At 39.9% G+C, this 144,179-nt stretch overlaps 5 protein-coding genes across 13 annotated transcripts in view; all 5 read right to left on the bottom strand.

Annotated features, from left to right (window-relative positions):
• The window catches only part of uacab (uveal autoantigen with coiled-coil domains and ankyrin repeats b), a 44,129-nt gene extending 69 nt beyond the window's left edge, over nucleotides 1–44,060 (bottom strand). The window contains exons 1-19 of one of the 2 annotated variants that reach the window (XM_071489130.1): nucleotides 43,846–44,060; nucleotides 22,404–22,534; nucleotides 17,623–17,711; nucleotides 16,111–16,175; nucleotides 14,476–14,533; nucleotides 13,806–13,876; nucleotides 13,350–13,456; nucleotides 12,598–12,779; nucleotides 12,179–12,216; nucleotides 11,738–11,794; nucleotides 10,924–11,031; nucleotides 9,929–9,961; nucleotides 9,206–9,298; nucleotides 8,461–8,491; nucleotides 8,303–8,352; nucleotides 5,383–8,097; nucleotides 4,890–5,042; nucleotides 3,658–3,723; nucleotides 1–2,716 (exon numbers count right to left, since the gene is read on the bottom strand). The exon at nucleotides 1–2,716 is cut by the window's left edge and continues 69 nt beyond it. In XM_071489130.1, coding sequence (XP_071345231.1) covers nucleotides 2,645–2,716; nucleotides 3,658–3,723; nucleotides 4,890–5,042; nucleotides 5,383–8,097; nucleotides 8,303–8,352; nucleotides 8,461–8,491; nucleotides 9,206–9,298; nucleotides 9,929–9,961; nucleotides 10,924–11,031; nucleotides 11,738–11,794; nucleotides 12,179–12,216; nucleotides 12,598–12,779; nucleotides 13,350–13,456; nucleotides 13,806–13,876; nucleotides 14,476–14,533; nucleotides 16,111–16,175; nucleotides 17,623–17,711; nucleotides 22,404–22,534; nucleotides 43,846–43,893 — 4,167 coding nt within the window. In that variant the 5' untranslated portion in view covers nucleotides 43,894–44,060 and the 3' untranslated portion in view covers nucleotides 1–2,644. Of the gene's footprint in view, nucleotides 2,717–3,657; nucleotides 3,724–4,889; nucleotides 5,043–5,382; nucleotides 8,098–8,302; nucleotides 8,353–8,460; nucleotides 8,492–9,205; nucleotides 9,299–9,928; nucleotides 9,962–10,923; nucleotides 11,032–11,737; nucleotides 11,795–12,178; nucleotides 12,217–12,597; nucleotides 12,780–13,349; nucleotides 13,457–13,805; nucleotides 13,877–14,475; nucleotides 14,534–16,110; nucleotides 16,176–17,622; nucleotides 17,712–22,403; nucleotides 22,535–23,005; nucleotides 23,760–43,845 lie in introns of those variants that run through there. The other variant, XM_071489131.1, reaches the window with a different exon arrangement.
• A 2,936-nt stretch (nucleotides 44,061–46,996) lies between these two features.
• Nucleotides 46,997–55,645, bottom strand: LOC139627930 (mortality factor 4-like protein 1). Of its 4 annotated transcripts, none has more exons than XM_071489132.1 (13): nucleotides 55,448–55,634; nucleotides 55,081–55,127; nucleotides 54,912–54,979; nucleotides 54,641–54,727; nucleotides 54,278–54,358; nucleotides 54,029–54,054; nucleotides 53,196–53,284; nucleotides 51,293–51,394; nucleotides 50,815–50,903; nucleotides 50,641–50,703; nucleotides 49,664–49,836; nucleotides 48,956–49,040; nucleotides 46,997–47,566 (listed from the first exon to the last, which is right to left on the bottom strand). In XM_071489132.1, exons 1-13 carry the CDS (start codon nucleotides 55,485–55,487, stop codon nucleotides 47,482–47,484), a joined length of 1,035 nt encoding a protein of 344 aa, XP_071345233.1. In that variant the 5' UTR covers nucleotides 55,488–55,634; the 3' UTR covers nucleotides 46,997–47,481. The 4 variants fall into 4 exon arrangements, with proteins under 4 accessions (XP_071345233.1, XP_071345236.1, XP_071345235.1 ...); XM_071489133.1 differs by having other exon boundaries at nucleotides 47,343–47,566; nucleotides 54,912–55,004; nucleotides 55,448–55,587; XM_071489135.1 differs by lacking the exon at nucleotides 50,641–50,703 and having other exon boundaries at nucleotides 54,912–55,004; nucleotides 55,448–55,645.
• A 4,389-nt stretch (nucleotides 55,646–60,034) lies between these two features.
• rxfp3.3a1 (relaxin family peptide receptor 3.3a1) lies at nucleotides 60,035–62,750 on the bottom strand. The gene has a single exon (XM_071489127.1). It carries the CDS (start codon nucleotides 62,495–62,497, stop codon nucleotides 61,511–61,513), a length of 987 nt encoding a protein of 328 aa, XP_071345228.1. The 5' UTR covers nucleotides 62,498–62,750; the 3' UTR covers nucleotides 60,035–61,510.
• Nucleotides 62,751–63,105: 355 nt separating this feature from the next.
• LOC139627925 (E3 SUMO-protein ligase PIAS1-like) lies at nucleotides 63,106–117,667 on the bottom strand. 2 transcript variants are annotated; one of them, XM_071489125.1, is made up of 13 exons: nucleotides 117,611–117,667; nucleotides 92,014–92,509; nucleotides 76,685–76,769; nucleotides 76,454–76,592; nucleotides 76,191–76,325; nucleotides 74,930–75,035; nucleotides 74,406–74,479; nucleotides 73,951–74,111; nucleotides 72,596–72,732; nucleotides 71,988–72,219; nucleotides 71,164–71,303; nucleotides 70,267–70,307; nucleotides 63,106–68,094 (listed from the first exon to the last, which is right to left on the bottom strand). In XM_071489125.1, the coding sequence occupies exons 1-13, from the start codon at nucleotides 117,632–117,634 to the stop codon at nucleotides 67,741–67,743; spliced, it is 2,124 nt and encodes a 707-aa protein (XP_071345226.1). In that variant the 5' UTR covers nucleotides 117,635–117,667; the 3' UTR covers nucleotides 63,106–67,740. The 2 variants fall into 2 exon arrangements, with proteins under 2 accessions (XP_071345226.1, XP_071345227.1); XM_071489126.1 differs by having other exon boundaries at nucleotides 71,988–72,198.
• A 7,584-nt stretch (nucleotides 117,668–125,251) lies between these two features.
• skor1a (SKI family transcriptional corepressor 1a) lies at nucleotides 125,252–134,420 on the bottom strand. Of its 4 annotated transcripts, none has more exons than XM_071490026.1 (9): nucleotides 134,165–134,420; nucleotides 131,271–133,044; nucleotides 130,592–130,667; nucleotides 130,438–130,509; nucleotides 130,202–130,264; nucleotides 129,156–129,230; nucleotides 128,942–129,016; nucleotides 128,262–128,327; nucleotides 125,252–126,561 (listed from the first exon to the last, which is right to left on the bottom strand). In XM_071490026.1, the coding sequence occupies exons 2-9, from the start codon at nucleotides 133,032–133,034 to the stop codon at nucleotides 126,464–126,466; spliced, it is 2,289 nt and encodes a 762-aa protein (XP_071346127.1). In that variant the 5' UTR covers nucleotides 133,035–133,044; nucleotides 134,165–134,420; the 3' UTR covers nucleotides 125,252–126,463. The 4 variants fall into 4 exon arrangements, with proteins under 4 accessions (XP_071346127.1, XP_071346128.1, XP_071346129.1 ...); XM_071490027.1 differs by having other exon boundaries at nucleotides 125,252–126,558; XM_071490028.1 differs by lacking the exon at nucleotides 128,262–128,327.
• Between the last annotated feature and the right edge of the window lie 9,759 nt (nucleotides 134,421–144,179).

The following is a 144,179-nucleotide window of genomic DNA, read 5'->3' as shown; positions in this document are numbered from 1 at the left end:
CAAAGAAAACAACCAATTTAAACAGATTGGTGTCAGAATATTTATCTGGATTTAATTTATGTTAACATAAGAGGGAACATGGTGAGGAATACCTAACATCTGCATCATAAAATGCAAGAGGTGTGGTTTCCATAAACTATCTGTTGGTGTAAAAAGAATTTTTGGCCAAAGTATAAAACAGAGAGCAAGAAATTTTACTTGGTTTAGTGTGTTAGCTGACAGGAGTGCTTCAAATAACTATTTGTTAAGGGGTTTGTCTATCCACATAAAGAAAAATCTGTTCTATTCCTATCAAATGGCCTCCTACAGTAAATGTTACCCTGAATGTGTCTTGTGCCGTTCTACTTCCAGACCTGCTGAATATCAGAATTGTCACACTGTAGTACAGTAATTAAAGTAGTACAAAGCTATGAAAAATATATCAGTTTAAAGGCACAAGAGACTCGCTCAATCATCACAACACCACTACACTACACCATTAAGAGTCACAAAGAGCTGGCTCAGGGGTATGCAACCTTTGCTCTAGGAGAGCTGCAAAGTCCACTGCTGCATAAATCAGGTTTTATATGAGGTCAAACTTCAGCTGGGACTTTTGGTTGGTTGGTTTAAATGTAGTAATGCAAACTAACAGATATTAGTAATAAAGCTCTGTCAGTTTAGTTTTACATTCAGATTTCATATTCTATTTAATTTCATTTCAGATTTATAATTAATTCCCCTAGTGTTGATTACAAGCACGCAAATATTACAGCTTCCAAAAACAACAACTGCCTGCCCCTGAGCCACACTGATGATTACAATTTCTATCAACTTGGCCTGCCAAGTCTCACCACTAGAGGACACTCTGGTTTCAATAAAAGGACGACGTGCCACTGCAAACTGTAGGACACAGCAAGAGATCTCCACTCCACACCTCCATGACTCAAATCCAGCATAACCAATGCACAGACTCATGTTACCAGACTGCGTGAGAGACGTACCTGAGAGCTCTCCCAAATCTACCACAAACTGTCTTCCATCTACCAGAATGGCAAGTAGTTTTTAGATTTGGATAAACTTCAGGTCTTTGGTATTTGGATTATACTGAAAACGTGTTAGGTTGGACCTCCAGAGGACAATAACTGTGTCACAAAATGATACAGTCTGACTCAAACATCTCAAGAAAGTAGCTGACGTGCTACAACTGACATGAACAAAGGATAAAGGATAGGTTCACATTTTGCTGTAATCATTGCTCCTGTTGATACCAGCTTCGGAGAGATTCCTTTCTAATGCTATGCCAGTGTAAGAAATGGAAAATCGACAGTCAAAAATTAACTACAAGGTTAATATATGCTAATAAGAGGCTTCAGCAAATCTGATTTAGGTTAAGTATCTTCATAAGTGAACAGTTATTTCAGAACAAAATTTACTCTTTTTGTTACAATGCAAGGAAAAACTGGCAGGGAAACCAACAAGGACATTTCAGACTAAAATCAGCCTTTTTCACAATGAAAATACAGATGTCATTGTGAAAAAGGCTCAGCTTTCTCTCTACTGACTACGTAAATTAAACTCCTTTAGAGCACTTCAGAACACTGATGTTTTATTTCTCTTATCAAAAGACTTTTTTTTCTTTTTTATTTACTTGCTAGTTTACATTCCTTTGTCAAAAAGGGATAAGAAGTGATTGCAAAGTGTTGTTAAACCCTACAGCAGACTTGTGAACAGCCACAGAACAAGAAACAGTCCTTTTACCTCATGTATAGATTGATAAATCTACTTAAATGTTTGAAATATACGCTTTTTTGACACAATGTGTCTTTTTGATGTTAGATGCGATTAATCCCTGTGTATTTCAACTCTTTCCAACATTTCTCTGAAACAAATACTGATCTCTTCACTGCTGGTATGAACAAGAGGAATGATTACTGCATCCAGTAACTTATTCAGTGCACATACTGTACAGGCATGTGAGTATTGTGTTGAAGTCAACTTGAGAAGAACGTGAACCTACCCTTTCAATTCTAGAAAAAAAAAAATGCTGTTAAATACAAAAACACTGAATGAGAGCTGACTGTCAGGTGGGAATGTGAAAAGTGGTCTTTGCGTTCATGTCCATTTTACATTTCAGCTGTGCATTTCAAGTCATCTGTGAAAGGGAAAATAACCTCCAAATGACTGAAGATAATGGATTAAATCCACATCATCATTTATGAAAGATTTGACAAAAATGTGTGGAATCACATTTTCATGTACTGCACCTGCAACTAAAAAAAGCTTTCTGCATAAACAGTGGGTGATGACAGAAAATGTTTTCACTGCTCAGTTTCATACAGGACATTGGCTTGAAGTGGTACACTAGCAATTAAAGTAAAGTGAGTTTTCATTTGCTGTGTTTCTATTGAAGCTGAATTATCACATTTGTACCAATAAAACCAACAGTTATTCACCGGTACCCACAACAAAGTGTTGTATTTGTTCGGCCACGCTACAACATAATGGATTTCAGAACAGCCTGTTTGGATACATTTTTGCCAAAAGACAAACACACAAACACAGTGAGCACCCACAGGGGCCACAGCACGGACACTTTGCAGCAGGGGGTTTGTGAAAATGGTGAATCTGAGTCAGCAGGGAGCGCTGTGTTTTGTTGGAGGAAGCGTTAACACACAAACTCCTGTCTCATGCGGATAATCTGTAGCAAGGCGGCTTGGACGTCTTCATCCATGTGGCCCTATGAGACAAACAATCAGAAACAGGTTACTGTTAATCCAGCCATCATATTTATCAGTGTAAACAGTACCCTGTTACTCTGTCAGTTACTCACACAGCAGATCATTCTGTGCTTTAGCTCCTGACAGCTACTCTGCACCTACATGTTTTTAAATAATTTGGGCTGAGGACAAATTTTGTAGAGCCATTTTCCCCTTTTTGATGTTTCCTGTTTTGATGAGTGAATTTTGTAGCATGCTCACACAGGATTTCAAACCATTACAGTTACCATTGCATTTTCCCAGTCCACCTGGAATGGCTGCCTCAAATAATCAGCAGGCTTTTACAAAACATTTCACAACACACTTTACTGCAGTGAGAAAATCTGATATGCTCCTTGCTCATGGACGGTGACTAGGTGCCGAATGTTGTTTTGGTTGATTGACGAGAGTGCAACCACAATGTGATAAAACAGGCGTATTTACAGCAATAATAATAATAATAATAATAATAATAATAATAATAATAATAATAACACTTTGAAATTAGGTTTTTACAACAAGTTGTTGCTGGGATGGGCAACGCACTGACACAGTACGTGTTGTGTTAAATGAGAAATGCAAATGCTGGATGATAAAGACCAAACACAGCTGGGTTAAACAAAATCTATGTATATTTTTGACTCTAGTCTGCTTTTATGAAATAATGGCTCTGCCTTTTATGCAATCAAGCGTGTTTTAATGAAATCTTCCATCTCTGAGCACTTTTATCAGTTCAGCTATTCTTTTATGAACTCTGTCAAATTTAATCAATGATTCTTGTTGTTGTTCTTAATTATTGACCATGTTATTGTCATTAAGACCATTCATGGGAAGGAAACAAACTCCCTCCCTAGTCAACGTGCAGTTTAAGAAGGAAATCATAAACTATCACTTCAATAGAGATTAATGAGAGGAAACTTACCTGCGCTGCACTGAGAAGATGAGTTCGATAAATCGAAACCACCTCCCTGTGTTGCCTCTCAGCATCCTTATTGGGCAGAAGGGAAGGAGGAAGAGATGAAGACGACAAGGTTATTGCTACGTTGTCTTCACCGGCTTGTAAATAGTGATGCGGTTCAGTCACTGAATTATAGTTCCACATTATAAATCTTCCAGCTACACTTCAATGTTTCAATAAGACCCAGACCCAATTTCTTCCTAACGTTAATTTTAGGTGACATGAAAGGAGCAGAAGATGTTTATACATGGAGCAACCCTGAATTATAAAATCAAGTTCTTTTTCTGAACTACTTGATTAGCTGATAAACCTAAATACCTGTAATGGAACATGTTAGTGCACTTTATGCGACTCGTGAGGAGACTGAGGATTGAGAGGTCAAATTTTGCTGCATTAATCCTCGTCATGGAAACACTTAATTTCATCATGTAAAAGACATAAAAATTAAAAACTTATTATTGGTTTGTTCGGTTGTTTTCCAGTCAGTCACCACCAGAAACACAGTAAATCGCAGTAAATCTAACTAAATATAAAGCAGAACATGCTGGGTGCGATTTGACAGGAGGGTGAGGTTGGGGTGGGGAGTCCCCCCTCTGGTCTATATATCCCTGCCTCTGCTGAATTATTTTTGTCCCCAGTGGGGATATCTAAGTAAAGCATTGCAATGTGAGAACAGTCTATAGTGCAAACAACAATAAAGTTAAAAATGGATTTTCACTGTTAGCGCTCGTGTGACTGCAGCCTATTTATTTCTGTGTTGACAGCACATTGTGTTATTGCACAGTGAAGTTTATAAATAAGTGTTTTGGCATGCCTGGCCCAGCGGCACTATCCATGGTAGTGAAAGTGAGATTTAAATCTGGAATGTCAAATTAGCATTTTAACTTCTGTTTTGTTGTGTATGATCACATCCCCCATGTGTCCAAATAAGGAAAGGTGTAAGGCTGACAACATTGCAATACGCACTTTTACAATATTCCTTCCAATGCAGTGGTTAAGTTCAAGTCCTGAAATTGTTTATGAAAAGTTCATTATTATATAAATATTACTTTAGTCTCTATAAGCCCACTGTGGTTTGTGGTTTTCAAAAACATCCTGACTCATTTTTTCCACAGACCGCACCCTGAGAATATGCATGTGTTTACATAATTTTCTGTAAGACATATTTTGATTATATAGAATATATGTCCACTCACAGCCAGCTGCTGCTGTAGGCTCTTGATCTGGGCTTGGAGTGTGTCAATGTGCTGCGTCTGTCTCTTATTGGGTGCGTTGCTCGTGTACGCAAGCTGGGAGAGACCGTTCAGTGCCTGCTTCAATCGCTCAACGTCTGTCAGCAACTCTGTGATCTAACACACACAAAGACACACACAAACATTAATGTTATTGTAGATACATTTTTCATAACTTAAGAATGAAAAAAATGAATTTTATTCCTAAATATAGAAAAAAAATGTTTCAAAAATCAGATTTTCTTTCAAAATCAACATAATCCAGGTTCTTTCCTGACAATCAAAACAGGCACAAATACTTTTCAATGGTGGATTATCACATTTTCAATCTTTAGTAGTTACATTTAGCTGTAGTCAAACACATACTGTGTGTAGCAAAAGTAGTTTAAATAATAAAACCATGATTAAGCGCTGCAGAGTCTGTTAATAATTGGATTATAATGTCAGTTTTTATCACCTTCTTGTCTTTGGCTTCAGTCTGCTGAGCTGATGCCTGGATCCTCCTCTGAAGATCACAGATGGTGCTGAGCGACTCATCATATCTTTCTTTCAGCTCTCTAATTTCTCTTTCAATGGCACGTCCCTTCTCCTGAACAGCCTCCATCTCTGTCCTGGCGTTGCGCTCACCCTCCCTTGCCTGTGTAGCCTCCTGATGGGCTTCTTCACACTCCTCTGCTAAGCTCAGTAGCTTGTTGTTCAGGTTGGCAGCCTCCTCCTCCAGCTGCTGCTTCTCCTTCTTCAGCTGGTTCATTTGGTCTTCCTTATAGCGGACCTCCTCGAGTGCCTGTGTGGCTTGAAGCAGCTCAGATTGCAGGGCAGACACATCTTCAGCCCTCTGGGCGTTGTTCTCCTCCTCTTCTTGGAGAGCCATTTGAAGCTTAGTGACTTCAGCCTCCAGGACTTCCTTTGCCTCAATGTGTTGTTGCATCAGAGAAGCCTGATCCCCTCGGCGTTCCTGTAGTTCTTTCTGTAAGGCACAAACCCTCTGGGCCTCCTCCTGCTGAGCCTCTCTTGCTTTCTTGCAATCAGCCTGGGCTTGCTGCATGGCATCATGGAGGGCTTTAAGCTCCGTATCATATGTTGCTATTCGAGTCAACTCTGATTTCAGACGCTCCTGGAGATTCTGGATCTGAGTGTTGCAGAGGGCATTCTGGTCTTCAAGATCGGCTTTCTGAAGTGTAACCTCCTTGTGCTGCTGCTCTAAAATGACCAACTTCTCAGTCAATTCCTCAAATTTACCCGTGAACTCTTCCTCTACTTCCTTGTGCTTTTCACTGGAAACCAAAGCAGTGTCCAGTCTTTCTTGAACAGACTCAATCTCAAGTTTTAGTTTCTCTTTTTCCTGCTTGTCACTCTCTCTAGCAGACCTTTCTTTGTTATACTTCTCCTCCATTTCCAACAGCTTGACTGTCAACTCCTTCACCTGGGCACTGTAGGAGTGTTCTTTCTCCTCAGCCGCTGTCACTGGGATAAACTTAGACTGGATAGCCTCCTGTATGGTATCAAGTTCTTTCCTCTGGGCTTCTAATTCTTGAGTAAGCTTTACTGTTTCCTCCTGGGCAGACACATACATTGCTGACACCTCTTTTGCGCTATTCTCTGCCTCAACCACAGAAGCATTCAGTGTGTCTGTAATAGCTTTGTGGTCTTTTATGCTTATATAGTATTTCTTCATCTCCAACAAAACTTTTTCCAATTCTTCTTTCAACCTATCATTTCCTTCTTTCACATTCCTCAATTCTTCCCCACTTTCTTTTTCCTTGGTCTCCAACTTCAACATCTCAGCTTTAACACTCTCTAAGGCGGAACCTAACTCCATCTTCACTTGCTCGTGCTGCTGTCTGGGGACATACTCTCCCTCCAAGCTCTGTTTCAGCGTTTGGCTCTGTGTGGTCAGCTGTACACACTCTTTATCTCTGTCTTCACATCTCCTCTGCAACAGTTCAAGTTTCTTCATCAGATCAGCATTCTGAGACGTCAGAGCGTCCATTTCACTCTGGTGTCTGTCGCTGGCACTGTGGAGACTCCTGATAGTCTCCTGCTGTGTGGCCCTCTCAGCTTGAAGCTGCTGGACTTGTCCCTCTGCTTTGCCGTAACGTTCACTGGCTTCCACCAGTTTGTCCTCCAGCTCCTCCAAAGCTGTTACCATGTTCCTCCGGGCTTCCTCGTGGTCCTTCATGGGTATAAAGTCAGTCTCAATCCTGCTGTTGAGCTCGTCCAGTTGGTCTCGTAGTATATCTCTTTCCTCCTCACTCTCTTCGACCTCATGAATTAGAGCCTGGCTTTTGGAAGTCACATCCACCAGTTTCCTCTTCAGCGAAGCATTCTGCTCTTCGAGAGCTGCACATATCCTCTGTTGTTCCTCAGCAGACATCGCCCCTGCTCCTCCCTGGGATGACGGACTGTCCAGCTTTCGATGGAGCTCTGCCACCTCCTCCAGCACACGGTCATAGTCTTCCCTCAGCTCAGCGAGCTGTCGTTCCTTCTCATCAACTGCATTGGTTAGGAGGTTTTTCATGTTGTCAAATTTCTCAGCCGGTACCGTGTTGCCATGTTTTGTTTGGGTCTCCTTCAGTTGGGTTTCCATTTCTAAAAGGGTTTCTGCAAGTTCATCTCGCTCTGCAGTCAGAGCTCCCATCTCTTGGTTCAGCCTTTCTGCCTCAGCTGCTAGCTGGCTTTCACTGGACTTGTACTCCTCCAGGGCCTTCTCGCTCTGTTTGAGGCGGTTACGAACACGACCCACTTCAGCTGAAGCACCTTCATACTTAGCCTTGATGTCTTGAAGCTGGGCACGAAGTTCTTCTGTCGCCTGGCCTCCTAAGTGTTCCTTAACAGCGACTACATGGGCTTGCAGCTGTTTGACTTTACACTCAGAGTCCAGCATCCTTTTCTGGACGTCTCCCAAGGCGTCCTCCAGTTCTTGAACTTGCTGGTCAGCCTGTTTCTGGATGACGTCTCGGCTTTGAATCAGTTCTTGGCACTCTCGGTTTTTACGGTTCAGGGCAGATTGAAGCCGCGCCGTCTCTTCCTCTGCTGCCTGTTGTCTTCTCTTGACTGTCTCGAGTTCATGTCGGAGTGCATCTAGTTCACTAGAGAGGTCCCAGCCTACAGCTGCCTGACACTTCTCTAGAGGTCTGGACAGTGAACGCGACATGGTGGGATTCTGGACAATCTGCAGAGAAAGAGGACAAATACACACCAAATATGACAAAATTATTATTACTGTTTGTTATTTTAATGGAAAACAGCCACTTTATTTGAAAATACAGAATAGTTGTCAGCTGACACAGACTGCTTTGATGTAAACTGCTGACACTGTGTTTTAGACTTTTCCAACTCACATGTAGCCGTTCTACAGATAGATACAGAAGATTTACCTGATCAGAATCCAGGCTGTGAGTTTGTTTTACCAAAATGTTTTCTTTGCCTGCAAGACAACAGTGTACAAACACAACATTCAAACCATCTCATATTTTTTGCTGGTGAAATTTGAAATAATGGTATTAGATGATTCAAGAAATAGAGGGAAGCTAACCTTTGATAACAGACTGCCCAGAGTAGTCCCCCTGTGAATACATGTAGATACATACACTCATTACAAATGGCTGAACTGAGACTGTTTAGACTTAAAATAAAATTTTATTTTCAACACTATATAAAAAGTTTTAGCATCACTGATTTATGTCAAATTCTTACAGTAATGTTCACTACATTTATTATACATTTATTAAAAGCAGATAGATGCCAGTTTATTGGCTATACGTAGCTGAAACTAATGCAGTTCAACACAAACATTTGCAAGAAATCCTACTTTCATGAAGGTTATAATGTTCACTTTTTTGTTGAAACTGTATTGAAGAGGTGTTGATTCAACTATGTAGTCATTTTGAAGGATGCAATTTGTGGTGATGTTAAGGTGAAGGAAGGTTTTTCCGTTATTCGATCTATGTGGTGGACAAAATAAGAGAAACACCGTCAGTATGACGCTATATACTTCAACAACAACACAGCTTACATCCTCCAGAATGACCATGAAGTTGAATCAGCACCTCTCATAACCTTCATGAAGATAGGATTCATTGCAGACAGATCAACTGGCAACTAAGGACATGCATACTAACACACAGAACTACAGACTTTCAGACTTCAGATATGAATGCTAAATTTTCAGGACAACGTATAAAGTGTATGAATATATATCTAAAAAATCTTAAATTCACTCATTTTCCTGAGTATTTATAGCATCTAAGTAGAAATCAGACCGATATAAAGTCACTGACCAAAGTACTCCGGAGCTGGACCTTGACAGTCTCCAGTCCTCGAGCCCCTTCCTCTCTCTCTTTGGCACTGAGTAACACCTTCAACTGCTCCTTCTGATCCAGTAAAAATGAAAGCAAAGGGATGAGAGGGTCAAGCAGGAGTAACTAGACAAGTTAAAATAACTGATGACTGACTGAACCATGGTAACAGTACACAGTAGTACATTATGACATTATTTTTACATATTTGAGTTATTCAGTGCTCTGTAGTATAGAACTACCACGTCTGCCAACAAGTCCAATAGTAGTTTACATCCATGTCTGTCCAGACTAACATATGTAGTAAAGACTTTGTAAGAATTTAATAAAAGGTACAAAGTGGCTTTTATCATAATTACCGGATAAATTCTAAATGATAAATAAGATACATAAAATAAATAAGTTCTCACCAAACATGTGATTTTTGAGGTAACAGAAACTTTGACCACCAAAATCTAATCCTTCGGTCAAAGTGCACATTTGTAACAAATTTGAAGAAATTCTCTCAGATCCAGAGAAGTAAAGATAGTTTCCAAACTGAACTCATGACTGCCTGCCCTTATGTGGCTTTACTTGGGTTTATGTATAGAAATGAAACATTGGTTGTAGCATAAAGATTCTTATAAACAAATTTAAGGAAGAAAACATAAAAAATTGATTGTGAATGGGGCCCATCATGTCCAAGATATCATTTCTGTTTCATACCTCTTTCTGAGTGTCTTCAACGGCCATTTTTTCCTGCAGATGAAAGAAAAAAACATATGTCCACTCATTTGAGGGATTAATTATTAACAACACGCCATTAAAATTCATTTAAGTGAATTCCCTTGTTCTCCTGTTCTGGCAGCTATTGCACTCACTGAATGTCATTCGCTGATTTAACCTTTATTCAAATCTTTAAGATTTAACCAACACTGATAATCACTTACACTTTAAACTGAATAAATAAACACAAATTACACGCACATAATTACAGAGAAAAACAAACATCAGCAGTATGCAGATAAAAATGGTATACATTCAAGGACAGAGTAGTAGTAAAAAATAGCAGTAGTAAACAGAAACCAATGTCTGTCATGTCTTACCCACCCAAACTTTTCATACAAGATGCAATGATGGGTAAAATAACTGTCACCACTAATGAATCTCAGGGCAGAGTGATAAAATAAATGTAGGGGTTTGAAAGTGGAGGCAGAGGCATGTCTATAGATAGACTTCACCATAATCCAGGACAGACAAGAAGACAGCCTCAATTACCCTCAATTATCTCGCTGAGCGTAGGAAACTTTGCTCTGTTTCTGCACAAATATCAATTTTCTTTCTTTCTTTCTTTTTTTTTTTTTGTCATAGCTTGTAATTAATGTAATTAATCTTACATAAGAAATCCGTATTAAAAGTCTGCTCTGTGGTTAAAAAATTATTATACTTTTATTTTCTAAGTATTACCTTAATTATTATTTCGGCAGAACCTGGAACTATGGTATCAATTAAGAGACCATCGCTCATCACAGCTTCTATTATTACTTTGCATAATATTCTGCACTCAAACATCTCAGATCCACCCACCCTCAGAAAACCTTATGCACTGAAAACAAAAACAAAGTGCACAGTAGAACAAGAAAAACATGCTTGGAGGGTTTTACTCTACTATACTGTCTTGTTCAGCTAAATAGCTCTTGCTCTGGTGGTGTATTGTTTACCTGTGAGAGCTGTTGCTGTAGCATGTTGACCTTATCTACCAGGGTTCTCTGCTCCTGGTGGTACTTCCTGAGACTTTCCTGCAGGGTCTCATTCTGCTTCTCCAGGTCCTTAAACACACAAAACACACATCCACACAGAAAAGGTTTAACATGCAATAAATGTTTTCTGTTTTCTTTGGCCACATGGGGGCAGCTGAAACAAGCTGTAAACACTGCATTGACATATCATCATCTTTTAAGTTGATGCAACAAACTTGTTAGCAAATAACTGTGCATTTACACAGACAGTAGTTATGGAACAGCAATGCTAAATACTCTACTGTGTTCACCTGCTAGACACTGTGTCTGTCTGCTGTTTGGTTCTCAGCAGGTAGTGTGTGCAACAGTGTAATACAGTGTACAGTCATTAGAAACAACTGTCATGTGCAACTGAAAATGACACCATGAATGTGGTGAGACTGAAGTAAAACAGTAAATTCAAGAAGTGGACAGGCAAACAATGAGCTGCTTTAGAAAGCTTTGTAAAACTGAGTGGAGCTGCAGAAAACAAATGATAAATCTTTTGTCTTTTCATCATTATGAGTGACCTCTTTCCTTTTCATCATCACATAGTTTTTTTTTTTTGTCTTGGTTTGTCCTTTGATATGTCAAAATCCACCTACTGAAGCAAAAAAACTAATAACTGCTTTATGAATAAATGCCTTGATTGGTCTTAAATTTGAATGCAGTAAATTCAAGCAAACACTTGTCATGAGTTGCTTACGAATGATGGTCGAACAGAGTCATTGTGAGGCTGAAATTAAACAGCACTTACATGTATGATCTGATCCCTTCTGTTAGCCTCAGTTGCCTCTGATCTCTCCACTGAGTGCTGAGGATGAGACAGGATCTTTCTTACAACCACGTTTTCAGGTTTTAACATTACCACAGGCTTGGAAAGCGTTATGGAACAACTCTCACTTGTAATCACTAGATGGCAGTCATGTACAACCACGCAGCAGTAAGTACATTACAGGTTCTGATGTATGAAAAGGCTGTACAGCACAACACCAAGTCGGAGATAATGATTTGAAATGTGAGCAGCTAGCAGAATAGGCTGATTCTTAAGGTTGCTTTTACAACATATGCTTCAAAGAGTCTTAAATCATGAATCAGGCACATATACACATCAAGGAGTGTGGAGAACAGCTTCTTCTCACTATAGGTGAGGTTTAATGGACGATGTGAGCCAGTAAACTGAATGCTGCAGGATTACCTGTCGCTTCCACTGTTCCATCTTTGCAGCCTCTTTATCTGCAACAAAACCAGAAAACAGAAAATTCAAGATTTTTCTTCCATATATTATCAAGATTTCACAAAAAATGGCTTGTTTACAGAGCAGAGTCCCTTGAAAAAATTATGATAATAATGGTAGGTTCCACAGTTAACCTAAACAATGTAAGAATATGTTAATAAACCAATGGAAAAGAAAAGATAAAGAGTCAGGAATGAGGTTGTTGGGGTTTTAGTTATTTTTGTCTGTATATATTATGACTATATTAAGACTATTGTTCCTTCTTTATTGGTCTGATCAGTCACTGTTGCACTCAGTTGTCATACTAATTACGTTCTTATTGTATTTATTCTAAAGAAATGGCTAAAGGATTTTGTCTCTGGTGATGTTTTGCCATCTACCTCTGGTGGCTTTGTCAAGGTAACTTTTGACCATCGTAACAAGTTCCGTGTTCTTGCTGAGGCGAGCGTAGTGAAATGCATCATGACCCAAGCTGTCAACTGCCTTCACATCAGTGCCACTTTTCAGCAGCACCTCCACTGCGTCCTTACAGCCGTACTCACAGCCCAGAATCAGCGCTGTCCTGAGGGGGTCAAGGAAGACAGGAACATGAACAAACTTGCTATGTAACAATCGTGTCATTGATATGACTGATGTGAAGCACTCAAAACATCACAAAAACAGCAATTCACCATACATTTGGTTTAACTATTGCCAAATAAATCAGTGCTGTAGTAGCTGATTTGTTCTTTTTTTATTTACATGTTAAAGGACAGACATACAGACTCAATATTTTTGTTTCACAGCAAATGTGCAGCACTGTAAAAATGTACAGTGGCATCTTATTTCTGTTGTAATTTTCAATGTCTCCATTTTGAAAATGAGTCTGTTTTCTTCATTTTCTGCTTTTACTGGTATTTATCATCTGCCTAAACCAGGTTTCTGATGAACATTTATTGCTAGCAGACTTGATAGCATTTTTTGTGATTTGATATTAATGTCAGAAACACTGTCACTACAAGAAAAATCAACAGCAAATAGCATGACTTGACATATGCCACATGCCTTTTGCAGGAAACACAGATTTTAAATTTTTTAATTAAAATTTGCAAATCCTACCAAAGATGAACACCATGACAGTGACGTCTCTTACTTGTTTTGCTTGTCCCGTATGGTGATATCAGCGCCTCGCTCCAACAGCAGCTGACAGATGCGTGAATGACACATTTGGGTTGCAAGCACCAGAGGTGTCCTGCCATCCTGGAGAAAAACCAAAGACAGAAAAATAAATACATACATATACAAAATCACAGTTCTAACACAACATAGTCCTATACAGTCCAATCCAAAGAGTCAATTTGTCGCTCACCTCAAAGCAAAAAAGGCCCAGAACAACCCATTCAAGCGGACCAGATTTAGCGAATACAATTTTGTGCTGCTCTAACTGGCCTTACGTGCAGTTAATGGCTGACACTAACAAGGTAACGGCCTTTATGAGCAAGCAGATTGATATACTTTTCTCCAATGACAACACAAGGAAAATGAAAAAAATATCTTAGAAGAGACCATTAAAAAACACTGTGAAATCAAGTGCAATATTAATTCTCACAAAATCACTGGCATTCACAGAAGCTCCGCTGTCACAGAGAAGTTTCACGCTGGATGAGCAGCCTGCCATGACTGTGGAGAAAAAGAGTGGAAACAACTGCAATCATTTCATCTCATGTAACACCGAGAAACACACAACACACAACTCAACTTAGCTTGAGTGTTGGTGTGGACCTGGGTTTATATGTTGAAAAATGCAGTAAAGCTAAACAAGTGCTGTGTGTAAAACCACAAAACATTATAATGAAATTATTTTTTGTGTAACATGGTAGACATTAACATTCAGAGTGGAGTAGGGTAGACTACGCACTAGAGTTGAGTAAAGTACTTATGAAGGCAAGGTAAAATAAAGTAGAGTTAGAGTAAAGTCAGTACTATAGTAGAATAGCGTTAGTGCTACAGTAGAGTCAGTGCTAGAGTACAGTGGAGCGGAGTCAGTTTTAGAGTAGACTATGCACTAAACTACAAAACAGTTGAGTCAATACTTAAGTAGTCCTGAGTAGAGTCAGTACTAGAGTTCTAGAGTTGGCACTATACTACAGTTGAGTAGAGTGAGTACTAGAATACAGTAGAGCAAGTTCTACAGTAGAGTACAAACAGTACAACAGTGTTAGAGTTAGTAGTAACTGGAGTGAGTCAGTACTACAACAGAATCAGTGGTAGAGTCTCACCAGCATCATGTAGAGCTGTTCTTCCTTGTAGGTCCACGTTTCCAACTGGACAGTTGTGCTGTAAAATAACAAACACAGGTTGGCAAAAACAGAACCAAGTCAAGTGAAGCTAAGCGATTATGAAAATAATTTGACAGATATTCAGCAATGGCTCATTAGTGATATTTTAACAAATGTGATGACAGTTGGTTAGTGGGGGAACCTAAGTCTACTAAAGCAGGGACAATTAGCAACTGTAATCAGGAATCAGTACTATGTATTACAGATCTATTCCACACAGTACGATGGCACAGAGCTGTTCTGCAAAACACTGAAAGGCCTCAATCATAATATTTGCAATCCAAGTACAAGTTTGTGAATATGATGCTGTTTGAGTCACTACCTTTTGGCTCTCTGTATGTGTAGCCAACTCACTAGGTCATTTACCATCTTCTCTAAGTGAATAATGATGGTAGCTTAGATTTGAGGAGTATTGTTTAGTATTTAACATGAGCCAGGATTTTCAATTATTCAAAGCTAGAAGAACTGAAAAGAATATGAATTAACAGACAAGTCAAGTTGTTGATGGGGAGCAGTTGGCTTATTATACAAGGACAGTAGATTTATTCCAACAGAGGAAAGACCACTCCTGGATACAAGTCATTTAAAGAAAATAATGGTGTAATGTTGTTTCAGTGTTATAGCTGTAGCAGAAAATATCTCAATTATTATTATTATTATTTATTGCACGTATTGGCAGAGGAACCTGAGAGGCAACAGCAGGCAGGTCATATTAGGTAAGTGATGCTGTGCTCATACACTTGTGACATAGCTACACAGTCTTTCAGCTGGTTGGACACCAGTGACTGTACCACTGTGGTGATGAGGGCCTGCTATGAAAGCCTTGAGGACTTAATGCTAACAGGGGCCTGATGTTGCTGGGTAAGTTTGCCAGCGAGCTCAGGCCCCCACTATAAAAACCCAACTCTCTCTAGCAACAAGGGCCAAAAATTAGCTCCACGCTCAAATGACAAAGCTTAGGGGGGGGGTGGAGACAGTAGAGCGGCAATAGGAGCTGACGGTAGAGCATGGAGGGGGGATACCCTATACCTTCAGGGTTTGGGCTGATGGAGGGAGATAGTGGAGGTGGTGGGGGTGGTGGGTGTTGGCGTCCAGCTGCTATGTCTGGTGTGATGACGGCAGGTTTGCAGGAGGGAAGGCTTGTCAACACCACTGACAACCGCCTGCCAACAGCCGCGACCTCCGTTAGATTACTGCCATACGAGAGATGGGGGCAGGGGGAAGGGCTACAACGCTATGAGAGCACAATACTGCAGAGGTAGCCCCGTCATTGTAGACACATAAATCCTCAAGAGGGGCATGGTGACTCAACAGGGCCTACTGTTGACTGATACAGAGTGGGCTATAATTATTTAAAGGAGCTGAAAGGGAAACTAACTGGCCAGTGACTGAGAAGCTGCTCCGTGGGACAACATACAGCAGAGTGTGTAGATACACAACACACCAACATGAGCAACAAAAAACTAGATGTAAAAAAAACAAACAAACAAACAAAAAAAAAACCTAAAATGTAAAGAATAACCTAATATGAGATGTGAACAACAGTGAATATGAGTGAAGGACATTGCTCTTTACCTGCAAGAGTTTCTGCACACACAGAGAATGCCCATTTCTTGAAGCCAGATGAAGAGCGTTTTTACCTGAAAATAATGAATAAGAAAATGTAGTACCTTCACAATCTAGTGATTTTCAGAGCCAAATGCCACAATGAGCACTTACCACTATACTGTATCTATGACTCCGTTTGTATCAATTACAGGTTCCCTGAGAAGTTTTTGACCTGTAGTAGCATTATGGAGCTGTTTTTTTTATACTTTTTGTTTGTTTATGAGAGAAAATCCACAGAGTACCTTTAATCATGACAGCTAATTTGTTTTGAATCAATCAGGAGTCAATAAGTGTGGCAAAGCTTGACATAATTATGTTATGTTATTTGAATAGAGAGCATGTACAGAACATGATTTCATCAGTTACAATGGATCCCCAGTGAAAAGTATTTCATAATACAGGAAACAGCTGGGACAGCTGTATATACTGTTATATTTAAGCATCAGACTGTTATAATGAGTGATACTTATAGGTGTAATAATGTTATTAATAAAAACAGCGGCAATGACTGCAGCACCAACTAACAGTAAGAACAATAATAATCAAATGGATGGGATTACATACAGTAGCTTTTCACACATTTTATACTATAGCTTTTTCAGTCAAATTAGTTTAGGAAGACACTTCATTACTGCAATGAGAGTGGGTGTAATTTGTTGCTTCTGGCTAACATCGTATCTGACAATAGCGAAGGATCAGTTCATCTCTTTTTCTCACCATTCAACCTAATACCACATTCTGATTTATGCTGCCATAATGAAGAAAATGAACACATTTGCTGCTGAGCAGCTCTCTGTGTAGTACAATAACAGAAATAGACCACTAATAAAACCAATTTTCTAACACACACATCCTCATGTCCTTTCTTGTGCTCCTGTGCAACGTGCTTGGTCACATGAGTACTTTAACCTCCCTTAAGTGATAATGTGAAAACGTGGCAAAGACATCACACTTACTGTATGTGAGACCAAGATGCACAGTATGGTTTATTTTTAATCAAAACAACACACTGAATGAAACTCTGCTTCTCTGATTGTGACTGATTTGACTGATATAACACATAAAACAGTCTATGAATGCAGCAGGAAAAACTTCTATCTTAAATCTATCTTACAGAAGCAAAGCCTAACTAACTTTAGGGATCCTATCTTATCTGACTTCATCATCCTATATTATTCCAGGTTTGGAAATCCCAAACACTCATCATCGGTTTTCAACTTTAATGCCTGTTACCATGCAACCGATGCTATTGTCATCTCATCTTATTTAAGATTTTGGGAAGTTAGGAAAAGTGTACACAAGCTTCCCATCTTAAGTAAGGACAGGAATATTGAACTAAGTGATGGCTGATGGCTTTTTTCCTAAATCAGGTCCTAACCCTAATTACCATTGTTACCAAACAGTTTAGATTGGATCTACAAGTTAAGAGGTTTCTGTAATGTGACCCAATGTCACTGCTTTGACCCAGCCTGAACTCACCTGTGGCATCAGTTGCAGTAACATCAGCATTGTGTCCAAGGATGAGATTGAGACAGTCCAAGTGTCCTCGTGTTGCAGCTAAATGAAACCTGGAAAACAAGAAGACATATGGAGAAAATTCAAGAGAGGAAAGACGGAGCATGAGACATAGGGAGATGGCAAAGAGTAGACAGCACAGGGTAGTGAATGGCAAGTGAAAAAGTGATAGGGTGTCAACAGAATGGGGTGAGGGTGAAACTGGAGGACATGAGAGAGACTGCAAATGGATGCCTGGCTCCTTGCTATCAGCAAGATCAGCATTCTCAGAGTACATAACAAGAAACCTCAGGGCCTGCAATAACTCTAAGGCAACCAGGAGCTACACAAACAAACATCATTTTCATACCGTTTCCCCTTCTTACTGTGTCCTACTGTTTTACAGGTGAGCACTATAAAATGTTAAAAATAATATATAGACTACCCCCAAAGAAGGCTGTATAAATATTACAGCTTCATTTTTTGTTTTCTGTCTCTTCAATTAATTTTCATCTGTGTAGGAACCACCTTTGGCACTATTCAAACTGACAGACAATTATGTTGATTCTGATAAGAGCTCGAGTTTAACAATAATCTTACTATTACACAAATGCCATATTCATGACAGCTTTGCCTCCGTGTTCACTGTCTCATTTGTATGTGACAAAACTAAATGGGAACAAACAATAATTGCTAATGATCACATCACTGATCTAAACATTTTTTATTCATGAGTTTTAAAGTTAATTCTTGAACTTGGAAAATGGCAGTTAAAACTTTGAAACTCAACTTTTAAGCCAACATGGATAAGAAATCAATCCTTGAATATCTACATTTCCATAACAACTAGGGAACCTCCATCTGCTAATGAGGATCCTGTGATCCGATTAAAAGCCCCAGAACAACTTCTAAAATACCCTTGAAACGTGATTGCTTTGTCAAATTTATATTCATGTTTAATTGCCACAAAGTCTGCATATTCCATATTAATTGCCTACTCAATTAAGCAGTTTCCCCCTGCACGTGTTTGGCAACATGTCTTTAATCATGACTTTTGACTGGAAACATTCCTGTTCCTCTTCTCTGATTTAACCTACAGCAGCACTGCCGCCACCAGCCATGACGGTCTGCAAAGCACTTGTGTGTAAACCTATCTCAGTCTGTTGCCCATCAGGCCACATGAACCTGTTTATACACCAACCCCGAGGTATCTGCCAAGGAGACAGCTAGGCTGTCACCTCAACACTGGTGCGGGTATTAAAAGCCGTGTTGATGGCCAGGAGATGCTGGTTCTCTGGGGAGCAGAGGAGGGTCCTGACCTCTCTGGGAAAACAGCAGACAGGAAGCAGACAACAGCTATTCAAGTTAGGGGGACATAAGTGATGAGAATTGTCAAATTCATGAGCCACAGTAATCAGGAAACTGAGGGACTGCTTCTGAAAAGAGCCAAAAATACAGTGAGAGACCACTTTCCTGAAGAGAGACCACTTTCCTGAAGTGGTCTCAGACATTTAAATTGCACGGTATATCACTGAAACATTTTTCTGGGTTCGCAGATTTCCTCATGACTTTGATGAATAAGGAATGAAAAATGTTTTGAACTAAAAACCATGTGCAAAAACTGAGAATCCAATGAAACAAAAAAAATGTCTGACACTGCCCAAACACAAATAATCAACTCTGTGCACATATAATGCTTCTCCATGAATTTTGGTAACTAACAGAACTAATGGCTCTGGCTTTCAGAAAGCACATTTAGCCATGTCATTTCATCTTCACACCTGTTCCTTGGGCAGCTTTCAGGTTGACAGTCTACAGGATATGGTTGCTATTTTCAGAAGAGTGGACAGGGAAGAGAAAACCAGGGACTATATGCTGGTAGCTGAACCATAAACATACCTTGCTGCCAGTTTTGCAATGACAGACTGTAGCGGTTGTTACACCTAAACACAGTCACACTCATCATTTAGTGTCTCCCTGTAGGGCAGACAAACCAGAACTAGTTAACTATAAAATCAACACATCCCCTTAACTGGATATTTATGGAAAGTGGTCATGCTTTTGCCAAGTCTGCCCAAAACAAAAGTCAACCACAATCGCAACTCAGCAAATCTGCTTATAGTTCAGTGGGCCACACACAGACCAACATGTGTCTTTGGCATTCTGGCCTCTGCCAAACACCAGCAAAGGAATGTTGAATGGCGATCCCTTGTAATCATGGACCTCTGTGGGGAAACTAATTACAAACTGTGGCTCTGATATATAATTTGGGGTGCCCCGGATTAACCTCACTGTGTTCAGCTAATGAATTCAGTTCTAACTGTTCTATCGCGGCTTCCAACTGAGTAAACAGTTTACATCTCTGCTGTGGCATTAGCTGGCTCCCAGTGAGATAAACCCAGCCGCCACACCTGCTCATTCTGTGCAGTTGTGATAGCTAACTGACAACGGCTTAGCAGCAAAAGAAGTCAACATGACAACACACCACTCGAGACAGTCTCCACTTGGCCCTGCAGAATGAAACTGGCACTGACTAAATATACTGCTGAGTGCCCACTGTTTGTAAGGATTAGTAGCAATGAATTTTGTGATCAAGTGTCTCTAGAATAACAATGGCAAGCTGTGAGTTTCACAGTTGGATCTGTGTGAGGTTCAGATTAATTTTATGATAGATTGAGAACAGACTGAGGATATGCGGCCTTTGTCCTTATTGACCTGCATGTCGTGACCATACTAGGAAGTCCTTGATATTAATTTTATTATTGTATTAACATGCTCAGGATTGGTAATCCATGCATCAACATCATGATAAAAACTGTCATTATCAAAGTGGTGGCATACTGGTGCATTTATGTGCTAATGGGAAGCTCTGACCTCAGATGTCATCTGCAAAATACTAATGCATTCACATACTGTTGAAAAATAATGAAGAAAAAAAGATCAGCAAACAGAGACTTGAATGAAAAGGATTATGGGGATTTCTATCATTTTTCTTTTTTTTTCAGTAAAGTTGTGCTGATACATTTTTGTGCCCTACGGGTGTAGAAGAGGTTCAAAACAAGATGGTAAACAATACTTAAACATTCAGCATGTTTACAATCCTGTTTCTGACCACCTGATGAATTTAAGGCCATTTTTCACTCTCCTGTTAGCTGTGGTTCATTTTCCAGCAGCTCCAAGAACTCCAACTACAAGACAAATATGTCGTTATTGAGCTTTAGCTTTCTTCTTCAACTAGTTGTTGACCTTCGTTTGTCGTTTTGGGCTGACATAGGGTGGGTGGGTTAATCAAAGCCTATTTTCTGTAAACAGCACGGCAGATATCAGTGAAATGTGAGTGACCACTTTCATAATACACAGATTATCAATGTTGTGGCTTCTCACTGATACATAAATACATTAGACATACAGACTTACAGCAATGATGAGGCAGGTTTGAAAGTAATAATTAAGGAAAGAATTTTCAAGTTGTAGGTGTTGATAAAAAGATGTAGTGTTGTGCCTTTAGAGACACACACATTACACTGATCAGCCACAACGATCAGTGTCGACAATCATTGGTCTGTGCAATGGTGCCAAGAGAATTTCACACACTGCTGAAAATACTCAGCACCTTTGCTTCTGGGATCTGGTACTCCATAGTTATATGCTTTAACAAAGCCTTTTTCAAAATAAACCTGCAGCACAAGCCAGACACCAATGACTTCTTCATATATCTGGGATTAAACTGAGGGTGCCTGGACTCCCAAAATGCTGGTGCTGGAATTTGGTTAAATTTAGGAAGAAAAAAAACAAAGTACCTGCTTTTTTAAAAGGCTCAGTGCATTGTTTTCCAAGGCCGGGCCATTATGATCATTAAAAGGACCAAAATAAAGGTCTGCATGAGATACCTGAAATATCTGTGATCTTGGGTGGGAAAAATGCAACATCAACAAACCCCTTGTATATGTTTCAGTTAGGTTGACCTACTTCCCCCCCACACCTTTCGTTCTATTCTATCCTTCTGTTCACCCTCTTCTTCTCGTGAAACCTTGTGAATAATGTAAATGCAGCTCTTTCCAAAGCAAACAAAAAAGCAAACAAACCCAAACCTGAGGTTCCCACTGAAAAATCCTACCATTTAAGATATGGTCCTTCAAGATGTCAGCTGATCCTGATAATGGTCTGCAGCTGGGCCCAAATGTATTACTTGGTTTTGCAGGCACCACAGTGGAGCTGATCTGAATTTGCAGGGAGTCATTTCCTGTGAGGACTATATAAACAGTCTTTGGCCTATGTGGTCAAGCCTTCATTGGCCACAAGCATTCTTTACACCAACTCCCACACTGACCTCCAGTCAGATGGACACTAAAAGGGAAATTTCTGCATATAAAAATGGACACATAATAATATGCACTGCAATGCCTTTCATATGCAGTGCAGCTGGATAAAGGTTTAATATAGAAATGTGCACCAGGATCACAACATCCATGGGAAATTTGGAGAGGGCAGGGCTGCTTTTTGGACCTGGAGACTTGGCACTGATGTCATAAAAGGAGGTAAGAGGTAAAAGTGTTTTGAGTAAGAGTGATCCAGTTGTAAAGGAATTCCCTTTTACAAATGCTTTATCTGAGAAACAGGGTCAGGAATGTGTGATGGGGAGGCCACGATAATGTTTGGTATTTGTGATGGTAACAGCTCTTCACATCTTGTTGACTACGTATGTCAACATACTGGACATGAATGTGTGTTTGTCTGTATATGGACGTGTGTCTGTGTTTACTCACGCAGAACGCCCTTCCACATCGAGCTTGGTGGGGATGATGCCCTTCTTGCTGAGAACAGCAGCCACCTTGTCCACCTCTCCACGTTCCACCGCCTTCATCAGACGGTCATCATACTTGTTCCAGTCTGTGTTCTGACAATGACGACAGTGAACTATCAGACATACAGTATGTTTGACAGTATTTCCCAAACCAAATAGTTTAACAATGAACAACAGAGAGTAGTCCATATAATTTGGTTTCCCTTTTTTTTAGCTGACTATTAAATGCAACAATGACAAGCACAAAGTCTTTTTCTGACACAAAAACAACAACAGACATAACAGCAATGTAATCTCTCATTTTGTAGTTAAATACCTCATGCGTGATGCTATAAAGCATGGGAACATGCACAAGAACTCTTAAGGCTTGTGGGCAGCAAATTTAAATGGGGAAATCCACTGATGATAATAACCCCATTTGCCTCAAGAATATTTTTTTCACTGCATTATCACTTTGTTCAAGTCCAGCTTTCAGGTTGTTCACATTGTGATAACAGCATAAGAACAGAAGAAACAGAAATGATAAAAATAGGTTTTGGTGACAAACTGACAATGAATACCTACAAAGTGCATGGAGGTGCATTTCAGCCAGCGACTCATCTTGGGTGAGTGGAGCTGGTCCTTGCACCGTGCTACTGAAAAGGTTGCCACGGTTCCGGTTTACAAAAGCACAAATTGAGAAAAAACAAAGCGTACAAAAAATCCTCTCAGTTTCTCAGTGCACCCAACCAGTGAGTGCAACAAAAGTGGATGAGAAGATAAAATGATGACAGTCTATACTGCAGTGGAGGTCCTCTTATGAAAGGCTCAGCCTCTGGAGTTTCCCTCATTTGAGACAAAGAAGTTCAGCTGGTAGGATTTTTTAAGCATTCCTGTGTTGTTCATCGGCTCTGCCTGTAAGTTCATCACTGCACAGCAGTTTGGTTGATGGTTAAAGGGAGGAGTAGGAGGAATAAGAGAGGAGGAAGGAATGGAGGTGGAGAAGCAGAAGGGCCAGCCCTGCCAGCCCTGGGACCTGCCCTGGCCGGCAACTGCAACTCCTCCTCTGGGGTAAAAGTCAGCTCAGCCTGGCTACAGCTCACCTCCCCCAAGTGCCTTCCCCTCTATTTTAGCCTTTATCCTCAACCCCTCTGTTTAAATCAGTCTTCTTTTGTTTTGATAATCTTCTCTGGACTGTTTTCAATCTGCAAAAGCTGCAAGCTAGTTGTTTATCAAGTGGTCACTGCAGAGCCTCTGTCTTTGCCTCCTCTCTCCGCTGTCAGTGGTCTCCAGCGTCTTCACTCCACCAAATGGCAAGGTCAGTCAGGCTCAGTGGGGTAAATATGTGAGCTCTCCAAGGTTTAAAATATCACCCCCTCCCTGGTAAACAGCGGTGGTGCAGACAGCCCTGTAGACTGGTTACCTCTTTATTTTTTGACCCCCCAACCTTTCTGTAGTGACTGATAGAAAGACAGGGGCTAAGAATACATTCTGGACATGCCTGCACCATGAGTAATGACGATAGCGTCTATCACCACTGCTAGCATGAAACAAGGCCAGCCAAAAAGACCTTGCTTACATTGCCACCCCCCAGCATGCTCCCTGCTTGCCTCCATCTGAAAATATTAATGTCAGAGGGGGATTATGGTTTGCACATTTGAAGTGGTCTTGGCACTGACCCTCACAGGACACTACTGGGGCAAAAGCTGTTGTAAACTCATCCATCTAAAGAGAGTGGTGTGGCTCCAAAGCCCCCTGATCCGAGCTGCACAGTGGCAAGCTTAGATGTCAGCCTTTTTACAACCAGCTGTCTGAGACTGCAGCCCCTTAACTACAACTACACTGCCCCCTCTCTTACACTAGTGCCCACATGGTGAACAGTGCAAAAACACCACTTTCACTTTCATTAGGTAAAACATCACAGGAAAACAGGTATAGAGACAGTACTCCAAGGAAAGGAAGAAGGGTCCCGGTTAATTTACACACTGCATCAGCTCTTTGTGGGCTTGTGTTACTGTCCGCTGCCAGACTGGCGTTAACAGAGCGGCACTGATATCCACAAACATGCAAAGAGACCTCCTCCACATGACATGACATATGAAGAAGTAGGTGTCAACTTACGAAAGCTGCTCACCCTTGCATGGAGACAAAGGCGCCAAAATGGCACCTAGCCACGCAGCATACTGTACATCAGTCACTTAAATATCTCACATGGGTGTGCTGGTGTGTGTGTGTATTTGTTTGGGAATCTGTTTATGTACTAGTTAATAATAGGGCTGTTAGCAAGCTAAAGTTGCCACTGCAGTAGTCACTCACTTTCAAGGAGAGTTGAGAAAATCAAATATCATGACACAGATATCGATTATTATACTTGGTTTAAACTATATGTCGGTGATATGGTCAAGTGTTGTGGATATGATACCTATTTTTATGATCTATCTATTTTAAACACAGAGCACTCAAATGACCTAAACATGAATCACCTGACTGTAGTACAGCCTTTAAGACCGGGAAAGATGATGATGATAACGCATGATGATATCTTGTTTCATATCATGACATCAATATGATGTCAATGTATCTCCCTGCTTTGAAATTCTGGAAAACAAAACCCTGCTGAAATAATTATAAAAATATTCAAGCAGATCAACATGTGTTACATTTATTTTAAATGACTGACCTAAACAATGTTAATCTGAGTTGCTTGTAGGACTAAAAGATAAAGTTTTTTTTTTAGTTTCTTTTGCCAAAACATACACATTATGATTTTTTCAGTTTAAACTTTCACCAAATATTTACAGCTTTTAATTTTTGTTATTTTAATTATACAGAAACCAGTTTTTGCTCCATGTCATTCTTCAAGTTTATACTTGTAAATACCAGATGTAGCATTTTTATTAATCAACTAATTTTCTTTATGATTTCTTTTGTCTTTTTGCTCATTTCAAAAGTCGGACACATAAATCTACAACACAATCTACATCACAATGACAATGTAATGTGCTGATGTAAGTACAGCTGAGGCTCATAGGAACGCTATTGATTACAAGTATTTAGTCATAAAACAAAGCATTGATGATGATGCCAGAATTATTACAATTCATCCTGAGTGGGACATCATTTAATACTTAGAAGATAATTCAACTTCATTGTGGTCAGGCTTCATCCTCTGAAATATCAAAAACTTCAAAATTTAGTCTAGATATTCATTGTTCCCAGTCTCCACAAAAGCATTACACCTACAGACTAACCTTGACACCCCTGGAGCCATATTGTTAGTGCAGCTACAAAAAGAGAGACATGAAAATGGATTTGTAAAAAGCTCAATTTGTGCACAAATGCTGGTACTAAGAGGCAAAGAGAACACAACCTTGCTTGCACTAACATCTCCTCCTAATTAGAATTGCCTTCTCTGCAATGTGACTATTTACATTCTGATGTTGCTGCTAAAACAATATTCAACCAAGGTTTTGTGCAACTGAAACCAACACATCACCAAAAGTTTCTATTTTAACACAGTGACCTCTGGAACAAAACATCAGCTGACACTGAATGAGCCAGGTTAGACCTCTACCTGTCCGCACTGATTATTCTGGGTGTCTGGTAATACTTAAGTTACAAACTCTTGTCATCTTCAGTTCAGGTTTTCCATCACTTGTACACTGTAACTCTTTCCAACACCTCAGTTTCCTGCCTCCCTAAGCCCCTGGCCAGACTAATGGGTCTCCGATGTCCTCACAGATGAAATCACCAGCAGAAAATATCTAACTAGTCATCTGATAACAGACTGAAGCCAAAACATAAAGCTATAGACCAACATGGTAAGTGATAGTCGTATCCAATGCCAAACTGCAGTTGCCGATGAGGTTTCATAAGATGATGACTGTGATTGTAGGAGTCATCTGTGAAGAGACATTATGTCATGAAATGTAAACCATTGACATTTTGTGGGAGAAGAAATTGCGAAGTACTGACACTTTGCTGTAGTTATTGTTTTTTTTCCTGGGCTTTAAATGTGGGTTAACAATGCTACTAAAAGAGCTAAACAAAAAGAAAAAGGACAGTTTCACATTAAAGATGTCTGAGGTTTAGATTTTCAGTGTTATTGGTTCAAGCGACTTCTTTTCACAACTTAGATCATTGAACCCTCGTATTATCTTTTGTCCCCCAACTGTCTTATATTGCTGTAGTACTTGAAAGAGATTTTTATTTTATGGCCAGTATGGGCCAGAGAAAAGATTACAGCAAACAGTAACTCTTAGATTGTGCATATGAGCATAAGATGTTACATTAAAACAGACTAGAAAAATATGGACCTATCCTGCACACAGTGCACATAAAATTGCTCAGTTTGGAATCTTAGACCTACAAAATACAAATCATGCTATTACTATCTAATTTAAGATATGTCTTGCCATGTTTATTTCCTACTCAACATCAAGTGCAGGACGCGGTAGAGCATCGTCATTGTCTGTATAGTAATCTTTTAATCTCTTTGAGAACACCATATCATGCGTTCACAGTGCGAGATAGTGATAGTGGCAATAAAAAATATTACTTCCTGTTTAACAAGACACAGGTAAGAGTAAGAGCATTAGATGAAAAGTGAAGGTATCACATATTATTTCAGTCCATCCTGAGGTGAACATGAATGTTAATCCAATAATTGTTGAGACATTTCACTAAAATCCCAATCCAATGGTGGCATGAAAGTAAATCAGGGAATCATTAAAGTCAGAAGGATTCATCCTCTGGTCCAAACTGAAATATCTCAATAACTTTTGTACAGACATTCATTACACCCAAAGTGGTGGACCAACTGACAGACTGTCACTGCTGATGCTAGCACAGCTATTCAAAAATAATCACAATGTTTATGCAAAACACTGTCTCAAATTGACTAGTATTTTCTACAAGTAGCAGAACTATGTAATTATAGGCCAAGCAGGATCAAAATTAATTAGCTTCAGTTAAAAACAAACTGAGATGAAGGCCATGCAAGTGCACCATTTGACTGATTAGTCACACAATATCGACCAGCGACCCTAATCATTTGTGCAACACTCACACTACAGTTTACTAAAGAGGTAACATTGTGCCCACCACATCTTGTCTTTACAAAAGAATTTCATTCATAATATTCTGCTTTTACAGCTTCTTGGAAGAATTATGCTTTGTCTATTTCACAGATTAACTGAATTACTATATTTACTTATGATTACGATTGTACTGTTGGTTTATTTGAAAATTGGTATGAGGTAATGCCACAAAAACAGAGATAAAAGATAAGATGTGATGATCCATATCACTTTTCAACACTAAGCACAAAATCTTTACCCCTAGTTTATGAAGAGGCCTAAACCTGGCACCAATCATCTGGATTATATTTTTATCTTTTATCCTCAGAGATACCTGTTTGTGACATTAAAATAGCTGCATGCAATGTGAATATCTCAGTGACAAGTTGATTTACTGGTGCAATATACCCTGGCAGTCCCTGGCAGTGAAAAGCCAAAACTCTAGCTGCATCAGTGTTAATGAGAACCTAAAAGTAGGCTCAAATGTGGTGCAGAAATCTCTAGAAATTATGTGAGTTGCAGCTGTTACCCAAGACGGAGAATTAAATAACAATACAGAAATAATGGTGCTGGTCAGAGTGGTGATCCATTAAGAAACAAGTCAACAGAAACGGAAAAAGGGTATAAGTGATGGGCTGTAAAGTAGTAACTACTGAGTAGTGGATGGTAGCTTTTATTAATTCAGTGGGAAATAAAAAAATATATATATTTTTTTAAAAAGAAAAATACGTCCTTACATAAATACATGGAACTCTATGTTCTACTGCTACATTCTCACATGTAGCAGGGTCTTCCTGGGACTGCTGTTAGCAGTAGCAGTTTTACACCCCCACCCACCCCAATACCCTCTCCCCTCTAATGCACGACCATGGACCTGTGCAACTGTCTGGGCATGTAGAGTGTAAGTGAAACCCCTCAGGACAGAAAGAGTGTAGGAGGAGGGACAGAGAGAGAATATGTGAGATGAACAAATGTGTAAAAGAACAAGTGGAGAGGTGAGAAAGTGACAAGATACATCATGCTTGCAGTCAATCTATCGTTATGGGACAGGTCAGTGGCTCAGAATTAAAGTCCCTCGGGCCAAGCCCCCACTGATGGTTCAGGCCAGGTGTCCAGAGGAAAGAGGCACTCTGTTTTTGGTATGTATATGAGGCACTGGCAGAATATCTGGGTAGCTGCTAAACACAGGACTACTCTTGCTAGGCAGAGTGTGGACTAGATGAGGGCAGACAGACAGACAGACCTGCCCTCTGGTGGTAAACAGAAAAATGTCTGTTTGTATGATGGGAAACAGAGGAAAGGGTGACCAGTGCTGATAGTTTCCATGCAGTGGAAGCCCTTGTCTCTTTGCTTTATCAGTACTTCAGTTGTCAAACTACTTTATGTAGTCTAGAAGGTTTGAAGCAAGAGTAAACTTACTAGTGTAAAAAAGTTTACAAGTGCAAATCTATATCAATAAATTGAAATCATCACTATAGTAACACTCGGTATTATCATGTTTTACTGTTTTTACAACAATAATTCTCAGTAAATGTGCCTTACTTCCTTTATGTATGACCACTCTCTCTTTTATAAGCTCCAGTTTGGTTTTGTAAATGATTTGGTTTTGGTTTTCTACTAAACATTATGATGCATTTGGATGTTGGAACCCAACACACACATGGATTGTGTAAGCTAGATCTTGGTTTCCCAAAGTTTGCAAAAAAGAAAAATAAATAGATAAATAAATCAGCTATCGCTCAAATCTGAAATATTTATAGCCATCTAGATTACTGTTGTGCCCCAGAAATGTATCAGCCACCTCCAACTTGTACAGAATACCACCGTTAGGGTTCTCATAAGAACTAGAAAATATTAAGCACATTTCCCGATTCTCGCCTCATTGCACCCTTTACCCATGGTGTTCAGATTTTACTCAAGGCTTGAGACATTGCGGTGTTTGCTGTAAGGGCACCTCAACTGTGGAATAATCCTTTCTTGGAAAGCAGCTAGCTCAGTGTCCTCTTTTAAAGCTCAATTTATTTATCAAGATTCTTCAGTTTCTTTCATCTTTGTTTCCATTTCTTAGTTCTATTGAAAGTATTTTAATATGTAATTGCACTGTGTATTTTCTGTTTTTTTATGTCTGTGAAGCACTTTGTACACTTGTTTTCAGAAGTTGTTGTTGTTCTTGTTGTTGTTGTTGTGTTTACTACTAATCTGGTAAAGCTAATCTCTAAGTGACAACAAATCTCTACAAAGTGACCTAAAGTGAACTCAAATATAAAATGCACATTTATTGAGAAAGCACAGTATGACACAACTAAAACATCACCAGTGCAGCTGCAGTGCAGTTGTTTTAGAAGTAGGGCATAAAAAAGTTTCTGAGTCACTGAATATCCCTCAGAGTGCAGTGAGTTCAATTCTAAGAAAACAGGAAAAAAAAAATCAGTGTATATCTGCATATAGCAGGCTGTCCTTAAAAACAGATAAAAACTGATAACAGGTCAATGTAGTGATAGCTGGGGAAAGCCTGAGCCTGTTGAAAACACCATAAAATGTGGTGAAATGGATTACTGGAAGTTTCCAGTTGATCTTCTCAAGATATCCTCACTTCAGTCAGTCAGTCAGTCCAGCTGCTGGGTCACAACATTTTAGATGAATTATGACCTAAAGGGCAAAGCTTGCCCCTGCTATTTTCTTCTACTTCCGACACCCACTGCCAGGGCAGGAGATCAGTCTTCCAGTTGCCAAAACTCTGACCTTTGCCCCTGCCAACTCCCCAGTAAAGACTCTCCACAGGATCATGAAAAACAGGAGTACACTTTCTGAAAAAAGACTATGGTGTCATTCATGAAAGGTAGGTCAAAACAGTCCACTATCAGTTATTGATGCAAAAACTAATGTCTATTGTTGAACCGTAATGATTTCCTTTCTCTACTGCCTTTGTCCCAAATGGATTTGGAGGATCATAATTTTTAAAGGATATTTAAGAATTGTGTAAAATTGCTAAAAAGAATTGTTTTATCTGAAAAGAGAAAAAACAACATGCCTTCAAAGGGGGCCCCAAGGGAATGGTTGTAAACATGGTCAGTAAGTGCATTGCATGTTTCTGAAGTCAGAATCATTAAGTTAAACATTTTAAGATGTTTGTCATCATTTTTAGATGACAATACACGGGAAGAATTGCAAAACATTAACATTAGCATCCATTTAAATAAAGCAAGCCTATATTGCTCTATGTAATGAACGTAATTTAAAAGAGGACACTGATAGAAAGAAAAAGTCAGTAAGATGCTACTAATAATTAAGAAACCAAAATATAATGTATGCTTCCATTTTTAGCCTTGCTTGTGGCATGGATCTAGGGATGTTTTTTTCAGTCTGTCTGTAAGGACTAAAATATCTCAACATCCACTTGATGATTTAGAACAAAATTTGGATCCCAAACAATGAAACCTAAGGACTTTGGTGATCCCTGACTTTTCCTTGAGGGCCACCGTAAGGCTGACATTTTTTTGTTTTTAATAAAAGGTCTATTGGATGGTTTGTTGGTGATTTATTGACTTTTGTTCCAGCATCATCATCAAGTCAAAATTCCTGAATGAGCTTTCAAGATGCTTTTTCTAATTCTAGACAAAAAACAACTGAATATTTCATATAATCATAGTCACATGTACCGACATCAGAAATTGTTACCATCTGAGAAGAAATCAATCAATCAGTTACAAAACAATTTTGAGCAAAAGATCCTGGGATTACTATGGAAACGCCAGTTCTGTATCTTTTCTAAGAAGCTAAAATATCATTTTGCTGTAAAATGACAGGGCCTTAGCTGTCACATTTAAATATCCAACTCTGAAATAAAAATGTCCCCCAGCAGGGCAATTAAAAACAAGCAGGGTTATGAGCTTTGGCTATAGATGACTGCTGATATGGCTGATATTATTTCAGCTGGTCTGATGATATGGAGGTAAAACAGGGTAGACAAAGAGCCGTGGGGCTATGAAATGATTTCCAATCACTTGGTTAGAAACTATTTAAGTCTCGATTGCAAAACCACCACAGTAAATTAACAAGTGACTGATTTTCTTAAAGAGGCATTTCAAAAAACACACCATTAAAATCATAACTGTCAGTGCCATGAGAAAAAAATAAGGGAGTGCATGCTAGAAGAAGGGAAAACAAAGACACAGACAGAAAAATTGTTGTTTCTACCACCCGAGTTTATGCATGTGACAGCGATACTTTAATGTTATGCGGCTCAAGGGAAGAATGAAGGCTGCTCTTTTGGTCTCACCTCAGGAAAATGACGAGGAAATATTAGGGAAAACACCACAGGAGTGTTTTGTCTTACATGCCCGTATTTGGTTAAATGAGGAACTCTTGGGGCATGCTGGTACTTGGGCGCAAATACTGGTGATGATGCTTGTTTGGCCAGCACTTACAAGTCATCACACACACAGGCAGAGCAAGGAATGCCACTGGAGGGTTGGTCAAATGAACTAGACTTCATAAAAACATGCTTTTTTTGTCTTTGGAATGTATTAAACAATGGTTGCTCAATGGCATAATAACATTTTCATTTGCTATGTGCTAAGCTCTGATTTTAGTCAGAGGTTCAAATTTTGTATAGCCACTGTACTAAAATATGCCACCAGTTATGCAACACACTGAAATATCAATATACATTCCATATATAAATCACATCTACCAAATCATATATGTAACAACCTCTGATGAGCAAACTAAAACTATGTAAAGAAATAAATGTATGTAAATGTATGTATGTAAAAAGGAACCAAGGAATCAAGTGTAGAAAATGACATCTGAGCTGCTGCGGACATTCTAGGAAAAAAATCCAGTTTCTGAAAACACTTTAGTCCCATGGTTTAAGATAAAGTACAGGTAGAGAGAGAGCAGGTAGTAACTTGTCCCTTTGACAAGTCAAAAGCTCCACCTATTCTGTACTATGACCAAGTCTTTCTGGAAAAGTCTCCTTACACATCTCAAAATACCTTCAGTATACAGTTTGTGGATGTTTAGAAAAAAAAACTGCAGACCGACAGTCACATCACCCTCTTACTAATCAGCAACAGTCAACCCATGTACTAAACAAAGCCAAGGTGGGCATGATAAAGACACCTACTTTCCATATACAGTGTTTGAATGCACTACATCATTCATAAATGAAATGAAAGACAAGGGGTGTAATTCTAGGAGTGTAATTCTGAATGCATTTTTTTATTCTGGCACCGGGAACCATAAAGGCTACATCTTTTCTTTACAATTTCACACAAGCAAATAGTTTTTCAGTTTTCTGAAAACTCTGGTCATTTTTTAAAAAACATTCAACACAACAGACGTCAGTGTGGACTGAATTGTGGATTACTTTTTATTGTTTTGCCACGAAACACATTCAAAGACCACATCTTTCAAAATTCAAAAAATTTTTTCACACAAACTCAACTGCCACCAAAACTCTGTTCAAACTCCCTTTAGCTGTTTAGCTGTTATGACGATGAGAGATTCACTGAGTGTTTGGTCATGTAACTAAGGATGGCATGATGGGACATGACTGCGACACATCAAAGCAGATGTCCCTTGGCCAGTTTGCTAAGAGTTCAGTTGTGCTGACTACTTCTAATGAAATACTTTGCTGGATCACAACGTTTGTTTTACTGCTGTTTAAATGAAAGGTTGTTAGAAGTCTGGTAGTAGTTCCATGTGGTCAGAGTTTTTACACATTAACAGCCATATGAGCTGTCAAAAAAAAAAAGGCCCAGTGTAAACTCTGGTTCACATGTATTTCTATACATAGCTATTCTATATGTATTTTACATATATGTAAATTTGTATTTGTGTTGCGTTACTGGATATACTTTGGTTCCATTGTGTGCACTCTGAATTATAATTATGCAAAAATGGCCAAGTCCTCCAAAGCCACAATGTCTTTTTTCATTGTACGTAGAGGACACCCAGATATACCTTTCCCCAGGACCTGGTGAGCCAGAAAGCCTTGCTGCTGTTTTAGATTGTTTCAGCGATGTTAACTGTTGGATGGCCGAATACATCTCTCAACTCAACAATTTAAAATCACCCCATCATTCCCACTCAGAGTGCCCTTGGTCCCTGGTCTGCCAGGGAGAGGTCTGTCACCAGAACTCTAGGAGTATTGTTTGATGTTGTTGTAAGTTTTTAACAACACATCACAAAAGTTGCCCAGCCCTGCTTCCTCAAAATATAAACCATCTCCAGAATCAAACCAATACTCTCACATGCTTATCGGGAAGAAGTCATTCACACATTTCTCTTCTCAACACTTGACTACTGTAATTCCCTTTTCTCTAGCATAAACCAAAAGTCACTCTCCCACCTCCAACTACAATACCACAGCTTGCAGCCTTAGGTCCGCAGGTGGGGCCCTTCTGGCAACTCAAAAGTTGAGGCTTGAATCTAAAGGTGACTGTGCTTTTGCTGTCAGGCCACTCGGCTTTGCAATGACCTGCCAGAGGAGATAAGGCTGGCAGAGTCAGTGACTTGTTTTAAAACCCATTTTTATAGACTGGCTTTTATGTGATGTCATCTTTTTTTATTGCTTTTATTTATTTGCTTTTTTTTTTTTTTTTACTGTATCTACTCTCAACTGAAGCATATTGTATGTCTTTTTAACTTTACCTCATCTCTGTCCTGCTTTTGTCTGGCCTTACTGTCTGACTTTCTGTGGTTATATTTTTGTTATATTGCCTCCCGAGCTTCTTGCCTGTTATTGCTTTTGCTTTGTTGTCAAAGTACTTAATAAACTTTGTTTTTAAAAGGTGCTATATAAATGAAGTTATAATTATTATTAACTGTGTGAAAAGTTTTGCAAAAATGAACTACAGAAAAATATGGGTTAGCAATTTAAAAAAAAACTGTAATAGCAAACATTTGCAATTGTAAACAAAAAGTCTTATAACAGTGAAAAGATTGAGAAATGCCAAATAAGATTTGTCTTGTTTTCCAGTGATAACCTTTAGCCTGTTGACTACACTGACATCAGCAGTGGTGCTGAAAACAAAGCACGAATTGGCTCCATGACTTTCTTCCTCACAAAGTCTTTTTCATACAACAGAGGGCACCGTGACTTTTACAAAAAGTATCAAAATTGTTCTGGTAAAGCAGAGATGGACTTGTCTAATCTGCAGAAAGACTGAAACATATAAACACACACAGAGCACAGCTTGATGAGGCTTAGTCTGAGCCATTTCACAGCAGTTTGTCCCTCATCAGCAGAATCTTTGTGCTCCTGTTGCTCCGCGTGCCTGACATATGTGTGTGTGCGAGTGTGTGTGCCAACTGCAGCCCACCCAAAGTAAGTCAAAGTAAGCTCAGCCCCCTCTCAAATGCCAACCTCCCCCAACACTGGTAATCTCCAGTGAGAAAGCACCCATCACTAACCCATGGACATACACACAGTCCACAATACACATACACAGTGTGGCCAGATGCATGATTCCCCTAACACACACGACAAACAAACAGGATAGAAACAAAAGCACATATTCACATTGCCACGACACACACACACACACACACACACACACACACACACACACACACTTATGCATCCTGTTGGTATTACACGAAGTGAGGCCTCTGCTCCTCGCAGGCCGTCACTGGAGCAGCATGGGAACACAGACGGGTAACACTGCTGAGATGACCTCATGGCTGCCCCCATGGAGCCAGACGATAATCCTAAAAACACAGACCATCACGCTACCACCTCCTATACAGCCAACACAACGTCCAGCCTAAAACAAACCTCTGCTGATCCTGTCTGATGGTTTGCCTCCTACGGTGAATAAAAATAAATTGTCTGTGTGAGCAAATCTGTAAAAACTACTGTTTAATTCAAGTAAAAATGTTGCAGATCTACTGGAAAATAAACAAAAATACAAATGAGAATGGAGATCTTGGTTGATCATTTGGTCCAAGACAAATATTGACTAAGTACTGGACAGACTGCCATGAAATCTGATATTGGTGTTCATTGTACCCTAATGACTGCGAGAAGTTTTCACCATCTGGCAAATTCCCACTTGGTCTAAAGACTGACAGAAAATAACCAGCAGCTATTTTCATAATTAATTAATTGTTTTAGTCAGTTTTTAAATTCTTAAATCTTCTTAAAATCTGAGGATCTAATGCTTTTCTTGTCATATATTAGTAAACATGAATATCTCAGGGCTTTGGACAAGACATTGGAGGACAGTGGCAGGGTTTTACACTATTTGTGTCTTCCTCATATTAGATCACACCACTTACTATCGCAGCAGATATGTAGGTCACTAGTTTGGTTTCCATTTAACTGAAGTGTTTTGTTTATTAGTTATATTGAACATACAGCTGTAATTTATGTCATACAATTCAAAAGCTCATCTGAGAGCAATGATTAAACCTTTATACGTACAGATACGCAGGTATACGAATACATCTCAGAAATGATGACAAATACTCTGTCGTGTCCTTTAAGAAATTAAATCTTTAGTGTTTGTGCCACAAAGTAAGACACAACAATCTTCAATCCATACACTTCACTGTTTCGGGTGAATGGTTAAATGTTATTGAATGACAAAATTGGGTACTGTGAGATCCCTTGTGTATGTGTGACAGCTCCATTGTATAGCATGAACATCTTCCTGACAGAGCAGCAAGCAGACCAGTAATTTAGTCTGACAGTCGCTTGTCAGAGGAGATTTGAACAGTCTGACCTAGGTTTAACTCAAATGAAACATTCAGTCTATACCAACTCAAACCCAAAAAGCAAACAGAACACATACTTTGAAAATGAGGGAGGGGAGGAGGAAGGAAAAGAGGATTTTTCAAATCCCAAACATTCTCACCCCCACCAGCAGAGGAGTAAGAACGCCTGCTGGCTGTCTCCAAGCTGGAGCCAAAAACCTGCTGCAGTAGGCTTCCAGTTGATAAATTTCAAGTAGGTACTCAGGGCGTTAAAGGCTGCTCAGCAGCTTGAGAACAATCCCTCTGGGGGTTCAGGAGACTTCAAAACATACAAGTTCCCACATCAGGGTAATGTTTATTATTATAAATCAACTTCTCATCTTTGCGCAACATGTCAGCTTTGAAAATGATGATTCTGCTTTAGCAGATACTTAGTATAGATGGCATTTCTCAGATCATGTGAAAGTAGTCTTAAATGTTGCAGACAGTAACCACTGCTATTGTTGTCATTGGCCAAGTGACAATATCCATGTTTAGAAAGTATTTCTCAATTTAAAAACATCTCACAAATCTCTGTCTCTGCATCACAGAACAGGAACCAAGCTGTGCACACTGCTGGATTTCAAACCACAGCACTAGACTATTACAGAACTCTCCAAAGAACTGTAGTGGTGCACAAGTTTTAAAAGCCTCTGTGTGTGATAGCAGGCAGGTGGGAGAAGAAGCTTAATCATTTGTTTCATAATGGTTTCAGCTCTGATTAAACACAAAAACCCTGTGGTAGTAGGGGTTGGTATCAATTAGATTTTATCATCTCGGTCTCCTCGTGTCTTTGTTTGGATTCTTGGTACAACTAAACAAACAACACAAAAATGATATTCATTATCAGCAGATCCTGGCTGGCAAAGAAAAAAAAAATCTGATTCTGCAGCAACATGAATTTGGAGTTATAAAAAAAGTTTACAGTCTGTGTAGCCTGCTGCTGGAAATACTTTGTCATGTTAGATACACTCCATCTCTCTTGCATAGATTTCACTAGCATTGGGCTATTAGTTGTGATGTAGTGTGTCTAAATGCAAAATTAATAAAATTGCCTTCATTCTACAACTTGCAAAATATCGATCACAGTTCAAAAGGCTTTAAAATTGTTAATGTGCCATCTATTTAAAAAAGAAAAAAAAAAAAAAAACTACATCAAAATTAACCTCAGACAACATAAAATAGGCCGCAATGAACAGTTGAAAAACTTTTTGTCTGCATCACATTAATTACAATTGTGACACACGTGTTCAAGAGTTTGCACATAATATTGTGCAATAATGTATAACTCAGCTTTGCACGTGGAAGCACAGTAAGTTTAAACATCATCTCATAAAGAATCAAGACCAAAAATCATAACCCAAAAAGAAAAGAAAAAAAAAGTTAACTTTCCAGAAAACACAAATTTCTCTTCCTACAAAATCACATTAATGTCATTATTCTTTTACACTGACAGAACAAACATTTGTTAATCTCGTCTGAAGACATTTTATCTCTACATACAGAGACACAACCAAAACAGCAGATGGTGATCATGGCCAAAGGCTTGGGGCCATCATGCTCCCTTCTCCCTTCGTCCATTCCGACCCTCCCTTTTGTTAAAAACAACCTTCAAATCTGAGTTGTTTCAGCTTCCCAACAATACATTCCAACTGCATCTGGCTCCTCAATCCTACCATGCCATCATCAACACCAGCCAGCCCTGCTCTCTATTTTGTAAAATAACACCGCTTTGATGGGAGGGAGGCTCCTACATTTCATCCTTAAGGCGCATACCTTCTGTGGGAGATGACAGAGCAAAGACTGGGTGTGATCAGGAGGACAAAGAAGCAGAAAAATATGCAGACAAACAGCAAACTCCCCTTACAGATGAAAGGGAACTCTAAATCCAAAAACTTTGGTGCTAAAAATATTCTAGTGAATGATAAAAACAGCCTTAAGGCGGGTGATGCACCATGTGTATGCAGAAATGATGACAAGCCTGACACAAATCGACTGATATTAGTGTGATGACCTCTGAGCAGTAGCAAAATCAACGTTAATTTCTGATGCTTAACAGCTGTAATATAATAAGCAGTTGAGAACATGGCTGGCTATACCGGTGAAGCGGCAAATCCCTGAATAATTGCTTTATCCTTGATTTACCTCTGTCATTACACTATGCTGATCTTTGTGTAAGGCCTGCAATGAAAGCTTTCCAAACCAAACTTTCTTTGAAATAGTGTTCAATGTACAAATTACTCATTGGATTGGCCCAAGTGCCCCGATGACACGTGGACACTGAAAACAAGACACCGCAGTTTAACAAGCAGGCAGCAGGTAGCAGTCAGCTGTGCAGTCTGGTGGGATTTACCAACCATCCAGCAGCGAGCTTATCCACGGTGACTGCACACAGCTCTCCAGATGTCTCAGTCTCTGAAGTGCTGTTTCACACCCTCCAATAGTAAAAAATAAAGAGGTGACTCCTGAATGTACTTGTACCTGTGGCTAACATTTGCCACATTGGCCTGCCAAGAACAAGCAAAGTTTGTCTTAAATAAGACAAATTTGGAATTACCTGGAATCTACCTCTTACCTCAACCGTATCCCAGACCAGTCTGCCTGAACACAAACCAACCCTGAAAAACCCTCCATGAAACTACCATTAAGACCACAAACAAGCTGACCCACAAATGTCAAGTCAAATCTTATTTATGTAGCTCAATATCACAAATCATGAATGGCTCAAGGGCCTTAACAATCTGTAAAACAATCAACACCGTGTTCTTTGACCCTCAAATGAGATAAGGACAAACTCCTCCAAAAAACTATTAAAGGGAAGAGCAACTAAGGAGGGATCCCTCCTACAGGACAGACAGACTTGCAATAAATGTCATGTATACAGAATAGAAAACAAAGTAGATTTCCAGTAGGACAATCGGGATGACAAAACTATAGACTGTAAACTTTAACTCTTTAGCTCTTTAAATCATAATGTCAAAATAACAAAGCATTACTGGGATTAGTAATTGTAATGCAATTATTAAATTTAAAACTGTAATCCGTTACACTACTCATTCCTGAATCACATTACTGTAATGCATTACTAAATAATATGTCACTGCACAACACTGGGACTGTGTGCTTCACTGCATGTGTGCATCCAAGTGTAAAATATAAGCAAAACCCACTTGCGAAACAATGTCTTATATACACAATAGTCCCTCTAGCAGTGGCGTTTCTCACAATACTTTGCAGCTTATGAGGAGACAGAGTATCACACCTAAGCAGACAATGGTTCAGAGTGTGTTACCCTGAACATCCACTGAGCACAGATGTGTCATGTCTAAGCAGTGTTATAGGTACAAGAGCCAATCACAGCAAATTTAACTTAAGTGCCTTAAGTGTCTATGTCCATCAGAAGCATGAGCAGTGCTCTTTTCATACAAACAGCCAGACTATTTTTTTAATCTTATTCAAGGAGGCAACTAAGTTGAAATGTTAAGAAAATCTTTCATAATGCATCACCTGTTCCTTGACCATGGCCTAACTTAAAGTAAATAAACGTTATATAAATAGAAAAAAAAAAGAAAAAAAAAACACACTACAATATACACAAACACAACAAATCTATACACCACAAGGAATCAATATAGAACGACCTGTTCATGTTCCAGTGAGCATAAGATGGACTACTGGATCTAGAGAATGACAAAAAGCCTCCAACAAAGGCAGACCATTTTCCTCCTATTATTGTGGTTTTGCAAGGACATGGATACATCTGCCACAGAAAGACCTCATTTCATGCAGGCTGCAGACTCAATGAATGACAGATGCAGGTTGGAAAGACTTTTTCTCTGCCATCTCCCACTCAGCAGTGATTAGGGCTGGACAATTCATTGAAATATTATTGAAACTGCAATATGGTCAAGTATAACCTTGAATTCGTAGGAGATAGAACTTTGTTGTTGATAAAAGGTAAAATGTGTCACAACATGCTGTTATAAATGAAGCATTGTGGTGCTACAGAGATGACTATAAATCATATTCTCCAGATGTAAAGGAACATGCTTGTCTGGTACAGACCCCCTTGTAATTGCAATATTTGTCAAAAAAATGTTTTTTTTTTTTTTTTTTGTATATCATTCAGCTCTAGCAGTGACTGTGTGACAACTGAGTGATTCTCTGAATATCTGCCAATTTTTGCTGAAGCTGAAACATTTTCAACATATTTACTTTGGAGTTTGGAGTTTGTGGTGATGGTGAACCAAGGTTTTTGGACAATGTGAGCCCAACATTCTTATCTGGACATTTTCTTTTGTTTTCTTCTCTATTTGTTTTTATATTGACAAGAATCTACTTGTTATAATCAAATTTTATTATTCAGGAAAAGAATGATTAGAGTATTTTAATTGCCTGCCAGTTCTATGACAAAACTGATCACAAACTAAGAATGGTTTATGCATTTTATGGCTAAAAAGGACAGAATAAAGAATCTACTGCTGTCATATTAGCAGCTACAATGATTAATCGACCAACAGAAAATTAATCAGCAACTATTTTGATGATTTTTTTAAGGAAATGCAAACATTCTCTGGTGCCAGCTTCTCTAATGTGAGGATTTGCTACTATTCTCTGTTTTATTTCATTATAAACTGAATATCTTTGGAATGAATGATTGATCAAGAAAATAATAATCAGGATACTTGATAATGAAAATAATCATTAGTTGCAGCCCTAGTCACACTTTTTTTCCTCTGTCAAACCAAAAAATGTAATTGCGAGATTATGGCAATTATGCATGACAATGCTTGTCGAGAGAAGCCTTGTAATTAAATCAGTCTCAACTGAAAAAGTCTCAGACAAAAAAAAAAGAATAACAGAAACTGGAGCCCTGCCTGGTGCAAACCTGAGCCAAGCAGACCTCATCCTACCTTTAATCTACAGCTGGTATTAAGGGAATGAGTTGGCATTTTGAATCTTGGTCGATAAGTTAAGCTTTGTTTTCCAGCTACTTTTAAGTGGTTTGGCAGCATAGTTAGAATTCCTTGGCTGAAATAAGTTCTTGTAAATACTCGATAGGCATATCCTGATCGGAGATTAATGACATATTACAACAAAATAAAGCAAGCATATCTTGAAAACAAAGTCAGCTACAGTCTGAAGAGGAGGTTTATGGCTCCTTTGTTTAAAAAATGCACTAAAAGCACATTCCAGAACTGTTGTAATTTACACTGTGAAAGGAGTGAAAGAAGATATTGTTTCCTCAACTGATTTGGCTTTTCTGGCCAGAATTCACTTAATCTTTGTTATTCAAATACTAAGAGCAAGTTTCCTTTGAATTCCCCCCTGCCTCTCCCACTCAGAGAATGTTGAAGTGTTTTTTTTTAATTATTAGTCACCACACGAGGAAAGAGTGAGTGAGTTCACCTCCTGAGCATTGTGTACTGATGAGGACAGCATGTGTCTACAACGTTAAATTAAGACTTGATGCTGTCAATCGAATTCCCTGTTGATAGATATGATCTATTTATATTTTTTGAATGGTAAAGTTTTCAGGATGTGGTTATTGTCTGATATATGAATAATAACTATGCCTTTACCTTTGGCAGCATATTAATCAGTTAATTACAGCAAAAGTTCAGTATGTCTGTCTGTACATTTTCAAGGAGCTTATACCTATACTGATGTCCGGAAGGGTTCTGCCACCTCTCCATTTTTGCTTTGCAGAGGAATATGGTGGAAAGGTTCTGAAATAATCACTCAGACCTGTGTAAATGTCAGGCCTGGTTCCTCATCACAGCTTACCTTGAGCTTTTCCTGAGGCTGTTTTTAAACAAATGGTACAGAAAATGCTGCAGGGCAAACACAAGCTTTGTGTGTCTGAATTTTAAATAGCTGCTTCTGACTAAGAGAGTGAGACAATTATCATCGTGGATATAATACCATTTCATTCCTGAAAGGCTTTTTCTTTCCTTCTAGAGACAGACAGACAGACAGACAGACAGACAGACAGACAGACAGACACACACACACACACACACACACACACACACACACACTCTGGCTTTGTGTCTTTCTCATGGTAACTGCCGGGAGCTGAACACAGAGTGCAGTGCCAAACACCCACCCCCATGTTGAACTGTGCAGAATTGTAATGACTGTCTATCAAGCAAAGTTCAAAGGCCATTACTGGATTGTGAAGAATTAATACCACATTATAGTCTATGACGGGGTCACTCAAGTTATCTGGAGAGCATTACCCATTGGATATTCCATGCACGACTCATTATGCAGTGTTATTCATTCTTGACTGTATCACATGGAGACTCAACCTGAGAACAAAAATCGCTGCAACATTCCTGGAGGGACTTGTGGTGTGTCCATGGTGCCATGGAGCCTTGATGGCTAATTGCAACGAATTCTATGGAAATGGGAGGTTTCACTGTAATATTTTAAGCTTTATTTATTTTGTTTTAGGATTTCTGCATTTCTTTTAGATAATGACAGAACACCCACTTGTCAGTTTATAAGGTAAGGTTGCTAAAACTGATAATGATCAGTTCTTGTTGAAAGAGAGATGTTGAGTCAACTTTGTGGTCATTTTTGAAGCTGTAGTTTTCAGTGGAGCTAAAAATGATTCATTCATTAAATAATTAGTGGAGTGGCAGAACATCAATCAGCAAGTATTTTGATAATAACATCAAACGTGAAAATTTGCTGCTTTTCCTTATATGATGGTAAACTATAGACTTTTTTGGACTGATACTATATACATACTGATATAAATGGGATGGACATAAAAAATGTTAAAAACACTTCTCAGTATTACACAATACAATTTAATTCTTTATAGCAAAGCACTGCATATTATGAGCACTTCATGTTAGTAGCCTGTGCAAAACCTTAAGTTTGCAAGGTAACTTGGAACTAAAGTTTTCAACCAAATGTAGTGCAGACGGTAATATAGTTCCCTCTGAATGTAGTGGAGTGGAAGCACAAAATACCACCATAGCAAATGGAAATACTGAAGTATAAGTACCTCAAATTTGTATTTAACTAAGTGTACTTAGTTACACGCCACCACTGCAGGCAGGAGACCGAACATCTTATATTGGTAGGTGTCAAAACTTTGAAACCCAAGCAGCTTTTAAGTGTCGTGAGTGGACACAAGAGAAACCTCTGAGACATGGATGTCCTCGCTGATCACCACCACGACAAACGGCACTTTGGCGCACTGATTTGCGGAGCTCCGTCCCCCGCCGAGCTTTGTGAATAACAACAGCTCAGTCAGCTGCTACAGATTTAGGCCGGGTCAGGAAGAGCTGAATCTGAGTGCAGGCAGCGGGAAGAAACCGAGAGGCCACATCCACCAGAGGTGCAGGTGCTTTAACTTGCTGGCGGTGTAGTTTCCAACCAGACCGGAGCCACCGTGGGAACATGCCCGCGGTTAGCGTGGGTATTGAGGACCGGGGGGGGGTCAGGTTACAAGCAAAGCGCCCCAGTGTTAAAACACAACGTCTGACATTAGCATCGTTTGCCAACACGCAGCTAATCCAACGGTAGGTGACGGAGATATTAGCATAACTAAGCGAATCCAGACAAAAACAGCAGTATTCAACTTACTGTGATGGTAACTTCGTGCTTTTTCAATCGATACTTTAGGCTCTTCATCCTGTAACGTGCTGGTTCCTGGTGTTAAAAGATTCGTTTGGGAAATATATTCATAAATAATACAAAAAAGTTTCCAGAAAGTTCAAACGAAGAAACTTTCATCTGTCCCCTTTTCCTCACAGAGCGAGTTTCACCTGACTCCTAACCGCAAACTCTGATTCCGCTTTGATTGACAACCTCTTGAGCCAATCAAGCTGGGATATCCACGGTGTGGTTTGCTTATGATCCAATCAGCAACGCCGGAGGGCGGGACTTCCTAGTAATGCTCCGTTGAGTGTAGTTGGAGACATCCTGGGACAGAGCAGGAAAACCTGACATGACGTCAGGCTCACCTGAAACTGAAACACCTGGAAAAGGTGCCTGTAAACCTATAAACCAGCTCATCCACTGTCTGTTATTTACTGTAAATATTTCCATAAAAACTGCTTGACAGCCATTTACATGGAATTAACACCTGTCATCAAAATTATCTTAATATCTGCCTAAATTAGTTGAATTTACCTGTTTATTGTGTACCACAGAGAACCTACCTTACCTGTGGTAGCTTTATAGTTGGGTGCAAATCTAACTAAAATGTACTAGTCTAGCCTATTTTACCCCACCATTAAGCTGTATAGTGGCTTATTGGTGGCTTGTAGGGGTGAGAGATAGCACAAATTTTAATTTCAATTTGACTATATTTATTTTCAGATTAATATTAAGAATTTAAAATATAATCAACAAAAATATAATATTGAAGATGAAGATAAAACTTAAAAGGTAAAGCAGTATATAAAGTAATTAAAAATTTTAAAACATTAATGCATCAGTTGTAATAATCCAGGATGGTCATTCTGCATTATGAGTGCATTTACTTTCGGTACTTTAAGTATATTTTGATAGCACTTTTACTTATGCAACCACTGCTTAACAGGGACATTCAAAGAAGAAAACCAATCCTAATGGGTCAGTCAGAGTTTAGAATTGCTGATTCAGTATTATACTTGACTTGATGTCTTGATGTTCAACACATAGTCTAATACTGGTCATATCTAGAGGCCAACATGGGAAACCCATACTTTATCTTGTTTTCAGTTTACTAATATTTGTTTTATCCTTACTGTCCTACAGCTATGTTATTATAAATATATGAGTGAAACCTTTCACGAATACAGCATACAATGGCATAAACTTTAAATATGAATCAATAGGACAGTAGCTCAAAACAGGTTTTTGGGAGAAAAAGCTGCCCCCTTGTGGTCTTATGAGCTAACACCACAGCGGTGTAAAGTAACTAAGTACAGTACTTGAGTTACTGTTACTTACTGCAATTTCAAGGTATTTGTACTTTACTTGAGTATTTTTAACTTCTGCTACTTTATACTTCTGCTCCACTACATTTCAGGAAATTTACTTTTTACTCCACTACATTTATTTGATAACTTTAGTTACTTTGAGGATTTAAGTATTAATACAAAATATAACCAACAATTAAATTATGATATATTAAAGGTTAAGATAATTTAAGACTATATTGATCCTGGGGGGCAATTTATGTACACATTAATCCACCAATAATGATAATCCAATAATAAATATATTTTGTTCTAAAATCAGTCACACTCCATATATATTTACTTTTGGTGCTTTAAGTATGTTTTGATGCTGATACTTTTGTACTTATACTTGAGTAGTTTTTTTTAATGCAGGACATTTACTTGTATTAAGTATTTCTAGACTGTGGTATTGCTACTTAAATAAAAAGCCTTAGCACTTCTTCCACCACTGCATAAAAATAGATACGTACATAAACTGACATAATTGAAACAATAAATACCTGTTGTATGTAACATGGTTTGCAATATAAGTTTATTCCAAACTTACAATAGAGAGACTGTTAATTAACAGGCATTTAACTTAAATCACTATCAAATATCTATGTCTTTCAATAAAGTGCATATTGTTTTTGTTTACCACTGTCCTCAGTCTCCTACTGTTTTCTATTATATCGTTTACTTTGAGGAAAAATTTAACTAAATGCTACTGGCCATTAAATGTGTCTCTGTCTTTGTCTATGACTCCATGGCAACAGTGTTACCATGGAGTTACCATGGAGTTACCATGGAGCTGCCACTACTGTTTGGTCTGTCCAGGCTGGAGGCTAAAGCACACACTGATGTGGTACCAATGGGACTGTCAATCACAGCCCGGAGATTGGGTCCAAACAATTACTAAATATCAAGGAGTATTTTATTATTGTTCCCACAGTGTGTCCATGTTTAGTTTAACATGTTCGAAATATTAATTATCTAAATGGGTCTAAGTTTATATAGTGTCTGAGCAAATGTACTGGCATTTACAGGGACTTTTAACAGGGAAATGTTGTCCTTTTTACTCCACTACTTTGAACTTTAGATCACAAATTTGCATACTAAACATGTGATAATCTTATATAAAATATTTGTTATAAACTCTGCAACAGTAGTAGTAAAAGTAGCACCATGACTGGCTAGAACAATAACATTTTACTTAAACATGAAAGCACCAGCAGGTATCCAATAATATATTCATACAGGCCCATTTAAGTACATTCAACTAAAACATGTACTTTTACTTTTACTTATGCAAAATCTGGAAGCCTGAATCATGTTATGTTAGGGAATGGATTTCTGTTGCTGATTATTTTTTTAATCATTCATTCATTACCATTTAAATCATACTGATCTTGGGATATGTAATTTGTGGTCTGTTATGTTGAATCTCAAACTCACTGCCAGTAATGCCTGTCTTGGGCATGGGAGTGCCCTGTGATCTCTTCCCTTGTTAAGTAAAGGGTTAAGGATGTGGTTGCGGGCATGTTGGCTCATTTGCATATTAATCTGGAGAACTGTCTTGATTACTGCTCCTTCACGTGGCGCTTGCACAATTTTATTTTTCATGAGCTGAACACGTGAAAGATGGATGTTTTTATGTATGATATTCTATGGTGTAACTCTTTGATGTCTGATGTGCTCAACCAGACTAGGTGAGTAAGTAACACTTTGCAAAATGCATCTTGAAAGAACAGTGATGACACTAAATCATATACAAAATATGAGCAAGAGACCACAGTGAACAACATAAAGACTGTGTAGAAACATTTTTTTACAAATTGATACAAATGCACAAGATACGGATACAAAAACATTAACTGCTGAGTGCTGGCGTGGTCCAGCATTAAATTGCACCTCATTTGGCAGAAGAAACACTAATAAATACAGACATGCAACAATAACAAATATCTATCAGATGGAATGCACAAAAACACCAAAGAGCTGCTTGTGGAAAACAGTAACTGAAGAAATATTTTTTCTTGTGTCTTTTCAAAGAAGTGAGAGAAAAAAGATAAAGGGAGAGAAAAGAGATAGAGGTTTAGCTAAAAAAGGTTTCCTCAAATTTTTGACTTCTCAACTGTGACAAGCTCCTGAGACCGCTGTGGTAGAAGCGCATCAGTTCAAGTGAAAAATCTCATCGAAGTCTGCACTCAGAAGGGTAGTAATGGTTATTTTACATGTGGTCTGGGAGAGGGGGATGACGTGCCTTGATAGGAGCATGGTGTGCTGAGAGCTCCTACACAGCCTTGCGGTGGTACTCTGGGGGTGCAACCTCGTAGTCACTGGCACTGAAAAGGGTGGATGAATTCTTTACCAGGTACCTGGAGGACAAGTAAAACTGTTTGTCAGTGTGAATCTGTTTTTTTATACTAAGATGAGATAGCGGAGGCTGTCTGCCTGCCTCTCCCCCAGAGATTTGTACATCGGCAGACTTTCAAAGGGTGGAACATTATCACTCCATCCTCAAACCTGTCAAATTAGCATCCCAACAGGAGTCTCATCCAGCTGGATTTTAAATACAGTTTTTCCTTGATAAACATTAGATCTAACAACAGAAGAAAAGGCTAATCACAGGAAATTCAGTTCGCAGGACTTACACAAAGTGATCCACTGGGGAGTATACAGTTAGAAAACAGACAGATAAAGCCTGTTTTAAAAAATTACAATGTTTTTTAATATGGAATAACAAACCTGTAGAAAATGAGGGAAATGACTATAGTGAGGTTAGGTAAAGGAGGGCAGGGCATACAGTTACATAACAATGTCTGTGACATTCATATAGTCACAGTTTTTCTAGCTGATAACCAGACTGAATTAACACAGATCTCTATGAAATTCTTCTCTACAGCTAATGTGGTGTCTCTGGTGTATTAACAGTATGAATCATAATGACAGAAGTCAGTACTTAGCAGTGTAAAAGAAAACCTCTGTGTTCTCACCATTTATCAATTTTTCTAGTTTGGTGCAACAACTGAAAAAAAGCTATCTTTTATGATTTTTTTATATCACTGTCAATGTGCATAAGCTTTGCCAGGTGGCCTGAGCAATTTTTGACAATTCAACAAAAAATGTGTGTGTCATATTATGCCACAAATCATATATCAAATATTCAAATATAATATTCCTTATTTTAAAGGATCATTGTCAAAGATAGCAAAACAACAAAAGTGTTGCCATGCTTCTTTTTATATAAACAAAAGGTCTGAGGGGCATAAAAAAACCCACAAGAGATAGAAAGAAAAGAAAATGGAGAAAAAAAGAGTGAATAACATATATAACACAATAACAATAATGTGTGTGTATGTGTGTGTGTGTGTGTGTGTGTTTTGAGGATTTAAAACTGTCACATTCATATTGGCTGCACCAATATGAATGTGACATTTGAGAATCAGCCAAACACGCCATGGACATTGTTTATCCTCTATTGTATTCTTGACATTGTTTACACTCTATTGTATTGCTGCTAAATGCAAACTGCTGCTAATTGTTTATTGTTTATTTATTTTATTGTTTATTTGTACAACAGATTTTACTTTGAGTACTGCTGTTTGTGACTTTTTCATTGTGGTAATTGTTTTTAATGTTGTTTTGAACTCAGGGAGTGCCATCATACTCTTTTGTTGTGTTGTTGTCGTACACAGCAGTACAATGACAATAAAGTTCCATATGTGTTATGGAGACTCTGGTAGCGTGGTGGGCATTAACCTTACTTGAGGAAATCTTGGAGGTAACTGAGCAGTAAAGCCAGACTCTTCTCGTCCAGTGGGGTGTAGGCCAACATGGCTCCAATACGAACTGTGAGGGAACAATATGTGTGAGGAACAACAGAGAAGGAAACAACAGGCTGAAGGAGATTCAGAACTGAATTATTGTAATATAAATATATATTATAGTAAATAACATATCATACATATTTGTCTGTCTGTCTATCTATTCTAAATTAACACCTCTCTACAACAGTTTCAACACAAACTGAACACCCTTCAGCAAGGTAGAATTTATTGTAGGACTGTTGTATCTGACTGCATTATTTTGGCAAAATGTTCCTAATAAGCTGTAAACTGAGTGTGGGGGTTTCAAGTACAGAACCTCTTTAAGTAAAGGTGCATTGCTGCTCCAAAACACACTTGTAATAAGTGAGTTTGGGAGCAGCAATGCCTCTCTTTAACCTCACAGTGTTTATATATCTGTAGAGAACATTTCACATTTCTCCCACAAGAGCGTGAGAAAAAACTGTTTACTCCCAAAGCTATTGTACCTGTATCAGAAGAATTTTCCAAGAATCAACTTAATGTGATTCTTAGAAGAGCTTTCTAAGAATCACATTAAATTGTTTGAAAGCACAAACAATCCATTCAGTCACTCCTGTCACACCTGTGTCTCCTGTGCCTGTTACAGTATATATATAGGGTTCCTACCAAATAGACGCAGCAGGTGTGGGGCTCCGTAAACTTGAGACATCGGCATGTCTGGGTGTTCAGCAAGGACCTCAGCATACTGCGGCCTCTCAAACTTGTAAAGCAGCTGTGTGCCCAGCATGACGTTGAAGTACTCCCTAATCCCTGCCACCACTTCGTTTACTGCATACTCCCTAAATGAACAAAGAAGAGAAAAGTCACAAATTTCTGTGGAGAGCACATTAAAGACATGTAGCTTTAAAGAGCCATCAATCATATAGTTTTGAAAACTTGTCTGACTCATGCGTGGGTTTATTTATGTTTAAGTTATGTTTTTCATTTGGAAAGGTTTCGCAGATTAAGATTTTTTTTTGTAATATGTGACTGTTTCCTGTACATATGGCAATAAAGTTTGAACTGAACTGAAGTGCTGTGATGCAGTTTAAACAGTTGAAAGTCAGAAAGTCTGGTGTGTCCACCTGCCAGGAAAAAATTGGGATATTTGAGACTCACTGATATACTGAAAGAAAAAAAAAAAACAATTTAATTTATTTTTCCCATAAAAACACTCACTACAAAAATTAGTCCTGCTACCCTCCAAGAAAGAAAATTGTTTGACTCGTAAACCTCTCTCTCTCTCGCAAACATTTTCAGATGTCCATTTTCGACTCTGCACAACGACACAACTTGAATAACTAAGTCTGCTTCTCATTGCATGCTTTTGCATTTAAAGTGAGTATCCAATCTGAGCAAGTTGATTTCATTATCTACTGAAATGAATAAAATCAAATGGCAGTCAAGAAGATGGGAAAAGCATATCTGCAAAAACGTGGCATGCTAGCAGACAATGGCCAGCAGCATGTATGATTTGCTCTGAGCAGACTAAGATGTGGAAAATACATTAGTTGTGATCATTTAGATCTCAAATTATAGCTGAGGCAATGGTATATAAGCACCACCATGCTGAGTAAATTGCATAATTTTGTGTTTAAACTGACCGTAATTCATGCCACAGAGTTAAGGCCACTGATGGAGATGAATGCATGAACATACTGTGACAGCTGTTGTGGTGAGATAGACACATTCAGTGATGCTGTGAGCAGATTATCACAGGATACCAATGTTTCTCTACTTTCCCATCATCTGTAGGAAGGTAGGGTGTTAATCCTTACTTATTGTCCGAGTTTCCTTTTGATTTCTTATAGCTTGCATAGTCCTCCAAGACAGTCTCTATATTCTTCTTAGCAGGCAGATGAAATAACTGCAAGCAACAGAAAATTATTCTCTTTACACAAACCTTTACATTTACAAAACATCACAGTTTCCCTCATTTTGAGGGTTATTTTCAAGCATAATTGTCCCCTTTGCTGTCGTATGATTTCAAAGTACATAGGCAGACAACTTTCAGGAGCACAACTGTTTTTTTTTTTAAACATAAATTAAGGAATACATCTACATTTGAATAAGGTTTAAATATTTACAGATAAAAGAGGTGAGGATCAATATTGGTTCTGAAATATAAAAACTATTGTTAATTAGTTGTGTTTTACAAGCAAGACATCGATATGAATTCTGAAGATACACAATTTCTTTAGATATACATAAAACATATGACCTTGTTATGGTTCGTGCATGTCTGGTTGTTTTCACCTGTTTTTGTCGGGTGATGAGGTCCCAGTCATCTACCAGCCAGGGCTTCAGCTCCTCAGGGATTTTCACCTTCACCTCCACACGGTTGGTGAACATCTCCTCCTGGATGGACACACACACACACACAAATAACTATAGTTTCTGTCTTTCTGTCGCTGTGTGTTTGGGAGCAGCAATGCCTGTCCTTCACACAAACACACAAAGAAGATCATACTATACAGGATTGCAAATATTCCCACTGCTACTGAACCTGTGTGGTTAAACATGAAAAAAAGTGCAGAGAATGGAGAATAGTACAGGTGCTTCAACCAACTGTACAAGGTTAAAATTCCTTGTTGCAGCTCCTACTGCTATTTATCAAATGCCTTTTTACATATACATTATACTGACATTTCCTCATTTCTCATATATCTTCTCTATTATATTTACTTTTTTTTTCAACTGAATTATATCAATGTTGGATTGCGAAGTAATACAGGCACAATGAAATTTCTATAAATAAGTAATTGTATTGTATTCTCACCAATAATATACCAGTATCCCAACACTTATTTCCTGATGCTGTAAAGTGACAGCTAGTCCTATAGAAGAGATTAATACCCTTATCTGGCTGTAACCAGCCTCCACCCTGAAAGGTTTTCAATGACATACTGTGAGTAGAGTTTTTCTAATAGTGATTCTAGCATCAGAAATGTCTCTTATACTGCCTAAAATACAGGATCAGGTATTGTTGAGTACCTGAGTCTCTGCACTGATCTGATGCCACGGAATTTATTAGCAAACTTTGTAGTTTTCACACCTGAATAAAACAAAAGTTTTCTCGGAAATGAATTTGTCGTTGCTGCTCTAAAACAGTAGCCTACAAAGGAAGTTTTGCGGTGTAGCCACCAGAAACTACCGTTTTAAAGCTGTGAAGAAGAACTGATTCCAGTAAACAGTGCAACATTAGCTGTTAACAAAATGCAATTTGGCAATATGTTACACTGTAAAGCCACCAGTAAAAAGACAACATGTACAGTATATAAGGCTTTAATTTCAAGGAGTGGCCCTAGTGTTAGAACAACTAGTGTAGGACTTGTTGTTTCTTCCTAGATTTTTTTATGATTGACAGTCAAATTAGATAATAAAAGTAAAATTCTATGACATTCATGTATTTGTCCCTGTTTTACAAAGGCTTTAACCTGATCCATGCCATATAACAGTGACAGCAATCACATCACATCCCTACAGGGTCAGTCGTATAATGCATTGGCACAGACTGGTCCTCGATATCGAATCAGGAATGGGAAGTAAACAATGGTATCAGAACAACTCTAGACATGCATACTGTTATCTTTTGCTGACACCCTGGTGCACGTGCTGGTCATATTTTCTTCTTCTGCTGGCATTTTCTGCTGTTTCTAGCTTCCTGGTGCAAACAAAGCCATTCTTCTCTCCTGGGTGACACTATGAGCAATGAGCATACAGGCAGAACCGGTGATAGCGTAATTAGCAGTCACCTACTGTGGCCCGCAACAGACGGTGGTCACATTCATACATGAATAACTGACTCCAGACAAAATGAGAAAGAAAAGGGACGAATTGCCCATAATTATAAATTTCACAGTCATTTGGACACTTGAAGGGCATCTTTATCCTGACATCTCAATATTTTCCCACTCTACTAACACCTCAGGAAGTTCAGTCTGTAGTTTTATAAAAAGATCTCGAGTCAAATAATGAGTTGTAATTTAAATATATAGCTGTACAGAAGCCTAGTGGTAAAAAACAAAAACAAAGTCAGTACAACCTTTCCCAGCTTTAAACATAAAAAATGCCATGATATGAACTATTTAAGCTATATAATTAGATAGGTATGTTTCCATGCAAGTCCACAGGGTTACTAATAACAGATGATACATACACTCTCCACAGTGGGATCGACCCGAGCCCTCTTCTTCCGTGGTCCCTGTGGCGTTTCTCCGCTGCTGGTTCCTTCACCCGGCCCAGGGGCTAAATAAGACACCAATTACAGCTTACAAACCATGTAGAAATGAAGGTTAGTGGGTTTAATAAAAAGTCTGTGAGATCAGTCTGACAGGTTGTCAAAGTAAAAGCGTCTTCTTTTACTGAACAGATCCAAAGCAAGTTCCCCAAATAAGAAATTGCACTTAGGCTTAATGGATGAGCAAGTAAATAACCACAACAACTCACTGGTCTGTGTTTATAGCTGCCAAAATCATTGGAAAAAGTAAGAGGACATATAAATAAAGTCCCACTTTCAGCTCATTCAATCTACCGCAGGTAATTCTTAAAATCTTTTACACATATTCAGTGCGCCTCCAAATTACTAGCATTATATTATTGTATTTTATATTTCACGTCTTTTTTATCATTTATATTTATATCATTGTGTAGTATTATATTATATATTATTTTAAGTTTCAAGTATTAGTGATGTTGCATCTAAACAGCACTAAGATTGAAATAGATGGAAATGTTGGCAAATATCATGATTTTCGATATTATTGCTTCCCAGGCATAACGGATAATAGCATTATCTGACTCGCTGTGCAACACTGTATGTGCCTGAATGTCCAAAATGCCAAGTACAAACATCATCCAATATCATAAACTGATGGGACATCTTTGCCTGTTTTGGAACTTGGTAAACTGTCATTTAAGCAAATGGGTTTGATACACAAAATGTAACTTAAAGCTACTAATAACATAACATGTAGAAACATTTCTACTTACTCTTCTGTTTTGCCTTTTTCACTTTCCTAAGAGCCAAAAAAAGACATTGTGAGTGATAATACAATACACATGTACCCTGTGATGAGAGGAAAAGACCTGAGTGACTTTGAAAGAAATTTCATTGTTCAGGCACAGATTGCAAGAGCTTCAGTCACAAAGATTGCTCTGCAGAAGTGACCTCTGTATTTCAATCTATGGGAGATATCAGTGGTTGCAACATGTTGAATTATAAAGTGGGAAAACACTTACAGATCAACATTTTTCTGCTGCACAGCAGCAATCTTCTTACTTGGTGCTAAACCCCTCATCTTTCCCTCAACATAATGGTCCCTGGGGAGGAGAAAATGGGTGAGTGGGTCATTATATCAATATTTAAAAACTGATATTTGACCATATATATATATATATATATATATATATATATATATATACACCATATACACACAGACTGTCAAGAGTGTTAATAAAGCAACTAATACATTCATGGTGAAAACTGACAGTGAAGTACAAATTATGTTTCTTCAGGTGTTTTTTTTTTAACTTGGTGAATCATGGCCTTCAAAAAGATTCCATTATCATCTCTACCCTCAGTGCACAACTAGGGAAACTTACTGATTAGCCTTTTGAAGCTCTTTTTGTTTTGCAAGGTTGCTGTCCACATATTTGAGAACTCTGCTTTCAGGAACCCATTCATCCCAGCTGCAAAAGAAACACATCTCAAAACCTTGAAACTTCATCACAAAGAAAATAATCTTCCTGACTAATTTTCTCACACACACACACACACACACACCACAACACAACACAGTGAGCAGGTGATCTGTGCACTCAGAGAGAGAAAATCGGACATAAAATCAAATCGTGTCCAAACAAAGCTGCTCACTTTTTGTTCCATCCGCTGTAATGAATGAAGTATTTAATCTGCTTATCCTTTATGCTGATCTTTACACACTGTAAAACAAGAAAACACACAGGCCTGAGTCAATCGTTGGCTGGCGTTTGTTTAAAAGTTAATATTTCACTCAGAAGACGCTTGCAGCACCGAAACCCACCTTTGCCTCATAGAGCAGTGGCCCATGAAAGCACAGGACTCTTTCACCTGCGAGGAGGGAAAAACAAAAGTGAGAACTTAGCATAGCATAAGACACATAGCATAAATAACAAGCTAGCTAACCGTTAGCCTAGCGTTAACGGCTGATTTACACAGTTAGCTTTAGTCTAAGGAGCTACGCTTTAATATGTGCCATTTTTTGGTGTATTTAAATTAATATTCCACGTATATGTGCAGTTATACGGCCTCTGTTTCCCTCTTTAGTAAACACTTTTGTCGAGCCACAGCAGCAGCAGCTACAACAACAACAACAACAACAACAACAAACCCGCCCCCTTCCCGGGATTCATCCGCTCTTCTGTACCGACCTTCTTGAAATTTAGGTTTAGGGTCCTGTTTTGGCGCCATTCACAGACTCAACTGGTCGGATGTCTGAATGATCAAATTCGTGCATTGCCAGAGTCCATTTCTTCCAGACACAAACACCTCCGACATCGGAGCCAAAGCGAAGGAGAAGCCGATACTGGCCTGCCTGCTGCTGGGTCACCTGACCACGAAGCCTCGGCGGCGCGCTGCATTTAGGAGCTGCTCCTGAAACTCGTATAAACCAAAACTTCTTTTGTTCCTGTTACAATTAGAATTTTTATCACAGAGAAATGAGTTTAGTGTTATTTTATTTGACTCTTGATTTACTCAGTTGTATTTTATATATTTCTTGCTTGCTCTCACTAGTATCGTCATTTTTTATTTCATGATACTACCTTTTTTAGCAAAAGGCTCACAATTATATCCACCTTACCGTCACATTTAAAATCACAATCCGAACTAAGAGTTGTTTTTTTTTTATGCTGATTCTGTTTCGTCAAGTTAAACCTTGATTTAAAAGTCTTAGCAAAAACGGCGGCTGCAAAGTACCTTCAGACGCCCTACATACATTACATCTGTTGTGCTGCATGTCTGTATGTGCCAGGTATCATCTGTATGGTCCCTGTTGGATACACAGATAAACATTGTTACATGGTTACATGGAAAGTACTGTTGGGAAAATTCACTTAAATAATACCATTTCTTAACTGTGGAAAACAATCCACTGTTGATCAAATTGCAATACCTGTGGAAAAGAAACCATTTCAAGAAGCCACTTCAGTGTCTTCTGTTAATTGCCTATTTGCTAAATTTGGTTCACTTTGGTTCATTACTTAAAATTAACATGCCACAGAAATGATTTCTATTACACATGTTCCACATGGATTTACTGTGGCTCTTCAAACACTGGAACAAATTGTTTATTTATCAGGTATAACACACATTAAAAATGTGTCAGATTGGGCCAAAAGACAGATTGAAATGAAACAAACAAGACAAACGAACATTAAGATATAAGATATAAGTTGATGTAGCATAAATTAATGGGAAACAGATTAAAGCCATTACACATACAATCAAATCCACACTGAATACACACAGACACACACAGTCCTGGAGGAGGAGAGCAGACACAATGCATCAGATATGGCACTCAGACTGTGGCCCTGGTGAAAATATAAGAAAATATAATGTTAACACTTGTGTCAAGCCATCATAAATCTTCCAGCCCCTCTGACAGGCAACACCGTTAACCAACCTCTCCCAAGCAAAGAGGCTTCGATCAGCCTTATGTTTACATTGTATCTGCATAGGCCAAACTACAGTGGGCCAAATGGCTTGATGGGCAGATTAATCTGAATGCCATGGCCCTCCCGGTTGTCCAGCCATTGTCACTGTTTATTTAGTTCATAATTGCAACCAACACTCTGGTATGAGGAACCTTTCCATGCATGAATCATGACACTTGACCTGTCTTAGGGAAGTTGTGTGTGAGTTTCTCCTTCCAAGGGTTTCCAAAATTCACAATAGCCTCTTAGCTTCAGTAAACTTAGCTATGTTGTTGAGCAGCAGCCTGAAAAAAGACATTTTTGTGGAGTCTCTACACCATGGTTTCTCAGCCTTTTCTGGTCTGTGACCATGTTTTCAGGTCAACGATTTCTCATGAGCTCTGAACTTAGTGAGTTGTCACATTGTCATGTGAATTGGATCTCAGCATACATTTGCGTTGTGTTTTTAATAGCACTGACAGACCTTATCAATCAGTTTTTCACATGTAGCCTCACACCAATGACTTGGAATATCGGGATGTGTGGTCAGACTGAAGACCACTGGTTTCAACTAGGAGATACAGCACTGGTTCAATCTCCTGTTGTGGACTGTTACAGTATTTGTGCAAGATACAGAAAATACCACTGAGTCCCTACCAGCTGCAACTGTCCAAAAATGTCCCCAGAGGAACAGACAGACTATAGCATTATAATGAATTACCCTTCAAAGACCAATAAACATCTTTTCAACATCTCATATACTGTTTATCTGTTGCTGGGAAGGCAAAGTCAAGTTAAAATGGAAAATTCACAATTTATGGAGTTATCCTGGAGCTATTATTGATGATGGACTGGATGAGAGAAGGTAAAGAATCATTATGACTCACAGTATCAAGAAAAATATCCTCAAGGCATCTATTGAACTGATGCCACTGGTGCTACTAAAATCAGATGAGAAACCCTTGACCCTTTGCTAGTGAAAATATCTTTAATTATTATAACTATTATTATTAACATTAAATAAACTAGTCTACAGAGTCAATGTATTTTTTCATTGCTCCATATGCACCTTTTTATTTAAAAAAAACCCTAATTGTATCAGAAAACATACAGACTAAAAGTATACAATCCAGAGAGAGAAAGTGTTACCTGAGTAAGTTCAAGAAAAAAAAGAGGCAACCAGAGAAAACGTCAGTGTTAGTGAGTTGGAGAAAGTTGAGCACATTTGACAGTTCATTCTGCCGAATATAAAGCAGAAACTATGTTAGTTTGTTCTTTTCTTTCCCTTGCTGTTGAATCAGACCCTCTGAGTCTGAAACAGGTAAATAATATGTAATGTAAATGTCAACAGGATGCAATCAGTTTTGTGCCTTTATATACTTTGTCCTTGGTTGTGCTGGCCATTTACCCAGCAGAGTCAAAACATTGCCTTTTTTAGTCTTGTTTTGGATTTGAGAGCCTTAATGTAATGTGTGACTACTCTGTCTTTTTTCTTTTCTGCCTCTGTTACTAAGAAAACCTATTGTCTGCAAGACTACAAAAAGCTTCTCCTTACCTGGGGTATTGCTGGAAAATAGACTAGTACATCTGCTAATGTACTGTGCTTAAGTACAATTTAAGATACTCCTGCTTTACTTGCGAATTTCCATTTTTGGCTACTTACCCCAGCACATTTCAAGGGGAAATATTACACATTTTACTCAACCACATGTGCCTGTGTCAGTGAGCCATAGTTACCTTTCAGATTTTACATTAAAAACATAGGATAATCTAATAGTATTGTAAAAGATTAAACCATTTGTTGCCAACCTTGTAAGCCATCAGCTGTCAGTGTCCAGTTGGGGCCCCTCTTTATGTTTCAGATGTCCACAAGCTGTTAGTCATTCCAACAACCCTCTCACTTAACTTTAAAGTGCTTGAGGCAAAAAGAGGTAAAATGATTCAGTATTTTAATATAACTACAAAAATTAGAGAATATCCCAACAACCCTCCAAGATTTATTTGAAGATGCTTTGAGGGGGCCTGGCCCCTAGGTTGGGGACCATTGGATGAACTACCTAACTGTATTTAAAATGAATAAAGTAGATAAAAAGTGCATGTAAAAGTATGTAAAACTAGTTCCACCCCATGTAGCTACATTAGTAAAATGCAGCTTACACATCTATGCATCAATTTTAGGAATCTAATAATGCCATATGATGATATATCAGTCACAGAGAGGAGGTACATTTACTTTTCATTAAATGTTAGATAACTGATAGATATTTGCCAATTAGCAGTCCATTCTTATCTCATAAATATCAAATATATTTACTGTCATAAATTTATAAAAAGGAACAAACAGAAAGTATTTTAAGATTGCTGGCACGACTGGAGGCTGCCCCTCGCCTCTTTCTTTGGTCATGTTGCTTGTCTCTTTTTTTCTTGGTTCAGGATTATTATAGCAATAACAGTGCATAGTGGCAAAAAACACTCACGACATGCCGGGCAAGATCAGTTCTATTTCTGGTGTAACTGGTGGGAATGACTCGGGTTGATTAGAGGCCTGTTTTTACAGTTTTTTTTCTCTTAGTTCTTCACCTTCATTTTCTGGAGAACACAGAGGGCAGAGAAACAATGTCAGTGTCCTGAAAAGAGGCCTGATTGGTGCTTTTAACAGCCGCATTTCCTCCAAAATGTCAACAGGAACTGACCTTTACAAGACCTACAGTACATCCTCATGATTAAAGCACCAGCAAAGATCTGAAGCACTACTGCGCCAGATTTATTTATTTATTTCAAATCCTGGTGGAAAATTGAACAATGAGACTTCATACGCAGCTGCTGGACAATATTTCTCAGAATCCTATTGACGTTCTCTGTGAAATAGACAACAGTACACAGGTGCTTCTTCCGCCTTTTAATCCCAGCTTTATTAGCTTGAGGTGTTGAGACTTATCTAAGATTCACATTGTCCAGCCCTGCTAGCACTGGTGGAGGAAGGACTAAGTACTTGAGTACCAGTTCAACAATCTTAAAATACCGAATTACAAGTGAAAAGTTCTGCATCAGTATCTTACTTAAATAACATTATATAGCAAATTATCAGCAAATGTGTTTAAGTATTAAAACCACAAATACAAGAAAGAAAAATTGCCCCTCTGACTGACATATATATGACATTATTAAAATGTTTATTATTTTTTATGTGTTTATTATTATTGATGCATCAATAAACAGCATTTTACTGTTGTAGCTGGTTGAGGTGGAGGTTGGTTGATACAAGATGTCAAAAGATGATTAGTGGGAGAAGAAAGAAGAAGAAATTTCATGTGCTAAAGATGACAATAACAAGATTTATTCATAGGAGTTTTTTTTTTTTAATGTGTCAGGTAAAGTGTCTTGAATAAGTTCAGAAAAAAATGGATTATTCACAGTTATTGTTTCCCCAAAAGCATAGTAGTAAGTGTTTAGTTTGAAAATAATGGGAAAAATAATGAACACATTTAAACCTCTTTGTCTCACCATTTCAAACAGGATGAGTTATTTTGTTTTGTGTTTATATTTTATTTTATTTTCATGGATCTGATCCACATATTTCCAACATGGCAGACAGACACAACCTCAGCAACATACAATCAAACAACAACATCTTTAAAGCTAATAAATAAATAAATAAATACATAGGCTACATAAACATACAAATCCACGTCAATGCGTCCGAATACAACAAAAACAGCTGACGGCTCCTTCAAATAACTGCAAATGAAACCTCTTGTATTCTGGTCACTTCAACATTGAACATCGTCCGGTTAATTGAATCGGCAGCTGCAGCCGGCGTCCATGCTGTCAGACGGAAATAGAGCCCGGTGCCTGATATGAATGTGTGCTCCTTTTCCCCGATGAGTGATTGTGAAGAAATCCATCATGAAGTCCCTTTCACCCGCCCGTCTTCGCACGGCTGAGCCCGTCAGCTCCAGTCGGCAGGTCGCTCCTCTGAGGGGCCGGCGAGACCTTTCACATGTGGTGCGTTCACTGTCGCTAAGATCGGCCATTCACGACTCGTTAACACCTGCTGATCAAATCTCATCACCTGTTTCATTTTGACTGACGCACAGGTGAGGTGTTATCTGTGAAGAAAACCGACCCATGTGAAAACGTGAGGACGTTTTTATTTGTATTTTATTTTATTTTATTTTTGCGTATTTACAACAACATATTTCATACATTTTGCTCTATTGACTTTGGCACGCATTAGTCAATAACCTATTCAGGTCTTCTCCCCCTTTGGCCTCAGCAGGTGATGAGGTGACGCTTGTAGCCACAATTGTGTTATGAACACACACATTGCACAGCGGTTACATTGTTCACTACGACATTCACATGGATGCAGAAAGCGCTCAGCCACTTCTCACCTGCTGAATTACAACACCAGTACACTGAGGCGTAGGTGATTGTCATGCGCAATCACGGACTGTGGACTACTAGAGATACATCACTCCTAATGGTTAATTAACAAGCAATGCCACAGTGATATGCAATATTTTTACACCAAATTAGCAGCTCCTATGCATATAGTACCTCTGAATGAATGAATGAAATTCAAATGGTTTCTCTAGAAATTAGCCACATTACGCAAGTATGTGAAGCCCGATAGAAGGAACAGTAAATAGATGTTGCTTGTCCTGTTTGTGCTTTCTGACAGTTCTCCTCTGTGCTCCGTGCCTTTTCTTTTGCCGTGCGCTCCCGGTGCGTCTTGGTTACTGTTTGCCAACACATTTCGCGCTATTTCAAGTCATTCACATCGCTCCAAAAACTCTATCCTCTGTGGATCAGACCCCTCAGTTTGTTCCTGAACTCCTTCCTCATGAGGCAGTAAATAATCGGATTCAGGCAGCTGTTTGTGTGCGCCAAGCAGACGGTCAGTGGGAACACATAAGTGTGGACTATGTAATACGCTCTGTCCCAGTTTGCAGCGTTCAGCTTGACCAACACACTCCAAAAGGTGATGGCATGGTTTGGCATCCAGCACAGAAAGAAGGACAGCACGACAATGGTGATAGATTTTGTGACTTGTGATCTCCGTTTGGGGTTGCTTGTTTTCATACTCCGATTGCGGATGAAACGCAGCAGCATGATGTAGCTGATGGACACGATGGACATTGGCAAAACAAAACCTACAAGAATTTTCTGGATGTGATAAACTGCTAACCAGTACTGTCCACCCGGGAACCTCAGCAAACACAGTTTTTCCCCAGTTACGTTGCTTACAGTTGAGAAAATCGTCGTGGGCGCAGTAGCCAGAGTCGCCAGTGTCCAAATAATTACGCAGATCCATTTGGCGGAACATGACTTCTGCGCGGTTCTGTTGTTCAGAGCAGAGGCGACTGACCAGTAGCGGGTCACACTCATGGCGGTGAGAAAAAAGACACTGGCGTACATGTTCATCACGGTGATGGAGAGGATGATTTTGCACATGGCGTCTCCAAACGGCCAGCTGAAGTCCAGCGCGGTGTCCACGGCCCAGAAGGGCAGAGTGAGAACAAACTGCAGGTCCGTCACCGCCAAGTTGAGCACGAAGAAGTTCACTCTGGACTTTTTCCTCTCTTTCTTCACCCTGATGAAGAAGAGGACCAGCAGGTTGCCCATCAGACCCGCAGCGCAAACTACCGAGTAGACGAGGCAGATGAGGAACCTCAGAACCGGGCTCCCGTCGGCTGTCACGTCGATGTCCTCCAGGTTGCTGAAGCGGTCCAACTCCGACAGCGACCTGTTCAAAAGCAGGCTTTCATTTTGCTCGTTCATAATGTCAGCAGCCCACGGACACTTCGAGGAAATCTACACTCCAGTTTGCATTTTCTCATTAAAGTTAGACTCAAACATTTAGACACCGCTGGACCAGGGAGTGCCACCTCAGTGTGGAGTACACGGTGCCATCCCAACTCCTCCGTCCGTATCCACCCCACCCTCCCGTCCTGTCATCCCCCCTCCTCCATCCCCCCGAGACGCATAACCATTCAGCATCACTTCTCTGACAGTATGAAAGGAATGCCTCAACCCCCGCTCTTCATTCACTCAGTCCAGGGTGGGTGGTGGGGGGGTGAGGTGTTGATTGGAGAACATTAGATTTGATGCGTCCATCAGTCTTGTGCGTAACTGCGGCGCCTCCCCATCACTTTAACGTCCAGAAATAAACATCTAATTCATAACTTAAGATGTTCGTGTTAAGTGCAGCTTGTGTCGCAGCCAGGAAGGCACCGGCTGGACTTGACAAAGCGTGAATAATTGGTTTTGTACCATAACAGCAAGGGAAAAGTTGATCAAATCGACTCTCCGCTGCCACCCAGTGTTCAAGTCTGACTGTAACAGGCAGATAAAAAAAAAACAGAGATAAACCCACACCAACACGCGGAGAAATAACAGAATGCATTTTATTACATCTAAACTTTTCTACATAAACAGGTAACATTCAATAAGTAAACAATTTCTTCCAATGCAGGTAATAAATATTTTTTTTTTCACTTGGTATATTTGTACAAACTGACAAGGGTCTACTGTACACTGTCTTCTCCTTTCCCTCCTTGAAAAGCCTTTTTATGATTTTTCTCGGATTGGAGCTGTGAAACGGAACCTGTGAATGTTTTAAGGCAGTGAGTGCAGATGTCGACTCGAGTCTGACTTTGAGATTATTTCAGTTGTGTGAGACTCTTTATTGGCCACAGTCCTTTTTTTTTTTTTAATAACAATAATAATAATAATACAGCTTTCATTTTCTAAAAAATATATAAATTAATTTATTCTCTCGCTCTGAATTGACACACAACAAGCATACAAACGGACATCAAACACCCATGTTTGGATCTGAACTTTCAGGTTTCAGGTTTCCATACAGACATAATATACACATTGTTGACTTTTCCCTTTTATCTAAGGTGAGACGTCTTGACAACCTAAGAGTTGAGCCGCTTTTTCTAGGTTGCCTGTGGAGTCCTTTAAAACACCATTATGAGTAACTCTTGATAAAAGTGGCCTTATTCCATTCACTTCATTCTGTGCAGTTGTCGGTTTTGTCCCAGTGTCCTCACACAGAGTTCAAACCAGCAAATACATCAGCTGCTGCAAAGAATGCTGTATATATAGAACACGCATGTTCACACCTGTGTGTGACTGAAGATGGAGAAATGAGATGGCAACAGCCCTGTGTTTATTCATCCCTGCATGCAGTCTGACCTTTTCTAACAAAAAAGGCCTTGTGTTAGAGAAATGGAAGAAAGCCCGGCACAATCACTGCCTCTCTCTACACCTAACAACTGGGAACCACAGGAGGGAGCTGTGGACATTTAAAGAAACAATATGCAGGAGAAGAGGATCTGACTTTTTGGTAATACCACATGGACCCCAGTATGTAGAGCACTTCACTGGAAACACATTCAAAATGGTCTGCTCTCTCACTCCATGTGCGTAACTGCGACCTGCTGCATGACAAGTGTGAGGAAAGAAGAAGTTTAAATAAATTAACTGCGACCACCTTATCAAGTGTCCAAATACTGGTGATTAATGTTCAAACTTACATGATGGAAACTAAAGGATCAATGTCTTCATCAGTATAGCAAGTCATGGTAACACTTCATAATAAAGGCACAAACATGCACCTTTATGTGATTAGTTAAGACTGAATAGATTAATGAATGTTAACTCAAAGTTACATTATACATATTTCATATGGCGCCAAATTAGCTGGATTCCAGTTATATAACACTGCTGTTCATCTCCAAAATGTCACAAAAGAAAACACAAATCTTCTGCCCTGTAACCTTGCATTTTAGCTAATCATCATCATCATCATCCCATAGAGGTAAATTTAAAAATCACCAAATCTGGATACATGATTTTCTTTGGACAGGAATAATAGAAAAGGATATTTAAGACCCATGCATTTGACCAGTCCCTCTGAAAGCAGTACAGATCCTGTTCTAATAGAAATACGAAGCTGGTTTTATCAAAAACTACAAGTATCTACCTGTCTTTTGTGGTTTGTCTGTATAGTTTTGTTGTCGCTGCTGAAAGAAGTTGAATGTAGCAAGGAACAGAGAGGTGTTTACATCGTGGTGAAGCGAGAAGTGAGCCATGCTACCAAGGGAACACCGCACTAAGTATGATTCATATGCCAGGGGACCATCAATGTCTGCACAAATCTACAAGGCAATCCAACCTGTAACTAGTGGTTATTTCTGCTGACTGCTGCAGCAACATGCTAATGTCTGATTCTGACAACCGGTTGGACAAAAACAGCTTCTTTCTCTATGTGGCTGTATTCCAGCTAATTTGGTGGCATCAAAATTTCTGAAGTGTGAATTAATCATTAATTTAGGATCCATTAAGAGTTAACTAATCACATAAACTCACAGTGCCTCGATCACTCCTTAATGGTGAGCAACAGGAATTCATAATACATCCTGAGTTAATTAATACATTATATCATCATGAGTCATGCACATATTAATTAAGCATGTGTTTTGTGCCCTTATTATGAAGTGCTTCTCGAGTCAGCTCCCAAGACAATACGCACAGATATTTCCGTGACGAATAACTAAACGACATCTTTTTGAGAAATCGCGCAGCTGGCAAAGAATAATAAAATGGATATTAAATAAACTCATATCACAACAGCTGACTCACACTCTCACCCAGGGAAAGCAAACAATTTGTAAAAATATAATATATAGAAATAAGAATACAAAATAAATAAAATACTGCACAACACAGGAAATACACAAGACTTGTTCTGGCAAATGATTGAGTCAGTTTGAGAGCAGGGGGTTGGTTCCCATGAGAAGAACAGGGAATAAAAGTTAAAAATGCCAAGAGCGAGGGAGGGATGGGGGGAGATCTGGGGGTCATTTCAGGTCGTCTAAAGTCTCCCAGTTAAGTTGCTGAAGGACAGGGCAGGGGATGATAGGTGATGGCGGTTGCTGTCAGAGCTGATTTTGTTATTGTGGTGGAGATAATTATGCTTTCAAGGGAGCTGCCTTTCTAAGGTATCCGGAGGTGAAAGATTGAGCAGAGACTGATAAGAGGGGACTCTGGGAAAGTTTCAAGGACACAGAGGCTGTAGGAGATGAGGGGTGGGGCTGACGAGACAGGAGGTGTGCCAAATCTACTGCATGTCACCACTAATGTGACCAGACCACAGTGGATCTCGACAACTTGGTTCTGTTAGTAACTGTAGTGGAAGTGAAGGACAAAAGTGAGTCCGCTCTTAAAGTTGTACAATACATTCATGAGCAAAACCCGGCGTTTTTTCAGCTGAATGGCAACAACATCGAGGTATCCTGAAACCTTCGCCTCGCTTCAACACTTCCACATCCTACGCTAACCATCTCGTAGGGTTTTTAAGTTCCAGACGGGTCATGTATTTTTAAACCAGCTGGCTCTGTGCCCAGTCTAAGTTGGCATGCTAAGATCACCCCCTTTCACAGTGGCACTAAGTAGCCTGCTTACAATACTCTATGCTTTTCCACAAGCGCTTTTCCCAAAGATAACTCCCTAGACAGTTAAAAATATCAGTTGCAGGTCAAATCTTCACAAACAGTTTGGGCAGAGATGGGGCAGAGGCTGAGGGTGACCATTTAAGACATTCTTTTGAGTCTGAAAACTCTAACCCAAACACACTGTGAAGCATGCACACAAACAGGCACTAGTTTAAACTCGGTGACTCGCCCCAGTGGAGCTGTGGCACATGTCGAGGATGCCTGTCTCTTTAAAAGGCCTGACGCTGCCATAACAGCTTGACCTCCATCGTAATTACTGCTTTAAAAGTCAAGCGAATTAAAAAAAAAAAAAAAAAAGGGAAAAAAAAAAAAGATGAAACTGAGAAGACAGGAGACAAAAAGACACAGCTGACTGAAAACACTGCACTCTGATTATTGTGATCATTTTCATAGGTACCGTACATTATTTTTCTTTTTGGCATTGTGCAAAAAAAAAAAAAAATTAAAATAAAACAAAATAAAAGCAAAAGAAACTCTTCCAGCTCGAAACTCTACACTGGCAAGTATAAATATTCTAAAAGTCTCCATTTCTATGCCGCCAGAGTCTTTGAAGGGAGCTTAAAATCAAGGAGTGAAAAATGAAAAACCAGAAATGGCTAATTTCCACTTACACACTCCCCACAGCATTAACCTGAAGGTCAAAGGGAATGCATATATATATATATATATCTATATTTATAACTGTTTAAATATCATACATAACTTAAAAGCATAATAAAATTATTAGTACATGAATAAACCGTAAATTCAGCATCTGAAAAGTTCTTGTCATTAGATAGAGAAATAATACACCATGAATTTAAAAATGAGCTCGAGCAAGAAAGAGAAAGGGGACACAGAACCGAAATTTATATTGGAGAAATGTGAATAGAAAATTTAAAGAGGATAGAGCTAAAAGAGAGGAGAAAGAAAACCACATGGCAACAAGCATATGTATAAGCTTTTGTGAGAAAAAACCCCCCAAAAAAACCTTAGTCCTCCACATTAAAACAGCGACAGAAGCAGCTCACTAGACTCAAAATGTCCCGGTTTAACATACAAAAGTAAAAGAGGAAAATATATTTTGTTCTCTGTACACGGTGCCACTCCTCGTTTTTGTAAAAAAGAGCCATCCTCCTTTGTGTTTTTGCTCAAGTAGCATCTTTGCTGTTTGTGCCAGGTTGGTACCACTATAGCAGTAACGTGGGTTCACATGCTGGACAGCTGTCTGATCTGAAGTCAGTACACCAGCACAACATCCACAGCTGACCCCTTCAAGTGATGACTCAGTACTGTTCTCAGGTCAGTCTAGTGAAGAGAACCCTCAGGCCTGTTACCCACTCATTATATTAGTGCTCTTCTTGAGGCAGTCTTGTCATTACGACTCCGCAAACGTTCAATGACTTGGCGCCGGTTTAGTTTCTGGATCAAAACTTTACCCTGCAGTCAAACAGTTTGTGACTGGGTTTGTTACTGGATCGTAGCTGAACCCAAAGTGAAGTCTTGACTCTTCTCGAGTCAGTCCAACGATATAACATCAGGTATCCCGCCGTAAATAGCTGCCACTGCTGCTTCAGTGCTGCTCCGGGTGGCCACCACTCCGGGGTGTGTGTGTGAGGAGTGTGAAGACGAGTGTGTGGAGTGAGTGTCACGGAGGCTGCTGGACGACACCAGGCTGCTGCTGCTGCCCGAGCTGCTCGCCCCATTGGTCGGTGCAGTCAGCGAAGTGGCCGATGAGGCTCCCGATTGGTCGAGGAACAGCTGGGAGGCGGAGGAGGCGGTGGTGCTGTAGGGCAGGAAGCGGTTGAGGAGCAGCTCGTGGTCGTCTGAGGCTGAAGCGGCGGCCGCTGCTGCCATCACCATGTTGTAATGCTGAACCGTGGGAGAAACATGAGAGGGGAGGACGTGTTAGTCAGGTAGTAGTAGTAGTCGGATTTCAGTTGTGTTGAGAAACTGCTGAAATCAAGGGGGGGGGGGGCCTTTACACTGTGAGACTTTGGGCTGTCTGAGACGTCAGTCGACAGTCGTGACAGGAAGATGGTAAAATCTGTGGTTGTCAATATAAAACATTGGTCCAAGATCGCACTGTGAGGCACGTCCACCGACAGCCTGCAGCTAAATTCAGACAGTGTCAGAAATTTAGGACCAAATTCTCATTGTGTGACTGCTGCTACAACGCAAACCTGCAAATCAGAGAACAACACGAAACGATGCAGAATTCACTGGATAATTTTGCAGTTTTGGAATAAAGTTGGGGGAACCCCCCCCACACACTTTTCTCCATCTCCTCTGCTGTTGTGCTTATTTGTTGTATGTGTGCCCACATATCCACACATGCCTCTGCTGTTATTTGCCTTTTTTTTTCTAGTTACACTGTTGTGTTATGATTCATCATGCATTAAAAGCACAATGTGACATGCCCCAAACTGATATCACACAGTCTGACAAACCAGGAATATTCAATTTGTTTGACATTTCATTCAGTGAACATTAAACACTCAGCAACTGCAATAATTAAATAACCAACTGTGATCTCACGGCTGTCGTTGAATTACTGGGTAGAATTGATGATATATGTAGAGCGACAAATAAGATTTGTCGGTATTTCACTTTGTTACATTAAGATTTGTTAATGCTTTTCAAACAGATTGTTAATGTTGGATGTGTTGTTCGTGCTGCTGTGTATTGATGAAGGTTTTATTTCACATTCATTCACACAGACAGGTCATCTGTCAACCAGTCACTGTGGAGATAATGAGTCGCGAAACTGATGTCACCCCTAGCAACAGGGACAACCTCGCCCTTTTCTTATCTCACTTTTCTTTTCTCACTTCCTCAGTGAAAGTTCTTCTCAGCAGCTTTGTGAACAGGTCAAAAGAGGAAACTCTGTGCAGATAATTTGTGAAAAAGGCTCCGGTTTTAGAATGAAGACTGGACAGGAGGACCCCAGCAGCACCCCTGGGTATTATTTCCTCATTGTAGCCAATGAATGACAGAGACACCACCGGAGGACAATTTTGACATTTCATTTTGAGATAAGCTTTTTAAAGGACAGATGTACCTGTCCTAGCGTCTATTTGCTCAAATTACAAAAAGTATATACTTAATAACCTCCAGTGATATTAGTTTTCTTTTCATTTGTCAGGGTTTGAGATATCCACTTCTGATTTCTTCCCCTGCTCTTTAGTGCTGCTCTGCTCGTGGCATTAAAAAACATGACATTTAAAAAATTGAACAGCAGCGTCTTTTCAGAAGCAAAGTCACTGTTAAATTACAGAAAATGCTGCCTTCAGTTTTCATCAGAGCTATTCCTGAAGAAGAAAGTAATTCCAATGAAAACTGTTCACTTTGAAGTCTGTGGACTAACCAGAGTAACAGGGGCCTTGGTTCTAGAAATGTTGTTGTTGTTGTTCAATTGTTTTTAATGTCATTTTTCAAAACTGTGGTGAAATCCCATTCACCCTGACTGTACTGAGGTAGACGCAGAAATCTCAGAGGCAGATCCCTCAAAACCAAAAATCTGAACAGCTGGATATTGCACCACTCAAAATAATTGAGAAAATATTTTTAAGTGAGAAAAAGTTTTTTGTAATTTGGAAGAAGCAATCCTTTAAAAAATAAGCGCAGAATGAAAGATGAGGATCTCACAAATCAAGAGATGTCTGCATTTATATTTGACTGCCTCAGTAAATTCAACCCATCAGTAACTGAGGGGTGACAACCATCATCTGTCAAATGTCTCGCTCTCGTGTCTCCTTAAATAGCCTGTACAGACTACAGCCCATACCTCATAGACGTTCAAACGAGTACACTGTGTACCAGCAGGCTGTGCAACATTTTATAGACAACTCCAAATACCAGGATTCAAATGTTGTTTTTTTTGTGTTTTTTTTAATCTTAAGTAGTTGAATTGGCATGAGGGATCTTCAATCACTGTTCTCTTTTCTACAAAGATGAAATTTGCAAAGTATGTGGCTTTTTTTTTTGTTTTATTAGCGCTCGCATGTAGAGTCAGAGCATAAAGTGATGCACTGTTGTACGTACCTGATGATTGTCGCCTTGAAGAAAAGAGAAGAAGTTCAACTCTGGAAATGAAGTACAGACAGAGTCAGTGGTGAATATCAACAAAAACCATGTTGTTTAATTCAATTTAAGACATTAAACATGATAAAATTACAAAATCTTATCCAGATGTTGCTCCTATATGTCAGAGATGCCAATGTGCAGATGCAACATCAAGCCACAGCTTCGGGAAGTATCCTAAACTTCAGCCCTTCCTGTCTGGTATTATTGATATTGTCTCACAAGCCATTACTTCTAATGTGTTCTTCATCTCAGAAACTCTTTCTTTGCCTTTTCCTCATTAAGTACTGTCCCGACCATTAAGATGTGTTGACACCTCACATTTTGAGAGGATTTGATTTGCTTTGGAAAACAAACGTCATCAGTTTGACAGAGTTTGGCAATGCCTCATTAAACATCTCGCAAAGTGAAATCGCAAAAGACAATCAACAATCTCCACCTTTGTAACACTTCACAGTTTAATGTAAAAGCGAAAGGTTTGGAGTGAGTGAACATGTACGTGGAATTTGGGTGTGTTAGGAAGATTATCTAGTCTCCTTGCTGCCTGCCACCATTTTTTCCAATTGATTCATTGTCATCTCTTTTGCTCCACAAATTATTTTAGACAAAAAGCAGCATCACTATTCTGCTGCATCATAAACCACATTGTCCAAAATTATCATAGAGTTGAATCAGCACCTCTAAAGATGGATCTGCTTAGTAAAATACATAAGATACATTCAGAAGCAAATACAGTTTATTTTAAATATATGTATTATGTATTTGAATGTCATGTTACTTCAAATTTGTTGTTTCGAGCAATGAACTTGCTCCAGTGAATATTCCTAAATCTGTCTGTCTGCATGTGTTTGTTATTACCTGACAGGTCGTTGGGGGTGTGGTAGTAGGGTCTGTAGTCTTGGATTAGTGGGGGGACAGGAGGGATGTAGCTGGTGTCCATCGCTGGCATGCTGGGGGTACGGCTCACAGGAGAGGCCTGGTGGTGCAGGTTCAACACTCTGAGGGCAGATACAGAGGAGCAGTTTTAGAGATAAAAATGTAAAGAGGCCACTTCATTAATAATAAGGGTTTTATTTCATGTCAAATTTATCGGGTAAGTCACAGGACGTACTGTGTCCTCTGCTAAGCTCGAAACACAAACCTCTGAACATTAACAGTCAGGACTCATTAAAGTCAAATGTAGCAGCAGCAGTTTCTACACAGATGCACGTAGTGAATTTTAATTTGACCAAAAATACAGCTGTTGAAGTTTCCAGGAGCCTGGCATCAAATAAGGAATGTTCCTCTCAAAGTTTGAGAGGTGAGAGGTTTGTCAAGCATTTAATTCTATTTTTACAGTTTAATTACAACTAGGTATACATTAATCTTCTGCTTATGATGAAAATGAACAGATTTAGTGTTGTTATTTTGGAAAGTCACCCACTTTGAGATCTATCTATCAATTTATAACTTTCAAAAAGGAGTTACGACACAAACGTTTCTCACTCAGCACTCTTGGTTGTCTGCTGTGAGTGTGGAATGGTAAAAGATACTTGTGTGTTCAAGTGCGAAACTCATGAATCATTTAACATCCAGATACATAACTACCCATGTGAGCAGCTAAAATGAGCCTCATTTCCACATTTAATGCAACCCAAACTGAGTGTGGAGGTGAAATCACAGTCTCGGGTAATGTGTCTGACCCTTTGTTGATGATGGGCGGCGAGGTCGGGGACATAGATGGACATGCCCTTTTGGCTGGAGGAGGCAGCGGTGCCGGCGGCGGAGGCGGGGAATCCTGCCCCTCGTCCTCTGAGGAGCTGTCCAGTGTCAAGTCGATCACCTCTACTTTCTTGCTGTTGCTGCCGTCACTGCCGCCGTGGCCGGATGACGAGGAGCTCCGCTGATCTGAGCCTGCAGATGTTCGACAGGAACCTTGAGAGAAGCAGTGACAGACCAGTTTGCATTTGCACGAACGCGTGTGAGAAAACATCAAAAAGCAAACGCTGCTGAGTAGTGTGAGCATTCTCACATGCACATCTCCCCTGCTCTCATGTGAGATACAGTATGTTTATGTTACTATGGAGACAGGCAGTTTACTCAGAGGCATTAGGATTGATGTTTCACCAAATTAAAACTGACAATGCATAAGCAAAGAAGGGGATGTAAATGCACTTTCCCTCTCTTGATACCAAGTCTCTGTAATCCTAATTTAATCCCTTCCAGCCTCTTCGCACTGCCTATATGTAAAAGCACCCTTTCTGTTTCTTAACCGCACAGTGTCCCATTCACCCCTGATGTCCTGTCTCACCATCCAGCCCGTTGTTATAAGAGGCAGAGGACACCTCCTGCACTTCCTTCTTAGACCTCATGGGGGCCCAGCTGCCATCCTCCTTAAACTGGATCTCATCACAGTCCATGCAGCTATTGAGGATCTCCACGAAAAGCCTGAAAACAAACACACACATCATACACAAACCCATCCAAAACACACACACACACACACACACACACACACACACACACACACAAATGAGTATTCCTTAAACAAAGGCTGAGTGATGTTGAACTCTGAAAGACATGAAACCCACTCTATACAGGGTAATATCAACACTGTGCTGTAATGGTGTATGAAGAAAACACTTATATTCTCGCCATCTGCAGGCTTTAATGTGTCTGAGTGAGTGATGCAAGTCTTTGAAACATACTGAAAACACCCTGGAAGAGTGGTCTGAAAAGTTTTTACTGACATTTTTGATCATTTTATATTAGTGACCCAAAGTTTCCGTTTCCTTCTAAAGGTTATACATGTTGAGATTTAGTTGTGTCAGTGGTTCTGTAAAGCTCTAGATTTACAGAACAGTTACATTACAGTTACAGACAGGTGCAGTCATTTCCTTTCAAACCACAGAATATGAACTCTGTGTGATTATTTTCATTGGTGGGACAGACAGGTGTCAGTTTAGATCAGGGAGTATAACAGCAAATCATAAATCAAGGTCCACTTAATGTACTGAGACTGCACAGAAGAAAGCTCAAAAGATAGAATTGAAAGCTCAGGCAAAAAGCTAGACAGAAGACCCTGAGCTGGAATTTGTTTCGTAAAACTCCTTTTTCCGAGTTCAGGAATGAACATATAAGGCTAACTGCTAATTTCTCTGATTTTTTAATCCTTGATTTCTCAATCAGTTTAAAGGAATAGTTCAACATTTTGGGAAACAAGCTAATTTGTGTTCTTTATCAGTCTTAAATGAGAAGATTGAAATCTTCGCCTAGCATAAAGACAGGAAGTGGAGGGAAACAGCCAGCCTGTGCAAAGGTAACGAAACCACCTAACAGCACCTCTAAAACTCTCATTTGTTTACTTCGTACAAAAACCTAAATGTAAAAATGACACATTATGGTTTTATAGAGGGTTATACAGGTTTATTATCTGCTGGACTTTTCGTCTGAACTGTCGTCACTGTGACTCTCAGTAAGAAAATGAAAAAGCATATTATCCAAAATGTCAAACTACTCCTTTAAAGATTTTTTATTGATTGTCCCTCCTTTGACGCTCTGACTGCTCAACCACGTTTAGGTTAAATTTACTGCTGTTTTTTCACCATTATTTGCTCTATTAACAGGTCAAACAGGTTGCCTGTAGGTGAGGGCCCGGTGACTTACCCGTCGATGATGAGGTGTTCATAGGGGGCCTTCTTGTCGCAGACAGGACACACCCAGGTGGGCTTCTTCTCGTTCATCTGGATGTAGAGTGTGGCGTCAAAGCACTGCAGGTGGGAGCATGTCAGTGCCCGGCATGGGATCATCAGCCGCATCTTCCCCAGCTGCACAGTGTGCACAGACAAGTAGTCAGGGCATGAAGATGAGACACACAGCAGGGATGGAGAGTATGCAGCATGCATTAGTGGCATAAACATGCCAAACCCACATGGAAAAATATATGATAGGGGTTGTGAAGACAATTTGACAGGAGGATCATGCATTCAACCAGGAGCACGAAGACATGTTGAGTCGCAAACAAAGACAAGGAAAAAAGAAAAGAATGGACAGACATGTTTGGGCATGACCGAATCTCTAAACAGCGCCTAAGATTCATGAAGAGCAGGGAGCATGTTTACCGGGCAGAGCAGCGACACTCGAAGGCTGGTTGTAGCTATTTCACTGTCTGGGTCTGCTGTTAGCTTCTCTTTGACTGCAGGACAGAGGCAGAAGACAGACGTCTTACAAACGTGCTCAGTCTCTCATTTTAGACATCAACTCCTTTACTACTTGCTTCAAACCAATGTCAAGAAACGGAGCTCCTTGTGCTGTGTGGGGCTGACTGAATCCCCTCTGCACCTGAGTCTTCTGAGATCACTTCCCACACAGTATAAAATATATATAGACAGATATATAAAATGTCATTCATATTACAGTACTTCATTATTGGAAGTGGGAAACAATTTGGCCATCTGGCTGGGTGAAGAGCTTATCAAGACAGACTTAAGTAAGGCTCCCTAGAGTTTCATACATTGAAAGTATTACTGATTTCTACCCAAGATAAAAACTTATGGTGCTCAAATAGACATGAATTTAGAGGCATTCAATATATAACTAATGCAAAAGTAGAGTGCATCTATAATAAAAGTTTGACAGTCCTTACTGAGTGCCCTGGAGTGGTCTGGGTTTCTGATGCCTTTTGCCCGTAGTCTCTGTAACAACACTGTGGACGACTGCTGCTTCACCAAGTATACTGCCATGGAGTAACTCTGTGGACACACAGCAATTCATACAATAATTTAATAATGTGCAAAGAGACAATTTAAATCCCACATAGAGACATTCTTACTCGCCATGGTCTGAGTTCTGGGCCAGTTGCAGAGACTGTCCTTGACAAGTGTTACTCAAGGTAATTTCACCAGAGTCTCAATCCTCCTTTGAGCCCTGAGACAAATGGATGTTCAGCCAGCATGTACTCCAGCTGTGAGATGATTCCTTTACTGCCCTCTACTGCCTGTCAGCAGATGGTGGGTCAAGCTCCACCAACCTCAACAGAAGTCAGCATATGAGAGAAAAGACTAGTTTTAGCCATCATTTATTTATTTATTTAAAGCAAAATGTTTAATCAAAAGCTGATTTCATCAATAGGTGCACTCTCAGCCTTCACTCACCCTGCATCTTGACCACACAAGGTCATAGGGGCAGGTTTTCTGTGAAATTGTGGTTTTATGCTTCCTTCTCATGTGTAAGAGTTTTGGCTGTAAGAACTGAACACAGCGGTGGCCAGAAATTCCACTTCCTAGGTGTCCAACTGCTTCCCACACACAGGCATGTGTCGCACACATAAGTATTTAATCACACAAGAACTGTAGGCAGTCAGTGCTTTAAGTCGACTGTGCATCCATTCTGAGAGACTGTTTCTGTTCTGTCACACGTTTGGAGAACATTATTTATTTTATTTATTTTGTGTGTCTGTCGTCCATGTGAACACAATGACTCGAGAAGAAGGTGAAGATTCTTCATGCACAGATGCTAATCAATCAGATCTGAACCTGTTGCATAAATTGGGATTTTCATGAACTTAACAACTTCCATGAGTTCATTTTAAAATTACACACACATCATACAAAGACAAGAACTGTACGTGCAGACAGAAATGTGCAGCTTGATTAATTGATATACTTGATATACTTGTGTAATTAGTATTAAAATTAGTGTAATTTAATTTGATTGGATTGTATAAGATTAAAAAATATAAAATGTAAAAAATATGTGCAACTGATGTCACTACACTGATGAAAGTAGACAAATGGCGTATTTTGTCTTATTGACCATCAGGAAAACCAAAAAACAAAAGTAACAATTTAAAAAGCATTAAAACTAGTGTCATTTATTTAGAAGTTGCAAGATTCTTTGTTCCTTACCCTCCCGATCTCAGCGGTCCATGACACCACAATGGTATTGGGGACAGTAGTGGACAATCTGACCAGTGACGTAATGTTGATGGGTCGGCTGGGCCGCTTGGGCTCTACACCGTTTTTGGTTGGAGGAAGATAACCCTGAATAACAGAAATTAATATTGGAAGCATTCAAATCCTCATCAAGGTTTAAAGCTTTCACACGCAGCGTCACAAAAAAGACGGCATGTTTTGTTGGCTGATTATGTGGTTAATTCATCGCTCCTCACCGGCAGGTTACATGGCTTCCCGTTGACTTTCACACACAGATTGGGTGGGAAATGGTCTTCCTGAGGACAGCTCGTCTCTGACAGGCAAAACCGTAACTGAACTTGAACTGAGAAGTCACATTTGGTCCCCGAGATGTCCCTTTTGGTACAGACACAAGTTTGTTACAACTAACCTGCAGAAACCATGTTCATTCATGAATTATTTATAAGCCATTGATAGAGGGGCCTTACATTGAGCTGCTGATCTGCTGGACTTGCTGTGGTGTTAATGCAAAGGCAAAACACGTCTCTTGAAACCGCTGGCTGTTGTCTGAAGCTGCAGAGAGAGCGACAGAGAAGAGAGGAAGAGAGGAAGAGAGAGAGAGAGAGAGAGAGAGAGAGAGAGAGAGAAAGAGAGAGAGAGAGAGAGAGAGAGAGAGAGAGGGGGGAAGGAGATGCATTTTAATAACTGGGAAAATTACATGTAAAAACAAGAAGGCATGATGCTCATCTTTCCACATTTCACATTACAAGTTTGGTTCAACAGTGGCAAATGTTGACCAGTTATAAAAAGAGTGACCTGCACTCATTGAAATCAGGAAGCCCAGACCTCTGCAAATAAGAGCAAAGATTATGATATACAGTAAACCACTGTTTCAATGCACCAATGCACAGACTGAGGTGGTGTGTGCACAGCAGTGTATGAGTGAGTGGCTCTCACACCTTGTGTGCATAAGATTTTCAAAGCTACAGAACACCTGGACGTCAAAACCACATGACCCCACAGAGAGGTGAAGATGAAGAAGAAAATGTGTGTGTGTGTGTGTGTGTGTGTGTGTGTGTGTGTGTGTGTGCTCTATTTATAGGCCAACCCACAGGTGCTGGAAATAACTGGTGCTACTAACGCAGCCTAAAATTAAAGAGACAGCAGGTTTGCAAAGGCAAGGAATGTTTGTGTGCATATGTTAGCAAGAGGTTAGCATAAACCAAGAAGCTTTAAGGGTTTAGATCTGACTGTTTTTTTATTTGTACTTAAAGGAATACTTCAACATTTTGGGAAATATTGTTATCCACTGAAAAGATCCAGACCACTCTCATGTCCGTGCGTTCAGTATGACGCTCGAGGTGGGAGGCGATTACCTTAGTTTAGCATAGCATAAAGATCTGTGTTAGAAGACGATGTTCTGTTGTGTAAGTAAGTCTAATGAAAACAAAGTTAAAGAGTGTAATAATCTTTCATTTAATAGTGTTTTAAAATAAAAGGAAAAAAAAAATCTACATTCAAGAGTAAAAGTCAGTGTAGTGCTACAGAAAAAAACAAAGCATGTCGACTGCTTCATCTGTGAAGGACAAAAGGACGGGGGCAAAGCAGTTTAACATACAATGCACAAATTTACAATGCACAAACATACTTGCCCATACTACACTCATTCATACCACATCATTTTATTGTCCAACTTGCAACTAATTATAGACTTAGTTTTCAGGAACAATGTATATGACAAACAAACAGTTCAATAAAACAGTGTTTTTCATTCTGACTCTGAGAAGCAGGAGAGATGACCAACGTCCTTCTCTGCAGGAAACGGTTTTGTTTCTAAGGTGAAACCAGCTAAAATCTTCTCCACTGAGCAAAAGCTTTTAGCCTTCACCACAAGAGTGGCTCTTACACTGGCGAATAAGCATTACAGACTATAACCGCTGTTAAAACAATGTAGTATTTTACAGCCTTTGTCATATTGGTGTGTCTGAGTAGAAATCTTTTGGCCTGAAGGCTGAAGGCTGTGGAAATGAGTGGGGAAGATGAGTGGAAGAATTACCTGTCAGGAATTGTGATTGTTGCTGTCAGTGAGCTGCAGCTGTGCATGCATGATCGTGCAGATAAATAAACACACACACACACACACACACACACAGCTGGATCCAGTACATAGAGGTAATTTCTTCCCATATAGGGTGTTGAGGGGGAAGAATTCTACAGTTCTGTGGATGATTATTGGACCAATCATTTTCCTCCTCTCATCAGCCTTTCAAACAGCCATTAATTTCCCCGTAACGACCCATCTCACCACCCACATGGTATATAATTTGTATGGCATGTGTTTATGGCATGTTTCTGTCCCTGCATCTTTTGAGTGGCAGCGTGTGTACTGCAGAACAAAATCATGAGCATTGAGTGTGCTTTCGCACAACAGTCTTCCTCCTCTCCGGGCGCATGGGCTATAAATAGAAAGTGCTCTATCTCTCTCTCACTCTGTCCTTGCTTGCTCTCTCTCTCTCTATAACTGTCCTTGCTTGCTCTCTCTCTCTCTCTCTCTGTGGCAGTGAATTTGTAACTGGTGTTACAATGTGTGTGGTTAGGCGAGATATGAGAGGGGCTGAAACAAGCTTTGATTGATGTCTTCCTCTCTCTCTCTCTTACACACTCACAGAAACACATGCACGCACATACACGCTCACCCTAACTTACTTTGACCTTAATGCACATGGAAACTCCCATTTCTTTAACTAAATAAAGAAAATTAACTCTAGTGATTTAAGAGACTCATTGTGATACTCGATATGAGACCATTTCCTCAGCAGATGTCTAGAGTATCAAAAACTGTCACGTGCTGAAACCTGGAGTCAAATTCTCAGATTCATACCCATTTCTACCAATTCATGGCCAGACAGGATTTGATCTAAATCATAATGTTGGAGAATTTATACAGTATTTTATTGAGGCAAAGTCCTTCTATAGCTAAGATAAACAGAATTTACATGAATAGTTACATTTGGGGTTTTTGTAATGAGATGAGGAGATCACTCTCATAATTTGTCAGTTCAATATGAAGCTACAGCCAGCAGATGGTTAGCATGAGGAGTGGAAACAGGGGGAGACAGCTAGCTTGGCTCTGTCCAAAGGTAACAAAGTCTTTGTGCCAGCTTTTCTAAAGCTCATTTATCAACATGTTAGATCTCATTTGTTTAATCCACACAAAAACCAAAGTGTAAAAAATGACAGGTAGTGATTTTACAGGAGGGACTATTTCTTGGGAAGTTGGTTGGTTCCTGCTTCATTGTATTTATGCTAAACAAAGCTAACTGGCTGCTGATTCCAGCGTCAGTAGAGCATTGTAGGGTATCCTTCTAGTGCTGAAACAGTACGAAGATAAAGACAGGCCTTCAATCCATGACATTAAGAAGCTGAAGATAGGAAGTAAAAAACTAGCGTTTTCAACAAACTCTCTGGAAGAAAATTGTTTGGGAGGGGAAACTCTGCCAAACTCTAATGGAGATTTAACACACAGACAGGTGACAAGGTAAAGGAAAGACCAGAAAAGTGTCTTAACAAAGTCTTAGGTCACCACGTGCTGCCAGAACAGCTTCAATGCATCTTGGCGTTGAAGTGCCCTATATCCTGTTTCTTCACTAATGTTTCAGGTTTTTCCTTTAATTTGTCATATATTAAAACTTCACTACGAGTGAGCGGGAGTTCAGGATTTAAGCTGGGGCTGCATTATGGGACCAAGGCTTTGTGAACTGTGTGCTGTGTGTTACTGGATGGATGCTGGTGTGATTGCTGGATACAGTGGCTGTGGAATCATTTTCGGAGGTGAAGGAATGACTGCGACAGCCCTCAGGTTTCGTGGAACGTGATATAGTAAATTAGTCAGCAAATATTGACAACATTATGGTGACTTTGGAGTTTTGCACTTATATATATGTACTCTGGCATAGGTGGAAATCCCAGGAGGGACAGGGGGGACATTTCCCCCTCCTTCCTGAGGGGTGTCCCCCTCAGTATATCATTGTAAACCTAACTATGTAAATTTAATTAATATAATACTATACTGAAAGCACTGTAAAATAAAATTGTTAAATAATTGTAAAATAATTTGTTTTTAAGTTTCTAATGATTTTGTCCCCCCTCTGCCTCACAGTGGTTTGGTCCACTGCCTGCTAATGATCCCACACACATTAGTGCATTACGAGAGCCCCGGGTTACATAAAAGGCAATGTGATGAAATCTTCAAAAGACAGGAATGAAGTGCTTATAGAACATAATGGTGTCATTAGGTGAAGGAGACAGAGAGAACAGAGCTGGGCACAGAGAGGCAGGAAGACCAGGGACAGACAGACAGTCTGGAGTCTCAGGTAAAGTTTGTTGATCTTTTGCTCATCAGTGTTGTGCAGGTTATAAGAGTTTCCACGATTTATATTTTGTGAAAGAACACAAGGGTTAAAATGGACCGCAACGGTCCAGGATGCCGTTCTGACATCTTTGATTAGTAAGTAAATAAATCTGAGGAGCAGACGCACACAGACACACAGGCAGGAGAGAAGCCCCTCCCAACTGATCATCACACATGGTGATGGTCCTTTTAACTTCAGTGTTGCAAAAGAGGCAACGTCCCACTGATCCATGAACACATAAAAAGCTCTACGTTATTAATTCATGAGGTTGTTATGAAGATCAGCTGTAGGTGTGATCCAGAAAAAGCAGAGGAGAAGAATTGCTTGATGACGGGTGCAGAGAGATGCAGTTCTGGTGTGAAAAGCCACACATCGCTCACTGATCGTGCTTACATTTTAAAAGTGCTGCACAAATCAAAAATCTTAATATTTTTGCTTTTTACTTAACTCATTATAAAGCATAAAGTTTATATCATAATATACAGAATAACTGCAATAAATGAAGTCTCTACTTGACTGAAAGAAGAGACAAAATTAACGACACTGTGACAAGGATTGTAATTACTGTTCTTAAGCACATTTCTGCCAATGCATGTAATCGTATTTCTGCTTAGTGGCGCTTATTAGAGAATGAACATTAATAAATCATCGGGACATTAATTTTGAGGCACAAGCCTAATTACAACAAAGAAATAAGAGCGTCTATCAGTACAAATCTCCAACTAAGCTTCATGGAGTACCAAGAGCTTGTTCTGACTAAACATCACAGCTGATGAGACCTTGCTGTCTGGTTTACAGGGCAGCCATCACGGGAGAGGAGGACAGCTGAGGTGATGTTTCACAAGGGTGTAAAATAGAGAAAAATGGAAAAAAAGTGCTTTCCAAGCTGTCTTGAAGAAAATGGGCTGGAAAATGAGGACACGCTTCTTTTCAGTTTTGATGGACTGTGTACTTGACTGTTAGAAATTCTGTTAAATGTGTGTTATCACCAACCTCAGAGTGCATAGTGAGAAGGAGCCATGGTGCAGTGACTGCATGGCATGAAAACCTACAGACTCTCTGTGCTTTGAGGGACATGGTTTGAGTGTTTGAGAGCCCTGCTGTACCGGCCGCTATGCTGCATGTATATTTTTTTATACTGTATTATAGACAGATGGTGGGAAGAGGAACAGATGGGCTGATTCCTCTTAAGGGCTGATGTTTACAGTGAAGAGGAAATAAACTAAGCAAAACCCAGAACATACAGCCATTTACCATTTTTTTAGGTAGCACGTATACAACTACACTGAGAGGTATTTCTGCTATTTTGTCCACCCCACTCTGAGAAAATAATCATCAGGTTAATCAATAACTAAAATAATGGCTAGCTGCAGCCCCTGTTAGTAGTGCTGTTGAATTGTATTTGGTTATACTGAGTAGTGTTGCTGATATTTATTTTATCCAAATTCATATAAATGAGTTGGGCAAAATAATAGAAACGCCCATCAGTGAAACAGGATCTAAGATGATGAAAGTTGAATAAACACCTTTCTAAAGATATTACGATAAAGCCTGAACATTACATCACTGACTAATGTGGGGTTTATTACAGGCCTGTTGTATTAGGCTGCATTAGCCTCAGTAACTTCTAAACTGGAAACTGAGTGTGAATTAGACAAAGACACCTTTAAACACAAAAACCACTATCACTTCAAACATTTTCGAGTTATACAACTTTGCCAATCTCCACACACTGTGGGGAAAAACTGTAATACTCATGTGATGAATGAAAGCAAGCACAGACTATTATCACTGGTCACAAAGGGAGGAAGGCGACAAAACGCTTGTCATCTTCTTTTTGATGTGTGACATACATTTTCTACACACACAGAAAAAACTAATCTGAGAGATGATACAAGTCTTTGCACCCTGCACATTCATGTTTGCACATTAACTAGATTTATGAGCCGGTTTGGTCACATCTGGTCTCAAGGCACTCGTTACATTACAGTAAGCTTTTTCAACATTTTCTCCTACAGCTACACTGAAACCCAGCTGCATTACAGTGCTTCACAGTGGAGATATGGGGCAAACTACCAAGAAGCTTGCTTCTCGCTATCAATTCCTGCTAGTATGGAAAGTATGAATAATCTTACTAAGCTGATTTTGACCTTTCAGAATATGAAAATCTAGAAAACCCTTGATTCTGGGCTGAGCTCTGGTTTGAAGAGAAGATGTGTGAGCTAAGCTACAGAGAATGTGCTCAGCTCTATAGCCTGTCTCCAGCACAACAAAGCCCAGCTGGAGTTTATTAACTTGTTAGTGGTGTTGCTACTTTTTCTCTGTTTGGTACACCGCAGACACACACACACACACACACACACACACACACACACACACACACACACACACAATGACAGCCACACATACATGCGCAACATTCACAGGCCGAACAAAGACAAAAATCCTTTCAGCGTCACTCAAATTCAAAAGTACAGAGCTGGAAGGATCCGTGACAAAAGGTCAGATCTGGATGTTACACCCACACTGACAACTGAAAACTTTCCAGAAGCGTTACTTCCTCTCCCCACAAACTGCAGCGATTACCCTTTATTATCTGCATAAGGGTGTTGTGCAGTTATATATTGTATATTATAGGCCTCATTAAGGCATTCCAATGTGCTTACGCGACTGCTAAGGCTGGCATCACGTTTTCTCGTTCTGGCAGCCGGCCCTGCTATCCCTGTCAATGTATATACTGCGGTAGCTATTTCAACATGTCTCTCGAGCTGCCTTCATGCTATGTACGCCACGCCTAAGTGAGTATATCATGAAACACGCGAAGAGCAACGCTGAATGTCTGACAACGGTGGAAAGAACAGTGTTGCTTCTGTCTGAGGTCGGCTAAAAGAGCAACAAATGTTGAGAGCTACACTCAGGATTTGGGTTTGTCTAATCAGGCAGCTGGTGGGGGATGATGATTATGATGATGATGATGATGATGATGCATCAACTCGGGCTTCGAAGAAAATAATGCTGGTTTAACAGGCTCTGAGAGATGGAAGCCATTTTGTGCAGCATGTTTACAGAGCAGCGCAGCCAGGGCTCCTTTGTTGATGTTCATTTGTTGTGAGAAGGCTGAGATGTTTACAGTGAGAAAAAAGATTTCGCTCGGGAGCACGCAGGGGTCAGAGTACGTGCTGGTAAATGTCAGGCTGTGTTCTGATGTTGAGTGATTGAGGTGCTTTCTGGGTTGCTGCACTGTAGATGTTTAGGAACATCACCGCCATAACCGGCTGTGTAGAGCTGATAATGTATGTGATATACTATCTTCACTGATTCACTGAGGACAAGGACAAAGCAAGATGTACAGAACAGCTGATTTACACTGATTAAGCGTCGTTGCTCAAGGACACTCGAGCAGGCTACTTAACTGCCATCGTGAGGACTTGAACCCAGAGCTTATAGATGACGTATTTGTCAGTGATTAGTCTGAGGTTTACTATTACTCTTAGCTGGGGGAGGGATGACAAGCTTGATTAGATATTTTTATTTAAGTTCACAGTAAAATCTCACCTATAGACTGGTTCATTAATTCAAGATTGATTGTACTTTATCTTACTTCCTGCAAATATTTCACAATAAAATCCTCGACGGGAAGTAAAGGACTTGCTGCTTCTGAACCACTAAAACACTGGCACCGACCAATCTGAAGCAGATCAGGAAACATATAATAAAGTATATTTAATTAGAAACAAAGACCTGACTCTTATGAAAACCTATATTTCAAATATAGACCTGAGTCTATTCACCTGTTTATTGAAAACATTAATATTCCCTAAAATACAATATATCAGACTATGTCAGGGACAGAGTGATTAAGTCCTGGAATTATTTCCATGATTTCCCCTGGTGTAGTCCACCAACATTTATCAAGATAAAGACAAGCACTAAAAAAAAAAAAAGAAACAGAAAAACCTAAGGTACATCAAGGCCACAGCCATGACGTAACACTTTATGGCACCACCCTCCACAGTTCACAGGCTTGATGAGTGCCACGCTGTACATGAAGATTGTTTGCGATGGAAAAATGGAAACGTTCCAAACTCTTTTTTTGTGAGATTCAACATATAGATTTGATATACAGTATACTGAAACTGTAGCGCGAGTGACAGGACGTTCAGGATTTAAGCTGGTGCTACGTGATGGGACCAGTGCTTTGTAAACTGTGTGCTGTGTGTTACTGGATGAATGTTGGTGTGACTGCTGGAACATACAGTGGTTGTGTAATCATTTTCTCTGACAGGCCTACAGGTTTTGTGGAATGCGGCATTGTAAATGAGTCTGCACATGGTGGTGATAAACATATGTAAGCAAGTGTGTGCGAGTTCAGAAACAACAACGATGTAAATTACATTTCCCATATTTCATATAAATGTATCTTTATATGAATCTAAACACAGAGCAGATCTGTCTCATACACTATGCACACCATTTATTGACAAAATACCTCAAAATATAAAACAGATGGCTACAAAAACAGAACAAATAATCTCTGTGGTAGTGCTTTAAATTATGTTACTGCGGGTTACATATGAAGATTATGAAGGGATGCTCCATGTAGTAAACTGAATATTTTTGGGTTGTAGACTATTAGGAAACATGTTTAATAATACTATTTGTATCCGTTATGAATAGTTAATAAGTCATTATGTTCAGTGTAACTACAGCAGCAGGCAGATGGCACCATCCTGACATGATTCATGTGCTGGCACCACAGTAAAGTGTGTACATTGCTGAAGATGAAGATATTTTTTAGTTTTCATTTTCTGGGCCTTTGAATACTGAGTGCAGATGTGACTGTGACCTACTGTCTAAATGAGCAGAAAAACATTCAACAATGAAACCCTGACATCTAGTTTTCTAAAAGATTCATTATATAAAAATGAAATCATCAAGTGACTCATCTTCCAAGGAAGCGATGTTCCAAGCCCTTAAACCAACATTTTTTTACCATATTATTTTCTTTCATTGTATGAATATCACAGCAATTTTCCAGTGTAACAAGCTATTATGCACAGAACGCTCATCAAACGCAAAATGGGCTTGCATCTTTTTCCAGAGATATGGTGATTAAATCATGTATAATGCATGTGCACCACAGTAATATCCAATAACGAGTGGAGAGGCATAGTTCTCTATGGAGGATGAATAATGATGGAGATGAGACTGGAGTTCAACCAGTGAGGTTGCTGTGGTAATAAAGGAGTAGCCAGACTGTTGACCACTTTATACCAGGAGGGCTAAACTGTGGCCCAACTATGCTTTATCCCACTGACTGATAAGACTCAGAAGACGGCATAAGGAGGGAGGGGAAGGGTGGGATAATGACAGGGATGGAGGGGGAGAGCGAGAGGAGAGGGGGGAGGGTTGTCGTGTGAGTGATAATAACTACATTTCCATGCACACAATGCACAATCAGGTTAAGGCAGGAAATCAAAGAACACATTTAAACGGAACATAATTCCTCATTCCTCATAACCACATTTCTTTCCAGCTCCTCTAACGCATAAATGAACCAAAGCTGTTATATTTTAAGTTCATTTGTGATACAATCAGCTGCAGGTTGAAGAGCTTTCAGCATTTGGACTGATGTCACAGTGACAGGACTGGGCCCGCAGTGACGGAGAACACAGTTTTCATCTTACTGTGCATCTAAAGCTTTCTCAAATCAGGCTACATTATACTACTTAAATTGTTCGTTTACAGTATACTTCCATATCACTTCCTGTATAGAGTTGGAAATTGCATATAAAACAAATCAAGTCCAATTTTTATACTTGAAAAGCCAAGAGAATTACAGACAAAACTACTACACGGCTCATTCAGGTATAGGCTCAAAAGTGTAGGGACTTGCTGAGTTTTAAAATAGTGAAGAGAAATGACTGACTGCCTGAAACAGATAGATAAGATAGATAAACCCCCTCATTGTCCCAGGGGAGATTTGTTTTCACAGAATGTGCACATCCCACACAGAAACATACAAATATCCACACGACATGGACACCCTGTCCCAACCATGTACGTTTATAGACATGCACGCACGCAAACAATTGCACACACACGCACACACAAATCTGGATCTGCACAGCAGTGTCAATGATGCAGTTTGTTTAGGGCTGCTATGGCAGAAGGGACAAAACTTCTGCCAAAACAAGCTCTTCTCCATTTTAAAGCCCTGTATCTGCGACCAGACGGCAGTAAAAAGCATCCAAAGCTTTTTGAATGAAAGCATCCAAAAGTTGTTTGAAATGGAGGAAAGCTAATGCGAGAGGAATATGCATGTTGAAGAAACAAGAGGTCAGAACTGTATAAAAATCTCTGTGTTTCAGTTTGAGAGATGAGTTTATAGAAGACTCGTACTGAGGGACTGAAATTGTGCAGAACTCATGGTGGAGGTGGCATACAATTTTATGTGATGCTACTTTTAGATGTCAGATAGGTTTTGTTTGTGCATTCTTTACACAGCTATTTCTGTCACTGGATGTGCACAAACAAGTGTGAACAAACTATGAAAGTTATGATTTTTTAGCTCCATATTTAAACAATTATTGCATCTTGCTGCTCTTTATAACAAGCGGCCTAAACCAACCCTTATCCGATGTTGTGCTGTATCTGCTGTCCTGTTTTGTTGGCAGTCATTTCCTATTTTTTATTTTTTTTGCTTTTGTTTGTGTAAACAAACAAAACAAAATTTGATTTTAAATTTCACATGGATCTGATTTTTTTTTTTACAAATAACCTCCAGTTCAGCTGTGGATGAAAACTTATCTATTCCAATTTTAGATGCAAGGACGCAACAAACAAGTGATAATCTTCCCTTTCACTGCACTGTCTGTCATGCATATATGCTCTTGTAAAACCCTTTTAGAATCCTGGTTAAGCACAGACATAGCCAGCAAATCAGCTTTCTACAGAAAAAAGAACAGCAAACCAAGAGAGTGGGGGAAGGGAGTCAGAAAAAAAATGAGAGTGAGGGAGAGAGAAACAGGAGGCGAGGCAACAGGAGAAGCAACAACAATGGAGAGGGAGAGAGAGAGAGAGAGGGAGAGAGAGAGAGAGCAACAATCAGAAGATCAGAGAGAAGTAAACAAGGAGAGAGGGGACAGAGTCTGTGAAAGAGTGGGGTAAGGGAGTGAGGAGACCACGGCTGCCTCAAAGCAACGGCAGAAATCTTCCAGTCTGCACACGAATGAAGAACCACAGTTAATCAAGTGGTTTCATTAGTGCCCTGCATTATTACTGGGATAAAGAGGGTCATCACCTCCAAGCTGCAGCTGAGTTTCACTTTTTGAAGCGAATTCAGTTTGGTCTAATGATGTGCACCATCCTCCTCTGGGTTTTAGCCCCTCTTACTCATCCTTTTACTCTCTCTGCTTCTCTGAGAACAATACGATCAACATGCATTATTTATTGGAAAGTACGTTTGTGTTTTGAAAGTGCTGTATGTGCAGACGTGTGTGTGTGTATCAGTTTGTGTGAGAATGGTGTGATTCAAATGAGGGGAATGTGTGTTCTGCGGGCACAGGTGTATGCCTGTGTGATTTCATCACTTTGCATGCAAATTTTAATCGACAATGGCAATGGAGACAGAGCGAGGACGGAAGACAAGACGGAGAGGGAGAGAGGAGCCAGAGGAGGAAGGGAAATGTGCAGGAAATGGATAGAGTGAGAAAGGGAGAGGGAAGAGGAGAAAGATGGTGTGATGACAGAGCTGCAGGCACTGTGTTTGTACATGCATCTGCAGGCAAATTAATCATGAGATGGTCTCTTACTCCATTAAAATGCTAATGTAGGAAAATCTAGACATTTCCATATATTTGCAATATATCCCAGAGCCCAAAGAGTGTTGTCATACTAAATGCAGGCTGGGTGGTGGATGCACAGTTAATATAATGACAAATCTGATCAAGATATAGCCAAGATTAAAAGTCTCTTAAGCAGTGATCAAAGGGCAGACTGCATACAAGACATATTTAAACACTGGGCCTTCTTGAAATTAGTCAAGAGAAGATACTGGATATTTGGATTATTAAGTCAGTTTCTTACAGATGGGAACTCACTGTTTTCAGCCCAAGTTGGAACAGTTTAAACTATCTTACATGAAAGATTTGTGTATTTTAATTCTTTCCTGCATTCTGCTCGCAGGTTTGAAGTGGGTGGGGAACAGATGGAAAGGGGTGATGTCACATACATCTGTAAAATAACCAGGATTTTGTAGTATTTCAATCAAACCCAAATGACTGATGGCAGGTTGTGTGTTTACGGAGCCACTGACAACGAAATCTGATCACCCACACAATCCTGATGATGAGGATTAGCAGAGTTTTGACTCATCAGGTCTTAATAAATATTACCGGGAAGGACGTTTTCTTTATTATTCTTTGATTGTTGCAGGCTTAATCATAATGATTTAGTGATATAGAGAAAATATATTTGAAACTGATTGATCTTAAACTAAGTTTTCCAGTTCTTTAAATTCTTCTTACAGTTGTTATCTGTCAGCATAATTAAGTTATTTATGTGAAATCAGTTTTTTTTTGTATGAGCCCAATTAAAAAGATATAACTTGAAATGTACGAAGATCTTAAGGATCTTCTCTGTTTCTGGATTCACTACAGCCATGTTTCACCAACATGGGAACAAAGCTCTGCCAGGAGGCAAATGTTTTCTCAGGTGTGCTGCAGAGGAGGCTCAACCACTGTGCTTGAGAGAAGTGTTACCTTCAAACATCATAAATGTCTGGCCTCTGATTGCTCACTTAATGTAGTATCCTAGGAGACACAAGCCTTTACAGATAAATAGTAGAATTACTGCCCCCCTGTTTCCAGGTTGCAGTTTATATCCATGTCTCATATAATCTATGTGATAGTTTGAGAGGTAATTTGTTATAATTAGTGTAGAAATTCTTGACGATGATGTGTTTTGTGAGGTCACAATGACCTTGACCTTTGACCACCAAATTCTAATCAGTTCACCCTTGAGTCCAATTGGACTTTCGTGCCAAATTTGAAGACATTTGTCCCAGGCGTGCCTGAGATATGAGTTCATGTGCCATACGGACATATGTACCTACAGACAGACTGAGAGACAACTGGAAAACATAAAGCCTCTGGCCACGGCTGTCGCCAGCGCGGAGGCATCATAACAATATGGTCAACATATGTTGTTGATGGCCTACGTGCAGTGATTCATTTATATTCAGTGGTTCCACGATGGATTTTGTTTCCATAGGCAGAAATATATACATACAATGAAAAATATAATGACAATTCTTCATATGGCAGCATTGCTCAACCCACCCAAAACAATTCAAGCATAGCAGTCCATATAGAGTTATAAATATAACATAAACATAATGAAAGCTTATCCAGTAACAAGGTCAAAACAAAACACTTTATGTACCATATTTCCTCAAATGGTGACTGGAGCCATTGTTTACCTCAAATACAGAAGGTAACAGGTCTTTATTTGAGGCAGGGTTATTACTGACAGGTCTTTATTTCCAATTCCCTGTTTGATATAAATAATTGTTCATATTTTGGTAAGAAGCCTTGTTTCAGTCCACTCCCATTTGCCCTGTAAAAGTTCCTGCATTTAGCTGTTAACACAAACAACACATCCTGTGGCCAGTTCAAATTAAAAGCCCTCTAGTGTTTCACTGGACAGAAACCTCTTCATTTCTTAACAGGACTTTTACTGTGAAACATTTGCAGGCAGACCATAATAACAGTCGGACAGAATTAGGGATCAAAGAAAAGTCGATCAGAATGACTGAATCAAATACTTCGGATGAGTTATCCACAACAACGAACTGTTTGCCTGCATTTGAGGGTCGCCCCCAGCTTTTGATTGACTCCAGGTTTTTCTTTGAGAAAACATAGTATAATGGTATAATCCAAGCTTGTGACTATCCTGCAGTCTTTCTGGATCATCAATGGAGATAAACACCTGAGCAAGAACCATCTCTTTGGTGAAGTCTTTGAAGTAGTACAGGGAATCTGAGAGGACAAATTCTCCAGCTTTTAGTTTTTTGGATGAATGATGGATAAGGCACCTGATTAATATTTTCACTAACGCCTCCTGGGAACCAACTGTGGCCCCTGCCGACTCTGAACTCTAGAGAGAAATGTGAAAATGATATTTCTGCATTAACTTCTCTGTGCCCTGTCAACGCATTAGCATGCAGCACAACACTAAGACTGGCAGGAAGCCTTTTTACATAACAGAGGAAACACAAATGTCAATGTTTTCCGTGACTGCTGCCATGATTAATATGGGAATAATGTACTGATATAAATATCCACAACCTTGCACATTATTTTTTTGGAATCTTCACATGTATTTATGGTTTGAGAAAATATAGAAAGGCAACATATGGAAAGAGAGAGAGAGGGAAGAGAGAGAGAGAGAATTGAATGGATGTTGCAGTTATGTGGCCAAAGCTGATACTTACATTTGCATTAAATTCAGCCAATCTTATCCAAATACTGAAGGTCCTGATTCAAAACTATACAGCTGATAAGCTTGAATTGATATGGTATGAATTAAAGTGTTGAAACTGATGTAACATGATCCATTAGAGAGAACATGTGTCACTCTGAAAAGCTCTACCATTCTGTCAAATACTGAAACCATGTTTGACTGAATTATTACTTATCAATGAATTAATGATTACTAACCAAGAGATTCTGGGTTTTATGTAATCTGACAGATAAAACATTCAGGGCTCAGACCTGTAATATTTTGGCCACTTAGGGGCAGCAGACACAAGTTGTGACCATTACGTTTACATTTTTATAACCTTTTAAGCTGATTTGGCAAACTTGTTAACAAACAGCGAGTTATTTATAAATCCAGCAGACTTAAGAGCTAGAAAATCAATCTGATGTTGCCTTTCTGGCCACCAAGTTAACTAAATCCAATATTCACTCTCTTTTAGTTTTGCTTTTGGTCTCCACAACACCTGAATGAAATATGTTCCCCTTTACCCTTTAGCCTTGTTCACCAGCTAGATGCAATTGTCTCTGACTTCTGTTTGGTGCTGATCAAGTAGTGTTCAACAGCTGTTGCACCTTTTTCCCTAAAATGCTGAAAATGGCACTATGAGAGTGAACCAAAAGAGTAAAGTTGTGGGCTGGACAGTTAAACTCCTGTCAGTAAGTTCATCACCAGCAGCGACCCTTTCTGATTTTATATCATCATTTGACACATTGCTGTTCGTACAATCTTGATTAAAGCTGCTTTAAATTTATTTTTTTTACTTGCGTGATGATGTACAGTGATTTAACATATCCATATATCGTCACTGCCCTTAAATCCAACATCACATCTCATACAAAAACCACACTCACATGTTTCCTCACCTAGACTGGTGGGCTTGATGAGCTCGTCCAGCATGTCATAGAAGGGGAGCCTCTGGAGCTTCACATCTGGATGGACCGGATGCAGCGTGGCTGAGGTGGGCAGGTGGTGCGTCAGCCCGGTCAGCTCATGCTTCCCAGGGCCGAGCAGTGAGAGGGGCAGTAAGGCAGCAGGCGATGGGGCTCCACCGTGACCGGCATGACCCTCATACGCCAGCTGTGTCAGACCGGCGGGCAGTGCGGCGCCCCCTCCTCCAACCACTCCGGCTGTGGCTGGGTGGTGCGGTCCAGGCAGGGCCAGCTCTGAGTGGGATACCATTTTGGCAGGAAAGCGTCGTCGGTAGAGCTCTTTGATCTTCATGTGCACGGCGGGGCTACAGCCGGCTTTCAGCAGATGCAGCGCCTTGGTCAGCAGCTCATGTTTGCGTCCGTGCTTGTTGCGCCCAGCGTAGCCCAGCAGCACCTGCAGCTCCGACACCCGCAGGCTCATCACCATTTGCTGTGACGGGAGAGGGGATGAGAAAGAGGATTAGAAATGAACTCTTGGGATGCAACGTCAATACCAGTTTTTCATGACCTGGGACCGGTAACAGGACCACAATGCCGATCAGTCTGTACCACTTTGAAAACATTGTTGAATTAAAACAGTTTTGACAAAACATATAGTGTTTAGAAAGACTGAAAACAAAGCTATTCTGAAAAAAAACTGAACAACAGGAAATTAAAAACTTCCTTGTGCGTAGAACAGTGGCCAAAGACATTGTAAATTATGTGCTCAACACAACACACTGGGAGAGCTGCAGATTTATGAGAGGCCAGAAACCATCGACTATTTTGCGTGAATGCAGTGGTACTCTTGGTTCGTATCAGGGGGAAACAGGGGGAAGTGAGTGAGGAAGACGATATGTGGCTGCTCTGCAAGTCCTCCTGCCACTGTTAACCTGACCAGGTATGAACACAAATGAATGGATGGATTGAAATTTATATTTGTATCAATATTCTGGATCTTTATTAGGCTTGATGCTGGTGTGTTGCCTCTAAACAAAGCCAAAGAGAGAGCTGAGTCTCTCTGTAAATTAAGATACCTTAGCTCAGCACAGCGTGCAGTTTGCCTCACAGATGTTAATACAAAACCACACACACACACACACACACACACACACACACACACACACACACACACACACACACACACACACACACACACACACACACACACACACACACAGTAGTTTTCCTCCAGGCTGAAAACCATTTCACTGCACTACAGTGCATATGATAAAAGACTCAGTACAAGAACAGCTTAATTTTCTAATCTGTCAGATGGATCAGCAGCTGTCCTAATACTACAGACACCACTGACACTGGGAAGCAGTACACTCCATGCAATAAGATTTCATCAGTGTTGGAATGAGAAAAAAAACTTTAACCAACAAAGGATTTTCCCTGGCTCAACACAAGGCTCAACATGAGGCCGAGGCGGTACCTCCAAGGAGGCAGTGGGATGGAGTAGCTGCAGCAAAAGCATGGGAAAAAACACTGACTTCAGGTTCAGCTTGAGGTTGGCCAAAACTACAGCAAGCGCTAGCAGCTCTTCATCTAACCAGACCAATTGCCCACATGTATATGGAAAATGTAACAAAAATAAAAAGGAAGTTATACCCTCGGCGACTGTAACTTGGGAACAAAGAAAAGAAAACAGAAACAATTTTAGATTTAGACAGAAAAACAAACTGCACTCACAGTTTACTGTTTTTGATTACTAAAAGTAATAAAACTAAACTTGTTAATTAATGCAAAGAGTGCCAATGAACAAGGCCTTTCATTGTTTGCTCCAGATGACTGTGAATTTAAGCGCTTGAAGTTTTAAATAGAATCAAAACCTCAAAAACCACTGATTTAAAAACCCAAGATGGTCTGAAAAGGAACAACCTGAGATCAGGAAAAAAGTGCTTTCAGACATTATTTTTTTCTCAGATTTCACCACAATTTATTCATCATTCATGGTGAAGCCAAAGAAAGCACAACTTCTTGAATTAAAACAGGTGACAATGTAATTCCTTAGATTCAAATCAGAAGCATTTTTATTACTAACAATCAGATATCTACAGTCGTTTGTCTTTGTGTGTCCAAGGCTTCATAGCAACGAAAACATAAAGTACTGTTAGTTTAATTCATTATTTGTGACTCACTCACACACACGCACACACACACACACACACACCTCAAGGTTGAGGTTGGTAAAAGAAAACAGAGTTCAAATGAAACCTCAGCTTGTTAACTAGCATCCATCACTAGTATGTATTAACCATGTGGACAGTATGTGGGAAATCGTAGCTATGAGACAGGCCTTACACACAGACGGTCTTAACTGCATTACACAAGCCATAGACATGGACACATACTGTATATGCACGTTCGAACCAGCTTTGTCTTTCTTGTACAAACCCCCTGCCTTCATCTCCTCTAATGACAGAGCAGGGATTTAAAAAATAAAATAAAATCAAAGCTGTACACAAACACATGCCCCTTAAATGACAAAGCACACAGGACTGTTAGTTATAGCTAATCAATTGTATACACATGATAGTTATTACTGCCATGTCCAGAATATGTCAGGTGCAGTGTCCATTCAAAGGATCAAACCTTTAAGCCTTGATTTTGTTTCCTGTAATGAGGCACATTCTTCTTGGGTTACTCAAGAGTTGAACCATCTGAAGTCATCCAAACCATTTCATGGTGAAATGCTGGGCAAAACAAACCATGGTTTTGTTCTGTAATATGTTGCAAAATCATTAAACAATAAAGGAGAGGTATGTATTCATTCTTTCACATAAATCAAATAGTGAAATGACAGGAGAAACAGACATGATCAGATGAAAACAAAAATATCTTAAAACTAAATTATTTTCAGAGGTGATTAGTCCTCAGATACCTTCTTAATTAATCTATTAACTGTTTTGTCAATAAAATATCAACAAAAAAAAGAAGCCAAAAATATATTAGAATATTGCAGACATCAAGGTGACATCTTCAAATGTCTTATTCTGTCCAACACCAAAGACGTTCAGTTTACTGACGTGTTTGACGAGGAAAAGGCATGAAACCCTCCCGGGTCTGAGGCTGGACCTGCGTAACAATTGACACAGCGATTATTCCATTATCAAAATAGTTCGATCCATCAGTCGATTAAACATCTAATTGCTGCAGCTGTACACACAAGCGTATGTGACGGCCCAGTTTATGAGCTTCTTCAGTTCCTGCTCCTGCATGGAAGGGACTATTTTAGACAATCTGGGCCCCAACCAAGCTTCACGCTGCCCAGTGTGACAGAGCAGAGGCTGCTGTTTACAGACCAAACACTGCAACTTGTGTACAGCTGCCACATGCGCATAGCCATGCAGACACACACACAGAGTTGTGTTTCATCACTTCAGGGGACATTACATTGGCTTACATTTTCTGGAGACTTACACTATACTCACACAGATATTTTCCCTGTGTTAAAACAATGCACGTGGCTGTGGTTGGCGGGGATGTTTGTTCATTCACCTACCAAGGGGGTGAGACAATGAAATATGATCCTGTGGAACAGATTTATGTGTTTAAAATCTTGTTAGACGCCAAAACACAGCACAGTGGTTTGTAATGCACACAGACAGGATTTCACAACTCTGGAAAAACAACTGTTGTGACAATCTTGAGGTGAGAAGTAGAAATACAGCGTTCACGAGTGACGTACACTTGCATGTATCTGACTGGCCAACGCAGCGCCTTGTGGGATGATGTTATGTTGCAATGAAGAAAAAGCTGAACCAGATTCAGCTTTTTTTGCTCCACAATGCTACGTCATTTCAGATGACCCCACTGTGATATCCCCCCAGCGGCATCAGCACACCTCCCCTAATCCAATGAATAAGAGGGGCTGCATGCTTTCATATGCACTGATTGAGCTTGGACTTCCCCAAACCTTAACTTACCCTAACCTTAAACCTCCTTGTGCCCAGGGGGAAGTCGAGTCCCCACAATGTGACTGTGTAAACACATTAGCAACACAAGTACACATAGGTATTAAGAAGTGTGTAAAATCCAGACGATATTGTCTGCCCTTGTCCTCTGTCACTGCAGACATATGATAAAGGGAGATTCAGGAAGAAGGTGGACACCCATATGTGAATGTCATTCTGATGCCTTCAGTCTGAACTACAATGCAGTTATAAAAACACATCAGTCAAACACAGACGGCTCCTACAGCAGGACAATCAAGCTCAATCACGCAGCGCGCAGGCAGCAGCTGTGTGTCTATGGATTTTTTTTAACAGTAAGAGATGGTTTTTTTAACGGAATAATAATTTAGAAAATTCAATATTTTTCTATTTAGTATCCCTAGACTTGGACAGCACACAGTAACACACACACACACACACACACACAGAGTGTAGTGTATTGGTGTCGCCTGCTGGCGACATAAATGACCAGTTCCATGAAATATGCATGTAGAAGGAAAGAGGGGGGGTGTGAAAAACTGATGACACCGGCTGCCCACCATCTCTCTCACACACTCACTCACTCACACACACACACACACACACACACGCGCGCATACACCTTAACACAAACACACAAGCCAAGCCCCCCACCTACTCTCTCTGCAGAGCAAACACTCACAAAAGAGAGACAAATGCACACAAGCACAAACACTGGCTTGCATAAACCTGACACACACAAAAAAGCACGCACACACACACACTCCTCCACCATACTGCGGATGTGCAACATTCCTCTGGCTTCACAAAAAAAAAAAAAAAGAGGGAAAACAAATAGAAGAGAGAAAACAGTGGAGCGGGTGGTGTTGGAGGAGAGACAGATGAAGCTCACTGCTCTCACCATCTCCTCTGTCCTCCATCAGTCAGTCAGTCTCCTCACCGCCCATACACCTCCATCTTCCTGGTCAACAATCACTGAATGAATTAGTGTTCCCAGCTTTGTTTACAGAGTGATTTATTTGACGCAACTTCACCCTAAAATTTACTGACTGCCACCAGATTTACTGCTCCAGTTCAAGGAGGGCGCCGTCCTTCGAACACAGAGAGCGCGAAACCTGTTGGAGGCTCCTGCAGTGGAAGACGACAAACAAGTCAAAGACTGATGGGAGAAAAACAACTATTTGTTTGCTCGCTTCAGTGAACCGTATGACACCCAACAAATGAAAAAAGTCAAACTCAGCTTAATTTCTCACCTCTGAACTGCTGTCCACTCACGGTGTGACATGGCTGTGAATGCCGTATTGTCAGAAATGGTCGGACCCCTAACTAAAATCTAGGAAATTAAAAACTGCTGTAGAGAAAAAAAATAAAAAAATAAAAAATAAAAAAATCTTTGCAGATCTAAAGCATCATATATATTTGCTTTAGATCTGCAAAGATTAGTCAGTTACTTGATTGCCATAAAATTAATCGCCAACCATTTTGATAATCGATGGATCATTTTAGTAATTTTTCAAGCAGGAACTGCCAAACAGTCTCTGACTTCAGCTTCTTCTCTGTCTTATATCGTTAACTGAATATATTTGGACTTCAGTTGGACAAAACAAGCACTTTAAAAGGTGTCACTTTGGACGCTTAATCATTTAATCAAAAAACAAAACAAAACAAAAACAAGGGATTTATCAATAACTAAAATAATAATAGATCGAGCCCCAATGCGCTTATTAATTTGGCTTAAATATGCAGTGTGCTTCTGCAAATCCTCCTGCACTTCAGAGTGAAACAGTGGCCTAATAAAACAACTAATCTGTGCCTGAATTACTTAAGGTTTAGTCACGAGACTGATCAAAGCCACTGAAAAACAACAAGTAAACGCTTTTAAGTAATATCAAAGAGGCATTTTGACATTATAGTGTCACAACATTACTGCCAATGCGGTAGATTGTACTTACTGATCTCCTGAAGACATCACAGTGAAGATGATTTTAACGTTATAACACTTTGGCATAATTCGGAAACACAAAAATTAGCATCAGACCATCAGACCGACTGCACCGAAACACCAGGTTTTTAACAAAGCATGTCTGTGTGAGAATCTGCTCCATTGTATTGTTTCACTGAACCAACTTGACATGTAGGTGCAAAGGGAAGCGGCAACAAAGGAAGGAGGGTGAAAGAGGGAGAGAGGATCCAACACAAAGAGAATAGCTAGTGGAGTTTTTACACACAAACACACACAGCATGCAGACCAGTGTGGGTTTCTGAAAGAGACTTCAGCTGTAAATTCAGCAGCCTGGTAAATATACTCTGCAGTACACGTGGAGTATATTTAAATGCGACAGTTTTTGACCCAGAGAACGGATGAGGATTCACAGTGTCCACAGAATGGAAATGCCCCTGAAACAACATGTTATCAACATATGGCACTAAAGATGAAACCCACAAAAACCCAGAGTGATGAAACTGCTGCAGACCGAAACCACTGCACCAAATTCATTTAGAAAAAAAAAAAAAACTGAAAAAAAGAAAGACAGAAACCACTATCAAAATAGGGCAAAGAAAGGTCATTTCACGATTTACTGTTGTCATTAAATGACTGTTGTCATTTAGCTGTATGGAGGAAGAAATCCCATCCTATCAGATGCCCTGACATCATTTTAATTATTAAATATGCACATTTATCATCACACTACAAAGTTCAAGACTAAAAATGAATAAACAAATAAATAAATAGGTGAGTAAAAATGTTGTTCCATGTTTGTGCCTCTCATTCAGATTTTCTGTTTGTAAAATCAAAACCTTTGAAAGGAGACCAGCCTCATGACTGTACTCAAGTCTGGATATATTATTTGCAGGCTTGCACACAAAAATGGAGGAGTCTATTAATGGGTTATAACTTGACATGAAACATTTAGCATTTGTTTCTAATTAACAGTTCTGGAAATAAATGAAGCTCAATTTACTTCAATGAATTCAATTAAAGCAGAGAAAGAGGCCGACAGAGAGAAACAATTATTATCCTGCCATCTCAGACTCAGGCCCACTTTGACCTTTAGTAATAGTCTTTTTTGATGCAGGAATTTTTCAGATAAACTTTTGAGGGACTCTGGAATGTTATCGACTTTCCAACCGCGGGAGTCAAGTTCCAGTTTTGGCAGTTTTTAGTTTCTCCCCCAAAAATTCCCTGCTGATGTAGTACTTCCTCCTCGTGCCCCGGGCACTATCCAGGTGGAGTCTGCAGGGCTGAATTTTGCTGATTAGTCAAACACAAGCCTCAGACCATCTTGTAATGTAACTGAAACTGAACTTTTTTTTTTTTTTTTTTAAAAAAAGGTTTTATAATTTTTACACCTAACCAAATTACTTTCATAGATCTGATCTTCTCTACCAGGTTTACTGGGCCTGAATCAGGTTTTTAGACTTTTACTGTATAATTGTCCTCATTGCTGAGTTTTAGTCGTCCCGATCTAGGACAGATTATTCTATCTTTACTTTATGAAAATATCCATGTTGAGTATATGCATAACAAAGGTATATGGGAATGTTCATAACCATGCTACCTGCAGAGGAAGTGACATGGCCCTCAGTGGAGCAGGTGGTCCATCAACTCTATGCAGCTGTGACGGCATGACAGCTCCAAATGTTGGATTTTCACCAAAAGTCAACACAGCTAATCTTTCCAAAATGTTTTGAACAAGAACAGATGGAACAGGATCAAAATAAAACCCCTGTTTATCTCTGCTGGCAGAGCAGTAAACATGAAAACATACAGTGCTCTCAGTAAAACGTCGCTTCGCACAAAGACACAAAACATACATGAAAAACAAACTGACAGGATCTTCAAACGCATCTTTGTGTCTCTGGTCAGCCCTCTGTTGATATCTAACCAGCAGATTAGTCATTAATAAAAGTCCTGCTGAAACTGCTGTATTGTACATTTTGTCCTGACTATAGCTGTTCTCAACTTTTTAGTTGCAGTACTGGCTGACGTTTGTGGAGACACGTTCCTCCTTCTTTCCAAAACATTTGCAGCTGACTCTGTCGAAACATGTTGGCCCACTGGACACACTGGCATGTGGTCACTCATAAACCCTGATAGCAAAAAGAAACAGACAGATTTCCATTTCCTCGTAGGGTTATCACTCGAAGCTGGCCAGACACTGATCTTTATGAAGGTTGCACAGTGTGTTAGTCTGCCTTGCTGCACAGCCTAAACCTGGGACTTCTTCTGCCCCAGTTGGTTTTGTCCAGAGACAATCCGAACAAGATGGCTGTGTTTTCAAGGTAGATGGAAAAAAAGAGAGAAAGGGAGCATTCGTTTATGCAGTTCTAACGTTGAAATTGCATTGCTGGCTTTAATGAATAATTTATGTTGATTATGAATATGTTGCACTAAGATTAATGGACGTTGTTCAACTTAATTTATTTTATAATAGAGAGTATACAGGTCAGGGTTTTATGATGGTGCATTAGCGACATTTGTTATTTATTTTTCCTTATTGACAACATGCTAGCATTTAAATGCTGTAACTGTTACAGTGAGGACAATGTTACACATCAACACTGTTGAGTGTTTACATTTTTCAAAATAAATGACACTGTGTTATTTTATGCATATTGTTCTTTTGTTTTCTCTGCTGTACCTGCGACACAAAAAACCAGGTTCATACCAAACTGTCAATATTGTGTGCTGATATATCCAATAAGCAGTTACCAATAACCAATACATCAGCTTCCTGACTGTTTCTGAAATTCATCCATTTGAGGAAAATTGGATATTCATGTTTCCAAGACCACATCCACATGACGCCAGCTAAAAATGAAGATGCATGTTTTTCTCTCTGTTTTGTGGCCTTCTGTCTCTCATTAATCCAACACAGAGCTTTTGGAGAAAACATGGCCGCGCTGTAAGACTGCTCAGACACGTCCACGGCTGTGTGGCAGTAAAGTTAGGGAACCTCTCTGTTTTAAACGTCAACGGAGACGAGTTGCACCTCTGCGGTCTGATCCAGTCACTCTTTTATGCCGCTGCAATTGTCTAAGAGTTGAAAAACAGAACAAGTGATCACAGAGAATAGGAGGGGAGGGAATGGAGGTTTAACAAGCTGAGACCCAGCAGAGAAACCGCACTTTGTCAAGCCCACTCCTCATCTGATGTTATCTGTGAAACCCGCGCCTGTTTCATTGCTTTCTGACCAAAAGACAAAGTGGAAGAAGAAATTTAGCACCATCCTGTTGTTTTTGTTTTCCAGTGTTGACAAAGATTTTTACAAAAATGACCAAAAACATGTAGTATGGAGGCAGTGAAGAACAGCTTCCTTATAATCAAACGGTTTACTGTGGACACTGTTCACGTCTCATCTCTCCCAGTGTGTTTGGTAGATTTGGGTATCTGCAGGCTTTACTGAGATAAAGTTAAAACTTTCTCAGACCTTCAGAGGGATTTTTTTTTTAAGGAAACTTAACTCAATGCTTTTGAAGACTTTTCGAGACCTGCAGATAGCCTTTAGATTCTTGTCAGACTGGAGAGTGTGCAGGGTAATAATTTGCTATGTCCAGAGCTGGTGAAAGTGACGGATGGAGGTATGAAATGATGGGGGATGGGGGATGGGGGATGGGGGGAGGGAGAGAGAGAGAGAGAGAGAGAGAGAGAGAGAGAGAGAGAGAGAGAGCGCAGCTGAGCCTCCAAACCAAATGAAATTCTCCACAGCTCCACTGAAAACACATGAGGGAGGGGGAGGGAGGATGAGGGAGGGGGAGGTAGGAGGGTGGCGAGGCTGGAGGGGGCAGCTTAGATGGACATGCTATCAGAGAAATAAAAGATCAACATTTGTACTGGTGAGGCTGCTAACACTGCACTGTTGGAGCTGTATTTAAACCTTTTTATCATAAAAAATAAACGGTGCTCGGTAGATAAATATGTCATGATTATAATTTATAGAATATATTTTATAAATGAGAAACAACAAATCCAGGCTTATAAAGTGTTTGATGGTGACAGACAAACACTTAAAGTATATCGAGTTGTTAAATGTGAGAAGCAGCTGGAAGCTTGTTTCTTTTTGGCTCTTTAAATTCCAATTTCACTGATTTTGTAATAATCTATTTTTATGTTATGGCCATGTGCATAGTTTCAGAGGAATCTGGATTTTATCACCAGTTTAGGTTATAGCAGGTGGCATCAAGCTCAAACTGCTGTCATGTTGTATATGTGATGTTTCATGTTGTATTTTAAGATGTGGTGTGTTTGCATGGCTGCTGTCCTGGTCCAGGTCTTCATCTCAATGGGACTTCCGGGTAAAATAAGATAAATAAATTATTGTAAATAAGACACCACAAGCCTCATCCGCTGCTGCTCCGCAAGTCAGACCTGTAACAAATTCAGACTGATTTGTCATTGCAGCTGGATCCCAGAAAGGGATCCAGGATCTGAAACCAATCTGACCTCTGAATTGCTGACTTTTGAGTTTACCCTGACTATTATTTTTTCAATGAATTTGACCTGTAAAATGTTGGAAAATAGTAAAAAATGCCCATCACTGCTTCCTGGAGCCCAAGGTGAGATCTTCAAAAACTTGTTTTGCCTGATCAAAAGTATGAAATCCGAAATATTTGGTTTACAATGACATACACTGTCAGAAAACTGTCAATCTACACATAATAACCCATAATGACAAAGTGAAAATGTTTTTAGAAATACTTGTAAATTTATTAAAAACACAACACACTTTTGGCTCTCTATGAGCTTTGCACACCTGGATTTGGGCAGTTTATCCTGTAAGTGAACAGGACTTAATACTTTCTGAAGCCACTGTCAAGCAGAAAAAAGCTGCAGATTCTCACATTTGAGAAGCTGGAACCGGAGAATGTTTTTCAGTCAATCCCAGTCAATGAATTCATTATTTTTTCAGTTCTAGTTTATAATAAGTGTCGTCTTTAGCCTCCACTTGCTGCTAGCAGCAAAAACTTTGAAGGGTTTTTACCTAAATGCACTTTGGGAGTTGTAGTTAAGTCTCTCCTTTTATTTATTTATTTTTTTATCAGTGAACCAGATATTTTTTAAACACAGTTCCTCTTTGTACTGATGATTCAACTGGGAGCGTTTCATGTCCGGCCAAGCCTCGGAGGTGCTCCAAATGTCAGTAATCTAACACTGTCTATGCAAAAAATTCACAGGACTTTTACTCCAGGACGCCTGAAGTAACACCTCCCACTTCTCAATTCTATTACAGTAATATTTTAAAAACAGAGCACTAAGCTAAATATAGCTTGTTTCCATTACTATGCGTTATCAGGCACAGGAAGACGGAGAAAGAGAGAGATTCAGAGTGACACTACTGCATCTGTCAGAGGCTCACATTTTATTAAAACTCCCATATACACACAAAGATTACTGAAACACACAAACCAACTCTTGCATACTTGGTCTCTCTCTTTCTCACAAACACTCACTCCAAAAAAAAAAAAAAAACCTTTCCTCCACCGTAAACACACACACACACCTGTTAGCAGCACTGTGCTGCAGCTCACAGCAGTCGGCTGCAGTGGAGCCATAATGAAAGGAAACAGGCGGCACGGAGGCCTGTTTGATGAGGGGGGACAGGTTGGAACTGGCCAGTGGCCGAGCTGCCCTCAATGGGCTGTTTTATCTGTCAGGAGAAACACTGGCCTCCAAAACTGCAGAGTGGCTCTGGTTTCTGAGAAAGTCCTGATCAGTACAGGTTACTGCTCTCGCATCTGTTATGATTTACTTTCCAGTATTCGCCTTTTATTTCCCTTGTTATTTTAGGGACAGCAGAGAAGTTTCATTATTTTTCTACTGTCATGTCTTTTCTGTTCTTTTTTTTTTTTTTAAACACATTTTTAAGCTGAGAAGATTATTGGCTTTTTTATTTTTCTACATCCCCTGAAAAGATTCTTGGCCAGAGCCCAAACAATACACTGGTTCCTCAAATATAACTCAATACAACACATACGCTCACCGAGCACTTTATTAGGAACACCTGTACCCATGCTTTTTCATGCAATTATCCAATGTGGCAGCAGTGTGATGCATAAAATCATGCAGATACAGGTCTGGAGCTTCAGTTAAAGGCTACGGTAGGTCTGAAGACCACTCTTTACAACCGTGGTGAGAAGAAAAGCTTCTCAGAACGCACAACACATTGAACCTTGAGGCGGCACCAGCAGAGACCACGTCAGGTTCCTCTCCTGTCAGCCAAGAACAGAAATCCGAGGCTGCGGTGGGCACAGGCTCAACCGACACTGCACTGCTAAAGACTGGAAAAACGTAGCCTGGTCTGATGAATCTGGATTTCTGATGAGGCACACAGATGGCCGGGTCAGAATTTGGAGTCAACACCATGAGTCCTTGGACCCAACCTGCCTTGTGTCAACAGTCCAGGCTGATGGTGGTGGTGTAATGGTGTGGGGGAAAGTTTTACTGGCACATTTTGGGCCACTTATTCCCAGTAAATCACCATTTGAATACCACAGCCTATCTGAGTATTGTTGCTGACCATGTGCATCACTTTATGGCCACAGTTTTCCATCTAATGGCTACATCCAGTATGATAATGCACCGTGTCACAAAGCAAAAGTTATCTCAAACTGGTTTCATGAACATGACAGTGACTACTTCAATGGCCTCCCCAGTCATCAGATCTCAGACCAGTTCAACACCACTTGGGTGTGGGGCTGGGGGGTGGGGGGAAGAATGTGCGGCTGACAAATCTGCACAAATTATGTGATGCAGTCATCTCATGTCAAAGCTCAAGCTGACGTATTCAGACAAAGCAAATCTGAAAGACATAAAGTTTAATAACACAGAAAATATTTACACCTGAGCAGATTTCTGGTAGTTTTTCAAAAACAATTAGTGTAATTTATTATCACAGTTGATGCTGATAAATTTATTGTTCGACTTGTCAATTCATTGGGTGATCATTGCAGCTGCTTGTCTGTTGACATGTAGAGTTTATCATAATTCAGACTTTTTTTTTTAGTTTTTTCATATATTCTAATATTATTTTTCTTATCTCTAATCAAAATATATTTGTGTGAAACTATGTACTTAAAACTGATATTTTGTGCTGTTGGATACAGGTGTTATTAAGCCAGAATGTATAATACTAGGCTCCTGAAACTGAAGCAGCTAAGTGCACTGCAGCCATTATTTATTTTATTTAGACTTCAGTGAAAAGGGTCAACTATTGAATTCTTTTAATCAGGTTTTGTATTAAAATGTAATCACACACAATCAGCTTTCAAATTTTAATAGGGGAAAGGATCATAAACAAGTGCAAACTGGAAATTCACGTGTGTCATGCACACACACACACAAACAAGTACATCACGGTTCTCATGCTAGGTTCAGTTCAGCTGCGCACAGGCGAAGGGCAGTCACAAAGACAAAGTGCAGGCATGCCTCCGATCTGGCACACAAAGAGTTAGCATGCAAAGAGGGACATATTAACACACACACACACACAGCGCATCAGGACCCACGCACAACATGAGAGATCATTAACCTCGCAGGGATCGCATGTGCTGCCCAATGGCTGGTGCGTGTGTGCAAAACCTCAAACGCACCGTTCAGTCTCATGACCGTCAAATGACACATACACAGTAACACCTTCTGCATGTGTATGAGAACAAACCTGTAAACAAGCTAAAATCAACCACAACATCCCCTTTCACATGGCGAACAGAAACCAAAGATGAAGAGTTTGGGTGATGAACTCCTCTTATGCTTAAAAATCCTTCGTTGCAAGATTGAAGTGGCCCGGTACAAATTTAGCTCGCTTCGGAAGACAAATTTAGGCTAGCTTTTTTTCCCGTGCCTGAGGTGACACAGTACACCATAAATATTTCCTTGTGCTGATGACAACACTGAGAGGTAATGTGGTGAAACAGGAGGCTCTAGACCACACCTTGATTCTGACTCTAACCTGCAGCCTTTAGCAGTACAATGATTCCTGCACTTAAAGCCTTCACAGGTCTGTCAGAAAACGTCGACAGGCATCTTAAGATGCACTGAAGCCTCCATGTTTCCATCACCGTGTTGCCTTTATTTATTGACTGGGGAATCTGATGGTCGTTAGGACTCAGATTGTGATTAATCTTCTATAGCAAACACAACTGTAGCTCCATGAGAACTACCAGCTCACATAAATGTCGGTCAACCATAAACTGCTGATTCTGGTGGCACATGTTGCTATTGTAAGAAAAAGCGAATGGAACTGAATGGAGGCACAATCAGTGTGCAGACTGTGGAAGCACTATGTTGTTTGACTGTGAAAGATATTTTTCCAGTGCAGACAAAGACAATATTCTCTATATACAGGGAACTCAGAAAGCATTCAGACCCCTTGAATTTTTTCATTTTGTGATGTTTTAGTTTTCTGCCAACATAAGAAAAATAATAATTTTTTCCCCCTCATCAATCTAGACTCTAAATTCTAGACAGAATTTAGAAATTTCTCTCCACACAGGATCTCTGGAGCTCAGCAAGAGTGACCATAGAGTTCTTAGTCACCTCTCTTACAAGGCCCCTCTCCTCTGATAACTCAGCTTGGCTGCACGGCCAGCTCTAAGAAGAGTCCTGGTTGTTCCACACTTCTTCTTTTTAAGAATCAAGGAGGCCACGGTGCTTTAGACTTTTTGTAGCATTCCTCAGATCTGTGCCTTGACACGGTCCTGTCTCTGATCTCTGCAGGAAGCTCCTTTAACCTCATGGCTTGGTTTTTATCCACTGTCAGTATAGACAGGTGTGTACCTTTGAGTGAACTGAATTTACCACAGGTGGACTCAAATCGAGGTGTAGAAACATCTAAGAGATGAAGGAGAAATGGGAGGCACCTGTGCTAAATTTGAAGAGTCACACCAAAGGGTCTGGTGTAAGTTTAGACTGATGAGGGGAAAAAGCTTGAGGCTGCAACATAACAAAATGTGAAAAATGAAAAGGGGTCTGAACACTTTCTGAATGCTCTGTATGCTGTAGGTTCTTAGGGAGGGACTGGTATCACTTGACATTTTCTGAGACTAGTGCACAATGAGTTAAGCAACCAATGCCAATGCAATTTGTGGCATCTTCACTTGTGGAATTTAAGCATGTTTGATCCAAAAAAAAGTCTTAATTTTTTAAAGAAAGAAACCAAACTCAAGTGTTAGGTGTTGACTCAAGTGTTGACAAAGTACGAGGTTCGATACCAGGCCCTATCCACTGATTAAGATTTTTTTAATCAGGCCTTTGCCTTTGTCTCATTGGTCTCTGTTAGAAACTTGGCTATGGAAGCATGTGAGAAACCTGATGAACAATGCGTGAACTCAAGCGATCACATGGGCGTGCTCCATTTCTCTCGCTCTCTCTTCTGTATGTATTTGCATAAATGACATTTAAATGTCAATAGGACTAAATTAGATTTCCATCCCCAACTTAGTCGCCGCAAGTTTTTACTGTCACAGCGTCAAACTAAAAGTCTGAAACCTCCGCTAGTGTCCCCTAGAGGTTACCCTGGCCATTACACCTAGTGTGAGCAATGTAGCGGCTTTAAGCTACCAACATCTTTTCCCTTGGAGCTCCACGTTTGCTTGCAGAGCTTAAAAAATCTATTGCACTTTACTTGGTTTTGAGGAGGTGAACAGTAATGCAGTTCTTTTGAGTCCCAGGAGACTGGGAGATGGTGAGGCTAATAATGTTGTGCCAAGCAGTTTCTGCAAAGGTTCTGCAGGATGTGTGCGTTTGTGTGTGGGTGTGTGGAGGTTGCGTAGGCGGATAGGGGGGAGCGTGCACACTACCTGGCCATTATATAAAGCTCCCACTCTCGGCTAGAGGGCTGTGTACTCAGTGCCAGCTCCCTCCCCATCCTCCACCCCTCTCTGTCCTCCCATCCCCCCTCCTCTTAGCCTTCCAGCTTCTCTGACTCAGGCTTAACTCTGAAATACCTTCGCCTGTTGTTTTCTCTCCCTCCTGCCTCTGTGGTATCACAACCAGTGCACACTGAGGATCAAAACAAAAGCCAGAGTTTGGGACAAAAATATGGATTAGGCAGGATCCGTTCATGCAGCCCAGCTGGACTGAGCTCAGAATGAATTTTCTTTTAATCATTAGTATGTTAAATGCTGTGCCACCACACCTGAGCATACAGAGCTCTAGTCCCTTGCCACAAGCAGATAGTGTATTTAAAACCCGTCTCTTTCAAGCATGAATGGCACAAAGTTGTGATGACAAGGGTTTTTTTTTTTTTATCTTGTTCCAAAACAGCGCAGGTACATGCTGCTGGTAGCAACCAAACAACACAGGTTTGCTGCTATGTATGAGGACAAGGACAGTTGGCAGGAAAATACCAGACAAAGAAGTGTGATGGCAAACTGCCTCTAACAATCGAGTGGGGGGGCAAAACACATTATCACTGACCTCACCCCCGTGTTGAAGAAAGGATGAAAGTGAAGCTAAAAGACAGAATGATGACATTCGATGCTTCAATCCAGCTGCACTGGTCTGGAGATACAATGAAGAAGAGTGAGAAGACATCAGTGAGCTGCACTCGCCCTCCACACCCTTTAATTTTAGCGGACTTGGTGGAGGTCAGCAGACACCAAAATGAAGGGGAATAGCAGAGGCAGTCACCTGTGACCGCAGGCTGTGCAGCAAACATGTTGCTGGCAGAGAGCAGAGATGATTTTTTTATCAGGCCTCTCTGATGTTGGGCCACATCTCAGGACCGCCTGGGACCTGCAGTCGCGTTACTGTGGTCTCCTTCTGAGTTTCATTCAAAGAAAGAAGGCAGCTGGCCTGTGCTGAATGAAGTCTCCCAAATCATTTTCTACTCTGCTTCACATGTCTCACTACAGCTGCATGACGGGGAAAATGGGCTGTAATTTGTTTTTGCTGAAAATATGAAACAGTGCAGAGACAGCCATTTCAATATAGTTTCTTCTTTCTCCATTTAGAGCAATCATGATGCATCACACCTCAGTACTTTGTTTAGCAGTTTCCCCCATGATGTTAAATTAAAAACACAGCCTGCCCTGTTGTAGAAAGATGCCTGTTGTCAGTTTACCAGGGATGGCTGAAAACACATGAAATCTGATACCTGGCTAAGTCTGGTTGTGAGCAAAGGTTTATGCATTTTAATCCCAAATGACCTGTCGCATGGTGGTTTGTATAACTGAATTAGCAGCTTTATTGTGTTGTGTATTCACTACTGTCTCCTTAACAGACATGTGTTATGAAAAAAAAAAAAGGTTTTGTCAAAAACCCAATACCTAATCACCCCATTTTTTAACATTACATTGCTGGGTTTAAGAAATGGTGGAAGTGAGGCTGCTGCAGAGCCTGCGACAAACTGTACTGTACAAAGTCATTTCTGGCCTCTGAGACAATACTGACTGACAGAAATAGTGTTTCACCATAATGGTACATTTTGGGTAATGCTTAGAACCGCAAAGAAACTGACATCTGACAGCAGTCAACATGAGGTAGCACTGTAAGGCATCTGCACTCTGCCCCTGTTTGCACGACCTCCACTTGCACATTGCCTCTGCACATTCACATAACCACTCAAATTCCCATTTGAGTGGTTAGTTTATCATGTCCCGTCTGCTTATCACTCATGTGCCATGTCACTTTACATTACTATCCACACTTGGTGGCAATTTTATACAGGTGCACCTGTACAATCCAATGCAACTGTTCTGCCTTTAAGTCTATACCTGTAATGACTCAGGTCGGCCTGGCCTGTTTATTTTAGTCTGAGGTCTGAAAATGCGTCTGCAAGTTCCTGTTTTGTTAACCTGTTGTGTCTGATCATTAATCAGCAGAGGAGGAGGAGGAAGAGGAGGAGGAGGAAGAGGAGGAGGAGGTTTTCATTACAGCACACTCGATGCTGGAGGATTCAATATGTGTTCTGTTTACAGATACTTGTCTTTTCCGAATAGCACATTTTAATCTTGTTGGTTAATTGTCGAGTACGGAGCATCAGCTATCGGTCAGAGAAAAAAATCTCTAGTATCAGTGTGTGCATGTGCATGTACATGTTTAGCCATGTGTATGTGCATAACCAGTTGTTTGGTCATTGTATGGACAGTGTAGCCTCATGTACAAATTCAAATAAGGGAAAATCTTTCATGTTATAGGATATGGCTTTGGTCTACACCATTTCTGCCAATACTATCATCATCTGGGTGTTTTTGCATTTCTTTGTCAATTCCAAGCTGTTTAAGCATGTGTGTGCATTGTTAACAGTTTTAAACAGTGTGTGAGTGTATGAACTGTGTGTACCTCAGTATGTGCATTTAAATGTACGCTGTGCTGTTAATTGTTACTATTTTCTTTCTATTGTTATTTTTTTGTCTTGTTTTAGTAATTTTAAACCGAAAAATCAATCAACTTCATTATTTAGTCTTCGCTGCTTGCTTTAATTAATTATTGCTTATTATTTTAGTATTAGTAATATTCAGTTTTCATCTGATTGTTGTTATAGTCTTTTTAATCGCCTTTGTTTTTATTACTTCAGCTGTTTGGTTTCCTCTGCTCTCTGTGCCATTATTCCACAGGTAAGAGGTGACCCACTGGTTCATCACAACATTTTCATTTCATTTTGTCCTTCAAACAAAGCTGTTTTTTTAAAGGCACTGAGGGATTTTCTGCTCATAACAGGCTACTTCCTTAAGAATGAAGAGTGTTTGGTGAATCAGTGTCTTAAGCTGCAGTCCCTCAGGTTACAGGTCACTGGAGAGGCTACGGCATGCGCTCACTTCTATTATTAGCAATTAACCCCTCAGCTCGCCGTCCAGGACGCCACAGAGACATCTTCACCAGCTGGATTCTTACTCCCACATATTCACAATTATTTCCGAGACAAAAGGCTGTGGGGCTGCAGGTGTCGTGATATGACGTTAAACAGACATAATAGAGGAAACTATCTGCCAAGAAAGACAAACACCTGGGCATGTGCACAGTCCAAATGTCTTTCTTTTCATTTGGAGGCATAGCCTGACTTTCAATTCAATTTTCAATTACCTTCAAATGTAGGAAATAGAAAACCTGGGACATCTAAAGATGGTGCATAATTTCTTTGTGTATATGTGTTTGTCAAAATAAGAAAGCACTTCCCTTTAATCCCTGTTGTTTCCTTGTTCCTTTTACCTGTTGCATCTGGACCAACCTCCGAGAACATACATCTGAAACATAATCTGAGATCACTGCCTGTATATTTACTCTTATCAAGAGCCACTAGAACAGATGACTGTCCAGTCACACTCACATGACATTGGAAACCATAACCAGTTAGGCAAATCAGGCCATGAAATGAGTTACTTTATCTGTAAATTAGAAAATGCTTCCATGTTACACATACTTCCACGTAGTATACTGAATCTATAAATACTAAGTCTGTATTTTCCCCCTCATTAACTTGCAAATTTATGCAGCAAGATGCAACAAATTCTTTTCAAATGATTGTGTCTATTTGTGTAACCTGTGGTGTAGGTGCGATCAGGTTTACTGGCAGCATGAAGCCTAACACACCGCACCAAAGTAGTGGGACAAAAAAACTTGGGCTCAAGATTTATTAGGAAACAGCAGCTAATCTTGAAGCATGTCATACACAAAACCGCAGGCAACATCGCTGCAAATCATAAGTGAATTATGAGTCACAAATTACAAAAGTGAAAGTCTAACTAAACTCACAACAGCCTAGTTGCACAAAGCTGCACGTCTCAGGTGGAGAGATTTATGAACTTCAAGGGGAGGGTCTGACAAACACGCCAGACTCTTAAATCCTGCAGCAGGATAAAGAAACATTTTATGCCGACAGGCTTTTCACAGACGTTTTTTATTCATTTATCCCTGTTGATTCAAACCAAAATCTCTCTGATATTCCAAAATTTAAAAACCATACAAATCTGCCAAGAGGGAGGCCAGCGATGCCAGTCTGTCTCTTCCAGTTGGAAACACACAATTGAGTTGAAAAAAAAAACACAACAAAAAAAAAACTGCTACCTAGCCATGTGCATCTCAAATGTGACACGTTTCCACGGCAACAGGACTGTGTAACAAAATCACCACAGGAGTTAAGAAAAGCTTAGCTCAAAAGTCAATGACTGCGGACAACATGTGCTCTCAGAGGACAAATCGACTGACAATAGCGGAGCTTAAATGCACCGTTCAGATCATAAATCACACAGACTCAAGTGACAAAGTGCAGAACTAATAAACTTCACTAAATACCGAGAATAAGGAAAGAGGTAATACACCCCTCAACGACAGCTGGTTCAACGCCGAACATCTCTGACATCTCTGTAGCAGACGAGCTCACGCTTGACGTCGTGCGCTTCATGCATTCTGCTGTTCACTGCCATGAATCTTTAATCTGCCTATCTCCAATCTGATTTTTACATTTCTGTACTTTCCTGTCTGAGATGCTGCTGTGAGATGCTGCTCTTAATCACCTCATACGAGCTCGAAAACACACGTGAACATCTGCACATGGATTTAAGCTTTAAACACAGCCAACAGATGACAACAGTGGTAATTTCCATGTGAACGTCAAATTCTCTTTATACCAAAAATTAACTGCAGCGATAATGACAATGACAATAACGGAAATAGGCAGGTGTTGAAAGGATGTAGGGGAGCAGAGATGAGGGCCTGTATCATTAGGGATTAACCTAGCCACAGGCTCTACAAATAGACTGTCTCCACCTATAAGCCGCAAGCGCACAGACAGTTATTTGTATTGCCAGGTTGCTGCTGCAGCCGCTCCGGAGAAGAAAGAAGGCAGTTCAAAGAAGCTGAGGAGGATTGGAACTCCTGTGAGACAAAATGCAATGCAACAGGACACATTTGGGGGCCTGGCAACATCAGAGGCTTTCACAAGCGACGATTTCGTCTGGGGCAGCTGCATCACAGACTTATGCACCAGTTCAGCTATAACAATATACAGCCTGGAGCGACCAAGAACAGAACGTGCAGTAATACAAACCACTGTACAGTACATCATGGCTGAAATGAATTAGCCAATCAATCAGACAATCGACAGAAAATTATTCAGCAACTATCTTATTAATCGTTTGAGTAATTTTTCAAGCAAAATACCCAAACATTTTTTGAACTGTCAGATAAAACAAGACATTTGAAGACGTCACGTGGAGTTTTCTGAATCTCTAATGGGGGACTATTTTTCTGACATTTTAAAGACCAAATTAGAGCTGAACAATTAATCGAAATATTATCGAAACTGCAATACAGCCAAGTGCAAAATCCAAATCCAATAAATGGAGCATCGTGATGCTTCAGAGATGCCGCGGCCTACAAATCATACTCTCCACACGTAAAGGAAGATGCAGTTTGGTACAACAACCAACAATAATCACAACAGCATCATTTTTATAGAGAAAATAAAATGCAAAAATTACCATCCCAATTGAAATCGTGACTCATATCGCAATCACAATATATGTCAAAAATAATTGCAATGTGATTTTTTATTTTTGCATATCATTCCCTCCCTTGACCAAACAGTAAAAAAAAAATAACTGGCAGAGAATGAAAATAATAATTTGCCCCACTGCAAAGTTGCAGATGTGAATTATGGGCTGAATGTGATAATTTGTCCCAAACTACCATTCAGGAGGACAAACATTCATTACTGAAACCACAACTATAGAGCAGGTATAGGCCCAAACTATAATGTCACTACAGCTGAAACTGTTTGATGATTAACAGAAAATGAACCAGCAACTGTTCTGATCATTTTCTGAGTCTCACGTATGAGAATATGCTGCTTTTCTTTGCTCTTCTAATAACAATGCACATAATGATTTGCTGCAGCCCTGTATTACAGAGTGAATAGCGGTTATGTTTTCTACAGTTTACAGCACTGTAAGGTTTTTTTTTTTTTTAGAAAGTTTCTGTTGTCTTACTCTGTGCCTTCCCTTTTCATTAATATTCTCTGCATCCACAGCGTCTGAGCTCTCTCTTTGTGGTGGGCTGATGACTCCTGCCACACACTGTCACTGTTGTATGTTTGCTGTCAGCCCAGAGCTCAATATCGCAGTTTAGTGCTCTCCACCCCTATGGCGCCTGACAAAAGCCCCAGATGGTTCATATGGACAGAAGAGACAAATTCATCCATTATAATAACACATTTTGATCTCAGGTGTGAAACAGCAGTAAAAAGATCATGTGCCACAGTTACAGGGGCTCATTTAATTATCTAATACTTTTATATCCTAATGAGCATCACACTACAAAGGAGGAAGGAAGGGGGATAGATCACTATGATCACTGTAACTTGTCTCTTTTTAATCAGCAGAAATCCACAGTTGCTGCCTCAGTATTAACCGTGTATCATGGTACCATGTACCTGCAGAACACAGAGCCGACAAATGCATATCAACTAAATATGAGCCGTCATTATTCCCAAATACCATGAATTTTTGTTTGCATTCATTAAATGCAACAAAATGTACTTAACCACGGCCTAATAACACTGTCTTCTGTCAGAGGTCTCTACCGCTGCCTGAAAAAGTTGACACGTCTTCAGACATGTCCTTGTCCTACTCCAGAAACCTACAAACAGTTTCTGTGAAGGTTTAATCTGTGTTAAACTGAATTCAACCAAGCTCAGACATTTTCTGTTTCACATTTACACACTGTTCGTTCTTCAGTATTTTTAAGACAATTAAATTGATGCTTTTTTCACAAAACTCTGTAAAATCTACTGATGGAATAATGTCAAATATTAATATGTTTTTGCACACTTTTGCCGAAATAAATAAAAATAAAGGTAGGTCTGACTTCCAGTTGAGTTAGAAATATTGTGGGTGTACTGTGTATCGTTCCCAACTTTGAGACGACTGTATGTTTACACCCAATAACTATCTTGTCATGTGACGTCTAGAGCTGCAAAAACCAGTTGGTCAACCTACTTCGATGACTGAAAAATCGTTTTACTTATCTTATTGACAGAAGTGTCAGACACTGGGTGCTTTCTCTAAAATGTGAGGATTTTCTTGTCTATCTATGGGTTTTTGGTTTTTAATCAGCAACTGATGTGATTTTCTGAGCAAAAACACCAAACAGTCCCTTTTTGAGCTTCCTAATTTTGAGGTTTTGCTGTTTTTCTTTAAATTTGTGAGATAGTAAACATTATTTGTGACAAAACAAGCATTTGAAGACAAAGAACGAAAAAATTCTAACATGCAGCCCTGGTGTTCTGTCACATCTATGCCATGTCTTTAAGTGTGTGGTCCAGATCATGTCTCTGTCAATTTACAACCTTCATTTATTTCATTCAGTTAACATATTTTCTCAACAGGAATGCATAAGTGATTGGCCCCCTGTAAAAACACATAAAGCAGGTTAGCACGAACCAACTGAGTCACCAGAAAATCACTGCGAAGCCAAACCTCATTTGTTTGGATTCTAAACAGAGCCCTGGGGCCAGTTTGTCAGATCCTTCAGTGTATTCTACAGTAGTTGTACGATGCTGTGAATATAATGCTGAAATTATCTATCTATGCATCTATAAAAGCCTCCTCAAATTGTGCACTGCTGTGTAATCAACCACAGGGTGTGACTTTAACACCAATACACACATAACACAATCAGCCTTCTTTCATGTGTATGCAGAAAAGAAATCTAGCACATTTTTCATCTTAACATCACACATAAATCACCTCTATTCTCAGGCAAATAAGGCCCGCAACTGTTTCATCAATTAATCATAAAAACATAACAAGAAATGCCAATCTTTATTTTTGATCTATAGTCCAAAAACTCAAAACCAAAGCTGAAACTAAGGCTGCAACAATTATTTTCCTCATCGATTAATCTGTCAATTATCACCTTGACTGATTAATTTCTATACAAAATTTCAGAAAATAATAAAAGGTTCCCACTATAATTTCACAAAGCTCAATTTAGATGCCTTTTATTCAACAAAGTCTAAAATCCAAAAAGCCAGTTGAGGATATCAAAAGAGCTGCTGGTTCATTTCCTGTTGATCAGCTAATGACAGAAAATCCACTGGCAACTATTTGTGACACTGAAAATAAATGTCAGTTGCAGCCCTACCCCCCAAGTATTCAGTGATGGAAATGAGAAAAAGCAAACCAAGTTGGAGGCACTGTAACTATCTCTCCCACAAAGAATGGCATTTGACTATCATTAATCAGAGAAAGCTTATTATACAGGCACTGGTGGGTTATATGGTCCGACCACATCTGGCTTTTCAAAAGAGACAGAGGGTCTCGCTAAAAAAAAAAAAACAAACAAAAAAAACTGCTCACTATGGTCTGTGTAGCTGAACAGCAGCTGGCACAAAGGAGCATGTATAGATCCACAGCAACACTCTGGGGAAAAGTCTAAAAATAGCCCAAGACTGTGATCAATAACTGCTCCATAGATTCCAACTCTGCTTTACAACATTAAATTAAAACATGGTTTCAGTGAAGCTGCCACACCAACAGCGTGTTGGGACGTAAAGACAAGGGGCGTCAAGGTGCATGTCTGATCACAGAGCCCCCCAAGTACTGCTCTGTGAATATGAACCCTGCTGCCTTCATGTTCCCATCCAGTCCTGCACTGACAGTGTCTTAGACTGAACACGGTTTAATTCAGGAACATGCTTCAGCAAGGATAATATAAGAGCAGTCTTAAAACTGGAGTCTGGCCACACAGGGGCCAGATAAGTAGCTAAAATGAAAAATAAATTGTGCTTTCGTGGTCAAACTGCGAGAACAAGTGGAGATGGATGAACCTGTGGCTTGTGGGGCCCTCAGGGTCTGGAGCAGTTTCTCAGTTGATAATCCAGCCTTGCGTTTCAGTGGTGCACATTTCTTAATAATAAATTAACTTCAATAATTAATAATGCGGGGCAAACGTGGGAGGGGGGGCTGTGGTCGGTGATCCAGACCTGACCCCCTGCACATTTTGCGGATTTAACCTTTACCTGAGGCGGCGTGTTTTTATTATGCGAGTATCAACAGGTAACAGCTGCAGACGGACTCTGGCGCTGCTGGGGCTCGGTGTGTGTGTGTGTGTGTGTGGGCTCCAGATCTACTTCATAACCATTAATATACGATCATAATAATGAAAACAGTACTAATGGGGGTGTTTCGGCCCGGGCTGCCCTGCTTTCAAACATGAACCAACATCGCATGAAGCCGCTGTCACATTCAAAGCGGCTGACAGCCTGGAGCCCGACGGCGCGACAAACGCCCCGAGAGCTAGCGGCGTTTCTCCGGGGGAAACATCACGGAGCGCGGCGAACAGAGGCGGTCCCCACGAAGCGACGAGGGGAGCCGCTGCCTTCAACTAAAAACAAAACACAGAGGATGGTTTTTAAAGTGAATCCCGCCCCGCCAGCGCCGGGTGTGCTGAAGAAAACGGTCCGTTCACACAAACCAACATCAACATAAACATGCTCCTGCAAGCGCTGGCGCTGGCGGGTTCAATAAAGTTCCTGCTGTGTTTGAGCGATAAAAAAAACAAATCCGACATCGCCGCGGCCCCCGGAGGCTTAAATCACGGAGGCGCTGTGTGACTTGACAATCAAACGCTCCGCAACCGTGTAAATTTTAAATGATTTCAGGCTGCGCCTTACCTTCAGTTCCGCACTCTCCGCCATCTTGTATTTCTTTGCGCAGGCGTGGTGAGGTGTTGTCACATGACTGGGACGCGCAGAGCCTTGCGTGAACGCGCGCATACAGAGCGGCAAGGGATGCGTTCAGGGACACAAATGATGAGAGGAAAAAACAGCCGCGCTGTGATGCAGAATTTTACAGAATGAAAGAAGAGAAAAATGACTTAATATTCATTTTGGGTCCGCTTTTTATGGACCCTTCAACCAGGGCCCATGTTTGTCAAAATAACTAAAATTAAATTTTAGTTTCTAGACAAATACTACAACTAACAAACTTCAATTTCTGGTTGAAAATTTTAAAAAAAAATCTTAAATTGTATTTATCAACCTTATTCTCACTTTAAAGTGATAGTGAGAGGTAGAGTGCGGTTTTAATGACTGCAGAACAGAAAGTGAGCAAGACTTCTTTTCTGTGATAACAACAACAACAACAACAACAATATACAAAATAATAGTTGACTGAAGCAGTATAATTAAGAATAGAGTAGTGTTAGTCTATTATTTGCACTTGACTATTTGATAAGATGTTATACTACTTTTTCTTTTTATTGTCATTACTAAAGGTGACAAAAAACAATAGTTATGGCAGATTTCATCCATATTTACATATTCATACATGATAAATATATTAGATTGTTGTTAATTTCCCATGTTCATCATTTCTACACACACCACTGAATAACCTCTAAGAATACTTTGAAAAGAATGTATAATTTTTCAGATGCAGGGTCGATCTATATTTCTGATTGGCTGTTCATTCCCTGAGTATTCATTTTATTTATATAGTGTTAATTCACAACAGAATTTATCTCAAGGCACTTTTGAAATAGAGTATGTCTAGACCCTCTCTTTATGCTATTAGAGCATAGATGTGATAAATGGTGAGATAAATAATGCGATCACTCGGGACTGATTCTTAAAAGATTCTTTTACACTTTGCTGTCAGGCAGAGGAAGCCGCATAATAAATGTGTCTCATAGTTCACACTCAGTGAAGAACATTTTTTTATTCTGAAGTTGGTACTTTGATAAATGTGGTTCCACATCTCACAATTTTCATTATGGATGTATACACTCATGTATACACTATGCTGAGCAAACTCCATCCACTAATAAAGGTCATTCGATGGAATTGAAAGCTCCAGAAAATAAGCAGCTCTCGAGTGAAGAAGCCCTAACCTTATCTTGTTCTTCTGCAGGTCGCAGATGGACTTTCATGCTCGTGTAGAATAGAACTGAATAGATCTGTTTTTTGTTTGTTACCAATGATGTTTTCACACCTACATTGGAACTGGTGTTTTTTTTTCATATCTTAAATCCTAATTTGTTAAAAACCAGCCTATGAATTGTTGACCATAATCATTAACTCATGTACAATGTTTTCTTCACATAGCTTAGCTTGGTGTGTAAAACAGTTTCCCTTGTAGCTTTTTTAAATGTTAATAGTAAAATTACTTTTCAAGCTCTTCCATGAGTATTTAAGTGTTTCTGCTCTTTGAATGTAAAGATGTCAACATTATTTTTACTCAAAAATGCAGGACTTCTACAACCTTGACTGACCGGTCTCATCTCATTTCTGTCTCAAATATCAACCTACTGAAGAAATAGTCCCCACAGAAACTTCTGACACTGTCTCCTGTGGATTATCTAAAATAAAGAGTATGTCGAGCAGTAGGTAAAACAGAGATATTGTTCTTGGAAAAAGAGGCTCATGTTTTATTGTATGGATACAAAGTGGTCTAAAAGCTGATTCATAACTGCTACATTTAACCCTGAACATCCCTTGGAAACACAATATTTCAAGGTGGACAGGCAGCACTCTGGTATTTTCTGCTTTAGACCATGTAATGCTCCTCAATGCACGTTCCTCTGGGCCTGTATTTATCAAACCGCTAAAAGTAAAATTTTGGACATGAGTGAATGATAAAAAATAAAAATCTTTGCTTTTACTCCTACTCAGAAACTTAAGAATAAAGACAATTCATCAGAATCCTTCAGCAAACAACATGTATAAATCTGGCCTTGAATTTATTATAGTCCCTGTCTAAACATCTTCATTGTCTGCATTTGCCATTTTAGCACAAAATCATTCTTATTATATGATTTCTCTGATGTACCTTGTCTACCAACAGCAGAATGTCTCACAGCAGAATCTTGCTTCCTGATTGCATATTTATAATAATAAATACATTGTATTGTTATCAATTTCCCATGTTAATTATTAATTAACAGCATGGGTCTGTACTCTGAGGGGTACTCAGTACAATTTGATTGGCTCCACAGAGATGTTTCTGTCTTTTTCCTTGATAACTCACATTTCACACATCATAGTTAGTTAACTTATGATGGAGAGTGCCCTCTGGAGGCAGCCACAAAAGACAAACTAACCCTCACTTTGAGATTGGAGAAAACATGTTAGCAAGTGGGAGCTTAAAGTGCTGGTAGGATGCTACTGGGTTACATTAGACAAAGTGTAGGATCCAGTGTGGAGGGTGTGACCAACTAAGAGTCAAGATATCTCAGCCTTTTCTGACTGATTTTAACTGATTTTTGTTTATCTGTCTCTGCACTTTGGTTAAAACATTAATACGCTCTTATTCAGAACAAAATCAGGATTGTAGCTACAACTGAGGATAATGAGGTTGTATCCTCTGTATGATGTTTCTGGAAATTTGATCCCTTTACAGTTTTACAGTCAAGATGATGAGTGTTATATATGCACATTACAACATTATTGACCCAATATATTTTAATCTGACTTCTTTTTGTGACACAAAAAGGACGGTAGGATTCAATATTTCTTCCCCAAAATATTTTTCCTAGCACTATGGAGAATGCTTTCAATAGCATTCACGTTAGGAAGTGAAACTTTAACTGAAACTTTCAAATCTGAAAACACATCTTTAAGAAAACATAAAGGAGGATAGAGTAGTGGTGAGATTTCTAAAATTCTTGTTATAAAACCCTGAAGATGGTTGAAGACATTTTTTCCCTTGGGGATTTAAACAAAATGATTCTTTATACTAATATCATGTCACTGCTTTCCCTTTTCATTCAGTTTTAAGTGTAGTCAGAAATAAAAGGTCTAAAGCAGAAACAAGAAAGTTATTCACAAGTCTGTGACTGGGGAAACTCGAAGCCAGGTGAAAGGTTTAGTGCTGGATGAGCCAGCAGGTGGCGCTCTATCATTTCAAATGAAGAAGAATCCAAAATAACATGAAGTGAATTCTCAGCTCCAGAACCTCCTCAGTGTTTTGTCCTGAGCTACAGTCTGTAAAGCCTGTTTGTTCTCATCAATGGCATCTTTGCTTAGTGCAGTGGTTCTCAAACAAAGTTCACATCCCCCACCCCACAATTTTTATCAGCCATTAACAATGATCCATGTTTAATTTCAGTGAAATAAAGGTCAGCACAATAGCATCAGCAAACTCTTGTTGTTTTATTTCCCTTACAGAAATCATATTCATTCAGCTTACTACATATTGTTCCCCTGATCATTCAAGCCCCCCCCCCCCCCCCACAGTGGTTCTATGCTTAAGCCCCTCCACAGGGGCCCACCCCCCAGTTTGAGAACCACTGGCTTAGTGTAATGGTTCTACACATCCATACTGAACAAAAATTCACTATTATACCAAACACATTAGGCTTTATGCCCAAATCCATTATCAGAAAATGCTCGTTCCCTCAAGGTGCAGACAAAGAACCCATTGACAAACTAGTTCTGCTGCTTGTTTCATACACAGAGAATCACAGAGGTTTTATTATATCATTATGTTTTGCTGCCATCTGTTGTATTGTTGATGGCCAGTGATAGGACAGGTGTCTGCTGACCACACATGTTTATACAAGCAAATGATTAATCATTAATCCAGACTGCAAATACTGAGACAATATGGCCAACAGGGCTAAAACACGATTCCTCTTTTAAAACGTTTGATATTACAGTGTATGGATTTAATGTCTGTTTGCTTGTGTAAAAGCACTTAATCTAGACTGATACCAAGAACATATAAACACTTCTGTACATGCAATTTTATAGTGTGACAACAGTATATACAGTGGCTTCAGGAAGCATTCACACCCCTTCACTTTTTGCACACTTTGTGTTGTAGATTAAATTTTAAATGAGTAAAACTGTTGCTTTTGCCCATCAGTCTACTCTCAATAACCCACAATGACAAAGTAAAACCTTGTTTTTAGAAAACAGAAATCTCTCGTTTACAATGTTTTAATCGATATGTATAATTAATTTTGTACTGACTTTGGCAGCAATTTCAGCTTCAAGTCCTCCTTGGTAAGTCTCTTCAGGCTTTGCACACCTGCATTTGGGCAGTTTATGTCATTCCTCCTGACAGATCCTGTCAAGCTCAGATGAATGGGAAGCAGATGTGAACTGCCATCTTCAGGTCTCTCCACAGATACTATGGGGTTTAAGTCTGTTGGCCATTCAAAGACAGCGCACAGAAGCGTCCCGTAACATGATGCTGCCATCACCATGCTTCACCGTACGGATAGTATTAAGAGCAGTGCCTGGTGTTTGACAGACATATTGCGTGGAGGTCTGCCCAAAGGGTTCAATTTTTGTTAGATAGATAGATAGATAGATGACTTTATTCATCCGATCGGACCAGAGAATCTTTTTCCTCACGCTCTCAGAGTTCTTTCAATGCCGTTTGGCAAACTCCAAGCAGGCTGTCATATGTCTTTTACTCAGAGTAGCTTCTGTCTAGGCCTTACTGATGGAGTGCTGCTGAGATGTTTGTCCTTCCAGCAGGTTCTCCCACCTCTGCAGAGGACTCGTGAAACTCTGTCAGTGATTGTTGGGTTCTTGGTCATCTCCCTGGCCAAGGCTGTTCTTGCCTGGTTACACAGTTAGACTGGGTGGCCACCTCTATAGGAAGTTTCAGGTGTTTCTAAACTTCTTCCATTTGCCAGTTATTGAGGCCACTGTACTCCAGGGATCACTCAAAGATTTAGAAATGGCTGTACACCTTTACCCTGATCTATACCTGACCACAGTTTTACCACGGTGGTCTACAGAGAGTTCTTTGGACCTCGTTGCTTGGTTTCTTCCTAACATGCAGCGTGAATTGTGGGACCTTATACACAGGCGTGTCTTTCTCAACAACACCCAATCAACTCAATTTACCACAGGTGGACACCAGTCAAGTTCTAGATGAATTTTAAGGATAATTAAAGCAAACAGGACGCAACTGACCACAATTTTCAGTGCCATAGCAAAGGGCCTGAATATTGTTGTAAATTTGAGATTTCAGTTGGAATTTTAATTAATTTGTAAACATTTCTAAGAACACTGTGAACTGTTTTCACTTTGACATTATGAGTCATTGACAAAAATTTAATTGGTGAATTTGATTAATGAAGTTTAGCATTTTAAAATTAAATCTACAACACAAAGTGCAAAAAAACTGAAGGGGTGTGAATACTTTCTGAAGCCACTGAATATATATCTTCTATATTGCAACATATATCAATATGTTACAATATGGAAGATATATGATATATGGATAAAATAATTCCATTTTCTAGTTTATATGCCAGGACCACAATATTTAATAGAAATACTGCACTTTTTCACTCCAGTTAATTTATTTCACAGCTTAACTATATAAGATTGTTTGAAAAACAGGTTAATTCAACAAAATGCAACATTAAATGCAGCTTAAATGCATCAGTAATAAAGATTCAACGTCAGACACAAGAGGCCATGAAATATACTCAGCTACAGTTTATTGTCAATACTTTCCTACTCTTACTGAGTAAAATTTTCAGTCCTTGACTTTTACTTGGACTTATCTATACTTCTTCTACCACTGGCTATTCCAAATAATCAATGTTAAATAAAAAAAGATACTTGAACTCACTGATGTTATATCGTCATATAAGTCATATAAACATGAAATATTTCCATAAAGCAGTCCTGCTTTTCAACTTGCAAAGTTTTTTTTAATTTTTAAACTTTTTTCTTGTTTCAAATATTATTCTCTTCAGCATCTTTTCTTTAATTCATATTGTTTATTATTTTCTAATTACTTATTTATTGTGTCAATTATCTTTTTTTTTAAATTTTTAAAAAATCTTTTTTTCTTATTGGTGTGACATTAACACCAAGGTTCACCTAGTAAAACAATAACAGTATAAGTTGTGATAATGTGTAAATTGTGTATTTTCTCGTGTGTGTAGTTTAATACCAGTGTGTCACGACATGCGCCGTGGAGCAATATGGGAACACAGGGCACATTTTGAATGAGCCCCTTAAGTCCTACTTTAAATTTTAAAGTTTCATAATTATGAAATTATAATGAAATAATTTATCATGCCAGTAGTCAGCAGCTTTCAGGCCCTCTGTCCTTAAACTCACAAAAGACTCAGTTTGCAGTTTAACTTTGGAGGATTTTAGAAAAGCTTAGAATCACAAAGTTAAGTTTCCGCGTTACCATAGATGGATTACTGAACAGGTACATGTCCAGGGGTTCAAAGGGTCCGTTGACCACAAAACAATTACAAAGAGGCCAAACAACAACCACAAAAACAAGCAGGATGACCACAAAAAGACACAAGGCAACCACAAAGAAACATTAAAGAACTACAAAGAGATGCAAAATGACTACAAAGAGATGCAGAACCACCACAACAAGATGCAAAATGACCAAAAGAGATGCAACACAACCACAAAGAGACACAAAACGGCTATAGAGAGACATAAAAAACAGCTAATTGGAGACTTAAAATGACTGAAAAGAGGTGCAAAAGAACCACAAAGAGATACAAAATTGACTACGAATGCAAAGAGGGTGCAAAACAAAACATATTGAAACCACCACAAAAACATATAAAATGACTACAAGGAGAAGTTAGACTCCAAAGAAACACAAAGCTACTACAAAGAGATCAACACCACCCCAAATATATGCAAAACAACAACAGATGCAAAATAACTAAAAAGAGGTGCAACATGACCACAGAGAGACCTCAGCAACCACAAAAACACACAAAACAACCACAAGGGCACAGGGGCCTTTACATATCTACGCCCAGGGCAGCGTTGTTGCATAATCCATCCTTGCTTGTCACAACATATGAATCTAAATCAGGTTTTGCGTAATGTTAAACATCTAAATAAAAATACAGTGAAGTACCTAATCATTCCCACAATGCCTCAGTCCAGTCCAGTTCAGTTCAGCTTTGCTGGCTTTGTTAGTATTCCAAGGGAACTGGCTTTGCCATGGAGGGCAATTACGTTCACAGAAAATTAACATTCATTGTGCGTCAGTGACATTACGAGAGTATCTGTCTCAGTATGCAGCATCCAGGGACTGAGAGCCGTGTAATCAATATCTATTAGCCCTCCCATCAGAAGAATCAGATTTCACTATTAGATCAGCCTGCTCCCCTGACTCAACGTCAAACATTATAAGTCGACTGGACATGTCATGCACTGATGTAGCCGCCTAATGAAAGAGATCATGTTGAACTCAGATACAATAAGAGGAAATATGATCCATCTCATGAGGAGTTATTCTGTATGGATGCCAGTAGGTGTCAGGCTCACACCAGTGAAAGAAACAAAAAAATAAGGATATAGAGCAGGAAATGGCTTTCACATTTTATTAATATTGACATGGATACATACATTAATGGTAAAATTATGGTTAAACCATTTCAGAAACCAGGATTCATTTCTTTTAGAACTATTTTTTTTTTGTATTTTTTAAATTACAAACCAACTTCAACAAATGGGAGAAAATGAAATGCAGCTGTATGAATGGCAGTTTACACATACTTCATACAGAGTCTTCCTCTTATAAAAAAAGACCATCAGATGATAAGAAAAAGTTTTGGTTTTGTCTGTTGTGACTCACAGATGCATGTAATGATAGAAAAAACCCTGAAACAGAAAATCATGAGATCAGATTTGTGTTAAAATACTCTAAACTGTACATGATATCTATAAATGGCTCAAGACCGTTTTTTTTTTTTGTTTGTTTGTTTGTTTTTTTTCTTTTTCTTTTATTATCTCCTCCAGTTTGCATGACACACAACTCAGTGAAAGAAAGTGTTTTATTGTCAAACCTGATCGGCTGTTGTAGTAAGTGCTCACAATAATGTGCTCCATTAAAAACAAAAAGCTCCTTCTAGTTTGGATTAAAGAATTTGGTATAGGATGGCATGACGAAATTCAGAAATGTTGCCCATTTAAAGTGCTTAACAACATATGCAGTGTTACAAATAATCTAAACAATAAATTAAACCAAAGACAGATAAATAACAAATATATGTAAAAACTCAAGATATCCAAACAAGCAACAAAAGCTAAATAATGAGATACTTTTTGAACTTAATATCACAATTATACAAGCCATTGCACATTGTCACATGATATATATATATATATATATATATGTATATGTATATAGTGTCGTTGTTTTTTCAGAATAGCTAAAGAGCAGACGGCTTTGATTCAGAGATACTCCTTGGTTTCAGCTTTGCAGGTTCAGATCGACAATCCTTTGTTTCACAACATAAAATGAACTCCGTGTTTAAGGAAATCCTGATCCTTTTACTCAAGAGTTGAGTTTTTTGAGGAGACGTCGCTGCCAAAATCTTCTCTGAGCCTCGACGTATTCACTCAAGTGCTAAAATCGGTAGTGTATCTATACAGCAGGTTGGTAATCCTTGGGTTACAGGTGGGAGGTGAACACATCAGAGCTCTCGAGGCGGACCTCTGTGTGTGTGTGTGGTTTTTTTTTTTTTTTTGGCTGTGCTGGGGTCAGGTGCAGGGTCCTGCCGGGCACTAGGGAGGCAACAGCGGGGGTTTGAAGGTGCAGGCTCCAGTACACTGACGAGGGGTGAGCATCTTGCAGGAGAAATGGTGAAGGGCGTCATGAGCTTCTGGGGAGGAACAGGCCCATCAGTGAGGACATGCAGATTAACATACATGACACTCTCACAGATTATTGGTGAATGAATCAGCTGTGAGTTGGCTATTTTTCCCTAAATGTTGTCAAAGGATAGATTCACATTTTTTACAGTCTGTCTTAAAAAACTCCATGACATGTCCATATGTACCTTTTGGGCATGGTTTGTCTTTACAATTCTATGACAATAAATTACATTTTTGGATTTTTGACTGTCAAAACAAGAATTTGATCTTCAGAGATTAATCGTGGCCTTTTTTCACTATTTCCTAACATTTTATACACTGACCAAAAAATCAATTATTAAATAAAACAATTGTCAATTGTGAAAATACTTGGTAGTTGCAGCCTTAAAATTCTTCTACGATGGAGCAATACGACCTTGCCCTTAGAATTGAATGTGTATCTTGACACCAAAAAAATTAAAGCCATGCTATAAAATGCTTTCTAACAAACAAGCACAATATAATTAAAATGAATTTAAACTGGATTTTGACACAGGGACACCAGGGCCACAAGATGAAGGATGAGGACCAATCATTGCAATTATACTTTAGTGGTGCAAATTTCTGACAAATCTGCTGATCAAATGATGTGGACTCAAATTAAATGGGGTAAACCTGGGCCCCTGGGTAGATGTCCACTTTGCCTGGATGGTAATCCAGCCTTGATCATTCTTTCTGTCCTAAACGGTCATAAACATCTGATGATTTCAATGTAAGTGATGGGGGATAAAATCCATAGTCTTTAGACTGGAGGATTCAGGAGTCTGAGTCCTACATATCAAGTGGGCATCTTCCAAATTTAAGAATCTTTCTAGTACAGAATGTCTGAAAGGTTTGAAGTTTAACCAAACTGCATTACCTTCCTCTACCACTATGTCAATTTTAGGAGCTGGTTAATCGAGATAAACCTTAATTCTCCCTTCAGTGCCATTTAACCACTGCAGAAGAAGAGGGTGCTACTAGATAACATAAACGAGCACCAGTCAAACCTCACACAGTGTAAACAATGTAGAAAAATGTTAAAAATATGGCATTTATGTCTGTTTATTTGAGAAAAATTATACTCTCCTCATCAGTCCTCACACATGATTTCACCTGCTGCCATTTTTCATTGTTCATTTGCTTAGTCTGTTTTCTGTGTCACGCTTTGCTTTTATACGCCAACATTTCCTCCTCAGCCAAGTGTTTTTTTTTTTTCAGTGTTTGCTCTCTGTTTTTTTATGTGCAAACTGAAAATGCACATGGTGGATGGAAACATGCTTAAGGTGAGCCATGGTGGAGGGTTAGTAACACAAAAAAAAAAAAGACATTTTGTAGTACGGGCTGTGACTTTGGGAGATGGACAGCTGTTGTGACTGGATTCAGATTGCTAAAGACTCAGTTTAACTTTGGCTGGACTTAGACTTAGACTTAGACTAGATTTCCCCATCACTTCCATTGAAATTGCTTCAAGAGGGGATCTTTCAGTGTACATTTGGACATGTGAATATTGCTTGAAGACTGAGTTGAAACAATGTGAACCTATCCTTTAATGGTGTCTTACTGTAAATACTTATCACATAAGATGTTTGATTAAAAAAAAAAAAAAAAAAAGTAGCACTTGCATATTTATGTTTGTGGGCAAAAAATGACATGTATTCATGTTCCTTTTTGGACCAGATAAAATTACCTTTTAGCTTCTGCTGTATTGCATAACGAGCCTTTCTCTCTTGGTCCAACTCGCTGCACAAAGTGTCTATCAAAAAATAAAATGAATAAAAATAAAAAATGGTCAAAAAAGGAATAAAAGGAAAAAAAAAACGATAATGTGAATTGCTACGTAGCATCTGAAGTGAAGGAGTGTAATGTATGCCATTTTCCCCCTCCCCTCTAGTGACCCCTCTGTGTACTTGAACCCTGTATTTAAACTACTGTAACATTAAACCAATCCTTTAACGGATGGCATTAGTTGCTGTCTACTGCATGTAACTGATACAGCACGACATAATGGTCTGTCTATTCAATTTTCCAGAGCATGATTTAGGAGAAAATAACCTTTGCATACAAAACAATGTGGTTTCAGTTTCACCTTTTGATATCTAATAATTTACCTCAACTGCAGGAGGAAAAAAATATGGAGTTTACAGGAAAAAGGCTGGACACAAATCGCCAATATTTCAATATGCAAGTGTCACTTTTCCTTTCTTTTTTGGTTTAGAGGCATGTTGGTTCAGATTGATTGAGACTGCCTATGTTATTTAAACGTTTCTGTGGCTTAAATTCCCCCCCACCATAAACTTAAAGAGCATTGATCTACATCCACTTTACAGTCAGAATGTGTGAAAGCACAGAGTTTAGAAAGAGACCAACCTCGAACAATCTGCAGCTGCTGGACCATTTCCTCTCTGTAGGACAGCTCACGCTTCATTTGATCCTGAAAATTATCTGAAGAGCATAAAGGACAAAATAACTCACTCTGCTGGTGTAAGATCTAAGCTGAAAGCAGAGGGTTTCAGAGCCAAACAAAGAGGCAAAATACATCTGTGGCTTTAACTCACAAAACACAATCAGACTCACTTTTTACCTTTTAAATGCTGAAATTCTCTCTCCAACTTTTTCCTCAGCTCCATTTGCTCCACAAGCTGCTTTTGCAATTCCTCTGCAAAAAAAAAAGAAAAAAAAGCCAAGATGTGTCAATTTCACCAACTTATTTTTATCTGCTGTACAGAAATATCACTATTCACCCAAAAAAAAAAAAAAAAAAAAAAAAATCGACAAAAACATCTTTAAAAAAATCGAAAAAAAAAAACTTTTCCTCAACCTCATCTACCTCACACCAATTTGGTTCCACTTACTATGATAAATTCGGAATGAGTGCACGCAGAGATGATTTACACCGGCCCAGTAAACCGACTTCAGGTGCGTTTACACCCTTGATAACAACCATTTCGCTGCTTTCCTCTCGCTCGCTGCCACAGTAATTGCGATGCATTGCCTGGAGGTTGAGACGATAATAATGGAGTCCCAGGGTTTTTCCAAGCGTTGTAAAATAATTAGCTGCCGTGCCTCGGGGTTATGGCTCTGTTCCTTAAAATATTAATAGCCTCTAAACGATTTCCTCTTACAATAATAAGTCAAAACTCCCACATCTCGTGATTAAGTGGTTAACAACTATGGAAACACTTTAGGCCCACAAAATGGAAATTCACATTCCCGATTTTTGGCACGTCATTGGCGGCCGTGGGCATTTAGCAGCATTTCAAATATGGTTTAATGTTTCTGTAATGCACACATTTAGGCTATTTATTTGATGAATTTAATAACTACACAACCTTAGACAAGCGGTCGAATTAAACGTGGGTATATAAATCTAGAAAGACAACCTAATTAGTAAAACAAGTAGCTATATTTAATTCAATTTCATATCTGACATTTTGAAAGTGACAAATAAATAACTGTCTCAATTAAATGCGGTAACCAGGCCCCTGTCAGCTGCTGTCTGAATCTGCTGGCTGTCCATACATCTCCCAAAATACAGTCAGAACGGGGATCATTCCTGATGGTAATGAATCCCCTGCCACACCCCCCCCCTCTCTTTTATGTCCTTCTGATCCTGGAACAGCCTCTTACCTTTAGCCATGTTCTCCAGATCTCTCTCATGCACGCTGATGTCGATGCGCAAAGCTCCATCGGCTGCACACAAAACAGCACAACACATCATTAAAACCTAGGATTAAGTCATCCATATGACTGCCACGCTGTAAAAGAAAATCTGAAGCAGCGAAGTAACTATAAAATGGATAGAATTAGTAGGTTTTTTTTTTTTTTAAATTAATACTAAAATATGAAGCAGGATAATTAGAAACCTTGTCTGTCCTTTTGCTCCTGACAGGATGCTGCGGAGCGCTGGTTCTGTGCGTCAGACAAGTGACGAGCACCTAAACATAAATGTTCCTCAGTTAAAAAGAGATGAAAATGCCACAGTTTACATGAATAACCAAAGACTGCTTCAGTAATCACCGGTGGATCTGCGGGGGCTGCTCGATTGTTTCGACCCAAGCGACGAGGGCTCCTTCTCCTTTTCATGCGCGTACACCTGCAAAATGAGGCAGACCATCGTGTTCAATGCCGCGCACCAATTACATGGCATTTTGCTGCAGTTCTTCACATAATTATGGCGTCAGTTCTTCAAAAAGCTGCAATTTGTTGTCAAGGTGTTGAAATGATCCCAAACGAAACGTGAATGGTTTTGCATAAAAAAAAATTAAAAAACACTAAAGTGGTGGTAAAACAGAAAATCATCTTAATAGAAATACATCAGAAAATGAAATCAGGATGGATTAGGCTGTTGTACTTTAATTACCCTGCTTGAAAACAGCGACATCGACGACACATTGGTACAAATGAAGGTGGATCCTAATTGATCCTGTAGAAGTAAAAGGGGCCTTGTTGTCCTGCTCAACAGCACTTCAGAGAACAGTTGAATGACTGTTTCTCCAAACATTAGGCCGCCCACATGTTTTATCATGATTTATCAAATATCTACATCTGGATTTTTTTTTTTCTAATTCCAGGCCACTTGGTCTTGATTACATTTTTATCGGCCTCCTCTTTGCATAAACTCTTATATTCTCCACCACTGCGACAATTCAACTTCCCCCCACGGGGATCATTAAAGTTTCATTTAATCTAATCTTACTTCATGAAGAGGAGAGCCATTACGCATCTGTCTGTCCTCATCCGATGACCCAGTGTGCGCGGAGTCCTCCGGTGATGCTGCTGCTGCTTCGGGGCTGGAGGGATCAGGATGCTCCTGGCTCTCCTCAGCACCCGAGGTGACCCGGTCCGACACATGGGAGTCACGGTGGTCTGCTCCCGGCGAGATCTGGATCGGCTCCTCCTCGTCTTGACCCCGGTTGGACTCCACATCCACGTCTGGGTCGTCGTCGTCGTCGTCCACCACGCTATCCCTGTCCGGTGATATCGATCTGTAACTCGAGCCCTCGCTGATAAAATCCGGGGACAGGTAGCCAGGGCGCACGCCGTAGCTGTCCCGGTTGCCGTAGAGTTTGGCGATGGTCTCTGCGTCTTTGACCACGGGCCTGAAGGCCGAAATGTAGCTGATTTTCCTCTGGGAGGTCTCGTCCCCGGATTTGTCCTCGTCGTTCCTGGTGGAGGAGGACTGGGAACTGGGACAACGTTCCCCGCCGTCCAGCTGCTGGTGGGGGTGGTGGGTGGTGTCTTTGGGTGTGTTTGCGCCCCGGTCGCTTTGGTCCGATAAGTCGAGCTCTCCCTGCCGGACGCCTGGCAGCTCAGGGTGAGGTTTGGGTGGAGACCCCGGATAGGGCGGCATGGGGAGGCTGCCAGGTGTAGGCCAAAACATGGGGAAAGCAGGGTAGAGTGTGTCCTTTGCGCCAGGCCAAAACACACCAGGAACATTGGTTTTGTTCGCATCAGACACACCGTCGCTCTTTTTCTGACACAGCCCATAGCTGGGGAAGCCATAAGGGTGGTGGGGGAACAGAGGTGGGGGGATTTTCTGAAGCATGCCAAAGCTCTTGCTGGGCACTGGGATGACTGGATAGCTCCGTGCGCCGCTCGCCAAACTCAAGTTATTGTTCCCCTGGTCCTCGTCGCACCGTAAAGTTTTGTGGGGGATCTCAGGGGAACTGGTTTGGGCCAAGCTGGACGAGGCCTGAGATTTCATCGGCGACGACATTCCCGACCCGCTCATGGGCAGAGTCCTCTTTCTACTCCCCCCGTTGAACATGGCCTTAACATCCTCCCACGCGTGGTTAATGTCATCGGATGGTTTTTTTTCCGTCAGTTTCAGGTGGCGTCTCCACGAGTTAAAGTTGGCCGCGTCCGGCTGCAGATACTTTGACTCTGGGGTGCGATGGGAGTGGAAAATGAATTTATTTGGGGAGAAATACATGTTGCAAAAGCTGCACTTGATGCACTTCGCTCTGGAGCTGTTGTATCTGGCGGGTATGAAGCTGCCCCTGCTGCCCCAGGCGCAATCGTGAGACACATCGAATGCGAAATTTTCTGGTAGCTTTGGGGGGCTATGCGCCCCCAGGAAGGACTTGCAGAGCCTCTCGGCCTCCCGTCTGGTGATCATGCCGCAGCGCCTGGAGGAGATGGGCATGGCCCCGGCGCGCCGCAGGAGCTCCAGCTGGACCGGGGTGCACTGCACACAGGTGATGCCCAAAGCGACCCGGCGGTTGTGTATCTCGTTGTAGCTGTAGTTTTTCAGCAGGGTGTTAGAAATCTGCGCCAGGCAGAGTCTCTCCTTACCGTCTATGACCAGACACACGATGGGTACCCCGTACAGGGAGGTCTCAGTCACTTGGTTTGGTTTGAGGGAGCTGGGGCTGGAGAAAGTCGGTGCGTCCTGCTTTAAACCCGGGGAAGAGCTGGCGTCTCGTCCCGCGTCTCGAAGCTGTCCGGGCATCGACTCCATCCCTGGAAGCCTGTCAGTCAAAGAGAGAAGTGGAGTGAACCGGAGGCCTGTTTAACACGCCTTTGACGGCACAATGCAATGTCAACACAACAAAACATTTCCACTGCAACGCCTTGAAACGATTCAGCTTGTGAGAATAAAAATGCAAACACCTCAAATATATTAAACAAATTTAAAAAATAGTAATTTTATGTAAGTCAAATAGACATAATGTCAGAGTATCATGTGTCTTAAAAACAGGTACATGTAGATCATATTTTATTGATAATAATAATAATAATAATAATGATAAAGATTCTATAATGATTCTATAAAAATTCTATAATAACAGGACGTTTAATTTTATTGTTATGATCATTTTTAATTAGTTCAGTATTTATAGTAGAATATAACAACAATAATAATAATATAATAACAATAATAATAATAATAATAATTTGAAATCGATGACCAAAAATAGTCCATAAATGGTCTAACTAACAGGAGGTTCTACTGAGAAGTGAAATCAATCAGTGGTGCTGTTAATTATTTCCCGTATGGTTTCATTCCTCCTCTCTCAGGTTATCCGGGTTCCTGCGCGGAGGTGGATCTGCTGCTCCCCTTATCTTCAAATCGGCTCAGCACTTATGGGGCAACTGCTTAAGAGTCACATAAGATTCTTATACGCGGATAAGGACAGAAGGAAAATGCAGCCTGAGCTGCGCCAATGCGCTTAGCAGAGAGGAAAAGAACAACTATAAGCTGCTTTCCTGGTAATTACACAGATCCAAGCGTGCGTCCTCGCATTGTTAATAAAAGACTAGCCCTATATATAATTAAGGCTTCTGCTCAGATTAGCCTCAGCCAGTTGCTCGAAATTAGGTTGAAGCAGGCCTATCTCACGTTCACCTGCGCATACTTACTTTTAGTCGCTGGGCACTAAAAGACATGCAAGCAGCCCGCAGCCGCGTCAGCGACTCACCCAGACAGGCTGATGATGTGAGAAAAACTATTTTAGAGTGATGGAGAACCAATATTTGACACGTTCCGACCGCAATTTGCATGCAAAACAAAAGACAAATTAAAACACATACAGGAAAATTAGCTGGACTTCTGGTTAAATCATATATATATATAAAAACATTACATACCTTTCTCTCCTAAAAAGACGACACACTCCAGCGGGATTTAGGATGGAAAAATGATAAATAATATGAATATTGACAGATGTAAATTCAGGCCCGATGAGCCCAGAGAGGGACGATGGCAAAACCCAGGAGGTCTGACGGCAGAAACTCTGAGCCGGAGTCTTTATTTCAGTTTAGTTGAGTGCAGGCGGCAGCAGGCAGGACCTCCATCCTGTTGGAGCCCGGGGAGGTGAGTGGCGTGTAGACAGGAAGCACATGGCACCTCTCTCTCCCCCTCCCTCTCTCTCTCTCTCTCTCTCTCTCTCTCCCTCTTCCCCCCCCCCCCCCCCCCCCCCACCCCCCCCAGACTCCTAGACGTGCAGAGTTACCACTACACACCAGTTTTAATTTACAATTACGCAGCTTTGACTTACAAATATGATCAGAAACAAAAATCTCACGCCCAATTAGGCCCCTGCTGACCCCAAACATCTTGACCCAGGTATTATCACATATAATTAAACAAAGAGCAAAATAACATCATCATAGAAAAATCTGAGAAAAGTGAAATGATGTGATAATTGTGACCGGATGGACCCTCTAGGCGGCCCGCGGACCCCACATTGGGAACCAATACTGGCCCAACTGATCATGCACAGTGTATTCAGGATTATTTCTAACAGACAGAGGCGGCCTCTGTCGTGAGTGGCACTTTGGAGGGCAACAAGAATAACAAAAGGCCCGGGCTCATTTATCAAGTTACACGGCCATCTGTTAGGCTTCCACGCCGGCCACGCAAATCAATCTGAGGCCTCAGCAATGACAGAGACGCAAGAAAGAACTAATATATATAAAAAAAAAAAAAAAAAAAACGGCTTCAACTTGGAGGCTTTTGTTCGAGCATTAAATAATTTGGAGGAGTTTCAACGCGTTTTCTGCTCAGACGCTCTGCGATGAAAGTGGAGTGAATCTGGGATGAGCTGCTGCTGCTGCTGCTGCTGCTGATGATGATGATGATGATGATGATGGTGATGGTGCCTCAGGCCAGACTGTCACACATACACGCACACAGGCAGAGGAAGACCAATAATCTGTATATGCAAAAGGAGAAAAAAAATCAGCGGTGTAAACGGTAATATTCAAAACCCATTGTTTGCTGTAAAGACACCAATTTATTATTAATAAGCGGATCGATGACTGAAGCTCTGTTGTCCCGCACAGATAGAAGTGTCCGTACCTGCAGCAGGTGGAGGACAAGCATCCCGCCCCCCCAGAATACATCCATGCTCAAAATGAAAATGTCCGTGGAGGCTTTTAAATTCTTTTTTTTAATCATTTAACATTCTCCATAAATAAAACTCCCATTTCCAAGAAATATTATCCTGCTCCTCTTCATGGCCGCATTGAGGTCCCGGACGGCCCCAGAGCCCAGCTCTGTTGTTGGGCCCCATTATAAATGACAGTTTCATTTTATTAAACAATGAAACTGACTCCCAGAAAGCAATCAGTACTCTACAGCTGAAATGATATGTTGATTGATTAATTTATGGACTGACCAGCTTTAATTGATGGGATCAGCTTCTCAAACATGAGGGTTTTCTAAGATCATTAACTCAACATCTTTGTATTTTTGACTGTTGTTCTGACAAAATAAAAAAAATTGTTTTAAAAGGCCTGTACTTGCTTGTGCTTCAGGGAGTGATGATGGGCATTTTTCAATATTTTCACTATGACAACAATGAGTCAGTCAGGACGATATTATTTTAGTGAAGATATATGCGCATCAGTGTTTATATAATAAATGAAAGATAAGTGAAGATAAGTGTGTGTTCCCTCTACTTTCACCTCCAGATAACCCTAGTTTATTTTTCATTCATAAAATATTCAATCTTGGTCACAATTCTTTCAACAACTAATTTAAGAGATTGTTATCAACAAAAAAAAAAACGACACTGTCCTCCCATGAAAACGACTCCATAAGTCGTTTGGGCCATACGTCTCATTTCTCACTGACATTTGCGCTGGTCGTGATGACTGCGCCCTCTAGCGGCCACAGTCATCATGACGGGAGCAGAGGAACAGCGTCGACGTTTTAGAGAGACAAAGTCCGTGCAGGGAGAAGGTCGTGACGCATGAAAGGGTCGACAGTACATTGAACTTTAACGCAGCAGACTGCTGCTCATTTCCCGTTTCTTGTAAGGTCTTGTAACCTTCACAAAGAACTCCTCTTATCCCAATAGTCATCTTTCCCTGAACCTAACCAAACCTCTGTCCCACCATTAATGTGTCATATCAAAGGATAGAGACAAGTCTGGAGGACTTGTTGAAAAAAGACTGTCGACTGAAATCTCATTATCAGATTTAAAAAAAAATTTAATATCAATATCAGGATTGACTTTAAAATCCAGGACAGTCAGTTTTTAGTGTCTTCTCTCCTTAAGCTACTTCACACATCTATCTTGGTGAGGCACATTTTCATGTTTACCTTCAGTCCTATGAGCAGTTTAAGGATTGATTTAAAAAAATAATATTAATAATAAAAGCACACTTTCAGCGCCACGTTCACTAAAAGCAAAGTTTTGTTCAGACCTTCATCAGGCATCTGTCACATAATATGAAATAATATAAAACACCGGATAAAGTTGGTGATGCAGCGTTTACCTGTGTTTCAGTGGCGTTTGCCGAACGCATCCGTGCCCTGTTTTTAGGAATCACTGAGCCTTTTTTCAGCATTAAATTATATATATATTTATGATCCTTTTTTAAAGAAGTGTGTCTTTGAAATGTGCTTAGAGCAGCAAAACGGGGGGAGGTCTGAAAGTACTGAGAGACGGACTGAAGCATTGTTGGTTTTGGTCTTTTCATGGGGTTTGTTGACAGTGAGAAAATGGCAGAAGGGGGGGGGGGGGGCAAAACTTCAGCAGGGACCCCAGAAAATCTCAGACCGGCCCTGCCTTTAACCTGAGCTGGACTGGATAAGTACACCTGTCAGTCAGGAGAAACCGGTTTTGATAGTTTATCATAAATAAAGTGACACCGCAGCAGATACACTCATCAGACACACTTCACACACTCCAGCGTGTGCGTGTGGAGAGTGTGTGGAGTGTGAGTGTGCATGGAGCTTCATCAACCTGTGTGCAGCCTGAGCTCGCCAGTTTTACCTCCCTGCAATATTGATGCTGAACCCGATCCTAAGCGCATCCTCTCCTCTTTCACCATCAAGAGGCTTCCCCTGCAGCCCCCGCCAATAATTACAATTTTATACTGTAATTATTCCTCTCTTTTTAATTATTTAGACCGCCCGACTTGAATGCAGCCATTGTCGCTGCTTATTCCGGGGGAAACGTGAGCTGACATGGCGGGATCAGCAGCGAGGAGTTTTTAATTAGACATTTCAGCGGTAATTTTAGGCGAGCTCTTTATTATTACTGTTGGATACAAATTACCGGGGCCTCATTGATATGCGCCCAATTGTTTAAACAAACCTTTAAGCTGAAATATTCATGCGCTTCAGGTCTAAGCCCTGAGGAGTCCCAGCTCGCCAGGTGAACCCGCACCTGATGGGTTATTGAACAGGACGGGATGCGGCGGCTGAGTTTGGGGAGATGACGCGTTTGACTGGCGCAGAAGGCTGGAGGCTGCGTGGGCGTCGGCATGAATGTAGGGAGCTTTTTCTTTTTCTTCAGACACCTCGGTGGAAGTCATTATGAAATATGACCAAACGCATAAATTCAGCTTAAAAAAAAAAACTTCACATGGGAAGTTGTCGTGTAGACAGAGGCGGCGGCCCCTAATGACACTGACCATCTATTTGCTCCTCCCCTCCTTCCCTGCCCTTTTTTCTCTTTATTCCCTTGTCTTTATTTTCTATATTTTGTTTCAGACCAACTTCAGAGCATGAAAAAGATTGTTGCTGTGTTATTGGCGCTTTAAGGGGGAATTTATGCCTGTTTTGTCTTTATACTGTATTTCTGTCTCTTGCTTGTTTGCCTTGTACCAACAACTGGAGGTGAAGTCCAAACCTCTTGCTTACTCATTGTCACATCACTTATTATATCATTGTCCAATGCAAACACGCAGACTATAAATACAGGAAAAAAAAAACATGAACGTCTACCGCCCATGTTCAAGACAACGAGGCTTTCAGAAGCAAACGAACACCTCCACGGGTGAAACATCCAGGTGTGGAGTGTGCGTGTTTTCATGTCATTATCATATTTTTCATCTTATTTCCCCAACACTTAGAGACAAATCCAGCCCGCTTCAATCAGGGCAGGTTTAATAACAGCAGCAAGTGGGGCCAAAGGTTTTATAATTAACAGTTGTATCAGCACCCTATAAAACCATGACCCCTATAAATCCCATTTTAGAGACCAATCAATCCTCCTCTTGGACGAAGGGGCCTATTGATCCCGCGCTGCCCGGCTCACTTAAACGCTTTCTCCGGATCCTTTTTTTTTTTTTTTTTTTTTGTTTCCAGTGAAAAGAGCATTTCGATTGCACTTTTTTATTGGAGGAAAGATTCCGCCGAGGGGAAAGCGATGGCTCGAAAATTAAACGGTGACATTTTAATTACAGGACATTGATAAAGGGATCTGGGTAATGGCTGTGAACAGGGGGCGGCCACTCATTGTCCCGCCTGATGTGCTAATCAAGTCGGACTGCTGCGGGAAAAAGGTCACCGGCCGATACAGAGCTCGGTGGGGATTTGGGAACATGAATGTCCCGGACTGGCAGAGATGAAGACGCATCTCCAAACAATGCGCGGTCAATATCCCGGGGAGAGGCCCGCCAGATGAGATCACGCAGCATCACCATTTTCATTCCACACATATTATCGCTATAGGTCACAGCAAACACAGCCATAGATCATCTGATGCTGCAATTTACATGTCCCAGAAAACACTTGTGACAGGCCGGGGCTGTCACAGCACAGCGCGGCACTGACACTGAAACCAAAGCCGTCTGATCGGCAGGTGTGTTCACTGTCACACCATCGTGGCAGCTGCACAGTGAAATGCTGCATTCTGACTAAACATTATGAGCTCGAGGAGAATCTTACGCAGTGGCTTTGCAATGACTTTAGTGTGGCAGTGCATGCCCCACCCAAACCACCTGCAGGTGGGGGTTCATAAAAAAACAGGTAGGAGTTAAGAAAAGTGTTTCATTAATTTCATTTTCTTGAGCCTATATGTAATTCTCCCTTAACGGAGCCTTTTGCTTTTGAAAAACAAACTAAATCAAATTTTATTAATCAGTTTTTGCTATAAATCACGTCTAAAGTTTAGATGTGAAGTGCAAACTTCAGCTCAGACGCGGGCATATTCACTTGGTTGGGCCCCTATTAAAGGTTAGGTTCCTATTTTTTCAATTCCATCTTCTATCTTTGGAAGACAACAGTTGGCAGGGTGGATGTGAGCTAAAATAAGCACACCTTGTCAGGCTCAAGATGTTCCCTCTTGAACGGACCATCATAAGGAGTTCTGCAGTGCTATCCAGACTTCTGAAGAGCCTCTTGTAGGCGGCTCACAGCGGCCTTTAGGCTGATACTTCAGGACACTTTTCACATCAAGGACTCCTTAACTGATGTGAATTAAACCCAGGACCCCCATTTGATACAATTTTGTCCCAGGGTCTCACATCTGATAAGACTTTTGCTTTTAGATGTTGTGTTTGAAATCCATGACCAAAATAGTCATCTGTCATTGTGTTAGTTATGGACCCCTCAAGGACCCCTGGAGGTCCCCAAACCCCACTTTGAGAACCACTGCTTTAGGACAACTCTCTTACTGATCTGCCAGCAGGTGTCCAAGGTTTTTTTCTTTCTTTAATTTTTAGATACTACGGTAAATGTGAAAAAACCCACACATTTTGTGCCTGCCTGGAGTCTCGGTGAAGGGTTTCCACAGACAGCACATTATCAAACTCTGATCAACTTTTTCAAACATGAAACACCTCATACACTACAGACGCAGCTCTTTCTTGCTGAAAATTAAAAGAAGAAAAGAAGAAAAGAGACATGGAAATACAAGGACAAGCAGTATTATGGCTCCTATTGACAATGTGTTGTATTACACTGCAGCGTAAAAGGGATCATATAGTGAGAAAAATGCCTGGAGGATGAGTGATGATAACCTCAATCACAAGATCATTCTGCTCAAGCCGATTTTCATTTAAAGATCAAATAAAGCAGGAATAAAGTTCCGCACAATCATATGATATCAAAGTATGGACGAGCTTTAAAATCACAGTGGTTGTCCTTCTGCTTTCTAAGGCACCTTTTAAAAAACTTGATAATACATACAATACAACACACCACAGGCTGACTACATGGTGCTTAGGTGTGTGTCAGGGTCCTGAAATTCCTTCATGTTACACACAGCTTCATAATTACTAAATCGTTTTGCCTGTCAATAGACGTGTAGCTGCAGTCATACAAAAACTTTTATAAATAACATCGTACAAGGTCTCTCTGACTGAAGAAAGTCAGGTCAAAGTATGACCAAAATTAAGTAACACAATAAAGCCATGAAGGCTACATGTCTGTATAGAAGCCCACAGAGGACATGGGTAAGTATGATTGCAAGAGGACTGTTTTGTGATCTTGACATTAGCTTGTTTTCTTGAGATCACAGCTACTTGATGCCCGCAACAAATTTGAGAAAAATGCACTAATTAAAATAAATTAAAAAATGAATTTAATTAAAATTACAATTTTAATGAAAGACCTCTCTGGCACTCAGTAAATTAATCATCGATTGTGTTTGATGAGCCGATGGGTGTTTTGTACCTGAATAAATGAACTGTCTACCAAACCCTGTAAAGACATGAACCTTACTTGGCTGCTATTTTAAGTATTAAGAATTTAAGATTTCAGTGTCTTTGGTGAATGCCGCGTCCCCTCAGCATGAACACTAACCTCATGTTTTGCTTGTTTTTGACTGGCACCACTGTGAGGGGCACAGTTAAACTGCCCTTATGATGCACGTTGCCAACAAACATCAACAAATGCCCTTTTCAAGTAACTTCAGTTGAATGGCGGAAATATTGCAAACTTCTTTGATCCAAAATAAAACTGATTTTGAACGTCATTAGCATTGCTGTTACATTTACAGCTTAATGGACAACGCTCCGTGTTGCAGGCTGAATATATGTAAAGCACTCTCTATCCAAGAGTGAGATGTGAAGATCAATATTAATGTCACTTCTGTGTAAAGTTTGTAGCTGAAGTCAAGTACCACTTTCTGATACTCAAGCTTGTGAGAGAAGGCCCTCTATGTAATATATGTTAAGGGCTTGGTTATTTTAAACATTTTTAACCTTTCTTTGCCTTCATACCTGTCTTATTTTATTAAAATGTTCTTCCTAACATGATGAAGGCCACAAGCCAAAACAAGGTGCATTGTTCAGACAATAAAGTTGTTTTAGTAAGTGAACCATTAATAAATCCATTAGTTACAGCTTGCAAACCCTTAAATGGTGCCTTATCAGAAAGTGGTACCCTCAAGGGTGGGAAGGTTTAACCTAGCTTAGCATAAGACTGAAAGCAAGGGAGAAACAGCTTGCTGTCCAATAAGACCAAAAAAAAAAAAAAAAAAAAAAAAAAAGAAATCTAATTTTGACCTGATGAAGGCGCTAGAGGAAAAGTTAGAGGATCACCAAAGTGAGTGTGATTCATCCTAAGGGGGACATGAATGTGTTTACAAGTTCCATTGTAATCCACTGAATAGAAATATTTCTGTCTGGACCAAAGTGGTGGACTGACCGTCGCCGTCCCTGGAACCAGAGGCAAACATGGCAAAAACCCACAAGAATTCAGGATGCTGCTGTCACTTGTTGATTGACGGGGCCTCAGCTTCTCTCTGAAAAGGATGGTCTTGAAAACAAATCAAGGTATGAAATATAAATTCTTTACATGAGAAATAATTTTTTCAGAAATCAACACTCACTATCTAGCCACATTGAACTTCACAGTTTCTACATAAAAAGGAAATACCACAGAATAAAACACATTATAGATAACTTATCTACATTTTTTGAATTATGGAGTTTTTGGCACTTTTCAAAGCATATTTGCGGAACAAATTAAGATTAACTACATTCGTCAATCTTTATTTCCAGACATTCTTAACATTAAAAGACTTTATTGAACACATTTACCCCCAAACTACTGCCTGGATCATGTTGGCAGTTGTGGAATCTATTAAAAATATTGCATTATAAACACAAATTATTTAGTGTTACAGCATCTTTGTATTAAAATTAGTCACATCAGGAAATCACTAGGATTAGTTTGCAAGGTCTAGTTCTACATGTGAAGGTGCTGCGGGGATGAATGGTGCGTTTGGTTAAATGACTGCAAATAGTTGATGGATTTGAGGTTAAATTGGTGATGTCAGTGTTTCATCACTTCATCACCTTGTCTTCTTGTTAGACTGTATTTCTGTACTTTGAACTACTTCTCACAGGTTAATACGCAACTTAACAACTAAAATAAGGCTGTTAATTTAAGGTTGACTAAGATTAATTATGAAATGCAAATTATAAATGAACTAATGATAGCAAGGTGCCTACAGGTTTGGGTCATTCTACGCCAACACGTACAAATGTCAAACTTTTAATAATGAATTCTACTACATAATTCTAGCCATGTGAAGAGTCGGGGCCATGTCCAAAAGGTGTCCCAAGTCTTGTTATTATAATTCTAATGAAAACATCAAGCTGCATGTATGTACTTTACTCTCAGTTGGCAGTTTATTAGGAACACCATGCCAAAACTAATGCAGTCTACAGTCCTGCAATGAATCTACCTTCATGACAGTTATAATTTTGAATCTTTATTGAAGCTGTGTATGTTGATTAGACCATATGATCACTTCAGAAGATTGTGGTACTGTTGAAGTGTGTTGATACTGATACTGGGCACAGCCTCTGTCTGGGGTCTGTCTGGCCTTTATTTACCTCAACTCCACAGCGTAACAGACTTTTATTTGAGGCAAGTCTTTATTTCTAAATACCTGTGTTTGATATCTATATTTGATCATACTGGTACTTTAGTACGATGCCTTGTTTTCAGTCGCTCTCGTTTGCCATGTTAAAGTTACTGCATTAAGTTTTAATACAAAATCAACACTTCATGTAATCATTTCAAACTTAAAACCCTTTCAGTGGGCAGAAACCCTTTCTTTCTATATATTGTGCTGCAGTAAGCATATCTCATTTTCAGTTGCTGGTGTTTCTGTTGTTTACATGCTATTCACATCTGCCAGTTTCTTGAGCAATTAACAATGACTTCCTTCCCTTCCTCTCTCCTGCTCTCTGTGCTCGGTTCGCCTTATGTTTAGTTATTCCTCTGCCTCCTTTAGTAATAATGATACATGTAATGAAAGTAGTGTATTTGCCGTAATGGAGATGAGGCTCAGTGTACTGAAAGTGCTCCTCCACTTCCCCGCAGTTGCTGAGCAGCTGGGAAACCAGAGCAGCTCCGTAGACTGTCCTTAACAAAAAGTGTAGCCTAAGCCCCCGGTTGGCATCCATACAAGGTCCAGCCATGTACCAGGATTACACTCAGTCTTATTTGGGAAAAAAAGTCTCTAAATCTAGCGACAATGCACTAAGTTGGCAACCCTGCAGGCTGTAAACACCCCACTAATAGAACCTGTTTGTACCAGAAACTCCAACTCAGTGCTGGGACATTAGGCTGACCAGTGCTGTAAAATATGATCACTCAGTCATTCAGTCAGGGACCTTCCAGATTATAGGGCTGGCCCCGCTGTTGCGGTCCAGCCAAAAATAAAACAAAGTCAAGTATACTGATTTTTGCATTACATACTTAAATCTTGCTTAACAGAAAAACAAACTGCAGCAGATCACCAATAAGTTAAATGAATACATCTCTAAAATAGTTTCAACAAAAACTGAACAAGAAAATAGAATTTCCTGCACTGCTGCCGTGCTAGACTGCATCAGTATCCACTTATTGTCCCTAATAAACTGGCAACTGAGTGTAACTTATTTCTTATTTGCAGTCAGACTGCAT

This window comes from Trachinotus anak, unplaced genomic scaffold, assembly GCF_046630095.1.
Source record: "Trachinotus anak isolate AG129_WGS33_773 ecotype Australia unplaced genomic scaffold, CSIRO_AGI_Tana_v1 ptg000011l, whole genome shotgun sequence".
NCBI lineage: Eukaryota > Metazoa > Chordata > Actinopteri > Carangiformes > Carangidae > Trachinotus > Trachinotus anak.
Note: the sequence above shows the minus strand (reverse complement) of the source record. Positions and strands in the feature narration are given on the sequence as shown.

Bases quoted from the DNA above. Each gene is read 5' to 3' on its own strand.
- LOC139627930 (XM_071489132.1), bottom strand. From the start codon at position 55,487: ATGGCGCCAAAACAGGACCCTAAACCTAAATTTCAAGAAG. The intron at 49,837-50,640 runs GTCAGTTTAAAC...TTGTTCATTTAG, and splicing joins ACTCTGTGGCATGAATTACG to GGAGTATGCAGTAAACGAAG. The intron at 47,567-48,955 runs GTAAGGTTAATG...CTTGTCCTCCAG, and splicing joins TACCTCCAAGATTTCCTCAA to GTACCTGGTAAAGAATTCAT.
- rxfp3.3a1 (XM_071489127.1), bottom strand. From the start codon at position 62,497: ATGAACGAGCAAAATGAAAGCCTGCTTTTGAACAGGTCGCTGTCGGAG.
- LOC139627925 (XM_071489125.1), bottom strand. From the start codon at position 117,634: ATGGCGGAGAGTGCGGAACTGAAG. The intron at 76,770-92,013 runs GTGAGGAAACAT...CTCTCTCTGCAG, and splicing joins CATCAAGCCCACCAGTCTAG to CTTCAGACAACAGCCAGCGG. The intron at 76,593-76,684 runs GTAAGGCCCCTC...CTGTACCAAAAG, and splicing joins CAGCAGATCAGCAGCTCAAT to GGACATCTCGGGGACCAAAT.
- skor1a (XM_071490026.1), bottom strand. From the start codon at position 133,034: ATGGAGTCGATGCCCGGACAGCTTCGAGACGCGGGACGAGACGCCAGC. The intron at 129,231-130,201 runs GTAAGAGGCTGT...TTTTTTTTGCAG, and splicing joins TCTGGAGAACATGGCTAAAG to AGGAATTGCAAAAGCAGCTT. The intron at 126,562-128,261 runs GTAATTTTATCT...GTTCCTCCCCAG, and splicing joins AATACAGCAGAAGCTAAAAG to AAGCTCATGACGCCCTTCAC.